Consider the following 144,179-nt stretch of genomic DNA (forward strand, 5'->3'; position numbering starts at 1 on the left):
ATATGATTTACACAATTTTAGAACAGCATCCCTGATGCCATCCCACTTTTCAAGTTAATCCTTACGCTGCGGTTTGTCCATCACAGTGTTTTTCCCTATAGATGGAGTAAATGTGATATCCTTTAAAACGCATGATTTGCTAATAAGATTGGATTCTGAGATACTGGTATTGGTGCTTTAACTCAGGTTTAAAAGGCATGGTTCTCACCTGCCTGATTTAAATGAACTAAAGGAACAAGAGTACAGGAGTCAGAATAATCTGCTCCCAACATGCCTGAAGTGAACATAACCAATGTGTCCTAGTTTTACTCTTGCCTCTGTGATCCTTAGTCTGAGGGGAAGCGAAGGGCCGGCTATGCTGAGCCATAATGAAGAGACCCAAACTGGAGCTGTGGTCAGAGAGCTCCAAATCTAGATTGCCAGATTCCTGCTCGAGATGCTTCAAATCACATTATAATTAACCGCATTTAGGATGGAGAGCAGAGAGTCCCTGCTTAGAGCTATTCCCATGATTCTCTCTCTCTTTCTTTCTCTCCCTCACACACTCTTTCTCTGTCACTCTCTTCCTCCGTCCTCATCTCTTGCTGTCCTCATTTTCAGTTGAAGTAATTAATATGGAAAGATGGAAAGGCATCATATTCTACAAATTCCTATGAGATTGGCTTGCAAAAGCTGTTAAAGCCAAGTAGGCAAATTAGTATTCATGCAGGTTTTTCCTGTTGCAAGTCATCTTTCCCTGTGGGACCAAGTAGTAGATTGGGTAGACAGGCAACGCTCATCCTTGATTATGTGAGCAGAATGCCACCACAGAGCCATAGCCCAGCAGGAAAAAAAAACATTCCTTAGGCAGTAAATCAATTTCTGTGACCTGCTAAATGTAATTGACTATACTCTAATTCTTTAACCCTGTGTATGAGGGTGAAAACACATCCTGAGGTAGAATGATTACCAGCTATTATACAAATCCATGGTTTCTGTATCAGTTAATAACCATTTACAGCAAAATTATACATACACCATGATTCAGTGGCAATAAACAATTGCTTTAATGCACTAGTCATGTCTTTATTTAGTCAATCAACTGGATCTCAGAAAACCACCTATTATTCAAAATAGGAAAATGGCTTGGTATATAGTTCTTTGCTTTTAGATACATGGAAATTTGTATGTAAATTGAGATGTTAATATTTCAGGTTGTGCTGAATACTGGATATGGCCTTTAATGTTATGGTTCATACACCATAGGATTTACTGGGAACATTTGATGCTGTTACGCCACATAAAATGCTTTGGTGATTATGGATCCACATTACTGTAACTGCAGAGTTTTTGCACAGCATAACAAAGGTTAAAAATATTTGATCATGTAAAATACATTACATTAATACAAATATTTGTATGTAATACAGATGAAGCACTATTTTGTTGTTGCTTATATTCAACCCTCACTAGTATAGATATCATAATCAAAACCAAATAAACACATATAATTATCTTTTCCCAATCATTTTTACACATACATACACAACAGTATACATGATTCCTTTCATTAGTATATTCTCTCAAGGCTCACTTTTTTATCTGCCCAATCTTTAAAACACAAGCTCATTTGCTAGTACATGTATCCCTGGTCTCAACTTGACCAGTTGTCATCGGGCCCAGGACATGAGCTCTGACTTTGGCCAGATTAATTAGCAGTCCGTCCTCAACAGTTCGTTCCCCCATTCCTATTAGACCCAGCTCAGCAATCTGGTGGAAGGTAATTTGGTGCTCCATGCACACAGGGCGCAGCATTGACACCTTATGCTTCGTGATTGAAGGCAATCTCCTGGGGACAGCGCTAAATTTATTCATGGTGCGCTCTCCCACAGCCACTAGAGACGTGGCTGTGCCTGCCTGCCACACATCCACAGATTTCCTGCTCTGCATCTTTCCCCGAATGCACAAATAATACTAAATGATCTGAGGGAGTTGTTGCAGTGTCTTACATTCGTATCCTTGCAGGGACCTAGTGATCTCTAGGTGAGTGACTTGCCTCTGCTCCGTGCATGAGTCTCTGAAATGAATACAATGCATAATGTCAGGCTATTGAATGTTATTGCATTTACAAATCTTCACCTTCACAACCTCTTCCATTCTCCCTTTCTCCCAACGGAATACACGCTAACAAACACACTGACATATACACACACACGTGTGCTCGGTGCATCTGGGTCACAGGAAGTGGCATTAATGTAATTCCTTGTTGATGGCTGAAATCTGTTGATAATAGAGATGTTAGCAAAGGTGATCAAAGCAGATTAGCCCAAGACACAGCAGGGGGATTGGTTGGGCTCCCTGTCATTAACACCGACTGTTATCTGTGAGCTGGCACACTCACTAGTCCTCACTGGGGAAATACAGGGTCAGCCATTTGCATGGAGGAGAAATGCTAATGCTCAACTTGAATCAACAGACCCCTGACTGCCTGCCACCGTTTATTTACTGCTGTGGTTTCAAAGCTGTTATTAGCTAGTGACACAAACAGGTGAACTGTGGCTCTGCTAAGCTTTGTTGCTTTAGGGCACAAAATCATCTACAACATAACCAAGGGATACCCTTTTGTCATGAGGCACATACTCTATAAAATATTTGTGAGGCTGAAGCATACCATCACATGTACAACCTGACCTTTCCTGTGACAGATCTGAACCTAAAGCCTCACAAATATTACAAGCTGTGAGTGTGACACAGAGGTTGAAAAACGTACTAGTAGATCACAGTAGTATCGCTGAGAGCCTTATGCATCCTCTCGTCTCTCACGGTGTTAAAAGGAAGTACGAGCCATCACTCCTGAGGCTGCAAACTTGTTTGAAGTTATTGAATCATCAGAGCAGAAGAGGCAAACAAGTGCCCTCAAGTCTTGCAGCGCTTGAACTGGAAGAGGTATTTTGACAATTAGCTCCATGAATTTGGTTCCCTCGGCATCAAAACATGAGGGCTATCAATATTTGTTACACAATACACGCACATGCTGTTCCCAGACTGAGGCTAACCTGTTTTCTTTGGTAAGTGACAATCAGAGTAGAAATGTAAAAGACTGTAGGCACAAGATTGAAGTATGGCATTATTCAACTGGAAGTGTGCAGATTTACTAATAATCATTACATTGTGCATGTAAAATATGTGCAGTTTTAAGCATTGGCAATCAGCATAGATCTATCTTATTTAGACTGAAAGTTGATTTGATCAAAGGGTATAATTTAGACAGCCAGAAAGACAATATGAACAATCACAACATTATTTGCAATTAATACAATTATAGAAAGAGTGCACGGTAATATAAATATATATATAAGACATAAAAATAATCGGTTGCATAAGGTGAGAAGGCGACCCGCAGCGTCTGTAGATCAAATTGGCTTGTTTGAAGGTAACAAAACACAACAATTCCTATATTCAGGGAATTATACACTAATGAAAACATACTGTTATATTCCATTTCTGTCAGTACACCCTCCTAAATGTTAGACACTGGACCTTTAAGTTCTCAGCCAAATGTCTAAACAGAGTTTTCTCTTGTCTTTCTGTCATTCACTTAAATATAGCACACACACACACAGTATAAAGATTGAGTTTAGTTGCGGAGAACAATGAGTAGAATAGCAGCTAAAACAGCAGGCTGCTACAGCCTTGAACCAGTGGCTAAGACATTGTAGTTGTGTTGTTGCAGCAAGAAAGAGTAAAAATATACAATATGAATTAAAGCAAAGTTATATAAATATGTGACACTGAGTTCTGGCATGTCATGTTTATTTTAAACCGGGATATATGAATAAAAATCTGGAAGAAACATGAATAATAATACTGTGTGGAACTGGCATTAAGAAAAAAATATTAATATCCATTGGCACTTGATTTAGAAACATCTTTTGTGCCAACCTCTAACCAACCTTTTGTTTGGTCTGCCACACAGTCAGTCAGGCACAAGAAGTAGCTCTTTGTATGCAAACGTTGACATGAGCACAGCAATGTATGCCATTCAGTTAGTTCTCCTTTCAAAAGCTCCATACTCTGCAAAGGAAGGCCAAGCAATAGGCCTATTCATTTGTCCCCTGCTTTGATATGTGTTTGCTCAGTACTGTATGGGGACAATGCCCCTTAAAGAAATGATTTTCCATGGGCAAGTTTGTTCTTCCTCTATTTAGTTCATAATTCAGTAGGAATAAAAAAAAGTAGCCCAGATCCAGTGATCAACAAACATGTACCACAGCTTTGAGTAAACACCACAGAAACAAACTGGTGACATGCGGCATTGGTGTTACATTATATATTTACTTCTGTAGTTGTTTTGTTTATTCATGTATTTAAAGAATGTGAAGAAAATCATTACCACTTCATTCTTCACAAATAGTTTTCTTTTATGTACCCATAATTCAACATATTTTAAAATGATTATTATTTATTATTTTATTATTATTTCAAATATGCAAACTACTTTAAATATAATGGGACATTCATGTTTCTTTCAGTAGGGACATAAACTTGATCTTGAAGTTTAAATAATAGCCCGAACGCGTTACTGCAACATTCTTTCTTTGCTTTGGATATTTTCTCATGAAATGCCTTGGAGCTCTCAGTGTGCAGTGTAGCAGTACATTTCCACCCGTGAGGTGTGATAATGTGCAGCAGCTTGGAAGAGATCTATACCAAAGACCCCTACATAAGATGACCTCTAGTAATGTGGCATATAAATAGAATATTCATCCTTAAATCCATCAGTGAATTCCTTCATTAGTCTGCTATAGTCATACGCATCATGTTAGAAGGACGACACTGATATTCAATCTTAAAAAAAAATATGGTGTTGCAGACTCTTCTTCATCGCCATTCAATTAGCATAAAGGGAAGTCTGTATAAGGCAAGGTAGCCCATGAATCTGCCAGATTGAACAAATTCAGCTGCAGGTCCCTCAGTATTAAGGAGAAATTCATGAGGCTCTGCAGCTGTAGTGGACAAATTCAGTTAATGCATAGAAAATATGAGGTTTCAATCAATTACTTTCATGTATTCTTACATTAATTTCCAGTTTTGAATATTCAATTAAAAAAGTAATTGATTACTTATTACTTATTATTCAACATTACTAATTAAGTAGCCCAGTGAGGTTAAAAAGAAAATGACTACGGTCACCTGTAAAAAAACAAACAAAAATCAAAAATGAAGGTTGAGGTTTCACTGACTGACTGATTTTTCATCCTTTGCAATGCGCAAATAATAGCCCATTGTCAATTTGGAGCCTAAAACCACATCCAAATTTCTCGGTTGAAAGCCAGTATACTGGATATAAAAAAATATTACCTTACACAGGTCTCAGGCCACAGTCTTCTTCAACTCTGGTTAGCTCACCCACAACCTAACTGCACTTGTGTTACCAGCCATGCTGTCCCCTTTTTCCTGTAAAACGTTAGGTTATAGTTTAATAGTTACTGAAAGGCTGTGTGTTGTGTTTGCTGCCACAGAGAAGAAATAAAAAGTCCCTGTTTATCTAACGTTGCTACAGTGGGTTCAGATTGTGGACAATTGGCTATCTAGCAGACTACGAATCAGGTTAAAGACAATTAAAATAGTCTAAATTAGATATAAAGTGTTTCGGGAGCTGTGGAGCTGCGGAGCTGGAAGCCAAACACAATCAGATGATTGATCGCGTTTTGTTTTGTTTTTATCTGCGGATAAACAATGACCTGTAGCTACTAGCTAACTAGCTTGTCACAGTGAAGCACTAATGTCAAGCTATTGTGCTACGCTAGTTTGGTTTTACAACTGACACTCTGTTCAGTTTTAACATTAACAAGCTAGCTACGAACTGTAGGTCACATTGTAAAGGCCATTGCACACCATGTCCGTATTTTTTTTCGTATGCGTTTTTAATCCGTCATCCGATAAAAACTGTTATGCATAGAAAACTTGCCAAAAAACCGATGTGTTTTATTATTCTATTTGTTGCGGAATTCACAATTCAAGGATGATCTTGTGGTCCTCCACTTGAAAGTAGAAAAAGTAAAAGGATATAGTGGGTCCAAGGTGTCAAGAACAAGGAGAATTTCAGCTGCTGATAAAGGAGCTGTCTGCTTGCTGCTGTCGCTCTCTCTCACTCCTTTCTCTCATTTCCTCCCTTGCTCCTCTCCACCTCCATGTTGCCACTCTCTGCCCACATCTTGCATTTGGCACCGTGGCTACAAGAGGCTGAGTTATCCCCCCTCTATGTTTGTGTGCTCTCCTCATCTGACCAGTGCAAAAAATGCAGAAAGTTTAACCCACTCTGAAAACTTTAATGATGGACGAAAGTTTCGGAGTGTTAACATAATTGGCACAACATGAGGTCATATTTATTTTAAATAAGTTAGATAATTTAAGGCGAAAGATCAGACTTAGTGTGCAATGGCCTTAACTGTTGTTACACTGAGTGAAGAGAGCTGTTGCATACAGTGTGTGTTCTCTGTCGTATTGAGACAGTTGACAGTATATATAATGGACAGAGCTTCCGGGTCTGAAAAGTAAAGCCAACCCGCAAGTGTCTTAAAACCTGCATTCTATGTAAATTCCAGCAGGGGGAGCTCTATTGGCTGCAATAACACACCGATACCATTCACTTTAATGGAGAATGAACCCACGTCTCACTTCATTTATGAGCTCAGTAAACGATTTCCTAATAAGTTTATGGTCTCAATTGCTAGTTTCATGTCTTCTTCAATACATTCTGATGTTTATTTAGTAAATTGTGGTCCAATTTAGAGTAAAATAGATGATAAACCTGTGTATGCTTTTGGACATGGCTACCTTAAGATTGACAGGTCACTCTCAGTGAGTCCGTCCAGCGCAGCATACGAAACTCAGATCAAACTGTCAAACTAGGCAGTGCTGATCAAATACGTAGCAAGATTCTGTTACTGAGTTGCCTATTTCTCACTTAAAATTGTTTCAGAAACATATTTTAGTGTACTGTTTAGCTGTAATATGAGATTGTGTGTGACTAGGCAAGCTGCCATGAGCGCAGATCAGCTCGCAGTACATCACCTCTGCTGGCTCGCCCTGGCTCCATCTAACTGTCATGGCAACGGCCAAAACCCCAAACTCAAGGCTTCAAAACGGTACTCCACAAACCAATGGGTGACGTCACTCAGCTGCATATTCCGGGAATGTCCTCACCTGACAGATGATGTGGATAATTATTTAAGGCACACCAGTACTGGCAAACAAGAGTAGATAAGGCACAGGTGTGCGTGATCACTCTGATTTTCCTTGATCTTCACCTGATTCTGAGTGACTTGAAGGTTTCGGGGTAGTCTTTTCACTCAGTACAATGTAACCTACAGTTCTCTATGGTATCTCTCCACCCAGCTACATATTCAATATGTATGGTGATTCTGTAATAGGAAAAGAAGCTGAGTGGTCATAGAACACATATACACAAATGTACAATATTTACAAACCTCTGAGTCAGCAGGACAGCCACATACTGTCTGCTACCACTCTATGCTCAGGTGCAAGACGCTACCTTGAGCCTCACTGGTCCTGCAAGATGCCAAGGCCTAGTGACCACAGGGGTGACAGGGCCGCTCAAGCGTACCCACCAAACTCAAGGCTAACTGAGATGATGAGGCCCCCAAACAACTGGAGAAACCCAGTGTTTTGTTTCCTTTTTAAGGACAAAATACACAAGTAAACAACGTATGGCAGGCAACACGCTCTAAAGAGAGGCTCCGATTCTTAAAGGCTCTTGGTGGGATTTGAACAGACGCGGATCACAGAGACAAACTGTGACACAGACGCGGCATTAGAAAACCGTACCTGGGGAGTTTCGGGGTAAAAGTGTACACTGTCTGATGTTATAATGGAAGCGAATGTGAGCATGTCTCAATTGTAATGATGTGAGCTACAATCAAGAAAACATATATAATAGCAATAATCATAAACAGATTTAATTTCAAATCAGCAATATTTCAATCCAGCAACTGTTTTTATGTTGATTTCTTCCCAAGGATATGATCGCATTATGTATAAAACACATAATTAAAACTTACAGGATGTATGTAGTTGGTGCAGTCTTCCTTGTTGGCAAGTACATTATTACACCTTTACCTACACCTGTTTGGACAAGGGAGGAAGGCAGGGACGATGAGATAGCAAATGTGATGGAAGTTGTAAAGAATACAACACAACCCTAATCTGATTTAGAAAATAACTGAATGACATCTGAGTGGACCCTTGGCCAAAACAGCACATGTTTTTTGATAATATAAATTATGTTACAAATGAGCTGCCCATACTTTGGTGTTTCTTACAGAGCAGATAACTATGCATGTTAAACTATGCTAACTGACGATTCAGACAACCGTTTGGATTTGAGCTCCACAACATACAAACACAACTTTATGTTCAAAAAATTCCTCTGGATCTTAATTTTTACTTACTTACTGCTAAATTAGTTTTCCAACTGTGATTCTCTGCAGTAGACTAATGCTGTAGATATTTCTGAGGGATGTTTAGTACAGCACTTGCCACATACCGACATGATGAGGTCCTGATGCATTTATGTAGCAAGAGAAAACGTGTGTTTTACAATTATAAAAATGGATCGCCAAAGTCATTGGGCTTCATCCTCTGGGGGCCATAAATGTCTGAACCACATTTAATGGTAATACAATTGTTCAGTCTGGACCACAATGGTGGACCAATAAAACCAAGTGACTGATTTCATGTTTACCCTGTCAAAAATGTCTGAGCAACTTTAGGCAGACTATTGAATTAATGTACGTGCTTTCACCTGACTGAATACAGCTGCTGTCCCTTGTTACTGATGCTTTATTTGGCCCAGCAGATATGAGCCCTCAGACTCTAATGACCATGTAATTTGTTGCATAAAGGTTGAGGATTAAAAAATAAAGGCATGTGAACTATTAAAACTATTAATGTTTCTATCTCTGAATTAATTTTGAATTTTAAAGGATACCTTAATGTCTCATTTCCCTCATCACTTTGTTCAAAACAGGTTATTAGATTTGTCCTTTGTTTTCCATAAAAGCCATCCTGTTAACCTTGTTAGTGGTGTCCTATGGTTTTTGTGAGCAATGCTAAAAATGTTGACAAGCAATTTCAAGGGAAATTGAGGGATGAATGTTGTTTCAAGTCAAATGTTTTATTGAATTTATTTAATATTAACGATTACTCATTTCTGACCTGATTCTGAAATTTTCAAGGATGTAATTAAATGCATTTAAAAAAACAACAACAAACAAACTAATTTCAAGGTTTAAAGTTTGTGACAAATTACTGAAGAAGGGAGGGAAGGGACATCAATTGTTCATCAAAGTGTTTCCAATTCTGTGGCAAGGAAGGACAGCTGGTAAAATGAGTCACACCATTGGAAATTGCATTTAAATGCTTTGAAATAATTTTCAATTTTAAAGTCTACAACTGAATTATTTCTCACAAATATTTCACATGTTATAAAGTCTTCATCAGGACTAATTATCTAGTAATTTCATCAGGGTATATAACTGGACTTAATGTTCATGACACTACAAACAATAATCTTATATTAATATGAGATTATTATAATTATTTGAATACCATTGGTTGGGCTTATGTTGGTGTGGTGATTTCAGGCTCAAGCTGATGACTGATTAAACATCACTGTTGGGTCACATCAGAGATTTGGGGTTTTCAGTTAATTGGACTTTTTATGTCTGTTTGGGGACACTTACAGCATTTACCTACATTTCCTATGGCAGAAGTTATCTCATTCACACAAATGTTTTGGATCAACCAAAAATAATAATGCAACAGTTTGCATCAATCTTTTCAAGTTTTGGCAATTTATAATGAAATGTTGATATCTGAAACTACACGTCCCCCACGCCAACATCATTAACATTCATTACATCTTCTGTACACAACTAACAGGGTCAAAAAGCTACTTTGACAGTACAAAACAATAATTAGACACAACATCTTTCCACGTTAGCCTAAACACCAGCTCAACTTGTATCACACCTGCATCAAATGCTTCACAAGTGGGATAGTAAAACAGAAAAAAAAATCATATTAGCCAAATAACTCCCCAAATGCATTGCTGATCATAGACTGATAACAGTTACATCATATATTTTGAGGTACAACAAGATTTTAGTGTCAAGTTGAAATTTGATTGTTTTCCCTTTTAAGACTATTTGCATCCTTACTCTCCTGTTTAACTGTGCATTTGTCAACTAATACTTCCAAGGCCAGTTGTTCAGCTAGAGTCCAGCAGTAGTGTTCAGATTAAGGTGCAGCTTTTTTCCCAAAGCTGTCACCTGCTGCAAAGGGCAGTACTGCATTATTTGCACAATAAAATACCCTGGTTGCACTTGTCACTGCTGTTTCTCATAATGCTCAAATGCCACTTGTAATACTACTTAGTGTGATATTAACCCTACCATGAGCAATAATATCATATCAGACATCCCCTGTTCTGTTAACTCATTTTGTAGTACATTTTTGTATTATAATTTCTTTTATTATGATTATTAATGATATTAAATCAAAAGTGTGCTGGTTTTACACATCAGCTTATGGACATGGCTTTTGGGAGTACTTTTGTGGCTCCAAAGGGTGCTGAATCATGTCTAAAACATATCCTCAAGCAATGTCACTTGAGTCTCCGTCTGTTGGGGCTGAAGAAGTTTGAAAATGAAAATGATCTGGGGGAGCAGAGTTAGAAAGGAGTGAGCTTACAAGACCTCTGTAACCCACTCCTCATCTCTGCTTGAGGCTTGCAGCTCAAGGGTACATTAGCTAGCACACCTGAATCTCTGACCAAGGCTGTTGGACAGCACTGTGCAATTGGAGGCACCAGGTTTTGACAAGGAAGAAGAATTAGTAGAATAAAAAAAAGACATATCTCATTCTACTGCCTCAATTTTTTTTAATTGTCTAGTGCGAGTCCTAAAATAAAACAAAAGTGAAATGTAGTGGAGTACTTTTAAAAAAAAGTGTTAAAGGAAAAATCACAGAATAGTAGTGCTGTAGTTTGAAATAAAAGCTGTTCAGAGATTAAATAAGTTACTTAATTTCTTATCCTGCTAAAAGATGCTGTAAACATGTCTAAGCAGGTGACAGACTAAAGATGAGAAAGCGCATTTGCTAGATGAAATCCCTCGTTGGAAAACTGTAGCCTGGTATAAGTGATGCTCTCCCATCCCCTTAATGGCTACCCCATCTGTCCAGAGCAGAGGAACACTGCTTAATATAATGTGCGACACGCAGTGTTGGGATGTATTCCATTACTTTGATTTTAACAAACAAAACTAGATTATGAAGTACATTTGAATAGGACTTGAAAGACTGTGCTTTCCTGTTGTATTGCTTAGTAGACATTCTAAACGTTAAAAAGTAGTCAGAATGAGAAATTAGTTGAACTTATATCTCACTGCATCACTGAAGCTTTAACCAGTCTTGTCAGATCCCCTCTGTAAAGCTGGCAATAGTAGTTTTATATATGTTCATTGTTATAGCTGGCAAGAAAAATAGAAAGAAACACATAGAAGTCCCCGGCAGTTCCTTCTCCTGTTCTTCTTTTTGACTTAAACTGTGTGGTTTTACTTGTGAATCAGTTTGAAGCTTTCTGGAAGGTACTGAGCTTGACGGTATAGGGCTGGCAGATTGAGCGAAGGGCAACGCGGTCAATCAAAGGCCACCTTTCCTCTCTCAGCCCTTGCTTTGGGGTCTTCCTGACGGTAATTCTCTGATTTGACTTTGATGTGCCAATTTGTGCCTGATGAATAATTGTCTGGTTTGCTGATAACTTGTGGGAGTCAAGTGTATTCTGGTGGCACTCAATGCAAATGGGAGATATTTGGGTCCTTCAAATCACGACAGTAGCCCCTCTACATTTGCCTCCCCGTTTCGTGAGTAAACTGACCAATTAGCTGTGTTTGAAGAAGCCATTTTTGATTAGAGCAATCAGTAAACAGCAAGGCCTCTTCATGATTGTCCCCCTGATTAGATGAGTTGTCACTTGAGAAGTTGTTGGAGATTTTAATTTATGGCCTTATATTATTGAAAAGTATGGTAATTACCTAATCCATTCTCTACAGTTCAGCATTTGGATTAAAATTCATCCATACTGTCTAATGCTGATGACCTAATCTTTCCTCCTAAAGTTTCTAAGTAGTGTCTGAATCGACTGAATCAAGCAAATAAGGCCCCATTTAGGTGCAGGTGGACAGCAGGGGTGTCAGTGGTGATGACATCAAGATGAGTCCACTTTTCGTGGTTGTATTTATGTCCCGTTCACTATGGCAACAAGCTTACTCACGAACAACCTGAATAATCAGCATAAAGAAAAGCGTCTTATTATTCATGCCCATATTTAAGTGTCTGTGCATTAGATCCTAATTAACACTATAGACGAGTTAATGACTGAAGGACTGAAATAAGTGATAAATTGCAACATTTGTAATGCAACAAAATTGCCAGCTTAATTCCGTAAATACATTAACTAAGTAGTTTTAGCATTTGAATGGCATAGCATTCTGAGTAAAGTAATAGCAAAACAGATACGTAACCTATAGTTTTATACATGATAGTATAGCATACTGTAAAAAACATAAAAAGGTATTAGAGGTAATGTAGAATCTAGTTCAATAGGTTCCTGCACACCATTTTAATTAAAAAAATCTGATTTATTGCAGAAGTTGTTGAGGTTGTGGTCTTTACAGAAGCATAGACCACAATAACTCAAAACAAAAATAACATGAAAACAGCAAAGATTGCCCAATGGGCCCAAACTGGAGCAGAGATAAGGCAGAGAACCATCAAGAATTTATATAATTTAATATATACAGCTTGTAAATATAAAGTAACTAGCACATTTTTGAGATGTTACTTTTTTTTGGTAAATATTTTACCTGAGTATTAGTTATTTTCAGGTATTTTATAGTATAAATCGGAATATAAATTCATTTATATTTATTATATATTATTTAACTTGTTTTTTGTGTTTTTTCTATTAGTTTGATGTGACTAATGATCAAATAGAACTAATACAGTGATACATTTGCCTTACAGCATTACCAGCATTTCTCCAATATTTTAAATCACTTGCTGGGAAGGTAAGAAAGCCACCCATGCCACTTACTGAAGCTTTAACTTTTATAAAATAACACTATACAATGTTATCCAAGGCACACCTATAGTCCATCGCAGATTGCAGTCTATTGACCACCAAATCCCCCAAATGATTCCTTAATCAATACAGCAGACAGAGTAAGTAGACAGGGAAAGGGTGTGTGTGTGTGACACAAATCCAGGATTAGGCCTGATTAGGGCAGTTTTAACATGTCCTGCTGATTAGGGGCCAGTGGATCTGACCGCTAATTAGCTGTGAAGTGTGGCTGGCCGCACAGACAGGACAGCGGCAGGAGGAGGGGTTGGCAGCCCAAACTCACCCCCTCCCTCTCACCTTCCCTGCCTCCCTCCCTTGTCCACTCACCACCCCCACAAAAGAGTCTGGGGCTCTTTGATTGGGTGTGCTGCATTGTGGAGAGGGGAGTTGAAAAAGAGTCCCATTTCCCTTTTGCTGTGCCACTACCCCCTACAGGGTGGAGTCAATGTACCCTTTCTGTGCCTTCGTATGACCAGCTGGCTACAGCGGGCCAAATAAACACTCCAGATCCACTGGCCAGTATGACTTCCATCTGAAACAGAGCCTTTGTCCCATGTGGATTGTGCCCTAATTAGTGTCCCGAGACAAATTCTCAGTGTGATTGTTATTTGCACTGATGAGGTTTTAACGGACAGATAATACAGAGAAGATACAAGTTACAAGTAAATAATAGACCAATGTTAGGCTGCTGGAAGAAGGGAGACTCCCCTTCTTTATTCAACTTTAAGAGCAATGTAATCACAAAAATCTAAATGTTATCATTTATAAACTACAATAAATAAGAGTAGTTCTCTTGAAATATAACAAACATTTAGAAAAAACACTTTTTGTTAAACATTTTTCTATTGTATATTACAGAGCTCAACTCAATATTTCACTTTCTAACCAACTAGTAAAATATTCTAGAGCCAAAGTCCTTTTTTTTGTGAAAAGAAATGCCACATTTTTACCATGTACTGTTCAAGAACTATGGACTTTATGGACCTAGGCTGAGCTTTTGAGCTTGTATCCCCTTAAAATGAAGCAATATCTTTATGTGACTCCTTGTCACAGGTTTATTACGTTGGTCGACCACAGGTGATTTTTTGACTTCTCAGTTTTCATGGGCTGTGGGGAAAATTTCCATTATTCCATATTTCATGAAAAAGAAGGAATGGATGGAGAAGTCAGAAAAAATAAACCATTTATACTAAATAAACATATTTTTTAATCTCTCCTATCCTAGTAGATATCTTGTGACCCCTCAGATTTATCTTGCAATCCCTTTGGGTGATCTCAAACCCAGGTTGGGAACCACTGCTTTAGGCTCAATTGTTTATCCTAAACTTAACCACAATCACTAAACCCAACCTAAAATCCCCCCAAAAAACTAAACTGTGGTAATAATTCAGAAATAAATCACTTTTTGTAGCATGTTGCATAAAATATTCTGTTTATCTTTGAAAATGCACAAACTTGACTTATAATGGATATTATATTGAGGTCACTTATACCTGATGTCATTTGTGTATTTGCAGGGAATTAAGCTGCGTCCCCACATTTCCCTGCCCTGCCTCCACCCTGAGACCCCCTGACCACCGCATCTCAAGAGGAGGATAGGAGAGGGTAAGGAACATGGGATTTAGGGCGTAATCCTGTTTGTCCTCGGGGTCACATGCTCTACAGAGTTGAGATTGTCGGCTACAGTCTGGAAGTTTATTCGAGGGACAAACAGCAGTCTAATTGTAATTCCCTCTGGAGAGCAGTCAGTGTCTCCTGCTGAATGCTGGAGAGGAGACAGGTTGCTGCAAGATGATAATTGAAAAGAAAGTGGGTGGTCCTCTTTGGCCCCCGTGGCCCTCTGGGACAGTTATATTGAGACTCCTGCGTGTTTAGGAGGGGGCAGATTACAGAATGTTATATTTGAAGAAACGATTATGTCCTTCTGGGCTTAATTTGACAGACGTAGCTATTGAGTGGTGGCTGTTTCTGTTGTCTTATGCCATTCATGTAGATTTGTGTGTGTGTGTGTGTGTGTGTGTGTGTGTGTGTGTGTGTGTGTGGTGTGTGTATTTGGCTATTTGCTGTTGGATCACTGCCCCCCATTAACTAGTTCTAAGAGCATTTTTCCGTTTTTTTTTTTTAAGCAATCCTGTTTAAAGCATTGTCCTTGAATTTTCCAGAGAATATTTTTTACATGTATTCTGACTCACGTGTTTGTGTATTCACAGCACACACATCTATTCATCTCAATATTAAAATACATGTGTGTATCTAAATACACTGACTATATGCTGAGATTCAGTTCTGTTTATAAAAACTAAATTAAACAATAAAAACATATAAAACAAAGCAACAAACACTTACAGGCACGCACACACACGCACACACACACACACACACACACACACACACACACACACACACACACACACACACACACACACACACACACACACACATACTGTAGATGCCCTAGCCAACACACACTGATCTTATCCATTGCCTACCTTCATTGAACTGCTCTTCAGTCCTGGCCCTATTAAACAGTAATCCGCAGACTGGCAGCTGGCCATTACTGTGGCAACGGTGAGCTGGGAGAAAACTGCTTGCTGGTTCAAAAGTAAAGACAAGTGTTGTGAAGGACAGAGATGAACTCTTTTGTCCGGTAAATATGTCTGTTCATGTCTCTGAATACAAAAATTCCATTTCTTACTAATTTTTACTTGAACTCTTTACATATTTGGCGGTGACGATTAAATGTCTTTTATGCTTGTTTGAATTTCTTTTTTTGCCGTTTCGGGCAGATTGAAACCCATTCCAAGGATAAAGTGTAATTATATCATGTGTAGCCCTGCCGATATAACAGACAGACAGGAATATTTTGAATGGTTTAGAAATCTTGTGTAGGGAAGCTTGTTCTTCATGTCATGAAAAACATGGATTTCTGATGTTTACCGTCTGTAGCCATTTCAGTGTGAGTCACTGTCCCATTTTACTGCACTTTTTTTAATAGAGGTCATATTAATGAACTCTGTGGAATAACATGCATTGTACAAAAACAGACAAAAATAGGTCAGATAAATTTGTATGAAAGCACATTCTTTTGGAATTCCTGAAAAGACAGTAACACGGATACACTCTATACTGTATACTGTACATTCCTTGCCCTAAAAGTGTGTTAATGTTGATATTATTGTATAGCTTAATCTTACCTCACATAGTTAGTGGTATAAAGTTTGTACTTGAAATGCTTCCTTTCCGGAGGCTGTGGCTCTTTACACAAAACATCTAAATTACACAATGTGTGTGACACTGAGTTACCCAGAGGCCCACTGATGCGTATTTTAACAATAATACAAGAAGAAAATATGTAATTTGAATAAGAATTTCAACAGAAAAAGGTCAAAATGTGCACAAATATGAACTGAAACTTAAAATTTAATGATTTAAGGAAAGCAAGGAATTTACAAATGGATTGAGTGTAATGTGTTTAATGCCACAGGCTCTCAGAGACCTGCTTTACTGTGTAATATCTTATTGAGACATATAAGTTATTACACAGTAAAGCAGGTCTCTCTCCAACCTCTCCTGTCTCGGAGTCTTAACACAGTGGCACCTCTGTAGGAGCTACACAGCCATAATAGATTCTAGAATTGGCTAAACTAATTTTCTTAAAGAAGAGTTTGTGGGACTTAATGAGGCATAACTAATGGAAGTCCCACAATCATCAGTGCCATGCTGGAAGCACCATGGCAGGACAGAGCAACCATTGATTCTTGCTTCAAACCTCTTGAGTTCCTAATCAGCTTCTTTGGTTGTGCGTTTCAGGCCTGACAAACCTATTGTTGGCCTGTGTCACTGGAGGTCAGTAGTTATTAGTGGCAACTGAAAACAGTTTCTCTAACTACTTATGAGCGAATTGAATAACATGCATAGGGGGACTTGGAGGGGGGATTACTGGCAGTGCAGCGAGTCCGGCCGGCGCAGGAGAGAGAATGTGACATGGTTTTCTAATAAGGGATGCTGCACCCCCCAACACCCACACAACACACCACACACACACACACACACACACACACACACACACACACACACACACACACACACACACACACACCTAACCTAGTCCTCCATCCTTCATCCTCTGCCAACCCCCCCACCCCCCTACAGATATTTGTGAATAGTCTTCAAAAGGTTGCTTTGGCCCTCCAATGCCTCATATTGCTAAAATGGTATTCATAGTAAGCAATGGAATTAGCCAGTGCAAGTCCTGGAATAGCATATAATTGTCTCTGTGCGTGTGTGTATGTGTGTGTGCATGTGCATTTGAGTTCATATTATCGTCAAACCAAAGGCAACAGTAAAAATGTGGTTTCATGTATTTAATTTCATGGAAATCTATTAGAGTGAGAATTGCTTTCAGAGTCCTATGACCTTCTTGAAATGTTTTTTTTCACTCTGTAGGAAGATGATTATTTGCAGTCTATTTTTTCCATTTGAAAATGACTGGAATTAGGGAACTTTTTGCTCCCTGGGGCAAAGACTTGCAGACTTGCAGTGACTCATTCTGTGGAAACCAAACAAATCCAGCAGGCACAGGTTTGTCATAGAAAAGAGAAATATTGTCTCTCCTTGGCAGAATATGAGGGCAATACACTAATTAAAACCTCGCTCTGTGTCTCTAAGAACTTGCCAATTCAATGCATTCATTCGCACAGTGAGATGAAAAGCGAACCTCTCCTCCCCTAATCATTTCACATGAGGCAAAATCTGGGGACTATTTGGGGAAGGCAGGAGAGAGGAGGGGACAGAACTTGTGGGAGTAAACTTTGGATACTACTACTAACTTAATATATATTAGTGATACCTATCTATAGCATATGTATGCATTTATCATACAAAATGTCTTAATGTGTAATATTCTCTGTAAAGTTTTGCCCCATTATTCTATCTTCACCTGTGTGACATAAATCTTACTATTCCACTATATTCCATTCTGAAACTCTGCCATGCTTTTAGCTTTTAGCTTTCAGTCTTAATTGCTTTTTCAGTTAAGACCAACAGCATATAAACAATCCCCCCGTTGTACCGGCAAAACAAAAAAAAAGTGTACTGTGTATGATGAGGATTATATGTTTGGGCTATGTTTCTGTGTAAACTATGCAGCCAATAATGTTAAGCCCTTGCCAATTAGCGCTCTCTAGGTTGCTAGGTCGCCATGGTCAATTGAGGAACACATCAATAGGACTTGAAAAGGTTTCTCTGCGATCAGACCTTCTGACATATTAAGTAGAATAATGGGGAGGAAGGGAGTTGGGTGGGGGGTTTGCAGAGACTGGAGCAAGGCTTTCTTCTACATTCATATTATGCAGTACAACCTGCAATTACCTGGGAAGAATAGTCTAAAAAATGCTTTACATCAGTGAAATAGATTATCTTTTGCCTCATGCTCTATATATGGCATTGAGGTAGTGATAGACTTTTTCCAGCTCTGATGGAAATATCTGCTCTGTGTAATAGAGGCAATTTTATATAATGTATGACTTGATTCGGTTGTGTTGTTTGTATATGTGACTGTGAGCTGCGTGTGCATGTACATGCATTTAGTATTTATATGCATACGTGTGCGCATGTGTGGGTGCAGATTTTGTTAACATAGACAACCTTTAAGCTGCTTCTGCAATGACACACACGGAAGTATAACGCCACACAGTTGTGGCTGCAGCCCCCAAAACTTTCCAGACAGAAATGATGATGCCAGCACCAATTACAGTGCCCAGCCTGTCTCATATATCCTTACAAAGAGAGGTACCCCCCAATAAACTGAGAGAAGCAACAGGCACAATAGCCAGTGATTACCAAGCATAGCCTATTAGTGCGCCATAACTATGGCTATTGAAAAGAGAAAAGAATGGCTTCACCTCCACTTTCATTTCATGTGGTACACCATCAAAATCTTTGTTGACAGCTCATTCATGCCCTCAATTTAGACACAAAATCTATCAGAAACTTCTTGCGGCATCAAAGTGTATATTGTGGAATGCATTTTTCTTTTTAATGCTCTTATTAAACTCCCTTCTGATGGAGTCGTTGCGCTCAATTCCAAATGTCAGGTGCATATTGGCTCTGATGCTTCCTTCGAGTGTAGGGATGATAGCACATATACATACAGCTGCCAGGTATGTGAAGGGGTTGGAAATGGGGGCTCTCCAAGGTCTCCATTGAGACACACTGATAGCCATCATCATCATCACAGGGTGTCATCAGCAAGGGGATTGAGAAGTAATTTCCAAACGTGTTTAAATGACCACAGGAAGTGAAATGTTAGATCCTATTATCAGCCACTGCTTGTGTAAAAAAGGTTTTGGAGGACAGAAGCAAAGGGGAACTGACACTGATGCTAAGTGATGACCTTAAACACTTTGGAGTTTGTTTGCACAAATCATTCATCTACTAAAGAGATTGATCAGAATGAGGCTTGTCTGTGTGTGTGTGTGTGTGTGTGTGTGTGTGTGTGTGTGTGTGTGTGTGTGTGTGTGTGTTCCTCTGTGTGGATGTGCATACAGTGTGTGAGTGTGTGTTTGTGATCGAAAAAAAAATGTGTGCGTGCTGCTGGGTATTTTTAACATTTGCATAGAGTGAAAAGAAAAATGTCACTGTTATTTAAAATCAAAATAATAGTAAGTCCATAAACAGTATGACAGTTTATTGTAACTTTGAGAGGCTTTTTTAAATAAAGGAGATTTAACTAAGAGGTTCTGAAAATGTTTGGAAGAATTTGACATTTTGCAGTTATTTCAGATAATAGTAGTTATCATTCTGTTATCATTCTAATATCACCAACAGTGCGCTAATACTAAATATCAATGCATGTAATTGAGTCCCATCCAGCTTCACTTACGCTCAAATTCAGAGTTTAGTAAATAGCGACGAATTTGAATAAAAGGTCTTAAATAATTTAAAATTCACAAAGTTAAATTAAGAAGCATACTGTTTATTATTTGTAACTTATTTTATTTTTAAGTGGTATTATAAACTTTTATTTTGACAAGTGTATAATTTAGCAAAGCGATTAAGGCCTGTGCATAATAATAATAATAATAATAATAATAATAATAATAATAATAATAATATCTTCCCTATAATTAGAGTATAATTAACTTTAATGCGCTATAATGCGAGCCATGTACTCCATTCCTTTGGATAATATATTCATTCTTACAATAATTGGTAGTCATTGTGTATTTTATGGAAGCTCGCATTCACAATAAAATTGACCAATTACATTGCGGCAAAACGAAGGTCTGGGCATATTAAATACAGTAAGATCAGTATGTTTGAAGAGGTTTTTAAAAAATGAATTATATTAATACCTGAATGTATAAATTAATGTCAATATTAAACCTGCTGGAAATTGTTGGGGATTTTTTTAAAGGATGATTTCCTGGTCTTAGCGTCTTGCAGACTTCCCCCATGAAAGGCAACCCTCCAAAATGTCACATGAACAATGCTGGCTCCCTCATCGACCTTGCTTTCCAGCTCAATTTGGTCTCAATCACAACATAATGAAAATGCACTCCAAAAACAGATGCCTTTTAAAAAATTACTTCTTCAGGAATAGCTCTCACACTTCAAGTTATTTATTGTTAACGTTCACTTGGTTTTGAAACATATACAGCAGCCATCACGCATTTGTTCCTTTTTAACTTACAAAAGAATAAAGAAAACATAAAAGTGGACGCAATAACGATTATTATACAGTTAAACGCATTCTTGTGTGTTAGCCAAATATACAAGTCCCTACTTTATTTAATAAGTCTAAATGAATACATTAGTTTACAATATTAATATGATAAAATACCAGGTTATCACCGCAAATAAGGAGTGGTGGCTTAGTGTACTTCAAACCTGATCCCACCTTTCCCCACAGTCCGCACTCAAGTGAAGCAGCATTCCTTTGTGTTTCAACAACATAGACTACGTTTAAAACATCATGAGGAAGGTCCAAAACATGGATTACAAAAGGTCCAGAAACGACATAATTGCTTTCAAGGGCAGCCATTTCTGTAATGTTCAAAAATAGACTCCCCTCTCAGAGATGTCAAGAAAATGTGCCCTGATCAGCTGGTGCGCCTCTGTGCGCCTTGTCCCCTCTAACACCAACGGGCCCCATTTTCAGCCTTCATATATATATATATATATATATATGTGTAACATGTGTGTATATGTATATAAACATATATATACATATACATAAAAACACACACACACACACATATATATTTATGTGTGCGTTCTGCTGTTGCATGGGCTCATCCGCAGGTTCACATAGAAAAAGTGGAAAGTGACAGTACTGTATTAAGTCCTACCACGTCCTGCCGTAGAGGAGGTTTGAGCTGACCATGTTACTGGTGTAATCTACAGCAGATGTGTCTATCTGGGCCATGTTGAGCTGGCTGTGCAGTGAGGGGGGGCTGGGCGACATCTCCTCCAGCTCCAAAGCGTTCACCTGCTGCTGGCTTTGATGCTGGGTGAGGTTGTTGGTCGTGGATGCGAGCACAACTCCGGCCCCGTTCTGTTGTTGACTTTGTTGTTGGCTCTGTTGTACCTGTTGCTGGTTCGGCGTCGGCGTGTTAGAGCCGTTCTGGCACGGTTTACCGTCCTTCACCAGAACTGGCACGGCTACGCGCCTCGGGGATTGCGCCTGCTGTTGGCACAGGTTACCGTCCTGTTGCTGCTGCTGCAGCTGCTGCGCTGCCTTGTCCTTGGCCTGGCGCTTCATCTTGTACCGGTGGTTCTGAAACCAGATCTTCACCTGGGTCGGCGTCAGATGAATCATGCTGGCCAGGTGCTCCCTCTCAGGCGCCGACAGGTATTTCTGCTGCTTAAACCTCCTCTCCAGCTCATAAACCTGAGCCTGCGAGAACAGGACGCGCCGTTTCCTCCTGGGCGCTGCGTGGAGAGCTGGCATGGATTTGGTGGCGTCCGCCATTCCTGTGAGACCCCCCATGCCGGTCATGTTCATACCTGTGGAAGGTCCCATGAATCTAGAAACTTAAAAATATACATACATATACATTCGTTCAATAAACAGAAGAGGAGAACACTGTTTCGCCTGAAGTAGTCTTTACTGATTATTGGCTGTTATAGGCGTTAATAATTCAAGTTGGAAAGCATCAACTTAAAAAAACATAATAATAATAATAATAATAATGATAATAATAATAATGATAATAAAAATAATAATAATAATTTGCTTATAAATATGCACTCATGCCAAAGATTTAAAAAAGTCGAGCCAGTCATGAAAGAATGATCTCCTTTTCAGTTTAACCGTCACAAATAGTAATTTTAAATTAAAGATGTATTAAAATAGCGTACATTGTTTACAATGACTTGTTATCATTAGCCCTCAAACATAAATGAATATTTTTTTAAAGCAATACATATTTAGTCCTGAGCGTTTCCCCTCTCACTCCTGAAATGTCCATTTTATTTTATTTTTATATTTACGATGAACTAAAATCAGAAAAGTGTGAATAAATGGAGTAAATAACTTACTTGTAGAGTATCTTGGATCAGGGTTGGCGCTGTACCACCCTGTTGCTGCTGCACTATTCCGCATGCTTTCCTGGTACGACGGGAGGTCTCCCATGTTGCCAATGCTTCCATTGCAGTATCCCCCCATTGCGCTGTGGGAGAACTGGGAGACGGTGTGCGGCATGTGGTAAGTGGTGGCCACGGTGGCATTATGGCCCATGGAGTGTTGTTGCATGCCGGTCTGAGACACCTGAGGTTGTCGGTAGGCTCCCAGTGGAGAGGTTAGGTTCCCTGCGCCGTCCATGCCACTAAACTTCTTGTAGGTCTCCTCGATTGGACTCAAAATATCTGTCACTGAAAAAGGCGTTGTGTGCTTTGGGCTCAACGACATGATTCGGAAAGCAGGTAGATTTTTGTGTTTGAGCAGATCAACCGTGTTGTTGTATCGGCTCTCTCCTTGGTGGATGTCTACGTAAGAGAGTGCTTGTAGTGCGCCTGAGATCCTATTGATCGCCTTGGAGAAGGAGGCGAGCCCAGGGCGCTCTTAGCCCGGGTTTATTGGAGCCAGGAGCCAGGTTTACGACAAACACAGGGGGCGGAGCAAAACTCCTAAACCAGCAAACAATAGTCATTGACATTTTAGGGAAATAATTCATGAAAATACACCCTTTCCTTTATATTAAGTTGTATACATGAACAGAAGGACGCCACATATTTACAATTATTTCCTTTCTGACATCTATATATACAGGTGAGAATAATCCATTATGTTCTGCACATCAGCTGATCTGACCACATATGACTATTTTGCGTCAGTAGGGAATTCCACTCTTTCTAGAAACTTTGAGAGCACTTTGAACAGACACAAGGGCCACCGAGTATCATCAAAGAGCCACAATGAAGTTGTATGACCGGCTCATTTATGCTTCTTAAGCATCATTTTGCCCCACCAGAGAGGGACAAGTCCAAATAAGCTCAAAATGACAAAATGCTGAAAGGGAGCGGCAATAGGGATCCAACCTGTGAGTATACACCTGACTACCTAACATTCATGAACAGGCATGGACATTTATATAATACACAGGATTTATAGATTTCATTTGGAAAAATAAAACAAACCCTGACCACGCAGCTGACACCAATTCCTTCACGTTCCTGGAAATAATTTAGCAACATCACACTTTCATACATTTCTTAGAAAAAGACAAGTTGATCCATTAGACTTAATGCAATTTGGAGACAATATCGTAAGCCTCAAACCCTCGAGTCTGGTCACCCTGCATTAATGACACTTTGCAGTCTTGACCTGACATTGTAATCTCTGAGCAAACTGACTGGCGCCAGGGGAAGAATCAGAGGAAGAGAGACACAACAGGGGGGTCAAAAGAGAAAAGAGCTACAAATTGCAATAATGAAAACCAGTTAATGTAGTTTCCCATTATAGCCTAACATGTGTCCCTTATGGATCTATAACGCATTATTGAGCCTATAGCTCATAACTATCCAATAATACAGAGGCGTAGGTATTAGGCTGCTCATAGCCGCCTATAATCAAAATAATGATGATATTTGTTCTGATATTTTTCATCACTGTCAACGGCAGGCAACAGCAGGAGCAGGTGTGCTGCGTTGAGGTTATTTTCCAGACGTGAAATGTGTTACCATCTTCCTTTACTGGAGGAAGGAAACACTCGTCTGCATGAAGCCACTAATGTAATTTAGCATGGCGTGGCAGCAAGTAGCTGCCTACCCTAATTGAGCAATTGAAGATGTGACATGGTCAGCCATCAATTATAGCGACATATCAAGAACACCAATCTCCGGTTAAATTGATAGCCTGATTGTAATAAATCATTGTTCTTATGCAGATTTCAGTACCCGAAATATCTTCTTGTGTTTTTCTATCCTCGGATGCCTGGACCCCGCAACGGATTTAAAGTGGCTGGACTTTTATTGTTGTTGAGGAAAACAAAACAATGCGTGCGTATTCCAAAGTCAGATGGAGTTGCCAGAAAGACCCCGAAGGAGAAAAAAAACTTGAATCTTAAAACAGAAAATCTGTTTCACGGGAGGGGTTTAACAGGTGTAAACCAAATGCTCTCAGTAAAAAGTGCAATTCCTATCAAAGTATCAATAATACGAAAATCAACTCCTTTCTTAAAGAAAAGTAATAATTCCTACCTGAAAATATTCTTCTACTCCAGACTTCTGTGCGCCTTTTCCACTCTTTTGGTAGCGACAGCATGGTGTCTTTTCAGGGCAAAAAGAAAGGTAGGCCTCGGCCCAGACCTCTAACATTATGTAAATGAGACAAACCTCTCAACCTTGTGGATTACTGAGTCAGAGAGCAGGACCCTGGTCCACAGACCCTCCACATTAGGATCCCATAAAAATCTGGAGCTGGTTAGCCGCAAGCAACGCTCATGAGAGCTTATAGTCCACATTAATATAGTTGTCAATCTAAGTTAACTTTTACATTCAGTGAATGTGATGTGGCAAAGACTAGCGGGAGCGGGACAAACGGACGCGCCAGGGAGCTATGAAGAAGGCCCAGCAAAGGTTTGTTAATACATCTGTCACATTTCTAAAGAAAATCATGTAAATCGCTAAATCTTTTCGCAGCTGATTATATTCATAGTTATTGGACAGAGCTTGTTGCTGCGCGTGTGCACAGAATATAAGCAACCAGCGTATGTGATACATACTGCTAAATATCATACAATATATTCATTTAAATTAACCTACACTGACCTTTTCAGCCCCAAGGAGAATAAGTGGTACCTTGATGTCTGAATGGCAGGGGAAATGTATTTTATTTCCAGAATTACGCACGCGGAAGGTGTGTTACCTTGCGTTACTTGCTTGTCTTCCTTTGTAAATACAGCTTTTCAAAATTCTGCTCGTTGACTTTCTACAGATTAATTAATACACTTGTCAAACTTTTTCGATAATTTCACTTGGAAAAAATATTTCACAAGCTTTTTTAGAATTAGTGAATTACTAACATACAAATTAAAATCTGTAATAAAAGACTGACAACTAAGTGTCCCATCATCCTAAAGGGAGCTGTATGCTAAGCATCGCTCGCCATCAGTGATTCAATCTTCTATATTGTGTGTATCAGTGATCAGACTTGTCCTATAAGGAAATTCTAACCTGTTTTCTAAAATATGACGTGTAAGCCTCCATCGGACCATTTACACGTTGTTAACAAGAACCGAACAACATTTTTGTAGTTTATATCATACAGACAACGTTTTTTTTCGATATCACCCCTGAGCGCCCCCGGCCCCCACTCACCCACCCCCCAACTCTGCACAGCAGATGGACCAAAGCGCCTGGTTGCTGAATTGCTTTTCTCCATCTCGTCCTTGCTAGTTCAATACCCTGAGAGATGTGGAGAGATGGCTGAAGGGCCAGGGTCCTGACCTGCAACCTCAGTCACACACCGGCCGAGTACAAAGTGCAGAAAACATGGGGTTTTATTTAGTCTTGCAGCTCTTAAATCTCGAACTTAACTTTTAACTTTTTCTCTATAATGCGAGTAAAATTTAAACGAAATCCAAAAATGGCACGATTGTCTGCAGTTGTCTCTTTATTTTTCTCTTCGTGCAGGTTGGATTGACTCTGGCAAGTGGAAAAAAGAAAAAAGTCTTAGTGACACGTTAAGAATTACATGATAATTGCCACTAAACTACTATCATAAAACCAAAATCCAGGTTAAAATTTGCGTGCGTAATTTACGCACGACCTATGAACAAGCTTTTTCTTATGTCTTCAGCCCTTCAGTGCACTTCTTACATTTAGAGAGATTTGTTATGAGCCACTCATGAAAATAACATGATGATGCGGTTCCCTAAGGAAGAGATAGACTTATAAAGTACACATTTTGGTGTGGTGTGCTTTAAAGAAGTGTGATTACGCACTAAATTGCGTCCTTTAGGACTGTAATTTTGATCTGTAAATTAGAGGAGAAACATAAATATATTACATTTGAAAAAAGGCAAAGCCATGTGGAGTATTCTTATATTATAAATTGTTTAATGTCAGGCAACAGAAAAAGTGAAAACAATTCTCATAATAATTTATTATCAAACAGTAAACGATTTACTGGCGAAATAAATGTCTGTCGTTCTATAAGGAGTTTTCTTCCAAGATATCGAAACATCTTTTCGGGCGTTTTTACGCACGAAATATAATAAACCTATTTAGTTCTCCGTAAAGCAGGAACGAAACCCCAACTTTGAATACTAACACTGAAGCCACCAATCTTGCTACACCAAGACAAATTCATTGTCTTCTTCACTCAAAACGTAAGATTCAAACCACATCTGTATTGCGCCCGATCCAGTGGCTGAACTGCTGTGGAAATTTGTCGAGAAAATTCCACACCTGCAGTCAGCGTAGCACCATTTAGATCAAATACTTTCTCTCCTCTTAAATCGTCGAGCAGTGTGAGAGTAAAAAGCGGGCAGGTGCATATCTTTCAGCTGCACTACTTGAAACGGTGCGGTTCCTCAGCTAAGTAGGTTAAAGGTCCTCCCAAGTGGAGAAAGTATGTGACAGGCCTCTTGAAGACCGTATTCTTCTGCAGGAGTTTGCATTCATTCACAATTAATGTCGCTTGATGGACGAAATGATGCTAATAGGGCGCCAAAAACAGAATATGGGCTTTTATGGGATGCTGACCATAATCTGACAACTGGGGAAAAAAATGGAAAACTAGAGAATCCAAATTTGTAATAGGCTTAGCGTGTAGAAGTTATTCTGTATAATGTGCAGCAGTTCATTTACTTATTAAGTTACAGTTAAGCTTATAATCATATACTGGGAACTGCACTGACTGTAGGGGAGAGCCTATAACTGGCCAGGTTGCATGTAAGCAGGAAATTGTTTCATAATGCCTGTTTAATTGCTTTAAGCTTGTCAATGTCAAATTGTTAAATTCCTGTCTGTGTCACATGAAAAGAAAAACGAATTTCTTTGAGCTTGAAAGCAACCTTAACAGTAAGGTCATTTAACACCAAAAAAAAAAGTCAGTCTGTATGATACAAAACCAGCTGATGGTAGTACAACCAAAACATTACTTAACTTCTTACTTTATCATTACTTTAAAAACATCAGTTTTGCTGTGAAATTGCACATGGAGTGCAAAGCAGTCAAAGATGTTGGAAATAGTTTGAGGCTTAAGACAATTTCAAACAAAATCAGTGTGCACTGAAGCTGCCAATTGATGATTTGCATTGCAGATAACTCATTTGGTGTCAGTTTATCTTGTTTTATAAATTATTAGACCATGTTTTGATCAGCACAAGACCCGTGTTAATTTTTTCCTAAGAAAACAAAAATAATTTGCCATATGGTCAAGCCATTATGCTTATCAAATATCATTGTGTTCACCAGGATATCCATTTTAATCATAATCTGGGACATATAAAAACATATAAATCATACCGAAACCTCCATCCTGTAATTTTGTTCAAACTATAACTCAAATACATGCTGGGAAGTATGTTGATAATCTTTGATAAACATGAACATGATCATTTTTTAAATAATTTCAGTGAGATTGGTGATCATATTATAAATATGTATAAAAGAAATGAAGAAATAACTAAATACATAAATATATTCTGTAATTCTACACTCTGTCACCTTGATTGATATTTTTTTTAAAAGCCAGTAAATTCCACCTTTCCACGTCTAAAAAACAGAGTTAGCCTTCTGAAATTTTAGGTACTCAGGGTTCTGTGAGTGCCGCTGTCCTCTGCATTGTTTTGAGTGGCAACATTTTAGCATAGCTGCTCTCTTTTGTAACAACAATTTAAAAAAACACAGCAACAGATCAATGCAGATTACCAAGGTTCCAAGGGTACCTGGTTCGTCCACTTCTCTGCTGCATTAATTGTGGCAGCAGTAAGGGCAGGTAAACAAAGCTGTTAGAGAGTATGGTTGTGACTCAACCTCGGCTCACTCTAGCTTTGTCACCTGGTTACTCATATGGCAAAATGCCTCTGCCAGTCTTTCTCTGTGTCTAGTTGCCCTTGGCAGCCAGTTGTTGTGATGAGATGAAGTCTGTTTGATGACATGTCCTGAAATGATCTTTAAAATATAATGTACAACATGTGGTTCACTTCACTGCAGAAAATATACTTATGTTCATTATAGAACATCAATTATAGAGTTTCTAGTCAGTGTTGTCCATGACATAAGAACTGTTTGATCGTCTGTAATGGTGTGTCTTTTTTAAGACAAATTTGCATCACAGATCGAGTATCAAGTTATTTCTGTTAAAACAGGGTGTTGTACAGAGTTAAAGCCAGACTTACTGCAATTGTGACAGTTTATATCAGATATAATTTACATACTTTTGGGTTTTTAAGCAGGTGACAAGGCAAACTGGCCTTTTTCAGGAATTTGCATGCATACTAGGTATTTCCTTTACTTCAGTTCCATTATTTTGCCAGGAAGTTTGAGTTTGGATGTCGTAGAAATAGTTTAGCTGGACGCTATTCTAGCTGTAGACAGTTTCCCATCACCATGTGTGGTAAAAGAAATAATAATAATAATCAAATGTGGTTTTACACCTGAAATGCATGCAAATAGCAGCAATCTGTATGAAGTGTTTCCTGATGTCCATTTATGCCAGGAATTCATTTATTCAGCTTGTTTTCATGTTAACTGTGAAGAGATGCATCTTCTAATCAAAAGTTTCAAAGCACTTTGAGTGCTGTGTGTGGAGACGGAAACTTTTTAAAAGGCCTCAACAATGGAAATGTGAACAGAAGCTGCATATCAATGCGGTATTTTTACCTGTCTGTTTATCCCCACTTTGGGATGCTTTTATCCAGTAGGCCACCTGATAGCCTACCATTATTTATATGAATTCACATAAACACATCACAAAACTACTTTAACTACTTTATTCTGAATGTATTGATCCTGACAGCCACAAGCACATACCACGTGCTGCAATTTAGAATGTAAAGTCAAAGCCCATTTTTACAGTGTAAAAAGATTCAAATTGTCATTTTCACTCGTTTTATTTCCAGAAAATGAGCACTGCCTAAATCAGCTGCTACATGCTGAAGGAGAGTGCTGTTAAAGTGAACCCTCTGAGGGTGAAACATTTTCTGCAGAACTATAAAAATGAGAAATCAAAAACAAATCAAAGTATTGGTATGTTGTAAATTAGTTTAATATCATATTATTAATGGGTGCACAGAGTCACTGTTGTAGTGTTTATTGTACTAGTGCATTTGTATGCAACAGCGTTTCATCAGAATATTCTTTACAAATAATTATTTATGAATGTGCTTAATTCATAATTATCTTTGCCACCTAATTTCTAATGGATTCTGGTGTTGTGGGAATTAATGTTTGCCTTTGTCAAAAAACAAAAACAACAACAAAAAAAAGGTATTATTTTAAATAATACCATCCAAATAATACTGTTTTTCTGTTTTATCCCAGCATTTTCTTATATTGCTTTTTTATATTTATTAGTTTTCATATTATTTTCCTAACTGCCATGGTCATCAACCATTTTCAAAAACACAAAAATAATCTTTACAGATTATTTGTATTTGGAAAACAATTTTAATGTCCTAAATCCTTATTTAGTTTTTGATCAAGATTATAATAGGCCAAGCACAAAAAAGGAGTTATTATGGTTGAGAGACATTTTGTTTTTTAAGAGCTTTTGCTCAAGACCATATTTGGTTTTCCCATGTCGACTTTGCCAAGCAGAACAGAATCAAACCAGTTAGTCAAATGGCTGCTGCTCCAATCATAAAGCAGGTTTCAGCAACAAGAAGTTAGTTAGAAGTTCACTGAAAAGCCTCTAGTTATTTTCATTGGGGACATATTTTAATGAGAACTGTGTGCATTTAACCCCAAGAGTTAGAAAGTTCTATAGTGTTAATTTGACAGATGGTTTCAGTGCAAGTCATATAACTAAAGCAGGAATTCTGTGTGAGATGTTTATGGTATGTTTATGATATGTAGACCATTCAAATTGTGCTGCTTCTCCTAATGATAACATCCACACTTCACAACTATCAAATTATTCACATAATCTATGAGCAATGTACTGCTGGAGTCTTTCAGTATGTCTTCAGTGGCCATCTGAGGAACTGCAGCAGGGGAAAAGAAGTCAAAGTCACTGATGTCCGTTGTCCTAATAATAACCACAGCAACGATGCTGTATGTAAACTTTGCTTTTCTTGATATACTGCAATGGTTTGCTTTCTCTATGCTGTCACAGAGAACACTGTTGTGAGATACAAGAGGCTTTTTGTTAACCGGACAGAGAACTGGAATTTGTGGCAAATCAAATTTAACATAAAATTTGATAACATGAAAACACAAAAATGAACCATTGTGAGGCGGCATAAGGACTTGTCATCAGTGATATGAATCAAGCTACTTTTTGAATTTGTCATGCCGTGTGCGTCTCTTTATCTTTTCATTCATAGCTGTAGAAAAAGAAAATGCATAAGAAGTATATAATTATATTCAAAGGAGGGAAAGGTGTTTTAAAATTCCAAATTTCTGTAAGGTGACATTAAACGCTTCAAACTCTTTTCCTCCTAAACACAACATACTATTTGCCTTATAGCACTCATAAATGGCAGAATGACATATTCCAGTTCAGTTAACACACCTGGTGTAAACAGTGTAATATTGTTCATTGTAATATGTAATATATTTTTAATAAAATAGCTCCAGAATTTGGAAAAGAAAGGGTTGTATAATAGGGAAAGTAAAAGAAAAACATAGCTATGTTAGAAGTGACGATGTTGATGTTAGTGTTGAGTAAATTGTCTGGATGCCTATTTATTTTCGTCAACATCCCATCTTCTCGATGGTGATTTACTGTTTAAGGCTGCCACGTTTTTAATTTTTATGTGTCAATATAAGTTCATAAATTATTGTGAAATGTAAGAATTATCATACAGTCCAAACTCTACCAGCATATTCATTATTAAATTTGTTAGAATGGAATATTTATATAAACCTTTCCATACACACACACACACAATAAGCACACAAATTCTATTCATTTTTAACAAAATCTAAAATAATCATTTGATCAAGCCCTAAAGGTGGAACCGTGCAGTTATGTTAAATATTCATATATTCACATATTTTTGTATGTACAATCAAATCTATGATGATATATTTGCATTACCAGGTGTTATTCTTTGTACGACTTATGCACCTTTACACATCCTACACTTCCCACAATTCCACTGTTCTTTGTTAGACCCAAGAATCTTGGGAGTTGAAGGAAGCCTCCATCATTGTCAGGCAATGGTGCACAAAATATAATATTCTTAATATGTTAGTGCTGAGAGATGCAAAAGCTAATAATAAAATTACACACAAAGTAACAAGTTGTATTATGTTCTTATAGTGTTTAAATCTCTTTGTCTCAGTTCCTGCATGTGACTTTCTGCTGCAGTACAGTAATAACAAGTCTGCCTGAGGCTAATGGCTCTCTTGTTTGTTGGTTTTGTCTCGTCCCGTTTCAGTGGTTCTTTCTCTCTGGAAGGATGTCAGCTCTCTGTGCCTGGCCATCCCTGAGGACGCTTGATGTCATCTTGTCTACCTGATCATTACACTACCTGCGCTCCTCTACAATGCTGCCCTCTCGCTGCTCCGCCACTTGAAATGCTTGGCTGGCCTCTTCTCTGAAACCATCATGAAATTGTGTGCTAAAACGCTGCAGACTGTTCCTCCTCTCTCCTCCCTTCAGCCGTGTGTGCAGGAGCTAGAAAAAGATTCCTCCACTCGGGCGACTGCTGCTCAGTCAAAGGGAAAACACACAAAACATCCTTCAGCCATCTGCCACCGCTCACCTCTCACAGCTTTTCTTTGATTTTCTGATGTTTGAAGTGTATCATATTTCATACACTACAGCAGTATCCAAGTATATGTAATGGACACATACCCAGGTACTTGAAAAAAACTGTTCTGTTTGTAAATGATCTGAGATGATTTATTAGAGTCTACAAATCCGATTTTAACATCATACAAGTTCACTTACTGTGTGTGTTACTGGACACGAGGTAGTAAAGAATCTGTAAAGAGATTATTTTCTGTTTCTCATGGAAATCATGGAAAATTCTCTTTTCAAAATACATTTTACTTATACAACAATCATTTCTCCATGCAGCTACAAATGTAATGTATTCATCACAAGAAATATGATAATGTGGAAGACTGTGTTGTGAACACATCTTTTTAATCAACTAGTGAAGACTTACTTGGAGAATATAACCATATTCAATACTTAATTCATTTAATTTATTTTATTTTTATGTACTCAACAATTACAGCAAAGCACAAATTCAGTATGAGGAAAAAAATCATATAGTAGAACAAAATAGTTAGAATCATAAAAGACAGACATAAAATAGTGCAGCCACTAAAATATAGGAATAAAAACTACTATAATATAAAATTAAGTATAATAGTAAAATGTACAAACTATAATAATAGTTTGTAATATATGTATATATATATATATAATAGATTGTAGACAGGATACATATACATATAAATATATATACTGAATTAATAAATATGTCCAATGATGGGTAAACAGTAGTAAATAAACATATACAGTATAATGTGATGTGTATAGATATAAACAAATAAATATATCTACTGAGATGTAAACAGATTCTTGTAAAAGCAAAAACATCCATATACTGATTCTTTATTCAAGTGGATTCTTCGTTTCAGTGTCATCCATTTGCTTTGTTGCCCTCAAAAGGTACAATAGGCCTTTTGCACTTCACAATAGGAAACGCACAAGTATATATAATAAAACTGTTGTACATGCTGTCTTAATGTCACACCATCATCGTTTATGTTTATAGTATCACCTGTGCCTTTCCTCCCGTGAGAAAGTCAGTTGGCCTACAATGTCAGTACCCGAAAGCATAAGTCGCTGCTTAAATGATGTCCCAAGAACTCTGATAATCTTTTGGATAAGAGAAAGTGTCTGTACATGCAAACAAAATATCCTATCTATCATAATTTCTGAAAATACTGATGGAAATTTTCCTGAAGTAGACTGCGAGAGACTGCGTTCAAATTATGTCTCAATAGGTGTCTCTTATGTGCAGTTCGAGTACCTTCAAATGATCCAGAAGAACAAATGTATTAATTGCAATTTAATAATAATCTTTTTTTTTATTTATTTTTTTACATTAATTACATAACTATAATAAAAATAAAAATAAATGTTTGATAGTTGTTTCTTTCAGTAGTCCTCAGGGATCCCAGTCGATTGTCCTTGTATGTTAAATGTGTGTTTGGATGAGGATTAAAGGATAGATTCAGATTTTTTAAGTCTGTCTTAAAACAATGGTCAGGTGCCCGCTACTAAAGCCTCATATAACCACCAGATGAACTTTGGGATACATTATTTCACCAAACGAGGATTGTGGATTTGGTTTTCCATCACTTATACTGGAGGCACATTAGGAAATGAGCTCTTACTGGCCAGTATGGTCAGAAGGAATGATAATAGAAAGCAGAACCTGTTTCAATGTTCATAAGGGCACCTGGCTGTTGTTTTAAGACAGACTTGAAAAATTGTGAACCTATCCTTTAATGTATACAATATTTAATGTCCTATTTTACACACTTTATTGAATTATATAGGAATTACTGTAACTCAGTAAGGTTAATAACTAACATTGATAGTTGAACATTTTACAAAGTACACCTCACATGTTGAATATATACTAACATGTTGAGTGAAAAATATTTTTGAACATTTTAATTTGGTAATGGTTGGCTGTCTGTCTCAGCAGCGTTCTGGCTCGCATTCATAGTGGAGAGGTAACCGAACACACCCACACACACACAGTAAAGACTTGTGCCTCCTACCTGTCCACTGCACGGTACCTCAGTGCTCTAAAGTGTCTTGCTCAAGACGAGAGCAGCTCAGTGGCATTTGCAGAGGGAGGGGACTCCTCTAACCAGAGATTTCTTTCCCAGGTGTTCCCAGCTCATCCAGGGATTTGACCCACTCACAGATGTGCTTCTGTTATAGGTAGCTGGCCCAGTTCCATTGCATGCTTCACAATAAAAGTCCTAAAATAACTGTGCTTTTACAGTAATATGCCTTTTGTATTTACTGAAATGGTGTCACATTTGTGATAATGTACTTCATGTATTGAATTTTTCAGACAAAAATGCATCCAGTCCAACTGCTACCCTTACTATTTTTCATCTCCTAAAGTAACCAAAATACACTATATGGGTATGTATGTTTCCAACATAGTGGCATTCTCTGGAACTCCTATATACATTATATTATTCATCCTGACCTCCTCATATTTGACATTTGTGCCCCTCAGGTAATTCAAATGAATAAATATCTGAGGTATTATAATGAACCAGTGTACTGTTGAGTGTAAGACACACAACTCAGCACCATCTAATTACCTGGGGGAATTTAAAAACACTGCAGTTGGGTAAAGGTATAATACCACAATGTAAAAATACATACAAATACATACAGCATATCCAAACATTATACCTGCAATAATTGTTTTACCAACATGACAGCAATGGGCTGTCTGATTTACTTTAGAGTCACAAGACATTCATTTTCATAATGGTTAGTTTATTAAGTGTGTTACTGCTTTTTAATACCATAGGTGTTCCTTGCACTGAGGTGAACTACTCCATACACTGTGGTGTGGTGGTTTAAACCACAGCAGTGCATCGTGCATGTTGTGTCTTATTCTGCTAAGTAACTCATTCCATTACAGTGAGATAAATTTAGTAGAATGAAGTGTGCAGTATTTCCTCCTGAAATGTGCAGGAGTAAAGGCAAGTTTCATGAAATTAGCAAGTACAGTACTTGTGTAAATATGCATATATACATATATACAGAATATATAGTATATATAGTATACTATATATAGTTTATATACTATATATATATATATATATAGTTTTGTTATTTGTGCTACATAATACTGTATTCATGTTTTAAATACAATGTGACAAGTACAGGCTGTGATTTAAACTTTATGGCTTCTTTTGTAAAAAATAAGGATTGTCATGGTGGCATTTATTTTATTGGCTAGTCAATTTTATTCATATAGCACATTTTAAAACAACAAACTTTGACCAAAGTTCTGTACAGTTAAAAATACATTCAGATAAATTCAAAATGACAATAAATACATTGTAAAAATACAAAAAGCACAGTGCACAGAAACACATAATGTAAAATAGAATAGAAACAATCATGTATTGATATTTACATTTGTGAAGACTCCAAAGTAAAAGTGCTGGGTTCAAGAATGAATATAAAAATGCCAATAGCAGTGGAAGACCTGGCAGTGAAAGAATAAACTGATCCACAATCTGGGCAACAATGGGAACTTCTTGACCACTCCATGGGATTTTAACAGGAGAGGAGACAGTGGACAGAGAATATGAGGGGCCTGGAGGTACAGGGGGACCGAGAATGTCAGAAACATAAACTGGTGTGAAACCATGCAGAAAAAAACTAAATTAAAAGCACATTTAAAATATTTTGTATTTTATTTGTAATAAGTGGAGCAAGACTAATAAAGGAGACATGGCCTGGCTTCTTCTCTACAGTGAGTAGCCTTGCTGCTTGAATTTTGAAGTACTGTAACTGCTGAGACAAAGCTGACTGACTGACTTTCACACGCTGAAAGCAATTAAAGTAGTCAAGATATAAAGAAATAAGAGCAGGTGAAAAGTCCAAGCATAACCCTCCTAGATATATATTCATATGAATTTCATTAGAAAAAAATTTGTGTCTCTCATTGTGCTGTACCCCAGGGTTTTCATGCCTTACTCAGGTGCAATTGGCACTGGCAGCCATGAATGAGCCATCAGTGATTGATTTGGGGGGATTTTGTAATTTTACTTAATTTGAGTTGATTTTATTCTACAGAGTACCAGTGTCAGAAATCCCAAAAGACGGTGGGCTACGGCATTGTGCTCGTACACTGCTTTTTTGATATGTAAACATTGCCAGTGGGTTTTATCTGTGACGTTTAGAAGATCAATAAGTTGAAATTTATTGCTTAAATCTCACATATCATAAGGAGCATAAAGACTGAATGTGTTACATTTCAATTAAGTCAGACAGAGCATTGCTCAGTCATATTAAGATATGGAACTTTATTGTCCATTACAATACATTGAAATGGAAATTTGCCTTTGGCATTCTGGCAAATACAGACAGTATTGAAATACTGCACATATTCATCAAAGCAAGTCCACAAAAAGTAATATCATGGAGAAGCTTTTTGTTTTATTCATTTTACATTCAGTGAAGTTAAGCTCCAAAAGACATTATAAATTCACCACAGGGTACAAGTGCACAAACACATGATAGGCACAACTTGCTACACATATTTTACATCCTCTTTAAACAGGAAGCTAATTAGGCAACTTGAATTGGTAAAACACGTTGCTGCCACATTGTTGCTCTTTGATCATCACGCATGCTGATTGAAGCATGTCTGAAACAGATGACGGCTGGTTGTTATCAGGCTCAAAGCCCCAGGATCCATTTGCAGTGCTGGCATCTCAAGCACCTCATGTTCATCCTCTGAAGAAGGTGAGACAATCCATTAAGTGAAAGGCATAAACACTCAACTCTGGGAACCTGATTGTTGGCGCTGTCCCCCATCCAGCCCATCTGACTGCAGCGGACTGTGGGTTTTATACAAGACAATTCAAGTCCTAAGATGGAACATTGAGAAAGAGAAGACAAAGGGAAATAAGACCATATGGCACTTTGCATTTCATAACACAGCAGCACAACTTTTAATAGAAGAACTCACAGATGCAAGAGACAGAGGACTTTGAGCCGAGTTGGCTCAAAATATTAATTATAATGCATTGTTAGTATAAATTTACCTGCAAGAGATAGAAAATGTTCATCAATTTAAATGCAACATTATCTACATCATCAAATTTTATAAATTAAAGACGTGAACATTAATTTTTCGGCACATGACATGTTTGTCATATGTAATTTTTGGTCCTCTTCTTTTAGCTTTTTAAATGAAAAGGGGAAACAATTACATTAATAACAATGACATGAAACCACATGAATATATCTGATCTTGTACATAAATTAGAAAGTAAACACAAATTTGTGTATCAATGATATTAGTTCCCTCTTGTTTGGTTTAATTTAGTTCAACTGCACAATGACATTGAAAGTCTAAAACGTCAAATTGAACAAAAGCAACTGAATGAACATGTCTCCTTAAATGCAAAATTGAAAAAGAAAACTGAACAATTTGTGTGAAATTCAAACATAATGTAGACACTGGCACTAAATTGATCCACTTTTTTTCTTATTTAAGCTTTCTTTCAGGAAAGTCTTATCACTCCTTTAAAGTGCATTGATATGACAGCATGAGAACCACTTAGTATACCTGAACTGTTACTTTTTTTTAAGAAATAGTCATGGGTGAATGGTTATATATAGCCTATAAATATTTGTTCCAGTCACGGACCAGAGTTTGCACACCGATCAGGAGGAAACTGAATGAAACAATTCTGCTTGACATTTAGTTATCAATAGCTCTCAACAACCTTTTTTCACTGACTGTTGCGTTCTTTTGTCATTGACGAGAGAAGAGAAATAGATGGACTATCAACTGTACACTATGAAATCTACCATTCGGTATAATTAAATGTATAATGAAGCTATGGCACCGGTGACATTGATACATACAGTGTATCATAACCTTTCAAATGTTAATTATGACCATTCTGTGCATTATAAGCCCACTCTGTAGAAAAAGATGGACCAAAATGAAATGCCAGCATGATTTTCTGTAGTCCTTTATTTCATTTACCATACTGATTACATTTTTACATGGCTGTAGTCATGGAATACTAGTAGACAGATGGAGTAAGGTACCTGGGAAGAAAAACACTCCTTCTCTGTCTGAGCACTCACTCTACCAGATCAGATCATGGCAGTCTCAGTGTGTACTCTGCAGACTCTGCTGTTTTTCTTAATCTCAGCATTCAGCAAAGTCAAGAACCTTGACGCTTACTCCTTTTTTTTTTTTACAAAATGACTCCAAACTGGCCGCCGATTATCTGCAGTGCTTTAAACTCAGACCTACCACTACCACAGTTTAAACAAAACTGCAATATCAGCGTCTCCCACAGCAAAACACTGCTGCATGTTTTGTCTTGTCCAAGGAAGCAAGAATGGAAGCTAAACACACATCTGTTTATTTCAGTGTGATAAGATCCTGTTCTGTGACTCTGTCAAATATTACTGTAAGGATTTCAGCATTCAGAAAAATGTCACAAAGGATTTTTGACAGAATGTGTTCCTCAGTCCTGTCCTCAATTTCAGATATTGTACATGAGAGGAGCTAAAAATCTGCCCCGTTATACTCGTAACAAAAGAAGCTTGTGAAAAATCTTTACATGGAGACAAGGACGCTTAAGCAAATGGGTTCTGTGTTTCCTCTCTCAGCCATGTTTTCATGCATGTGAAAGAACAACACTGTACACTGCTGATGAGGAAAAGGAGCTAAAAGCGAGTGCTATAACACCTCAGAGAGAGATAATTGTAAAACCAATTGAACAATATTGTAAGGATGTTTATTTACTGGATACATGCAAATGATTCAAATGATACATGTCATACAGATGTAAAATATGAGGTATATATAAAACACTGCATGACACAATAGTTTTATGATCATAGCTTTACTGACTGTTATTCTCCCCCTTTCAATTTTACACACTAAATTTTGTCTTCTTATATTTACCCACTAAATTAAATTCAACTGCCAAATGAGCATCAAGATTTTGTTTTGTAAATTTTCTCGACAGAGATAGAGGGGATTTATTAGTGAGCAATTATTCCATAAATTACATATATGAAAGAAGATCTAGAAATTGTGAATGCATTTGAAAAAAACACAGTGCAATGCTGATTATGAATTTAACTTATTTGTCATGAAATAAAACCTGTTGCAGGCATAGACTGTTTTATAGTTTATCTTTGTTAACCATTCACAGTATAAATGACTATTCTTTGCTTCTGAATTGGATACAATTCAAAGGGGAGGTAACAAAAAAGAATCCTGTTTTTATTAAACAAAATAAAAAACAACATGACAGATGTTGGAGATGCTCAAAGATGCCGCAGCGGGTATCTTCCTCTTTTTCCTTGAACTGTCATCAAGCTGCAGCTCTTCTGTTTCTTCCCTGCTTTAACCACAGATAGCTGGTGTGTGTCAGTCAGCTCTCAGCTCACCAGGTTCTTCTCATGCAGATGGGAGGCTGATGTGAACAATGCTCTGTAGATGCTCCGTCCCACTGAGTAAACTTGTGGATTCGCTGTGTGTGGACTGGCTGTGGTTCACACAGCACCATATGCACCCTAATAAACTCCTGCCACCTGCACAAATACACACACATTGCTGATGTCAGCAGCAACTAGAAAGCAGGCTGGTGATTAATTTGGAGATATTTTAATGAGATTTTTGAGATGATACTTTTCCATTTCTATCTTTTTTCCCCCACAAATACATTAAACCAAACACAAAATCCTTGACCAGTATTTAAAATATTATTATCTGGTTATGATGCTGTTGTAATGTGCAGATGTGTTGTTCTTTCTGTGTATTTTCCTCCTCACACACCAGCCATATTAATGTGGTAAAAACTCTTGCAGATTAAAGCAATTCTTTCCCTCCTTTCTCACTCCTCCTCCATCATGTTCAGCGTCCCTCCACCCCCCGCTGGTGCAGCTTTCTAACCCAATGAGGCCCCCTACAGGCGCAAGCTCACTGATGCTGAACTGAGCAGGTGCATAAAGATGGTAGCCTTTTATTTTGTCATTTGACCCATTTTGCAGTGCTTTGCATACTTCTGCTCCGCATGAGGAGATGATGGTTCTCAGGCACTTTGCAGCCTGGAAAGTAAGTCTACACAACTGCAGGACGTGATAGACATTTAAAATAATACAAGCTAGTAGATTCTAGATGTGATTATAAGTAAGAAATATTTTGTTTTTAAAGAGAGCCATTTGCCCCCACAGATATTCTGGTTGACCTTGTTCGTGGGTGCTCCAAGAGAATATTTGTGGTCGTTTTTGTTGGATGTGATGCCTTTTACAAAAGGTACAGCTGTCTTTGATCAGTTCTAACATAGAAATAGCAGTGATAAGGATTCAGTTTTTCATATTGCCGAGGACATTTGACTCAAAGTCTTCTTTGTTGTCAAGGACACTGATTGAGCTAAGACTTTCCTTGGAAAACCTCACTTCAGCTCTATTGTTCACTTTCACTGAAGTGAATTAATCTGTACCATATTTGTCCCCCTATCCAATTGCGCCACACCGTGGAAATACCCAGTCTCTCTCTCTCTCTCTCTCTCTCTCTCTCTCTCTCTCTCTCTCTCTCTCTCTCTCTCTCTCTCTCTAAGTTTGGAATGGATGGATACTGCTAATTGCCTGTGGACTGTTTACATCGAGTCTAGTTTGTTTTCAAGAGCGATATGATTATGCTCTCAAGATCCATAACAATGTCATAAACCGCAATCATGCACTTAAAAAGACAGTCAAGTTTGCTGGGATGTCTGCTCATTTAAAAAAAAAAGAGAAAAACACGTTAATTCCAGCAGTTGGAATATAATTTTGTTGCAGTAATTTGTAGTGCTGGAATTAGATGAAGTTGGACTGTTTAGACATTTGCAGGTATAAAAAAAAAAAAGCTGCATGACGCCTACTGCAGACCTCTGCTTCCATCTTGTGGCAGCTCGGCGCAACAATTCCTGCTCTGCCTCTCCCTCCCTCCATCACTCTCTCTCTCTGTTTAATATCGGCACTGTGGCGAATCTAATCTGGATCTCCTTTAAGGCAATAAAACCCAGATAGCTTCCTTTAAATGAAAAGCACCGCTTATTATAGCTTTGAAATCCTCGTTTATTTGGCGATGTGCATGATAGAAAAATGATTCATGTCGAGGTTCAAATGGGCAGGATGACGAAGATCCATGGTGTCCCAAGTGCATATTTCCTCAAGTATTGTATTCCCAGGTATATAATAGTGTTATCCACGCAGGTTGAACTATGCTGCACGCCAAGATGCTTGTTTTAATGTCGCCTGCTTTATCCCTTCAAGCAGCCAAAAGCAATTTCCGATAAATCTGACCCTGTTGCTGAGCTGGTGGAGGGGTAGTGTAATTTTCTGGTGCGTTAATGACAAAACATGGCTGCAAAGCGAATATTGGTCACCGTAAAAGTTTACCATAAACGGGTTTACTCGGCTAACGTTTTTATTTTGGCTTTATTTTGGCGGTAAACACAACAGGGCATTCCAGGATGCACGGATAAATCATTTGAATTGAGCTAAAAAATGCCTTTAAATCTGCAATAAATATGAAAAGAAAAGAAGCAAAGATCCAGATTCGGGTTTTTTTTTTTTTTAAATATAAAAGATATAATGAGATGCAAAAAAAATCTAGAAAAATAAATGTACAATAAAATATGATATTTAGAAATACAAAAGCCCTTTTCATAAGGTAATTCCAACGGCAGTAGATCTTGGCGCATTTGTCCACTAAACACCTGCAAATATCCCCACTTTTTGTTCCCATGGAAAAACATCTGCATCCCACAGCATCACTCCCAGATCATCGGATTCACGAGATAAAATTAGAATGCAAGTGGGAGCTTTAACATTTACCTCTTAGATGAATCACTTGTACTATTTGCATGTTTCTGTAATTGGTACCAGCATGAAAGGCGCCTTGGTATAGAAGAGTACCATGCTGGCGTAAAATCTAGGAAAGATTTGGTGAAATCTTTAATTGGTGCAGAACATGCACAGTGGCTCAGTTTCACACCTGATCCGGAAATCAATAAATGGATGAACTATTTTTTTTTCCATGTGTCTATTTTAGAAATTAGCCTACGCATACCAGCGGGACTCAAAGCAAACAAGGAAGAACACTGTCCAGTATTAAAAATAGTTTTTGCGCTGTGACGAGAGACTTTTGAGGACAGACAATAATCGGCCTTTCACTTTGGAGAATGGGGGAGAGAGGGAAAAGAGAAATGAGAAGGCTGTTGTTGGCATAGCTCTATCAAGGAAGAAGGACTCCCTGTTATCTGTGAATGGGGCTTCTTTTTTTGACCAGAATAGATATAGCACGAATTTTTAATTCGTTTTTCTTTGAGAGACAACAATGCTTTATTTGAAAGCTTGATACAATTTGGGGCTTGTAAGAGATCCTTTTCTCCTTGTCCGAGCCCAGCTGCCCATATGGGATACAACGTGTGCAGCAAAGATCACAATGGCACCAAGTGACAGGCAGGACAAAAAGCCCAAGGATGCGTCTCCCTGACTCTGAACAGCACCAAGAAACTCAGTCAGTCTCTCTATCTACACTGTCTGCATCCCCACTCCTGCTGCTCGTTAACATGCACGCCTCTGACATCCAGCAAAACCAGGCCTGGGCTTTTGTCTCTGTGTTGTGTGGTGTTTACTGTATTATGCAATGATAGAGTCACAAAACTGCCTCATCAGAAAGAAACACAATCTGAGGCAAAGAGCCAAGACACAGCCTCGACGTTTTTTTCTTCTTCTCCTCATTAAGTTTTAAATGTTGGTGTTGTTTTTAAAGAAAGATTTTGTTAAGTTTTATTTTAAAGAAGCCAGAATAGCAGCAAGAGTTCATTAAAATCCAATCACACACCGCCAATCCTTTACCACCGCCTTTTGCAGCACACTGTAAAAATCCCCGTCTCATATCACATTTCTCCTCTCATCGATTCCCCATAATAACTGCGCTATAAGCGATTATTGGCACGGCTATAAGCAACGCTGTGTGTTTCTTGTGTATCGACAAAGGCATAAAAAAACGAAAACTACGAGGAAATTGCTGATTTATTTGACCTACAAGCTCAACCAGTGGTGAGACACAAAACCTTTCTGTCAGGGACAAATTGAGTCTGTGTCGCCCACAAAAGCAGTAGCCCCTTGAGACTCAATTCTGTAAATAATTAGCAAATCTGCCCAATTTAGCTGTTTGTTCAGCGATGATAGGGGCGACTCGAACATCTGTTGAAAGATTTTTGTCCCGGGACAAACAAAATGCATAGATTTTTCTACTAGGTTATCATATTTACCCAAGATATTGACTGGAGTCTGATAATCCGCAGTGCGCTGCGGAGCTCTGGGGAGCCATTTGTGCTTGTTTTGGTTCCACCTTAAAGATCATGGTAAACTAACAGGGCAAACTATATTTTAATGCGGAATATCATTGCTAACGCGTTATGTGATCACATAAAAAATAGCTTTATTAGGTGGTTAAAGCCCCTCAAAGCCGTGCCTATTTTAGTTGACCGCTGTTAAACAAAGAAGGCTAGCGACTCATTGATTATTCCTGCTCTATTTGCAGTTTAGCGCTTAACAAGATAACAAAACATTTATTGCATTAAACGATTTTTTCCCCCCACGGTCTACCACTTTACACCCAAGGCTGGGAGTGGTTGGGGATGCTGACAAAAAGGAGAGCTTTTGACTCAAAAGCTTCTTATGTGGAGAAGCCCTCTTATATTAAGTGAGTGGATTTTAGTCCCGTTTCACAAGTGACTTTAGGCTCTTTATTAGTGAGGTGTTCGGATTCAGAAGAAAATATTCTCCGGATTAAATTTGCTTAGAAAGAAAGGACTGAAGTGCGCTGGAGATTTATTCCCAGAGTCAAGCTCCATTCTGTGCCACAATGTAGTGTTTGGCTCCCCGACTTCATTATGATGTTTAGCGATGCCTTTTCAAAGATGATCAAATCAAATAGGACACTTATATAAACCAAACCCTTATTTCAGAAACACAGCATTTTATTTTAAAAGCCTTATTTAAAAAATTTGGAAAAAATTTGATATTTAGTCATCAACGCGCGGCTGCACTGTTATTTACATGACACGGCAGTCATAACGTTTTGCCAAAAATCACTCCCTCATTTTTAATTTAATTTGTAAATATATATATATATATAGGCCGATCTTCAGCTTTACGCCCCCGAAAACTCTCTAGGTTTTGCAAACATGTGCCACAAAATATTTACAGGAAATAAAAACAAAAGGAAAATAGCTGAAAAGTTGCCAGTGTTTATTCATGGCCATAAATATTTTTTCGGTCCATAAAAGAAGCAAGAAATTAAAATTTCTATAATTATAAAGTGGTTTGTACGTGCTGATAATAACACGAAGGGACAAAAGGAAAAAAAAAAGAGGAAAACATCTCTACAACCAACACACAACATACTTTACAAAAATTTCACAAGAAGAGCATTGACATTCTTAATAAAATCTATAAGGGAGAGGTTTGGACCCAGTTCTCTTAACGAAAACATGTAAACACGGCGCACACATGAGCCCCGAATAAAAATGGTAGTATATATATGAGTCAAGCTGCAAAAATGAAAAGTCTTTTGTTTTTGTGTTTTATTTTTTTTTCTTTGCTTTGTGGTGAAACTCCCTATCGTGCCTCGAAGCCAAGTCTCTATAATTTCTCTCACCAAGTCCACTGTTGCGTTTGCACCAAGTGATGTGCTGTGGGGAACTGTGGCGTGGCCGCGGCGCTGTACTGCGCGTTATACTGCATGTGTTGGAGTGACTGGGCACTATAAGCCGAGAAGGGGATCCCGGCCTGAAAAGTGGCCGCCAAGTCCTGAGCTTTAAGAGTGTGACAAGGCTTTCCATCCCTGACTAAGACGGGCACGGCCACCCGCCTGGGAGAAGGGAGATGGGTCACTTCCATACCTTTCTCGGCCCGGGCTCTCTTCATCTTATACCGGTGGTTCTGGAACCAGATCTTCACTTGGGTCGGGGTGAGGCGGATCAGGCTGGCCAGGTGCTCCCTCTCCGGGGCGGACAGATACCTCTGCTGCCTGAAGCGGCGCTCCAGCTCGTAGGTCTGCGCCTTGGAAAACAACACCCTCCTTTTCCGCTTCTTGCCGGAGTCGCTGCCGCCGCTGCTGGAGGTCTCCTTGTCGTTGTCCGGCGATTCGTCGTCCGCGGACGGCTCCGGGGACTTGGCCGAGTCCTGAGAGCTGGCGGATAGGCCGTGCACTGCGGCAAGAAACGGGAGAAACACTGTCAAAATGTTATGTTGTAAAGTTCTTAGAGACATTTATAAAAAAAAAAAAAAAAAAAAAAAGCTCAAGCCATCATCAATCAAAAGTTTAGATGCATTTGGTAATTAATTGAGCTGCTGCGTAACAGGAAAAATAACCTGTTAATGACTGAGCACCTGTCAGTTACTCAGAGATATACAAGATATGTCATATTTTTTAAAGACATAAGCAATAAAACACCAGGAACTTTTGTCTAATTTGAACTTTCAGGCGTGATTTTGAAGTGGAGAGCACCAAATAAAAATACTTCAGCCCCAAATGTGCACAAGCAGAGCGACTCAGTAAAGCATTAAAAGGTGCATTGTCTGCCCCACAGAATGCTGTCTTATTTTTCACACCGTGCTTATACTCTGAATAACTCACAGCCTCCGTGTTTATCCGCGGTGCTTTATCGATCAAATTCTTAACAATGCACAGTGCGCTGAGCTTAAAACACTGCATGCATTTACTGAGCTGCAAACGCCTCAAGACGAGCACGGTGCATAAAAAATGAATGCTGCACGCCACCCAAGGGCATCGTTAGGGTGGAAAAGGAGGCTGCATGTCATCAATTATGGCTTAATGTAACCGCATAGCTTGGAAATATCACATAAGTCATTATCAGCAAGATCTAGAATGATTCTTAGACTCTACTTACATGAATATTGAATACTGTCCGTAGTAGCAAGCCATCGTGTGTAAGGATTGTCACTACTGTCATAAAAGGGGTTCTTTAAAGGCAGATTTTGAACGTTTTCAAGAGGACTTTGCACCAAAACTCCAGTGTTTTTTGTCGTGGACGTGGTCTCCGATCCCTCCGTGTCTTCCTCCGCTCCGGTGATAGATCCTTCTTCGTCATTTGTGTCAGGAAGGTCCAAAATGTCCTTTACAGAAAAGCCCGTCTTTGTGTTGGTCAACGACATATTCTGGTGGGGGGGGAATATGCAGGGAAAAGTTGCTGCACCAGCTTCTCGGACAATCCGCTGTTTTGAAACAAAAAAAAAAGAAAAAAGAAAAAGAAAGCAGAGGCGATGTTTCAGGAAAAATAGGATGAGTAGCCTAAGAGTCGCTCTACGCTGAAGTACAGTCAAAGCAGCCACTGTGGATAACCATTGCCTAAGCAAGTAGCAGTGGATTCAGTGTCTGTAAGTCCAGGAAGAATGCCAAAGTGGCTGAAGTGCTATATGTGGCTCATGGATACTGTGCTACTGCTGGGTGCTAGAGGGAAATAAGCCATTACCTTGTCCGATCAGTCCATATAAGGTTGGTCTCAACACATGAACCTGCAGTGAAAAAGCATTAAAAAACGCGAAAGGTTGGCCACGTGTGGGCGGGTCTTAGGAGTCAAGTGGATGAAGACAGTGTTTGCAGATGTGAAATTGTGGGTTTTGGGGAGATCCGAGCCTCTACCATTGGTGCTTCAGAGCATGATGAGTGGTATAACGTGTCAATTAATTACAAAGACGGGGAGGGCCTTTTTTACACCCTATTTACATACAAAGAACCTCCAAGTAGCTTTATACTCACAATACTTAAAAAGCCCGTTTTAACAAATTGCTCCCACTGAAGCTTTTGCTTTTTTGCTTTCCTCACAAATATATTCATACAAAAAAAAAAAAAAAAAACACATTTTGGGGTTCGGTGCACAAAGTTATTCTTTGTTTTTAGGAATGGGAACCACGAGGAAGAGCGTCTATTGTTCAAATATTCGGGGATAATTTATGTAAACCTTTTGTGTCAATATTTTTGCCATGGCTTAAGGACAAGAGGCTGTGTTGAAACTGAAGCAGGACTCTGTTTGTTTGAAAACGCTAAGCAAGTATTTAAGACATTAGGCCTATCCAAATGTGATACTGATAATGGAGACTATAAAACCAACAATAACAATAGCAGTAATAATAATAACACAATTAATAATAATAATGATAATAAAATTACCAATAATAATAATAATAATCATAATAATATTAACAACCCCTGTCTAATAGCGTATCTGTCCAGGCTCACAATATAAAACAATAGAGGCCTAAATCTGTTTTTTTTTATTAGTTTATGTATACATGTCCTGTATACTTTATCATGCAATTATACTGTTATAAATTAAACATTTTATTTTGCATTTTTTCTCAATAAATCTCTTTAGTTTCATCATGGCATCAAATCCTAATATTTGTTTTCTGCTTGTGTAGAGCCCCCTTTAAAGTGCTCCATCTTGCTTTTTTTTCTGTGGAGATCCGAGTATCATTGTTGGTTACTTTATTTTCCTCCCCTTCAAGACTTTCCCTTTCGTTCTCCTCCCTCTGCCTCCTATCCAGTATGTGATGTGGGTGACAATGTTTCACGTTTTTTAGCAAGTCCTCTGCGCATCCTGGGTGGTCGGACCCGGGCAAACACAAATACAAACCGATTGCTAAGCTGCAGACAATGGGGGAAATGTAGACAAATGTCCGGGTCCTGTTGGAAGCTTTTGTCCGGCCGCAGTTTTTGCATTTATTTCAGGGGCGAAATAATAGATGATTGACGCCCCGTGCACAATGCTTTCTAACTGTTTGGAATAAATCTGAGGTTGTTCCTAGTTGTCATGGCATTCAACTGCTTTCAATGGACTATCTCTTCATTCAATTCCTGGATCCTTCCACAATATTAAGGAAAGTCCTTCATCTCAGTACACACACGCACACAGACACATCACACACACACACACACACACACACACACACACACACACACACACACACACACACACATATACACACACACAACCTACACAGTAGTCTGTCTCCTTTTCGAAGGGAAGCCAGGCATATTGTGTAGTGTCTTTTAGTTTCTTTTAGTTTCACAGATTATTGAATTATATTGATTGAATTAATTGTAGCACATTATTGCTATTATTATTATTATTATTGCTATTATTATTATTATTATTATTATTATTATTATTATTATTATTATAGATGTATACTTAGATTAGATATTAATGTACAAATAAAATGTTATATTATATATTATTACATGTCAATTATTACATAATAACCAATATTAGCATTATATTATTTACATACCATCTCTTGAGCACAGCTTCTAAGGTTTCTGCTCCATGTAAGAGTACACCTGACATACAGGCCTGAGGTAAATATTTCACCAGACTGGCAGAATTAATCACAAGTCTCAACATCCCACAAAGGCTCCATTGAGCTCAACTGGGCTATATGGACAAACTGGAGCTGCGCCTGAGCCTCTATAAGGGAGAGAGAGGTTACTGACCTGATCCACCAAGTAATGCTGCACAGCTAAATCCGACATGTGAAGGGACATCCAGCCCACAGCAGACACCCAGAGAGCTTTGCGCACCACGGAGGAATGGCCCAGGCTGTAGCCTCTATGCGCATCTGATCGGGAAACTCACTTGGCCCATGCAGGACATTATTTCAGTGAGACTTATTTAGTACCTCAAAAGTGTGTGGAGCCCAATCAGGGTGTGTTAGAGCACACAGGCTTATCACCCTTGCCATTCTGCTTTGCTTTGGCTGTGTGTGGCACGGTGACAAGGGGGAAGTCACAGTAGGTTTGGTGACGGTGCATGGGAGCGCACTGGGCTGCAGACTGTGGCCAGTTGCTGGGGATGTACTATTTGATCAATTGAGCCGAGGGTTTCGGCAAGAAGAGGTAAATGTGCACAGGCTAAGTGGACGTACTCCACTTGGAGAGCCTATCGCTCTGTGTTTACCTGTTTACTTTCACAGGTAGTTCAAACAGGCCGCTTGCCTTTTCGCTCTGACAGTGGCCAGTGTGCAGGCTGTTTTATACAGAGCAGGACGAGTTAACGGGACCAACACCGGAAAATGTTCACAGTCCAGTGGATCTGCTCAGGATGCTTTCAGGCTGCAATTATGTACACTTATGCGAAATTAATTCAGTCCAAAAATATGTGCCATATTTTTTGATTTTTTTTCTTCCTGGGTGGAGATAATTATTATTGTTATTATTATTGATGCAATTTCCGTTGTTTTTGTCATTATCAGCTCTTTATTTGTCTTGTTTTTGTCATTATTAAGTCGTAAAAATTAAATATCCCGTTTTAAACAAACTTAAAAGTTTGGACACCACTGCTGTTCCCTCTCCGTGGGTAAATCATCCTCAATCCCCAGTTAGGACTGTGTGTGTGTGTGTGTCTGTTGTGAAATGTGTGTGTGTCTTGGGGGGTGTTAAACCAGAGAGAAGATGTAGTAAAGAAGGGCCTCTGAGCTGCAGATGCATCAGGATTTAAAGGACAATGCGGGGCGCAGGGCTGGTGCTTCCCATCACCCGCTTATTTGAGTTCAGCTGACACTAAATCTCCAGATCTGACACCAGAACGATGCATTGTAATAGTATTTCTCATTGGGTATTTCTTTTGACTTGTGTTTAAAACTGCACCAGTGCACAGCATCCACAAGACTAACCTTTTTATGTGATCATTGCTGCTATAATTATGCTATCACCACTTTCGCCAGTGCTCCCATTTTAATATTATAAGCAACAGAGCTGACTGGCTCATTATTAAAGCTCGTTACATTTTTCTGATCCCCGCTTTGCAATCAAACGTACAGCAGAATGGACTCATCCAAAAACAATTAATTTTTCGGATGAACCCCAAAAAACGGGCCCCGTCTGATTAATTATAATTCCCTCCTAAAAATTCATGCCCACGATTGTTCCCAAATAAGTGAAGAAAGAGCTTTTTATATTCTTGATTAAATAAATCTTTCGATTGAATGCACAAATAAGAATGCCGCAGGAGAATCCATAATAATGTTGATCATTCCCTCCTTTAATCGCTGAATTTCAGCGTGTTTGGATGCCTCAGGCAGGGAGTTAGTCTTTGATAAAGGTAACCCCGCCTGCCTCAGGGTGCCCATGATAAATGTACAGAGTGACAAGACCGATTTCCTCCCTCTATGATTAAAAGCCTATATATAATATGCAGGTAAAGCGGGTCCGGTTTATTTATTATGGGGGCTAAGCCATGGCCTGGGGAGACTTTGCCTCAGGGTGGAAATCATTTTGGAGCCCGATTTTTTTTTTTTTTTTTTCACAGAAATTCAGCCACCTTTCCCTCTCGGGCAAAAGTCTTTATTCGTCTCCTTTCCTCTAATGATTAAACATGTCACGGCGAGATTATAGCAGTGCGCCATGCCCCGAGGAGATGCCTTCATTTGTTAAACCACCAGTTTATTTGTTACGGTGAATTTTATGCCACGCTGTGCCGTTCGCCTTAATCTTTTCCTATGTAAGACGAATTGCTAAAAAGGGGTTTATTATTTTTTAATCACTTCCCATTTCAGTATCGCACAGACACTGGCGGGGAGCAGGGGGAAATGGCTTGAGACTTCAAATAAATCAAAAGGGACAACTATTATTTGCAAATGTGTAGGACATTTGGATATATAAATAAATAAATAAATCACCCTCTCCACGAGAACCTGATCTGCCCCGCTCTAGATGGCACAAGTACAGACAACTTGTCCTCCTTGTTAGGCAGCCTGTGTGTGTGAGTGCAGTAATAACATTAACAGCTGTTGACATCTGTAGAGCTCTAGCGGTCTCTACCGGCACATTTAAGAAACAACAGGGGGTGTCTTATTGTTTGCACCCAATTAGACAACTTAGCTAATAACATTATAAATAGTGGGGTCAGACACATGTTATGATATAAGGACTGTTTTAAGAAGTCATGTTAAATTCACCCTAACGTCCATCTCACATCAAGACACACAGATGTTCTTCAGTAAATTAGGTATGGCTGCATGGTGTAAACCTAGGAGCGCACCATTTATGGATTGAGTTGTGTATTATCTATAATGTCTGATTTGCTGTTGGCTGTTGGAGAAGCCAGGGGAATTTTCGGATTAAATATAGTGAAGAATTCAGCTTTTACATATTTCCAATTAATGTTCAGGCATTGATTCTCCTGCATGCAGGTGCAGGCCCCTCTCACAGTGTACCGTCACAACAGTCATGTTCAGCCAAGCACAGAATGCCCACCCCACACACACAGGCCTACACCCCGAATAAGCAACCTATTTAAAGCAGAGTTAAAGATCAGAGTCATATGGACTCAAGGACTAAGATGCGCGCTGATGCGCATAAAATAGCAGCAAAAAGGAAATAAGCAGTGTCTATTAGGCTGTAAAAACAGAAAAATACTGTATGCAAACTGACTGGAGCATCCAGTGCGCTTACCTAGACTGGAGGGGGGCTGAATGTGTTGCCAGCGTTAAGACAGCGCGCAGAGTTAATGAAATATCTCCAAATGGGAGTCAGGAGTGCGTGCAGAGATAAGCCTGATGTGGTTTATATACCCAGAAAGCAAGTGCTCCTCTTCTCATATTGTCCAAGAGCGTTTGCATAGCTGGCCAAGTGGCTCTGCTCTTGCTGACTCGCTCACATTGCTTGGTGTTTGTTTTCCCCTTGCTATGACGTGAGACAAAATATTGGCCATATGTTCATCGGCAATAAATTGGTCTTGAGCGCAAACACAGCTCCCTGTGGACGCTGCTTTTAAACCGCACAACTAGTTCTCTCTCTTTGGGATGCTTTTGAGACACCAAACTATCTGCTGTATAATGTAGGTGAATGCTAATGTTACAACAGCCAGTTTAAGAGATAATTGTGCGCCTATGGAAGGGCTGCTGGTTGATCTTTAGACTGCGACCTATTATTCCTCACACAGGGCTCTCTAATAAATCGCTTGGTAACCAAGAAGCAGCGCTGTCCAAAGAGCAGATGTGGCATGTTATCCACGCCACGGTTGCGTTTACATTAGATACCCTGATACAATGATTGATAACCAAGGTCACAGTAATTCACAATGATTCGGGACCCGGGCATCTCCCTTGAGGCAGACTACTAACACATAATGTTTGCCACATAGATCCATGTGTCGACACTGAAAACACCCGCAACTGTGTGAGCCGAGGCCACAGACGATAATCATTAGTAACGCATAGTCAGAAAGAAAATAAATACCTCAGTGCTCAGTGTTACATTAACTAGGCGTAAAAATAATCTACATTAGTGGAAAAAACACCAATAATAATAATAATAATATAATATTATCATAAAAATAATTGCATATATTCATGCATGTATATATGTGTGTAGATATATCTATATACACACATATACTGTCTAAATGCCACACACACACACAGACACACACACACACACACACACACAGACACACACACACATAATCATTAAATATTTTACATGTCTGGTTTAGGATATTAGTACTAAAATCTATTGCACGGTGTAACATCTAATTTTTAATAACAATAATAATATTAATAATATTAACGATTGACTAAAAACTATTAAACCTAATGCACAGTTGAATCTTGTAGTAACTTACTTACTTATTTAACTTACTAATTTAAAACTGGATAATCTGAAGTCAACGCCTTTATGAGCTAAAATCAATATATAGTAATATGTATAGGCATATATAATTAAAACATTGTGTGACACTATGGCTGAAAATAACAGGCTACAGGTTTAACTATAATTATTATGGGACATGAGTGAAAACATGACAACTTCTCCTTGTCCATCAGCTTGATTTTCCGCCATCTGCCTTAAACACAGCTGCTCAAACAGAAAATAACTGCTCCATCCCTCATTTTGTTTTTTTATATTTAGAATTATTTTCACAAACGCCTCTTGATTCTCTTCAGCAAATCTCTTTCCACCTGTTGCACGTACACTGGAAACATATCCCTGCATAGAAAACGTCCTCTCCTGTATAAACAGTCATAAGAGTATCTGGCTGGTGTAGAGATGATGACAGGGAATGCCAGTAATTGTTGAGGAAGAAAGCAATACGAGGCAAACACCAGTTGTGCTATTATGACACCTTTTTTTTGGGGGGGGGGTAACTTAAATCAGGACAATGATTTTATTGTGGGCAGCCTGGAATCTATGCATGATAATAATGGTGTTGCCTAGTAGTGCAGGAGCGACCATCAATCAATAGCGAATACATTACTGATGGGTTTTGTGCGGGGCCACTTTGCTGATGAAAGACAGAGATTATCCTCCCTGCCATCACTGTGTTTCAAGAGTATCGCTAAGACGCAAAGAATACAAATAAATAAATTGGCCTCAGAGCTCGTTTGAAATTCCACATTAAGGCAAAGTAGTTAGTTAGAGTTGGAATGTATTCATGAGGTTCAGACGAATGAGGGAAAGCTTTCCACTCAGCCGCTCTGTGAATACACTTGTGCTGTTTGAGATTTGCCACAAGTGCTCTGGGTGCTAAATACAAGACCTCCTGAAAAAGGATGGGTAAGATAGGCCTTGCCGGTCAAGCTATTATCAATCCCTGGCCTAAAGCCTGATGACTAAAGATACTTCAGATGTAGTTAACGGCTGCGTAAGGACACTGATGGCACGGCATTCTGAAATCAATCAGTTCAAGTTTTAATGTATCGACCACTCGAGGAGAACGAAAAGATGGAGAGCTTCTCGACACACAAATGCCAGGGAGACTGGGTTGATTTTCATGGAAGCTACACTTTAAAAAAAAAAAAAAAAAAAAAGTTTGATTAAACCTGAGGGCTCACTTGTACGGTTGAGACTCATACATGATGATAGCCAGGCCCATCAATTTGAAAGGCTTAGCAATTTTTCTTCACAAATACACGCACTTAGAGAGGTTTAGCATTAGATCACCAAAGCCATCGGTGTTAAGGCGACTGAATGGGTGTTTTTAGCCCTTCAAGAGATATGAAGCAAAGTAGAGGAGATGAGTTGCTTTCCAACAAAGTGCCCAATTCTGCTCACCAGTGAATATTACCATTCCTTAAATGACAACGGCGCATTGTGAATTTGAGGAGCTGTGGAGTGTAGGGCGAACGGTCTTAACATTTTTGCCCCTGTTATGTTACCTGCTGGAGAGGAAGAGGAGGGTGGGAACAAATAAGCGTGGAAGTGGTGAGCTGTGTCAAAATGTTAGCTGAGTGAAGGGAAAAAAAGTTCCTTCAGAGCACTCGTGATATGTCTTATATTTCCATCAAAATATCGGATTTATGGGTTCTTTTGTGGGCATTACTTGACATGAAAAACTTTAGACTTCAATACCTCTTTTCCAGAGCTAAGCATCTGGTACAAGGCCAGTGCTTGGCCTTGGAGAGCCATATAGCTGTTAGTAAACCCTGCTGCTGAGGCTAAGGGCCAAAAGTACAGTACTTAGCTGACACATTCTCTACGCATTTTAGCCCCTGTTGCATGTGGGCACAAAACAAATGCTCCAGTCAAGGTCAGACTCTCGGAAAAACCGCAAGCTTCATATAATAGGTCTAATGAAGAATTGATCCATCATCCAATTCTTGCTTAACTATACGTCCTCTGAGTCGGGAACATCAGAAAGGGCAGCATAGAAAGCCACGGATGTGAGAGCAGGGATATTAATTAAGAAACCGGACTTATTCCTCACACATGAAAGCTTTAAATTACTGAAGAAATTGTAAAGCATGGACCAGGTATATGACTGCGAGGCTGCTTTCTTCTTCAGCATCTGAAAAAAAGCATTATATGGACTAGCTATGTCTGCCTAATAGCCAAGAAGGTCACGTGACAGGATCAGTTCCAACACTGTGGACAATAACCATCTTCCAAGGTGAAAGCAGCAGAGGAGCCATATCAAATCACAGTTATGAAAACTTCAACAATAAAACGCTTTCTCCGTTGGAGAGCTCTTTGAAACGGATGGAGAACTAAATCATGTAGTAAATAAAACCTACAGCTGAGGAGGGGCGCTGCGTAAAATGGAACTGCAACTCTTTTAAGGTAGCCAGTTGCTACTAGAGTGAATTTATAAAGAGAGAACTTAAGAAATGCAGAGAGCAATAGTTGGGTTGCTTTAGTCTTTCAAGACCTCGTCCATTTTTTGAAACAATATATGGCATGAGTCAAGGACAGATCATCGCAAGATGGGTGAACTCGTCCTTGCCTTCACTCCGGCTGCACAGAACAGCTTTGGAGCAAAGATTCAAAGGCTCTGCAAGGATATCGACTGTTACCTTCAACAGTAGGTCCATAGTGAAGTAGGAAAGGAAGAATGTAACTCTGGCATTTGAATAGTGCTGCATGGACAAAACATGTTGAATTAGAGGAGGGATGTCTCAAGGCCATTTATCTTTCTGAAAAACACATACTGTATGTACAGTAATACAGACTCGATTCAGGAAACCACACATTTTACCAGGAGGACAAATGGTTGACAAATTACTGTTAATGTGGTGTATTGGACGTTTCTTTTGACACTCTGCACATTGAAATGTCTACATCATGCATATTCTTCAGAGAGATACACCTAGTGACAGAAAGTAGAGGCAGGAATCACCACTGTACTGTAGCCTGCTATGTTCAGTGTGGTTGGCTGTGCAGCCACTTTAACTTGAGAACCTGCATGACTGCATGAACTGAGTACCATGTGGACATACAGTGCATGCACACTCTAACTCTGTAACACTGTAATCTACTTCAATGCAGCAAGAATTTAAGGATGTAGACTTTTGATTAACAAAGATCAGCTGCTATGATGTTTGACTGTAGTTTTAGTAAAATCTTGATTTAAGATATAGAGACAATGACATTTAACAAACAATTAATTCATTTGCAGTGAGAACTGATGTTTGAATAATGTTTGAAATAATTCAGATATATCAACCTGGGACCTTAAAATCAATGCAATTGTACTGTCATTTGAACAAACAACGCTGGTTTTCAATTAGGTGTAGAAGGCTTTTTTTCTTTTTTTAAGGTAATTGCTGCACTTGAGAAGAACAATAATGTTAATTCAATATAGTAACATTTTTGCAGTGAATATTGTATGCATGAGATGTGCAGAATACCTAAATAACTGACCAGTTAATGGGTGTTCCCCACTGCATCCGCTAGTTTTGCTCTGGTTGATGTGTTGATCACAGAAAGACTAAAAGTAAAATATCTTAGATTACATTGCAATAAAAGTGATATTCATTAAAAAATATTTTTTTTAATCCAAATTCATATTAAAACATCCTTCATATTCACTCAACCTCTCAAGTATCTTGAAAACTACACCTCACTTTGAAAATTGGAGAATACTTGCTCGTACTTACTCATGAATAACAAAATTCATATCCAACAAAATGTTGTAATCAATGTGAGATTAAATATCAGTTCCTGGGGGCATTTGGGACCAAGCCTGTCATGACCATGAATCATTTCTACAAGATAATAAGTCGTAGCTTTGGAAAAAACATCTGCCTATGAATGGTGTTTAGGTGAGTTTTCTTTGTTTTGTTTTAAGACTTAGTGTGAATGTCTTTTAACCACCATCTATTGATCCTCAGCTATTTGCCTCATAAACCTCAGACATTAAGAATTTCAATCTTATTGCACAGAAGAAGTTTAAGATTAGAATTTCAACATTACTGTTAGTTCCACAATGAAGGAAAACATTTTTCTTTGCTTAAAATCAGCAATTACACGAATAATGACAATTACTTAGATAATGATCATTGCACACTGAAGGCCAAGCTTTGTGTGAGTAGGTGTGTGTATAGTTGTGTGTAGAGCAGTGTACATGTGCCTGCATGTTTATGGCTGCATGAGTTTCTCTGTGTGTGTGTGTGTGTGTGTGTGTGTGTGTTTGCGTGTGTGTGTGTGTGTGTGTGTGTGTGTGTGTGTGTCTGCACGTGTGCAAAGAAAGTCCCTATTTGAGCACTGCGAAACATCCCATCAGGATATGTAACCTAAACAACACAATGGAGAGAAACAGAAGGGCTTAGGGGCATGAAACACTCACCTTGAACCAGGCTGCTCCTTGCAGACACAAGGATTACCCATCTGCACATTTTTGAAGCCTTTTGATTAACAATGTGTCCAAAATGAAAGACGAAAAGGAGAAAACACAATTTAGTAATTTCAATGGCTGTGTGCAGATGGGTTGCCAACATATTTGGATAATTAACGTGTAGATATTTTCTTTATGCTGGGCCCACGATGGCAATTAACATGTTTTGTGGAGAGGTGAAAACTTTTTTCGAGGCAGTGAAGATGGATGGAAATGCATTAGAGGAGGTCACGAAAATGGGCTTCTATTCTTTTCGCTAAAAGGATGCTTTTATAAGGTGATAGCAATTGAGGAATAAAACCCCAAGGGCAAATAAATGATAAAGAACTCATCTTTAATTGGCAATCTTTTTGGTTCATATGAATACCACTCCAAATTTCCAATCCACATTTCCATTGACTGCATGGCAAGTCTCTCTTGAACCAGAATTATGAAAGGCAAAAGGAGCCACAATGGTGACCAAAAAGGACAACTCTATCTCTCAGCAAGCCAAAGGTTTAAAAATTGCCCACTCTCTGTTCACTATGATACTATGCAATTCAATGAGAACAGTCTTTGCCTGAAAATAGTTAAAAAGATACATCGTGTAGTTTTAGATAAACCTTCAATCTAGAAACTGAATGAATGTCCTGCCACATATTTGAATAAATATGAACTGAAACATGAATAAGAGTATCCTGATTCAAAAAGGACAAACTGCAATGATGTCTGAACTGAACACCAAGTTGGAAATCCACAATACACTATGTGACTGCTTTAAAATGATGTTAATGTGTCAGAGTTTCAACTGAATGGCATTGTGTGCCTTTTCAGAAATTGACTTCTTGACTCCATTTGGCTGTTCTGCACTAAGAGTTCATTAATACAGCAGTTGTGGTGTTATTTGTGTGTAAGCCATGGCCAAGGCCTTCAACCCCTACACCTCTCTCTGCTGCCACCTAATGGTAGGAGTGTGTTTTAATTCTGAGCCCTGGAGCCCAGCTGAGGAAAAGTGTGCACCAACACATCCTCCCTCTTTCAGGTAATTATGTCTTTTATCTAGGAGACACATACAGCTACTTTAACATTGGATATCCAGCCGTCCTAATGGGCCATTATTCAAATAAATGGGGGAAACACTGTGGGGTTGGTGACCCCCTCCGTGCGGCAGGGCCCTCCATCCAGGCACACCTGCTGAGACAAGGTAACGTTTATCACTGACACCTTCGCAGGACAGAAACAAAATGGCAGGCAGGGTCAGCGGTAAGGAGCACACTGGGCCTGTCATATTGCAAACATATCCATTTGGTACAGCTCTACTCTTGTGGTTGCCAGGCTACTGACTAATATATGGTGACTGAGTGTGCGTCAGGAAAACAGAAGTAAGATGTTGACTTTGAGATAAGTACCTCTTCAAATTAAACAGCACCATCACATTGCATTCAAAATAACATTTCCAAAGGTCAACTTTAAATGGTCCCCATTTGGCAAAAAAAAATCCCTGTGTTCTTCAACTCACTAAATCGTCAAATTTGCATACCAGTTATGTTAGTTAGTGGCATTTAATTATTTATGTTTTAATTACACGGAATGAAGGGGATAATATCACTGTACGGTAGTTTTGTGGTGTGTGTGCCCCTGTCATCTGAACACTCGGATGTCTCCTTATTAAAGTACACAAAAAGATAATTATGTCCGGCTCTGTCTAAACATTGCCATGGTGCTGCACTAGAGAATCATCGCTGAATTGGACACAGGAGAGGGTTAGACCTCTTATGATTAATGTGCTTGGTCACACACACTCAGGATTGGTAAAGGCATGTCAACTCCCTCTGTCTGCTGCTCTCCTCTAGAGTCAAGGGTCGACAAAATTGTTTTGATGGCACTGATTGTCGCATCAACCAGACTTATCATGCAGTGAGCTCACCTATGGACTCCAGCTTGCTGAGCCTGCAGCTGAGGAAGACACGCCCTCTTCCCAAAAACCACGTGTCCTCATGAGTGCATCAACTGGGAATCAACAAAGGCATAGTGGGTTCTAGATAGATGGATAGAGACATACACTACATATATAGACAGATATGTTGCTATAGTATGTAATGGTTGGGTGCGTAGACAAATATACAGACATATATATATATATATATATATAGAGAGAGAGAGAGAGAGAGAGAGAGATAGATATGGATAGGGTCAGTGATGGGAGGAAAGAAAGCTTGTTCCCACCAGCTCTTCCACAAAACACCCATCACCTGGAAAGGCCTTGCTGAATAGAGTTGCTGATGTCATTGGAAAGATGGTATTGATTTACCAAGGGGCAGTAAAGGCCAATGCAATTAAGAGACAAGAAAACATACAACGTTAAAGACTGTGTAAATAAAGGGACTCTGCAGTAGGGCCAGACAAAGGCCAGGCCAAGGCCCATTCAGGAGCCCCTTGTTCACCACTGGCCTAGGGTCTTCTCCAAGGATTGAGGGTCTGGTTGGGAGGCTTGGGGGAGGTGGCAAAGAAGAGAGGCAGTGCGTGGGTGTCCGGAGGGATGAGAACAGAGGGTGTTGCTAGGCTGTCTCTTAGAGGTCAGCGTGAGCTAAGCCCTCCCTGTGTCCGGAACTATCAGGTGATCACGGATGATCTGCATCTCAAGGAGGGGGCTGTTGAGTGGAAGAAGCTGTATTTTTATAGGCCTCTGCCTGGTTTGCTTTGCTGTCCTTATTACTCACTTCCTTCCGCTTTCTTTCACTCCCTTATCCGAGCAGAGCGAATGTAGAGTGAATGATTTCTATAGCAAACTAGATACGTTGATTGTGGATCAAATACATGATTGAGTATACCTTTGCTCTATTATTTGATTTTTTGGCAAGCTAAGCTATCTGTAGATATGTAATCATCGTTGTATTTCTAAACCATTTACAATATGAACACTTGAGATAGCCCTTGTACGGGAGGTATTTTAAGGTTTATGAGAATAAATATATAGATGAACTCAACAGTTTGGTGGTAACACTTGCCTTAATTTTAACCTGAGAGAGTTTCCGAAACATGGGCCCAGTTTTTCTGAGCATTTTTCACTTTTACATTTACATTTTAGCAGGCTACAATAATTTAATTCATTCTCCAGACTGTATCCCCAACAAACAGGTCAAACCTATGTCTCTAATTTGCCAGTTCCAGGTTATGGCCTACATTATTCAGGAAGTCAAATATTAAAGGGCCTTTGCTTGTCTGCGAGGCTGTAGTCTGGCACAGCGGTGCTTCAGGCTTAATGCTGTCAGCATGCTAACCTTCACATAATTACGATGCTAACATGCTGATGTTTAGCAGGTATAATGTTTACTATGATCACCATCAAAGTTTAGCATGATAACATTAGCTAAGTAGCACTTAAAATACAGCTATTTTGGTCATAAATCAAAGGACTGGACTGGATGATTTATCCTCTGGGGAACATGAATTAACCTTGGCAGCTGGACTTCAGATCACAAAATCATGAGGTGACGCGAGAATCCACCTTGCCAGTCTTCAATCTATGTGTTTGTGGTCGGTACAGTGGTATCAGATCAATTAGTACCGGACCAATCAGTACTGGCAGCTACTGGGGTCGGTTCTAGGTGTGACACAGTCAGAAGACACTGTTTGTTCAACAACAACGAACAGCATTGTTCATGCTGCTAGTCCAAACAGCAGCTTGAACAATGCTGCGAGTCCCTTATCACTTGATGATATTTCCATGATATATTACTTGGAAAATTAGATATTAAGTAAGATAACTGCATAAACAAAAATAACCAGAACATGTAAAACATTTTTGAATTTGCAACCCACTATCTCCTACCACTATGGGACTGAAGCTCTCATAAAGGGCAAACATGCCAAAGCTATTAGTATTGTCCTTTAAGGTGCTTTATGCAATATTAATTTGTGAGTGCGTGGTCTGTGTCAATCTGTGCCAGTGTCAAAGGGAGTGCTCACATAGAAACAACAGACTGCTCAACCCCTCGGATCCCCTGTTTGATCCAGCTCTTCATCTGGCAACAAACAGAGCTGGAGATCAACTATTCTGATGTGCTTCCTCTCTCACCTCTCACTCTGCCCCCTCTGTATCTGCATTCAGACAAAAACAATGGCCTCTACTTCATCTGTCTCCCAGGTGTCAGCGTGAACATGATCCTGGGATAATTTACCTCACTCCTTGTTTCTTGTTCATCAAATGAAGGCTTGTGTCTGCCTGTCCTAAGTCTGATTTACATTTTCTCATTTGCTCAGCACTTTTATTATTCAAATTTGTATTTTGTCTAGAAAAATGGATAGGTGAATCGATGGGTGATGGTTGTCGCCCTTGCTCTCCATGTGCATCACACTGAGCAACAAAGTGGCGATGGGTAGTGTTTAAGGGTCTGTGTGTATCATAAGCCACCTGAGGATGGAGGTAGCTATTGTTTGGCTGGCTGCAGGTAAAATAAAATGTGTATTCTTTGTATGACTGCATTTAAACCATCTGGGTACATCACATTTATAGTGCTTCATACAACAAATAAACAGCATGACTATGACCTTCATTTCAAAAGAAAAAATACAAAACAGCTGTTGAACCCTGTTCTGAAAAAAGCACTGGTGACATCAGAGTAGTGTCCCAATGTATAGAAAGTGGTGAGCATTGTATGTGGTAAATCCAATGTCCTATCCCTCTGTGAAAAGAGCCCTCCATATATTATACTCTCTCTCGTCCAGCACTAGTGTAAAGACTGTAGTCCTTGACAGTGATTTTAAAGGGTTCACCACTTGACCATGGTTTTTCAACTACATTTTCCTTTGAATGGTACTGCATGTTTTTACTGTTGCAAGTCAAGGATGTTGCAACACTAGCGAATCAACCGGATTCATTTACAGATACATTTACTTCTTTCACAATGAGCCTCACTGATACACCTTGTTGGTAATTTAGCTTTGGTGTAAGCCGTCGTTGTCACAGGTTTAGTTTCAGCAGTCTAGTCCAAACAACAGCATGAACAATACCACGAGTCCCTTCAGGGAACAAACTGGTAATATATGCTGTGGAAGAAATCATATACGGACTAAATCAAGCAAGTTACAAACAGCAAAATGCACTGAGAGTCAGCCGTGATGGAGAGTAAAACTGAGGACTTGATAGGTTCAATCTAAAGAGATGGGGAGCGATTAGATTGGGTGAGGGTGGGTGTCTGGAGACATGGGGGCAATATTCTCAGACATCTTTCTACAATAAATATATTTTTAATTTGTGCTCTTTTATTAACCAGCAAAATCACTTCAAAATGAATAGCACATTATTAAGTCTTCTAGTGGCTCTTACTGTTCTTTATCATGAGTTTGTATCACTGTGCAATTCATCTCCAGCCATTCTTCACACTAAATATGTTTTATATGAGCCTTCATTTATCATTGCCTGTCAGCTCTTAACTGTATCATTATTCAGTCTAGAGTTATAAATTGGAATCATTAAACGGTTTTTCATATAATCTGATGCAATAACTGCTCCCCCTTTATTGGCTTGTGAAAAGAAAATAGTAAATACAATTGTCTGTCAAGATCTTGGGAGATAGCCGTCTCTCTCAGGCTGAAATGAAATTAGGCCAGCCGAGGAGACAGGATCAATGTCAGCAGATTTGTTCGACTTTCATCGTGGAGGGGACGGGGTTGAGCGGATGAAGGATGGAGAGAAAAGGAAGCTGACACTGCTGAACCCAATGAGGAATGTGGGCTTAGCTGTCAATATTTTTTTCATACAGTGTCACATCAATCAGAGGTGTCTTTTCAACTTCCCAGTGCAGTTCTGCACAGACATTCGTAATGGAGATATTACATTCCCTGAACTCAGCTAAATGTGTGGTCTCTCTTTTTTTCTGGCATCTGAGATGTTTTCATGGAAGTGTGGTGATTAACGATGACAATGTGGGGTCAAATTTTTCATCACTTGAATCATATTCTAATCAGAAGAGGACCTTGGCAGCATGAACCATCTCTGTAACTGCTACATACCAAATTCTAAAAAGTAGCCCAAATGTTGTAGAATCTAAAAGATTCAGAAATTAAACATAAGCCTTGTCAAACTATTTTACAAATACCACACACATAAAGTTGAGCTAAATACATTCCAAATTACAAAGTAATAGACTATCACAGTTTAGCTATTGAGAGAAGATGCATGCTGTCTTGAGTCATTATTTTCTCCTTTCTCATCCCATAAAGAGATGGTGATAAAATGTGTTAAACCCACTCTGAAAATCATGGGTAAAGACTGCCACCCTCTGGCAACCTCACAGACTTAGCAATCATGTTACATATTATGTTGCGTTTATATTTGACATCTCAATGCGTTTTTATCACCAACCTAAAGAGAGAGAATTGCAAGTTTTATTTAAAGGTTGTGGATATTTTTATAAATTAATAAAATGACAAAAAAGAGAAAAAAAGACAAAGAAGAAAATGTGCTATGGAAGGCTTTTGCTTTTACAGAACAAATGCACATCCTTTTCTGTAAGCCTATGCTGCCATCTACTGGATAATACTTGAAATGATTGTGTGTAATTTGAGATGACATTGACCTCTGAATAAATTCAACAACATTCGACTTCTCTGCTCTGAATGTGAACAATGTAAAACCAAAATTAAATTTGAGCTCACATGGGTCTTTTCTGCAGCGTACTCCATCATTCCCTGAAAGCCAGTCCCCTTATTTCCCAGATCTATGATAATGAACTGCTTGTGCAGTTTGCATCCCCACTGAGATATGTCTCTAAAGGTGTGAAATCCAGTTGAATGAATTATATTTTCTTCATCAAAAATGCCTTCCTTTTAGACCAAGTGTTTTTGAAATTGTCTGCAGTGGCAGATCTAGAGAAACATTCATGGGGTGGCAAGTGGGTGGCATGGAGACTTTAAAGAGTGGCATTAATATATTCAGACTGAATCCCAAACAGTCTCATATATTTACTTGGAAAAGTCCCCAAATTAAAAAAATATTAAAACTCAAAAACATTACAATATTATTGTGCCACAGCAGTAGAGCACTGAAGAAAAATATCTAAAGATGTCATCAGAAATCAATTAATTGCTTTATTTCCAATGTGTGGAATTTGACCTCATTTAAACATAAGTTGGGTGGCAGCAGGTCCTTACTGTAACGACTTACAGAATCTTTTTCTGTCACAATGGTGGAAATGGGCTTTTATACTCATCCCGCTGTCAATATTAGGAGGAAATAAAGTTTGTTGTGTCTTCAGAGTGGAAAATCAAATGAGCAACATCCACTTTAGGCCAGATGATGGCGTGTTTGTACCAGGTAGAGCAGACATATTGGAATGTGAGGCAGCATTGTATACAAATACTGAAATTGAAAGCAAAAAAAGAGACCGGTATACCCCAGATGAGTTTCTCATATGGAGCCACTATAGTTTCATATCAATATTAGCAAAGCAATCAAAATAGTTTGTTAGTAGTGTGTTGTTTAAGTGAAAAGTAAAGATTTTAGAAGTAGATTTCTGATCTGATGATCTGAAGGTAATCACTTCCCCTTTCACTAATAAAATGCAAAGGTTCTTGGTAACACTTGGTTTTTATTTCTCCTAAGGAGCATTCAAGTCCAAGTTTATCTGAAAAATTCCACTGTTTGCAAAATGCCCAGGACTCCAGAATAGGACTATTTATTTACCATTACTGGCCCATATTTCCACCTGCATGCTGTGGGTGTTTATATGTAAACTTCCCCAAAAGAGGGGCAGTTCACTCCAAGGTCTCTGTTCTGTCAATCTGGCAATAAAGCACGGTCATGCTCTCTTTCCCCCCTCTTTGCCCCCCATTTCTTTCTCTCTGTGTCTTTCATAATACTTCACCATCTGTCTGAGTGTGCCGTCATGTGAAGACCTGGAACATTCTGGAAAGTGACAACAAAATTGCTCAGGCTACTACACATTTAGGGCAACTGTTTTCTATAGAAACAACAAACCTGTAACTCTTAAACTACAGACCAGAAATAAACACCTTCAACTCTTTAACTGCAAAACTTCTAGTTAAGAATCAAAATAATAAACCTAAAGTATCATTTTCGGGGCTATTAAGTTACTGGACAGGACCAATTTCTTGTTTTCATCAAACTCTACAGGTCAGTGAGTAGTCTCGGTCTGACCGCAAATAATGAACAAGTAGGAATCTTGAGTTTAAGTACTCATTTGACAAAGACATTTATGGGAGCCAGCAGCTTTTGAGTCAGAGAGTTTAGTTGAGTTTTTTACAGGATAGGACACTTTAAAAGCCAAGAAGGATTAATTTTTAGTTTTCCCTATATTCAAATTCTTAATCTTGCAAGACTAGCGAGACTAGTAGCTCAGCTGCACAGCTTGTCTAACTTGTTTGAACCTAAAAGGCCAGATAACATAACCTGCAACGTCCATTGTTTCAGTTACAAGGAAGTGAAATATTAAAATAGGATCTAATTAATCGCACTCCCTTTATACTCAGTTTAATTTCAGTCTAACATATTCCCAGGAAAAAAATGGTGGTTCTTTGGCTTCATCTGATTTTAATACAACCAGTGGCATTATTTCTTTAGTGCAGCTCTACCTCCAATACAGTCAGTCTGCATTTGTAATTTCCTCAAGAAAAAAAGCGTGAAACTAAGTCTCGACAGTGCTTAAAGATGATGACACGATCAACCAACTACGTGTTCTCAGTCACCCGTGACCCACGCCTCCTTAGACAGGCTGATTCTGCAAACTTGTCATCACTTTGCACCATCTTGTCGATGCTATCACAGGTATCTGCATTCTCCCTGAGAACTTGATATGACCCAGAGTGCTATGAAGTGAAGAAACAAGCGATGGGAATGTCTGTAAGTTTGTCAAGTTGCAGAGGATTAAGGGCACAGTTCAAAGAGTTTTTGGGTTTCACTGCTGGTCCTATCTTCACAATGCACAGCTGCCCAGTAAAAGTTATAGGCACTGTGTTTAAAGGTGCCCCACCTCTGTAAAGTCAGGCCAATTTTATCGTGTACTTGATCTATGATATAAAGTTCCCATTTTTTAAAGAAAAATAATCATAAATTAACTTGCAAAACAACATTGTGATGAAAATCTTGTCCCTTTAATTTCCAAAAGACATTTATCCTTTTATTGATCTCCAATTCGTCTTTCTTTCCTTGATGTATATGCAAAGAAAAGAAAACTATTAAAAGTAGCCCATCAAACCTGTCCACCAGGACTTGCTTGCACTTGTCTGGGCTCAAGTTCAGAAAAAGCGAAAGAGGGCAGAGAATGGCTCAGAATGAATCATCTGAAGACAAGGAGACAGTGACAAATCCATTTTTAGCTTTAACTCAAACATTTTACCTCCAGAATGCTAATAGCGTCTCGCTTGGTTTAGTCAAACGGTCTCTGAAGAGTGAGTATCATTTTCAGAGGGTTCCCTCTCTTGTTGACAGGCCATAGCCCTGCTGAAGAAATACCACTGACACCGACTTAACTCCACCAGCATTAACACTTCATACACTGGTGTAAAGTTATGATACAGGAGCTGAAGGTGGATTATGTGTGCTCCACAAATCAGGACCAGATGGTTAGCATCTTTGAATATGAATCATATTTTCAGCCATGATGAGATACCTGGCAACAACCTCTCATTTTTTTGTGTGTATGTCAAAGTAATTGTGTCCAAAAGTCCCTCTTGATTAAAATTGCCAGATATTTACAATGACTCATTTGTGGTTACTGCCTGATTGAAAGGCAGGTCACATTAGACTGTAACTGTACTCCAAAGGCTGATAAAGCTTAATACTCTGTACCATAGTGTCCCATTGTAGTCCTTAAAAACACATCACAGAGACTGTGTTCAAAATCACATACTAAAGTATTGCCTACTTCATGCTCAATCAGTTTGAACTGCATTCTGCTTACTAAATGAATGATTAAGTATGCCAACTGTTCACGCTGGAGTATATTCAAACATACGTCTGACAATATTCAAAATCTACACAGTTGATCTCTTGATTCAGTTATTCTCAAAATTAATTTTGAGGTGAAATAATGCACAAGATGGTTATTACCATCCACCTTGAAGTCTGACGTCAAAATTCACATACAGTATAGTTGAGATGCACTACGTACTCAATTTAACATCATACTCAGTATAAATAGAATCTTAGTATGTGATTTTGAACACAGCCTAAGTCACTGTCACAGTCTTGCCGCCATAAACACTCACTAGCACCAAATTTGTATTTATCCACCACTGAAAATAGTCCTCAACATATCCACAATTTACTTGTGTTTGAGCAACATTTGCTAAAGACTACAGCTGTTTTAGGAGATTAATTGGCATTATCGATTAACATCTTTAGTAGGAACAAAAAAGAGCCACAGACAGGAGAACTATTGAGAGATGTACTGACACATTGCTGGTTTTGTTTAGTTTTTTTGAGAAGAAGAAAAATACAACATCAGACTTATTCTTTAGTCAATATCAGAAGAATACGTTAATTTATCTTTTCCTGTTTTCAGCCGACTGATCACTTTTACACAGATTCTCAAAAAATCTACGATGATATTTTTATACAATGAATTTCTTAACCCATGTTGCCATCAGGAATGTAAAAAGATATCTAAGACATGATGTCACTAATCTTGCAAGCCAAACAAAAAATACACACACTCTGCTGATTTGTTTAATATCCACATACCAGAGCAGACCGAATGCATGTATTATTATCATTATAGCAATCATTATCATTACAATGACAAAGAACAGGAGTGCTGAGCTTTTCAGTCCAAAACTGTCTTCATCCTCCTATCCTTGGGTAAGTATCCTGCACAGTATGTCATGGGGAAATCCTTGCCATGTCTCTGAGTGAAGGAGGCTCTCAGCCAGTATCGCCGCTCGCTGCCAAGGAAAGACTCAACCCTCTGATCCTGGGAAGTGTGCCGCACTTTTTCTATTTGATGTTATAATTGTGTCTCTATCTTGGACAGAAGGTCTGGGACATGTTTTACTGGTGGAGGAAACACTTGAGCGCAGAGTTCCATCTCTGTAGATGTTTTGGAGATGTGGCAACAGGTTGTGGTCTGCAGCATATGGGCTCACTTTAAAACCTCCACAAAAGCTTCTCCTTTGAGATAATTGTACCATGAATTAGAGCAGGGAGGCTTTGATTTATCAACACGGTTGTTGACAACAAGTTTCCACCCCTTCAGACTTTCCATTGACAAATCTGCTGTGATGACCCAGCCTGTTAACTTAACACTAAGCAGCATAAAACAACACTTAATTTATCATCACAGACAAATTGGATTCATGGTAATGAGTTAATTAAAGAACAGTCGTAGCAAGGTGGTTGTAGAATAATTTCCTAATGTTACAAATTTTTGCTGGGGCTTTTGACGTCCTCTAATTACACCGGATGAAGGGAAACTCTCCTTGACATCGTATAACACTGTAAGTCTTCCAGGAAGCTCACTGAGACCTTTGACCAAACCCACAATTAGTTGTAATATGGGTGTATACAATTCAAATATGGTTACATCAACACTGACATTGAGCAATCATGGTTTGTCATTTTACATTTTCCAAAGCTGTACCAACAAATAACATCATCACATGTGGGCTCCACCACATACACCATCATTATTACAACCAGTGTCAACAATATTTGGCATGAATCATGATCTCGCTTTTAACTTTAACCACAAATAATTAGGAGTGCAGCCCCTGTTTATATTTCACTTGTTTTTCTTGCCCCAGTAGAGTGAGTTCTCTGGAATGATATTATCTCAATCATTATTTAATTGTTTTATATGACAGAGTATAAAATAACTTGCATCCTTTGTTATGAACTCTTTGTTGGTGACAAGAAAAAAACAACACACACAGGTGGAGCAAAAGTAATACATCCAAACAATAATACACCTATATAGACACAACAATTAATGAAATAAAGGAACACATAGATTAGTGCCTTTAATCGATAAGACAGTTTAAGATAGACAGGAAAAGAGGAGAGAGAGTGGGGATGACATGCAGCAAAAGGCCACAGGTCGGACTTAAACCAACGGCCGCTGCAGCAAGGACTCGTGGGATGCAAGCTCCACCAGGTGAGCTACCAGGGTGCCCCAAGAATGAGCTTCTTATACATACAGATGCCGTGAGTTGCCTTTTGTGGAGTCCTCCATGTTGAACAGGCATTTTTCTACAGTAGCCCAGATGGGACACTGGCTCTAGATAGGGCTGTCTGCGTTTTTCACATGTTTCACGGCTATTTACCGTCCTTCAAGGGGAGGATGAATTGAGGGAGTTGTAATCTGCAACATAACCACTACAAAATCCTACACTGGTCCTTTACGACTCCACCTGAATCAGCTACAACAGTAACTATGCTATTCACATACTGATGCATTAGTATTAACAATCTAATAATGCTGTATTTAAAAATATATCAGGGGATAGTACTTTTACTTATATTTTGATACATATAAATTTTGTTGCTAATACTTTTCATGCAGGACTTAAATGTAGCATTTTTACATTGCTATATTTGTATTTTTACTTTAGTAAATTATCTACATACTTTCAACACTGTCAATGACATACAATTTCTGGGCTGCATTAAAAAACATGAACAACAAAACAGTCAAAAAAGGGAAAACATCATATATTGAAATGTATTATATATATTTTACAGTCTCTTTTTTATCACTTGGACTGTATTGTCATGCGCTTTTAGTTTGACCCCAGTTTACCTTCCTTGTTCTCTCTCACTTGTATACACAATGCATTTTTTCCCAGCTGGCTTCTATTCTGTTCACACATTCCAACTTCCTCTTATGTTTACAGTCATTACATAAAAGGCAGCAACAGTAACAATACAAACAACAGACAGTAAAACTCAATTTACATACAGTAGTTACAGATTTTCACACTTTTGCTCATTATCGTAAACGCAGAGTCAGAGTAAGGTTAGGCAGTACATGCATTCACGAAGGGGCATGCAAAGGAAAATGGGGGAGCTATGAGGGGCTTTCTTGGCCAGCAAGTCCAGGCTTGGTTGCAGGCCTGTCTGTCCCTACTCAGTGCAAACATGTCAGACATTTCACCACCAGTATGAGTGAGCTATGATCCCCCATTCCGTTGCTGTGGGTTGAAGTTTTCTCCACCCCACACTGTAAGCCTAGATTGTACTCAACGCTGTTAATTTGTTCATGCTACATAATTATATTTTAAAGGGCATATGCTTATTCTTTCTAAATATGGAAAGCTGATGAGAGACATGAAGGATTCTTGAAATATCTGCAAACTGTAAAACACACATGCGTATATTGAAAGCTGAAAGGCAATGTGTCCAGATGTGACCAAAAAATAATCATGTGGGTTGAGTTTCTGACATTGGTCGACGCAGGCTTAACTGCTCACTTAGTCAGAGTCTGGAGTCAGTTTTCACGTTTACACTCTTGAATCCGGTCTTGTACAGTATGGCACTACAATTCACGGAGGAGAGACGTCCAGTTGATTAATCCATGGGTGTCGAGACAAACAAGTCTCCATTATGCAGACACTGGACTCGAGTTATGCAGCTTTCAACAGATCACCACCATGACAGACGACCACATGCAGGAATACATATGCATTTCAGGAAATCAGCACAGCTCTCTTATGAGAAAAGTGAAAGTGCGGCTCTGGCTGGAATATACTGAGAACACCCAAAACAAACCCACTTCCCGGCCCAACTGGCATCCACACAAGGGTAGAAATAAGGGAATGTATTTATGAGCATCTGGCTGTGGTTCAGTGAGGTCAGTGCACTGATAGAGTACAAGGATAAATCCCTGCACCTCTACATATTCCAGAAGAAGAAGAGCTTACGTGGCTTGTAGATCATGTGGTTTTCTGCCTTATTAGTAAATCCATGAACTTAGGTTTTAGCTTTGTTAAATACAATATAATTTGTAGCATCGTAAATATAAAAGCCTTTGTGTAAAAGCAGCTTCGCATTAGTTAGTTGGCATGCATTTCATCCCAGAAGTAAGAAATCAAACCCAGTATGGATACCAGCCGCCTTGTCCTGTGTACGAGCACACACACACACACACACACACACACACACACACACACACACACACACATGCACACACACACACACACACACACACACACGCACACAAAAAAGACACTGATTCTGATTCTTCTGTGTTGTGACATAAATATTCAATCTGTCTTTGGGATTTCTTTGTCAGGACGGCACGAATATGCTGGTAACATTGACTGATATTGAGCTTGGCTTTTGGAAGAAGACACACGGTTTTCATAAGCCCATTAATCTTAAAAGGAGCAACTGTCAGAAAACATACAGTACCCCTATCCCTGACATAAAAAAGGCCTGTCCAAGGCCTTGATTTCTGGTTTGGCGGAAAACGATATCACACTGCCTCTGATAGAAGGCCTTGAATGTCCCTTTGCAGACTTTTCCATTATGGATCTGGCATTCTTAAGCTTAGACGCCGAGAATTATACCACAACTTCAATTCATGACACACGACCAGATTTACAGCTCAAAGAGTGTAATTTGAGGAATCATTATCACAGGTGTCTCACAGCTTTATCTTAGTACAGAAATTAACTTAAAGTAACCTGAAGTAAGGTTTCATCTGAGAGACAACATACGGAGCGAACTGAAAAGTACTACAGCTAAAAGTCAAACATTTACATAAACAGAACAGAACTGAGAATTGAAAATACAAGGTTAATGTCAATTTCCACATGTGACCCAATGTTTTCTACTCCCTGGGCTGATTTCCAAGTAGGGCAGGCATGAATCAGCAGCAGCCGTGGATGCAGTCTGAAGTGCTCCAAAAGTAATTAAGGTTCCTCCTCTTAATTGACAACAGACCCAGCCCAACGAAGTTGCACCGCCAAACAACAAACAAGCAAGGGAGTATAAAAAGGTGCATGTAACAATGCCTAGAAAAGCTTTCTGGCTGAACAGACTGGATTGACTATGAGTGTTAATGATGTAGTAACGACACCAATGTGTAGTTATGCAGCCCTGTCAGAATGTAAGCCCCATTAGAAAGACCTTTTTTCAATATTTTATGACGTTTACGTGATTCAGTCCCTACTGCAGGTGTTGCTGTCTGTTTTCAGCCCTCTGAAATGTTTCAACCCAACCAACCCTGTCCCCAGACAAAAAATTTTTTACAACCTTCTTGACCCCTAGGACAAACTGAGTGCTCATGTGATTTGCCTTAAACCCATTATATTGAACTGCAACAGTACATTTGCATGCAATTAAAAACAACACTTACTAGGAGTTTTTCTTTTCTCTCACTATTTGAACATACAGGACTATTCCGCTCATGGCCACAGAGGGAGCTCTTCATCCTCCTTTTACACATCTTGATAATCATGGCGCACAGGTACAGGCACAAAACATGGCAAAAAGGTCAGCATAAAAAAAAAAGGAAAACATAAGCCTCCATATGATAACTTGGCACAATTTATCATGATTTGGCAAGAAATATTTCTGCCTAGTCAACACAGTGAAGATGCAGACAATAGAGAAAATGTATGTAAAAAGTAAGTTTAAATGTGTTTACTAAAGAACTGATGAATAAGCAATAAAGAAAGCACCACAATTGTTTTAGTGAACAGTGGCTAAGCTTAGTGTATTTAATATAAATGTGTGATTATAAAACACGTGTAATAGGGCATTGCACTACAATTTCATCAGAATAGGTATGAGACAAAGTAAAAAATAGTATTATTTTTGAAGAAATTGAAACAATTCTATTTACTGACACTGAATAACAAATTCAGTCTTATCACTTGATTTTTGTTTAGATCGTGATTGCGAATTAAAGCCATGTCTGATGAAGAGGTCACACCTTGAATCTTTATTATGTGGACTCCAGTCGGATAGCAGATGCCTAACATGTGCGTGTACTTATCACTAATACTTGTCAGTTAGTTATCTTTTCCATTTCCATTTCCATTTCCAGATCAGATCATCATCTTCTTGAATTTATGGTTACTGCCTCATTTTTGAAGTCATACTTTTATAGTCATACTTAATTAAGAGCATCGTGATAAGCACAGCCTTGTTACCATGGAGATTACTGTTGTGCATTAAACTACAAAGTTCCAAATAAAATAACAGTGGAAATCTTATAGTATGACCATACTTAAGTACATTGTGCACTTGTTATGAATGCTAAAATTAATGAATGCTGGCTCATTGTCAACCACACTTGGTATAGCAGCCAGTCACATAATATTATATCTGATCAGAAATGTCATCTTAACATGTTTTTAAACACATTTGTGTTTCATTTTGGCATCAGATTAAATTTATGCACCATTCATGTTACAATACCAGACCAGCAGGAGTTTTTATTATTGACGTGAACAGTTAGTCTCCAACATCCCTAATGTAATGAGTGATGTTTATTCTATGTCATGTCAAGTTTTGGTTTTTATGTAATTGTTGGTAAAGAGAAGGATGCCTGAATGCCAGTGCTGACTGATGCCCGCCTGTCTTAACTGCTACTGGTCCTTTGTGGAAGTTTACATTAAGAACAAGTGGAATTCCATACAGTTACAAAGTATTTGTGAATACTAGCACAATAGAGAATTGCAGATCAGAGGTCAGTCTGGTCAAGTCTGTTTACATATTGTGATGACAGTTTTGTGAATCACAGCAAAAGGAAGAAAAAAGTCTTCTGTATTTTCTTAATATGTTTCCACATTAAATGAAAACCAGATTTGTCCCCAACACACAATAAAGTTGTCATGAATTCCAGTGGAATGAAATTAAAACAAACTGGAGCCACCCATTTCTGAGCAGTTTTTGTTAGGTGCTTTATACTTTTGTAAATACATAATTACAAAAATTGGCTATTTGAGTAGCACTGATTGAAACATTTTGCTGTATTATAAGCTCATCTTTGAAATCTAATAACTGCAAGAAGGGGAAAAGATAAAGAAGAGGTCCACAGCTGATTATCTTACAAAAAACCAACACACTGACAAATTCCCCTGCCCTTCCCATTTGTCTGCTTCTCTCCGAAAACACTCAAAGCACATGCATAATTCTCAGGCATCTCCCTTAATGTAACAATTAGAAGTATGCTCAGAACATGAAGACACATGAGACGTGTTTAGTGAAGGTCACAAGCAATTACCCAGCCTGGTAAAAGCTGGCATGTCTCACATGGCACCGCTGCACGCCCTCATTAGGCGTGTTCTGCAGCTCAGAGTGGGTCTTGTGGCTATAAAAGAACTGAGCTTGCTGCCTTCCAAGCCTCCTTTTAGCAGAACCTCACCAACAGGAGCACAAAGAAACTACACATCACCACCTCTGGATCAGATAGGAGTGGACAAACCTTTTTTTGTAGAGCAGGGGGGCTACTTGACCAAGGAATCAGTGTGTTTCTTTACGGGTTGGGCTTGGTTGGCTTTCAACAGGATAAACATTGATTCCCCCTCCTTCCTAATAATGAGCAACTAGGGCTTATTAGCTTTTAGACTAAATGTGAAACTTTAGGTTTAATGTGTTGGGTTTACTATTATAAAACGATATTTTGAAATAGGTAAGGACCAGAATAGCTGCTGTAAATGTGCAGCTTTGCACCAGAACAAACACCGGGCACAGATAGACAGCAGCCTCGGTAGCAAATGCATATAGATTTTGCCTGCACTGTTTGGGTCCCTATGGAAATACAAGGAGTGGGAGGTTTTCTCTGACACACTTTGTTTTAAAGTTATAGCCTCATGTTGCTCCTGGTGTGCTAGATGCACACAATCTGGACCCGGTCTAATAATTTCCATACTGAGCACTGAGATCACTAAACTCACAAACACTAAATCAAAACCGTAGGCACAAGAAAGGCTCTTCAATAAAACACAATGGTTCATCCAGTTGTGGAAAGAAAATTGAAACCATGTCAAAAAATATATACAGATTCTGCTTTTGTTGAAATGGGAATGAGACATTTATCTGAACGTGGTTATGGTGTTTACCTGATGAGAGATGAGAAGCTGATGTCCAAAATGCTGCACAGTATTAGTACTAATTGAAACTTGATGCATCACAGCTACTAGTTATTTTGCAATTTTTTTCTCATGCCAAGAAGCCAGTGGTAGGCCTTTGTTGTATTAAGGTCCGCACACACCCACACGCACACACACACACACACACACACACACACACAATTGAAAGCACGCAGGTACCCTTTAATGATTTCAGCTCTTTTAACATTTACAAAGCAGTTTATAAAGTAACATCGGTGTAATTGCACCTGAAAGATCAATAAAATAATCAATTCCAGCACAACTCCAGAATCATCCGCACACACTCACACAGTCGAACCCTCTGAGACAATGAAAAACAGAACTTTAAATTCGCCTTAAGACTTTAAAGACAAAGCACACTTGAGGAAGTGAATCCTTTGATGACACTTAAAACCAACATCAATATTTACCGACGGGGGTCGGTGCACCTTGGTCAGGTGTCGATCGGATGAGTTCACTTGTGTCTGATCTAAAAGCGATTTGGGAGGAGGTTTCACACTTTGAAGAGCGGCGTCTATTAGTGGACTATTAATTATCTTATTCTCGCAACTGGACAGGGAAATTGCATTAAACCGTTTTTAGAGAAAAATAATATATATTTGAGAACATATAGGGTGCTATAATCTATAAACCTACTGACACACAAACGGGATTATGTATATTTTCTCGCTGTCAGTGAAAAAATGTCTGAACAGCACCTGGTATTATTTAATATGAACTGAAGATTTTTAAGTACAAATAATGCCGCCTGGTGCTTGAATGACACCCCAAACATTAAAACTGACCAGTGGAAATAACATATAGACCCTGAATATGAATTAATCCTCATCAATTTGGGAACACAGGCTCATTAATATTATTGAAAAAAAGTAATGATAGTAAAATTAGAGTCTACTATTTTTTTTTTTTTAATGTATGAATGCTGCATGCACGCTCCAATATTCAACCAGCAGCAGGGTTGCAGTGTGGAAATATGACCTTTAGTCGATAGTCATCATTTGACAGAACAACCGTCGTTATAAATAGGCCTGTTAATCTACCAGAGGCTGTTAACGGAAAACGAATCATTTCATTTGCACATTTGCACTAAAATGTCCTCCCACCACTTCCATACAGTGCGGTGATGTGCACTTTAGTGAGGATCAAGAGGTGTCCTGTAAAGATACAAATGTGGGAAGACGTGTTATTTGTGTGTTTACTTTGAACACCCCAGATGAACCGGCGGTGGATAATTGACTCTGTGCACCTCGCAGATAAAAAGAACATTACAGCCTGAAGTATATTATATGTAAGGCTATAGGCCTATAATATAGGAAATCGACGGGCAGTAGAGCAGATATATACAACCTGGTAATTATGCATCATCCACCATTAAATTCAAAGTGAAATATTAAGGACTGTGCATTTGGTGTTTGTGTTTACAGTATAGTAGTTATGTGGGCATATATTGTAGGAATACACTTTGAATCCTGGATAATGAGGGGAGCCGTTTAATATTGTTTTTGTTTAGTCACAGATGGCAGACGGACGGTTGCAAAGCCGTACACCTGATGTATGTGAAAAATGCATAGCTGCACCAACCTGTGATAACGCCTGGGTTATGTATTAATATTAATTTCATATTTAATTTGCTCTTTAATAAATGTATTTATCTTTCAACGTCGAAACGGATAAAATATAACACATTTTAGAGAAAATTATTCAGCAAAATCCTTAATGTTCCAGTTAGGAAAACCAGAATAATAATCAGAGTAATAAAGTAATAAAGTAATAAAACCAGACCTCCGAGCTCGTTGTGGTTAAATTTTCTATGGATTTCTACTGTTTATCTAACCTAGTCTGAATCTTCTGTACTAAATCCAACCTGCCGGCGCGCACATTTTGCCCTTTGATATCTTTTAACCATCTGAAATTCAGAAATAAAAACCTGTAGAATTTCTGTTACCAGCCAAGGACTGGTGATAAGACTGTTCTTATTTTGAATCCATCAACCGCGTAAAGGCCGGGGAAAAAAAGAAAAAACAAGAAAAAAAACAAGCAAACAACTGAACACCAACGAAGTAATGCAAATTCTGTTTCACCAAATAGACTGCACTCACTTTTGCATGTAACATATCTCCACATTCCAATATGCCAAAGACTATTGCAGGACTATTTTCAACAGTTGTCTATCATCTAATCATTCGTTAAATACAATCACAATATATCAGATATATCATTAGGCCTGTAGCCTAGTGATACAATGCATTAACACGGCAAAATTATTGTAAAAGAAACCATTCGTATTTAAAGGTTGTAGATGTGTAAAATGCACAATTAGTCATATAAACTGAGTTATTAAAGTGAACTCGTGAAGGAAAACGGTACACGGAATAAATACAGGGCGTGAATCGTCGCACCTTCTGATTTTGATATCCATATTAAATACAAAGAATAATAGTTGTCTTTGGTTTTCTATTGAAACGTGCAGAAAAGGGTTTACCTACCCCGAAAATAGTGCACGAGTCAAGGAAGTAAGAGTGTGTGCTGATAAACCCATGCAATTCCTACGTTGTCCAGATGAGGGGAGTCCTGCCAGCCAAGCAAGGGAGAAAAGACAGACAGAAAGAGAGACAGACAGACTGTGTGAGAGAGACACTGACACAGAATTAGACTCAGAACATTTTTAAATACCAGTTATCAAAACAATAATTTAAACTCAATAGTAACAGATCAGGTTTCCTCCTGTGTACCCCGTGTATCAACACCCAGCATGCATGCAAATAACATGCAAATATGAATTCACTTGATATCCAGACAAACTGAGCGTCCACGATTTAAAGAAAAACAAGGTGTCCATCACTAGTATCTAACTTTAAGGCGATCTTCTCCAGCACCAAGACTCTGCTCCTCTGACCCAACCTGATGCTTTCCATGTGTCCTGCTCCCCGATCTGGATGGTGGAGTGGCCAGGAGACAGAGAGGAGAGGGGTGGTGGCGGTGGTGGTGGTGGTGGTGGGTGGGGGGATAAGGACACTGCACCTTGTTACCATTGGGTCGACTGTTAAGTTTTACAAGTAACGTTTTGCAAGCTTATAAACGATACCTTCTAAACTTGCACAGGAAACTCCGAAAACATGCTGTGATAATGTATGTCTCCGGCATCCAGTCGATATCCCATAGTCTGGGAGCGCTGCAATCTACAGAGGTATCGATTACATGAGCCCCTTCCCATGTTTGATGCTCTGACACTGGCTTATAAAAAGGTTCAGGCTGCTGGTGTGCAAGTCTCCCTTTTTTCTCTGATGGTCAAATTACTCGAATCTGAAGGATCATACCTTCAGTTTGTCCAACACTGCTCGGTTATACGGTCAATTTATGAACCAATGTGCAGAAAAATACATGTTATAGCTCAATGTATTATTAGATTATTTTATTGAAATAGACACAAATGGAAAATATCACAATATTGATTTAGAGGATTGGCATGTAAACTAGGCAACTGGTCAATCACATCCACAGGCGGATAATTACCGATGTATAGGTGTCATTTTACAGGAATACATTTATATATATGCAATTCACTAAACCGCTCATAACCATTTAGGTAGATTACCAACCTACATAGAGCATAAGATCACTCATATTTCATGCGAAACCATTGAAGTAAAAATAATTAAAATCATGATTTGCAAGCATCACTACCAGCAGTTAAACACCTTTATTTAAAATTACTGATTAGTGCAATTTAATCTTGATTACACCCTCTCCTATCAAAATGATTCTAAAACTAAACATATATGTCCCCAATATTTGTGTCAGCTGTAAAATGTGGTTGAACTTAATGTCAGAGCTGAAAACACTGATAACAAGGAGGTTTTACCCTCCACTGTCATCCCACATACATACGATGTATAAGCCCTTACCAGACGGCTGCATGTTGGATGAAACGTTTCCCTTTCTGCCACTTCCCCTATGCAAAATATTCAAGGAGGCTGCACAGCTCCAACCGGATGGGGTTTGCATTGGCTGACAGCGTTTCCAGCGCAGGACGACCAATGAAACCGAAGCAGAGGCTCGGCGTATAACAGCGAAGATTGACGTGGAGGACGCGTCAAATTAATTCCAGCGAACTCCGGACTCCCCGGGATAACTCCAATTTGCTTTTATCGGATGAAGATCACTTTGGTGCCATTCTGCCTCGCAGTCACTCGCTTCCAAAAAAAAAGAAGGGGGCGCGCTGCACTCGGAGGAGATTTTAAGAGGTCTCTTTTTCCTCTTCTGGGGCTCATTCCTCCCGTTCCCCTTCCTTCTCTGCCTTCGCTCGGACGCGTTCAGCCATTTGAAGGGGCGCCTATATTTCCCAGCATCTCGAAACATATAGTCAAATGGGTAAGCCTGCGTTACCATCTGCATGCTTCACTGGCAGGGAGCTTATGGAAGCGTATCCAGACTCACCACGCTTGCGTAAAGACAGAAATCAGCATTTGGGTTTTTTTTTCCTCCAAGTTCAGATAATGTGCAAATGAAGTGTCTTTTGGCAACAGCCTGTCAACTTTATTTCATTGTGGGTTTTTCCAGCTCTATTCAGCAGGCCTTGTTGTCTGTTTAAAGCTTTAAATCTTAAATGGAAACACACCACCAATTATCCTATGAAAAGTGTGTCTTTGAAGAGCTCTCGAGTGTCAATTCCTCAAGCTCGCCATTTTAATGTTGTTTTTTGTTGTGCACACAAGGGTGGCGGAGGATAAACCCAGCCAAAGAGTTTACACACTTTTGTAAAGTTGCTTAATAGCAGTTACCAACCAGAGGTGCCATTCTGTGTCGGCTGACACATGTTATACAACTTTGTAACTTCAGTTTATGGTGTACAATACACCAGAGCTTAAGTCAAAGTGGTGCAGGCTGAACATTTTGAAGATGTGTCTTAATAATAAATACATATCATTTTTGTATGAAATTATATTTTGTGGCAAAATAAAAGCATTACAATGACAACAAGAATAGATTATATTTTAATATACGTCAGAAATACATGTGTACTCGCTGCATGCAGTGTAAATATGTGACTTGTATATCTCTATTCTCCCGCAGAGCAAAACTATGGAGAGGTGAACCAGTTAGGCGGCGTGTTCGTCAATGGGCGACCCCTGCCCAATGCCATACGGTTAAGAATAGTGGAGCTGGCTCAGCTTGGGATCCGACCTTGCGATATAAGCCGGCAACTCCGAGTCTCCCATGGCTGCGTGAGCAAGATTTTGGCTCGTTACAACGAGACGGGCTCCATCTTACCCGGTGCCATCGGTGGAAGCAAACCACGCGTCACGACGCCTAACGTGGTGAAAAACATCAGGGAATACAAACAGAGTGACCCCGGGATCTTTGCCTGGGAGATCCGGGACAGGCTTTTGGCAGATGGAGTTTGTGACAAGTATAATGTCCCGTCGGTTAGCTCGATCAGCAGGATTTTACGCAACAAGATTGGAAATCTCTCCCAGCCCAACCAGTATGAGAGCAGTAAGCAAGCCTCCGCGCAGGCCGGGCTCTCCTACAACCACATATACCCTTATTCCTACCCCAACACCATGTCGCCCACTGGCACTAAAATGGGCAGCCCTCCTGGAGTACCGGTGACGGCTGGACATATGAGCATATCCAGGGCCTGGCCTTCTGCACACACCGTCAGCAACATCCTCGGTATACGAGCCTTCATGGATCCCGCAGGTGAGAAAAACACAACCACTTTCTGCTCTGGGAGAAACATTAGGCCTCTGCGTCCTGTGCCATACACATGTGAGGCTTTAGTGCACTGTTCTCAGATGAAAGTTATAAAGCTGTGCAGCTGGTTGGCTGGTTATTATCGTGTTATTCTGCATGATGGATATCCATATTACGCCGTACAACCTGTTCTGGCAACAGTCAGGACAATGTGTCCATTTGAAGTTGTACAGGCCTCCGTTTCACCATTCAGCCAGAAAGCAGTAAGTCGAATCTCAATGGGCCTTTTCATGGGATGATGCATTTGCAAACACATTGCTCACCTGCTATATCCCCTCTAATCCTTCAAGTAGTCATTACAGGCATTTTTCTTTACCTTTCAGGTCCTTTAGTCTGTGTTTTCATCCAGTGTTAAGTCGCCTGCTCTAGTGTATTTTTTGTCCCATAAGGGGCAACATCATTTAAACAACATGTGCGTAAAATTGCATACAATTATATATTTTCAATATATTCAATATATATTTTCCTTTTTTTTCCCCTGATTGAAATATCTTGACGCTGTAAGCCTACAAGAATATTGCTTATTTTACGCACACATGTAACTGGCTGTATTGGTGATAATAATCCTAAACCATTTTAATATAAATTATTAAATAAGACATTACTATTTAAAATTAGATGCTGTTTTTTCTTTTTTTGTGTGTGTGTGTTTTGTATTTTTATTTCGGAGTAAATTAAAACCAGGGCCTATTTTTTATAATACATGCAAACAATCAAACAATTACGCACTGAATAATTAGGATAATTGTGGTATTAAATTATACATATGTTTAATTAACCCTAACTTCAACACTATTTTAAATAGGCCTGCTGTTTTGAAAATGAAATGTTTTATAGCGTAACTCGTTTTAGAAATGTCCATAATTTACACAATTAATTCTAAAGCTCGATGGGTCTGCATTGTTTTGTTTTTGTTGTTGTTGGGTTTGTTTTGGGTTTTTTTTTTAGCAGTTTTACTTTTTACACATCATTGACATGAAATTACTGTTTTTAAATCAGCCATTGCTGGGACGGATGGATATCCACCAAAAATGGAGGAGTGGACTAGCGTCAACAGAGCAGCTTTCCCTGCGGCTCACGCAGTCAACGGGATCGACAAATCAGCCATTGACGCCGACATAAAATACGCTCAGGTAAATAAAATCTGTACAGTCTGTAACGTTTCTACACCAGATTTAACCAGTGTGTACACACTGTCACGCCGGTTTCTCTCACTATGGTTAACAGTTCAAATGTTTAGTACCAAAATTGAGGTCTCTGGTGAATTATTGCTCTCGCTACAAAGGCCTGTGGCAGATTTGTGAGAAGTTTCCATATCAGGGACCCCCAAACAGTCACATGAGGCCACAGACCTCTGCTTGATAAGAGTTTACCCCTGAGACTCCCAGGAGTTTTATTACTGTTGATTAAATGTTTGCTTCTGTTTTAAAACTGAGATGACAGGCGGAGGAAAACTAACTGTGTAATACATACTCTAATTAGTTTTATTTATGGTACAGTGAATCTAACGTATTCCTCAATTTGCTTCCCTCTTCTTCTAAACCACCCGGCCACCAACTTTTAGATCCATTGCTGTAGGCCACATGCCGCTCTCACGTACAATCATAAGTGCTGTGCGTTTGGTTTTTTTTCGTTTTTTTTGGCTTATTTGGTCCATGTCTTATCTGCCTGCAGCCCTCTTCGACACTGTCCAGTTATGTCTCGGCGTGCGCCTACTCTCCCACCAACCAGTACGGGGTGTACAGCGGGCCAGCAGGCGGCTACGTGGCCCCGGGCCACCACCACTGGCAGCCGCAGAGCCAGGCCCTGTCCCACCCAGGCAGCGGGATGAGCATGCATGCAGGGGAGATCCACTCGCCGATGACCTTCAAGCATCAGGCCAGAGAAGGTAGATAGAGGGAGACCGGCACAACAGTTTAATGTGTGGAAAACAAATGTGTTAAACCATCTTTCATTCTCTCTGGGATGCAGTTGATTTACATTAGTAGTAGTTTGTTGGTTTTTTTTTTTTACAGTGAATTATGATTATGATTATGATTATGATTATTATTTATTTATTTATTTATTCGTTTTTTTTATTTTTTTATTTGTTTTTTGTTTTTTAGTGAGTGTCTTTATCATATTAACTTATCCGCATAGGATCATATCTCTCCCTCCCCCCGTCCATTTCTTACGCACATATATTTTCGTAATAAGCAATGACCGCAACTAGGGTAAACATTTACCAAATCCCAAATGAAGCTTAATTATATGTTAGTTATTAAATATTGACCTTTCAGACTTGGCCATGACTCAGGCCTGCCATGTGGTCCGAGGACATATTTACACACACTGAATGGAAGAAAAGCTTAATTTAAAGAGAAAAAAAAATCTGCTCTAACTGAAGTAACCTACGTTAAATGCATTTATCTTTAGGCGTGAAGTTGGATGCACAGGCCAACTATGTTTCTTCTTTGTGCTGTGCAGGAGACAGAAAACCTCCCAGTCCCCTGAGCAAGCAGCAGCAGCAACATGAAGACTTGAACAGCGTGCATGGACCCAGTCTCCTTACCTCATCATCATAACCGGGACTTATACCACCTTAATTACCAGATCCATTTAACTGAACTTATTTCAACAACTCCAACAGTAAGTCTGAACACTAACGGCTTGTTTCCCCGAGTGTTAGTAGCTTACAGTCAAACACAGGCCTGTTCACATGCATTATGAATACAGTAGCTTTATCGGCCTTCATGGCCATATGAATGTAAGCTTGCATGGATGTATCGGTGTTTCCCTTCATTGGTTGATAGTTTTTTTTTTCTCCATGGAAAATGTTCATGATGCTTGACTGTATATTCTCTTATGGAGACTGCAGGATAAAAAAAACATTACATTTTTGTCAGTCCATTCTGTCATTGATGTTTTATTATAAAACCAAAGGGCTATTCTGTAATCCGCCATATTTTATATGAATTTAATTTGTGACCATGATCTCTATTTTGACTCAACGATGTGAACAAAGAGATAAATTGTCTAAATGTAAAATATTTGCCAAAGCTTTAATTATATATTTTTATAATTTCATTGTAAATATTCAAAAAATAAAGGCTTTCTTAAATGCCATATGTTGTCTTAGCTTATATTATTCCAGCACAGATCCATGACAGAGTGTGTCGTTTGGTTTATCCCGTTGGTTAAGGCCTAATTCATGGAAGTTTGGTGCTGATGAGGACTCTGATAATGGTTTAAAGACGGAGGGAAATTTGAAGTTTTCTGTTAACTCAAGTAGTTTTCAGTGTTGCTGTAACCAATGAGTGTCTCATTTATCGCCATGTTGCATTACGCTGTTGATAATCTGGAGTTAAACCTACAGTTTCTGTTACTCCAAAAAGACGTTGGGAATTATGTTAAAGCTTTCCAACTGGAGGTGACATAAAGATTACTTTCTCTGAAAGTAAGTTTGATACAGGTCGACAGTAAGGCTATAAATGGCCTAAAATACATTTTAATTAATCATGTAGTCAGTGAATAATCGAAGTGTTTGAATGACGGTCATGGTTTCACTAAGGCGAGAGGAAGAATTGGGTCCTAACAGAGCTTATATAGTGGGAAAGTAATGTCTTTATTCAAGTGTAACCTCCCTACACTTCCACGGAGCTCTCCACAACCTGGGCGCCTCCGGTGATGCTATCAGCTGTAACTGATACCTGCCAGGATGGCAATCAGAGATCTGATCATGCACGTTAATGAACAGTGTGTACAGGAGAGCAGCTGACAACCCAAATCCACCCACATGCAGCCTGAGGGATATGCTTCCCCGTATACAAATGAGGAGAGTTTTTCCATAAAGGCCTGTAGGCTCTGCCCTCTCTCTCTCTCTGAAATGTGTGTGGACGGTTTCTTTTATAAAGAAAATTCTCCTCACAGCTTTCCTCAATAGACTGAACTTTGCGTCACCGAACATCTATGTGACCATAGATTTTCTGATTTCACCTCTTTTTTTGGCTCGCCTCTGTGATAAGGCTTTTGCGTTTGGTGGTGGCTAAAATTACCCTTGCATACTCTCTTTTACGCTGCTTTTTGTACAGTAATACTATCTAAAATATTTGTGCGATGCAGAGATGTTTTCATGCAAGATTTTAAAGCATTATTATTAAAGTATAAATTTGCGTCTTGGCTAAAATGTAATATATTTTGTTTTATTATATAAACTGAATAGTTCGTTTGTGAAAGTTGTTTTTGTATTTTGTTTCCTTACAACACATCAATATGTTTGCTGATTTTCTTCTAATTATTCTCCTAAAATTAAAAACAGCCCATAATTAAAAAATAAATACCAAAATAAAATTAGTCCAGTTCAGAAATCAAATTTATTCTTATTTCTGCCATTATTGTGAAGCAAAATGACCATGAAGCAATAGATGTTTTGTGTGCAACACAGTTGGTTTGGTGACTGGCCCAGTGTAGTTTGGTTGAGTAAGACTGAGCCTTTCTGTGGTTTCTAACAGCATCTTTAGTGTGAATGCAATCAGAAAGTTAAAAATATTTTATGATGGTATTTTTATGCTTTGAAAAGACAGAATGATGTGTTATGCATGAGAGTGCTTTTCCCTTTTTGGTGTCAGGAGGACATCATACATTATTAATCCTGAAAAACACTGTTTTATAGTTCCAAACGCTCAGGCTTGTTGACCTTTCATGTAAGAAATACTTAGACTGGGTTTCCATTGAACTAAGACATGGCTCATTTAATGAGCTCATTGATTGTATCTGTTCATTGTAAACAGTGATGAACCTGATCAGTTTCTAAAAACAAAAGATGCTTGCTGACTGACGGATATTAAATAATGAGTGTTGCACTGTGGTGATTGCAAAACCACAAATATAGTTATATGAGCAGCAAACCAAGGCTTCAAACTTCTCCCACTAAAAATCGTTGGATTCACGGACTGACAGATTTTATATCTGGATTCTCTTTTCTTGATTCTGGCTATGGTAGACAGCTGAATAGGGGAATGTTGCATGATGGTATTATTTCAATATATGGGTTATTTATTTCCAAATTAGAGATGACAATATGCTTTTTGAACATGTTGTTGGGCATAAAAATGATTCTTCCTTTTGTAGTCCGAAAATGCAAACGTGTATGGCAATGCAAGCATGATGTTAAATGTACGGCAATAACCAGCCTGGCTTATAGGGCAGCAGGATCTTTTGAGTTTGTGTTCATATAGTAAATTATAAAGAGTTCTGAAAAAGGACCCCTGAGAAAAGGAAGTTATTTATTCACAGGGTGCTGTAATCCTACAAACAAGGTTCAAATCGCAAAGCACTGAGGTGTCATACTGATCAGTTTTAATAGCAAGTTTAGGATACACCCTGGAATTTGGGTGCCCTCTGAGCTCTATTTTGGAGTCGTTGATTCCCTTTTTCCCTTTTTACAGCGAAATCCCAAGTGACTCAGTATATCCAAACATTAAGATGGCCTATGAGTACACACGCTCCCTGACTGGAGTCGTTCTGTTTTCCCGGATACCACTTGGGGTTCAGAAAACACTCCTTCATGGTGGCGGGGTTACTTCCTGCGGGACCTATGGTCATCAATCAGTGCTGCAAGTGATACCCCCCACTGCGTCTTCTGCAGACGCTCTGTGTTGGGAGGGCAGCAGGTGGGATAGTTTTAGATGGTTGTTTCCTATTGATACAGAGCACAAAGACACAATATTTCTTTAATTTTTAGTGTGCATACTTTGAGATAGGTGTAACATGGCAATATGCTGGAGAGGCCATTTCTTTCATCCCAAAATTAACATTAGGATTAGGTTTTTCTGTATTTTGAACATCAGATCCCACTGAGCTATACTTTGATTCTTTTTATTACATTGCAATTTCACAGGGTAAAACTCCTGTAATATTTATATCTGCTGCTATTTCAGTCCAACATTTAATAAATGATTTGCCAACATTTTATATAATCTGGTGTTCAGTGTTATTGATGCAAAAACTATGCAATTTGTAACCACATATTCTGGCAAAATACAATTTCTCCCTTTAAGTTATATCTTCCTTTATTAAATATTACTGGAAAAAAACACCTGCTTGTGGATAAAGGACACAAAAGGAGACTTTTTGTACTGTAACATGCCAGACTTTCAATGAAACTACTGACACACAAGTGTGCAGATGCCCAGACTTAAACACGGTACAGTGCTCTGATCTCCAGGTTCTTGAGAGTGTTACCTCTACAACTTAAACTTGAAAGGACTCTCAAATGCCTCAAGCTTAAACAGATACTTGGAGAGATGGATAGGAGACTTGGCCTCTTTGATCCTAATGGATATGATATTAAGCACTATTATTAATCCAAGCAGCAGCGAAATGGTGACAGAGGTTCCTTAAAAAGCAAGAACAGACACTCCTATCTTCAACTGTAACAATTAATCAATGTCTGCCATGTGTACAGGAAGGATTGAGTGTTCTTCAGAGACCAAAGTTCAGTTTATGCATTGGACACTTTGCTGGGTATGATTTAAGACATTTTACATTATCTGTACTTTTTTGTGTTGAGGGGGGAAACTACCCCAGACTGGCCAGGAGTCACTCTCTCAGTCGCTCATTCACTTTCCCTGCCTTTGCATGACTCAAAGTCAACAAGAGAGCATCTCAGGACAGGCAACATGACAGGCCAGACAGATCTTGGAAAAAGCAAAGAAAGATGCACCAGAAACCTTTTAAAAATAGAGTGGCAAGTTGGCAATGTGTCAAATTGTGAAAAGAAGGGTGGTGTCAACGGTTCTCATGTCTGAAATTTCAAATGAATGAATTGACTTGCCATGGAAACACAGTCCATGCAAACATTAACAATGCTGAAACGTGTGCTTGTCATGGTCTTTGAGAAGCAGGATATCATTTTTGACAAGCATATGAGAAACAAAGTCATTAATTTAAATTCTGGTTTTAGCTGCCAGCCTAATGTTTACACTGTATGACGTTTAGATGAACAGAAAGGAGTAAAACAGGGTCACTCAAAGACATTTAGCATTCATTATGAACCAGATAAGATCAATAATGTTATTTGACAAACTGTAATGCATTCATGTTTTTACCACCCAAAACTAAAACACCAAAGCAATGGGTCCGTAACGATGTCATCCTTGTAATGCAATCACCACTGAATTTTTTTTTTCCGCTGACTGTCCACAGGATTTCCAAGCAGGCAGAGTTACAGCTCTGTAGTCTAGAGGATGATAAATGTCTCCCTCCCATGTTCTTACTTGCTCCGCCAGCTCACCACATCAACCAGACGCTCTAAAAGCAAAAGGGACAGAGACATGATGATGACATTTGGCTTTCTAAATGAAAACGTATCATTTCACATTTGCTCTCAGGAGATTCCGCCGCTGTTTTTGGTCCTTGGAGGATACAACGATACAGCAATGAAGAGAATAACCACAGGATCACATTGAATTGCAGAGCCCAACTTTGATTATTATATACAGATGACTAAAAGAGCATGAAATTATGTTTGCAAACACAATTAAAATGCACTCTTTGAAAACAGTGCCATGAAAGCAGGCATATTTTTGTAAAACTAAGAATGCTTGTAATTTGTGTGTATTGTCGGTAATGGGTAAATATCAACTTGAGGATTGTGCAGTTCTTTACTGGAAAGTCAAAACACAGAACTTCATTATGGAAATTTGTCAGCAGTTTTGTAGTGGAAGTCTATTTTAGTGGAGATCTGGGCACAGACAGAGAGACAGTCCTCGGTGCAGGAGGATCCTCTCTAATTTGTGGAGACTATAGAATTAATGTTCTGCCCTTCTGCCCATCTGTGACTTATTTAAAGTGTGCTGAAACATATACTGTGCTAAATGTTGCCACACACACGCCAAATGCTACCAACAAAAAAGCTATGCGGTGTTGGATTTAAGGGTTGCCTTCAAGTTAATTTTTGGCTCAAATTCGTATTAGGTGATAATAAGATGATGACTCTTCTCCCAGAAATGCGAGCGGTAAACCACAGTACTGTCTGTTGGTTTGGAAAATGCTGCCTGAATAGATGTTTCTGTCTTCTAGACAGAAGATCAAAAAAGGAGCATTCTTACTCACTGTATGCTGTAGCTGAAACACTGGAATATACTTAGTTTTAACAAAATAAATGCATTTAAAAAAAATATTTGTAGCGCAGGTGTTATTCTGTATTTTTTTAAATTGTCAACACATCCCTTGACAGGATCAAAAGCAATAATGCGTTAATCCATCTCTCAGTACTCTGTGACTTCCCCAGCCTGGCTGTGGCTCTCAGCTCTAAACATTTGCTCCTACTGTAATGTATTCTTTAAACCTGTGTCACAAAATATATTTTACTTTTTCAAAAAGGCCAAATAATATCCTTAAACAGCTGGGCTCTGTGGTTTTTAGCAAATATTACTCAAACAGCAGTAAAAAGTGCATTTGTTGGGGACTATTTCCAGCCGTGGATTAATACACATTTGGTGCTATATTTTGTTAATAGTATGTTGTTGTTGTTGTTTTGTTTTGGTCTTTTCTCTGGATTTGTTGACACACAAAAAAAAGTGGAATATCACCAGACTTCTCTTTTAACCTGAATAATACACCATCCAGTTGAGGGTTCAGGGTCACTTTAGAGGTCAGGAAGTTATATCTTGCTTGTTTGCATATAATACATTCAACTCCATGTATAAATAGAAACACAAACACTGTTTTCATAAACTGGCAATTACACCTCTAAAGGCTCAAGAATGAAGTATTCTATTTTTATTGATTCATTGGGTTAGGACTAAATAAGAGGGACTTGTAGCTACATTAGAAGTCTTGAGTTTAAATTCATATTGAATCCTAACTTTTTAAATTATTATTGTTATTGTATGGTTGTATGCAATCAATGCTTGTGTTTGCCCTGTCGTGTCACCATGTCCCATAATTCTTTTTAAAAGAAGAAGAAATAAAAAAGAAACACTGAGTCAAAGTAAGGAGGAAAAGTGAGAAACAAGTTGATTGTCATGCAAGGAGAAAAATTCCCCCATGGAAACCTGTCACACGCCTCACTGAGATAGCCAACTGTATTAACCCTTTATTATAGGTAAATAAAGTAAATACAAAGCAAATAACCACAATTATAACTCTTTATATAATTTAGTTATATAATTAGACATGTTTTTTGTAGGGTAACCACCATACAGTATTTTTTCCTTTATGAAACCCTCATTTCATTCTTCATGCTGAAGTTTCAAATAATATTAACATTTATGACATTTGTTTTGTGTGTTTGACTCATCTTGTTGTACATTTGTATACATTCTAGCAGCAATTTGTCTCTCTCTCGATGGAATTTACTGGATAAATAAAGTTAATTTATACAGATGGATTTAAAGTTCAAAATTAGTTATTGAGTTATGAATTGCCGAAGATGGCAAAAAATGATAAAGTTTGATTGAGGCAACATTGTTATGCATGTTAGTTTGTGTTTGGTGCGTGGGTATCACCTCAGCCTTCAGATGAGATAACAAGTAGAACACACTGGTCTGTTAGTACAGGTCTAAAACATGCAGAACCTGTTGCTCTGATGAATGCAGCATGTGTGCAGCAATACCAGGAGTGAACACTGTCACCATGTAGTGAGTTTAAGAGATAATGCAACAAAGGGTGCAAAGTAAACAATGCCGACTGTCATTAATCAACCTTTTGACCCTACCCTTCTGGTGCCACTCCCTAGCCAGTCAGACCTGCCAGCCCCTATCGATTGTCTGATTTTAAGGAACTTGTTGGCCGATAACCAAGACAGGCTCATGTCTAAATCAACACAAACTTACATGACCTATTGACTTTAGCAACATCCGGGATGAAATAAAACATATACATAACAGTCTGACCTTTCCCATATTGACAGTATCATCAGGTTTAAACAGCCAACATTTCCTTTTGGTCTATTCGTGAGTAGTGAGGCCCAGGAAGGCTGGTCTGTTGTGCAGTCGACTGCAGCTACAAAGCAGCAGTAAGAGAGAGAGAGAGAAGAGAGAGAGAGAGAGAGAGAGAGAGAGAGAGAGAGAGAGAGAGAGAGAGAGAGAGAGGGGAAGATGGTCCTTTGAAGAACACATAGTGCATGTTGCTGTTATTGGTGCTTTTCACTTAGACACGCCTCTCCGGTCTCAACACTCGCACGCAGCATTGACCCAAAGGGTGGCTGTTAATTTGGCATGGCGAAAACATGGCTTTAAACTGAATGAAGAGTCTGATATAGCCACTCCACTGAGAAGGGACTACAAGCCAGACCAAATGACATCACACCAATATGGAAATAACTGTCTGCCTGTTAAAGTTGAAATGTGCCTGGTACAAGCCACACAGGAGAATACTTGATTTTTTTCGTTATTATTTGAATCATTGCTGTTGTACAGTAGTATAAGGTTGTGTTGTTCAAACTGAGGTTTATATTTTCATATGAGGAATTCACTGCAATGCAAACAATGGTCGCTCAGCCTGCTGTAATGTAGGCTTTGTGTTTGAATACTAACAGATGGAAAAGTTGCCTCAACAACTCACATACACATATACTAATTAAATAATACTGTCCTACATATTAAAACATTAAACTGGAAAGCTGTATACTGCAGAGCAGAGGTGGAATAACTATAATTATATTCTTTTCTTAAGTAGAAAAACAAAAACCTAAATGTAACATATTTTCCATTAGAAGTAAAACTTCTACAAACTTTTACTCAAGTAAAAGTACAGAGGTACTATCAACAAAAAGTACTCATTATGCAGAGTGGCCCCTTTAGAATGTTGGATTGCTGTTTTATATTATCACACTTACCCATGTGTAAAGGTGTAAGCAGCATTTATATGTTGTAGTTCATCAAAGTAGAAAAAACTATAATACCACAGTTTCATCTTTAACAATGTATCATATTTCATAAGCTGAAGTGTTCTGGACTAGAAGTATACAGCAGCACAAAATGATCGAGTTAAAGTACATCAAAATTATTCTCACAGTCCAAAAGTAAATGTACTTACAGTCACTTTCTGCCACTATTGTGTATGAATATAATCTATATCTTAAATACTGTATGTCAAAGGTCACTATGTATCAAATGTTTTGCCTTTACTTTTTTCTTTATTCTATGCCTCTTGTATACATTTTCTGCATATTAAAATAAAATGAATATGATTATTTAATTATATACAATTTTAGTCTAGCCAAAGTTTTGTGTGTGTGTGTGTGTATGTGTGTGTGTGTGTGTGTGTGTAAAGTTGATTTAAATAATAATTTTATAGTCAATGACAACCTTCGTGACACTGACTACTCTCCTACACAGATAATCAGAATTTGTATATATCGTTGGGGAAAAACATTCGCTGAAATGCAGTACACTGAAATGAATCAGTAGAAACACTACGAATGGTGATAATAATATATATAAAATCTGACATATTTTTTATGAAACGTATCGGACTCCTCTGCAGACAAGATACAACACTATGTGGGTGGTTACTCTGTACTGGAGATCCTCTCAGTCATCACCCTCCACTGCAGACTGAGTCAACCACCAGTCACACTTCCAAGCCACAATAGCAAGGTGGGCCTCTGCAGAAATGCTTAAACTGCATTCAATTGTCTAGTGAGCCCTCTGTCTTTCAGCTTCACTACTCTGTCTGTCATGGTGAGAAACCTAATGAGAAACGCAATCATTTTTTGTTCTCTGGTTGAGGAGTATTTTAGTAGCTTAGTAAAGACAGTGTGTAGGTTTTGGCAAACTGCGTATGTAGTTGAAGTGCTTCTTTATGTCGAAGGTGTGTGGACTTGAGTTTTATCCAAACAATTATTTTACACTTGCAAACTTAAGCGTCCTGGTCAATATTTAACATTGATCCTTGGGCGCCTGGTTAGCTCAGTGGGTAGAGCTGGCGACCCATATACCGAGGCGTGTCATCCCCACTCTCAGCCCCCCTTTCCTGTCTGTCTTCAGCTGTCCTATCAAGTAAAGGCAATAAAAGCCCAAAAAATACTTCTAAAAAAAAAAAAGAAAAAAAAAAACATTGATCCTTACCTTGTGAATTAACAAATGATATCATATAATATCACTTTCTCAATTAAGGTTGAAATACATCATTTATAACTGTGTTATTGTGTAACTTCACAGTTTCTTTATCCCACAGAAACATCTCACAATAAAACAAAATATTTCTTTTACTTCTTCATGGGAAATGGAAAAGAAAAGCCATTAACCCTCTCCGCTGCCCAGAAAGCAGCTTTTGGTGTCTTGCTAGCTGAGATAGACAAAAGGTGAGTGTCAGAGTGACAGAGCAAGCGCTTGTCTACTCTTCCTGCTCTCAGTGGCACAAGAATGAAGAGGATGTCTCCGTGTACACCAGGGCTATCCATTACTGAGTTAACAAGGTCTCGGCTACTCTATAAGTGAAATCCAAGGCTGTCTGTCTGTCTGTCATATGGAAGAAAAAACAAATAAACAGACACATGAATTCATTGAGGTTTTACTAGAAGGGCAATAAGTGCCAAAGAATGCTGAGTCTTTGTCCATTAAAAACAAGACGCTGTATGGATACACCATCGTGCCATCTTGGATCCACCTGCAAATGCAAACAGGGAAATTCTTAGAGGAAGGCTTACATTTCCCCCAAAGAAAAGTTTGTTCCTGCCAGACTGACTGGTTGACCCAATGTAAACACGTCGAGAAAAGCAAGGTGAAGCGCTTCTGTGCTGCTCGGTTACACTCTAAATTCAGAAGGTGGGATCAGTCTACTTCCAAATATCTTTCTTCTACAACCTAAAAATGAATATTAAACTATAAAAAGCAGCTTGTTAAATTAACTTACATTATGTAAAGACTTTCCCTGCATACACCACCAAAATACATTTCATGTCCTTAATATATATGAATTGAGAAAATCAACCAATGGCAGAAAATGCATTTATATGAATACTGTCTTTAAGTACAATTTTGAGGTACTTGTACTCTACTGTTTCCTTTTTAATGCGACCTTATACTTAAACTCCACAACTGTCAGAGAGACATATCACTTAATAGTGATTTTTATTCCATGACATTTATTAGAACTTTGTTTTTCCTTGTTTCATGCCCCTTTTATCACCTCATAACCCCTCAGATCTATCTTGTGCCCCTTTGGAGGGGGCCCTACCCCTAGGTTGGGAACCACTGGACAAAACAGTTTATAGTTAGAGCTCCACTTCAACCACCTGGAACAGAAAATAGTACTTTCTTATGCATTAATGCATCAGTATTAACATTCTAATCATGTAATAATCTCTGACAGGGGCCATTTTTCTAAGAACTTTTACTTTTGATACTTTAAGTACATTTTACTACATACTATTAGCAAAGTATTTTCAAATTATTGCGCTGGTACTTTAACTTCAGTAAAGGACCTGAACACTTTTATTATTATTTTTATGCCCAACTACATTTTTAGGGCCAATGTGCATCATTGCATTAATAAATAATTTGGTGATGCCAAAATGTTCATGGATTTTAAGATGCATGTAAAAAGGGGAAGAGTTTAGAAATAGAAACTACTGTCAATATGATACATACATATCATTACTGAAAATACAGAAATTCAATAACACAACAATCACTTTTGTTCATCGTGCCTGGCTAGCTCCTCAAACTGCAAAGATGAATGACCAAATGCAATTTTCCTAAAACTGTGAATAGGAAAAACAACAAGCAAGTGATCCACATCAGGGTCTCTGCATCGTGCATGGTTTTTACATGTGCTATTTCATGTTTGTCTTCGGTATTCATGGGAGTACATTTTCAGGTCTTAGGTTCTCCCCACATCCATCCGTCCTCTTGGCTCAGGCAGCAGAGCAGTTGTCTCTACTTTCATCACATGAAGCTAACGGGTAGGTTAGGAGAATCTAGTTTCTCTATTTGCCGTTGATAGGGGGGATAAAGGAAGATTGATTCCCTCAGTCTCATCATTGCAGGTGTTTGCCTTTATGACCAGCGTCCTCTACAAGCAGTTTCTCATTACACTCTGGTGAGAATGGAGGACCTTCATGTCTCGTGCATTCCGACAATGCTCTGAAGAGTGTGTAATTTTGGAGACTAAATTTAGGGGGGGAAGGCAAATCAGTTTTTATTTAAAGCAGACCTGACTCAAACAGAGATTCACCGCACTGTGGTCAGACTTCAAACCAACTCGTTATTTGCCTTCTTCATGTTCAGACTGCTGCAAATCTCCAAACCCTCTGAACACAGCTGAAAAAAAGAAACAGACTGTTGTTGATTTTGTTCCCATCTTTGTGGGAGGCTGTCTGCTTAATAACGTGCTCATTGAAGGTGAAACAGCTGATCAGCAATTGTCTTAGTTTGCAACTAGTACATATATTTAGACTTTTATTTGACATCAGCTGGTCTGTAACTTTAACCAGTCTGGTAACCTTTTGTTATCAACTTCCTCGTGTTTAAACTGTTTCTAGTAATTTCACTTGTAAGTGATTGATGCACAGTTCTCTCAGAAGTGAAGCCTTTAGATCAAACTGAGAAGATAGGTTAGATTTCATCATTAGAGTTAATCCATCAACAATGCCAGAGCATTGAATAAAGCCAGAGTAAATGAGTGTGTTTGCTCTGACTTGGGGTAAATATTAGTTTGTCCAGATAATGCTACGGGGCTGCTGAGGGTTTCCACAATGCTTAAGTTACACCAGTGTCTACTCTTTTCCACCAGAAGAATTGTTTCCCACTCTTTCTTCTTCTTGAAAGTCAAACATCAGTAGCAGTCTCAAGTGGCTGAAAGTTTTTAGTTGATAATCCGGTCTGTCACTCAGACCCACAGTAAGATTAATGACAGGGGAACTCCTATCTGGCAAACATCCCACTCAATCAAAACAGATAACTTCCTTTGAGAAATAGTTCACAGATACAGAGCTGAAGCACATATGTCGTTCAAATGAATAAAAATAACAATTGCTATTCATTAAATATATATATTATTTTAAGAAACCTGCTATATAGATGGACATTAGTCCTGTATATTGTGTTTACACTGTTCATTTTGTGGTTAAAGTTGTGAAAACCACAATGAACTGACCCTAAAAGGTTCAAATTTATGTAACAGCTAGAATAATAAAAGTGTGGGCTGTTTTTGGTTTGTGTGAACTCTCCTTAGTGTCAGGTTAGAAGCTCAGAGGGAAAAGGGAGCCCTCTACTGCTGAATTCAAGTTACCATACAGCTCTGAACACACACTCTTTTGTCTTAGTGACTGCAGTAATGATCCAGGAAGTGTTTGCTGCTTCATTAGGTCAGTCAGAGTGCACAAGCTGTTCAGAGATGAGAGATTTTTCACAAAAAGCAATTTAGGTCATAAAAAAATAAAAAAAAACGTAACACTGACAGACCGATAATGCATTTAGACTTTTAGTAATATATGCCTGAAAAATAAATGACCCTGCTTTCTAACTTAAACATGCAATCACTTGACCATGAAAGCAACCAACAAAGATGAGATCCAGCTAAACCACACTGACGCATGGGTTACTGCATGAACAAATCTTGCAGATTTCCAGCTGCAAGATAGGCAGACTACTCAGTCATGGAAAATATAGGGTCTAGATATGACATTCACAGAGATAATAGCAGCTTCACGCTACACTGGGTCCAAAGGGAGCTGAGCATGGCTAATTTCTAGCAGCGCTGCCTTGATCTTTTGTTGCATCCGCGAGGTATTTCGTGTTTATTTGTTATGGGACATTGGGCGATTCTATATACCTGTGTGCTTTATGAGTGGAAACTCATTAGTCCCTTTCTCTCTCTCAGTGACATCTAAGGAGCTAAAAGGATACCTGTGAGACTGTTTGAAGTTGTCCTAATTGTGAAGGAACACGTAGAAAGACGTTGAACTGAGCCAATCTTAGATGCTACCCAATGATCTTGCTTCGTTGACTGCCCCTGAAAACCCTGCTCTCGCCTCAGACCTGCCGATAACCATCTTTAATGAATAGCTGTGTGCTTCAAGGAGTGCTGGCTGATAGAGATCATTTCAGGAACGGTGGGGTTCAGGTCTCAATAACAATCAGGGAATTCCATCTTAACCATTTGGATGTCCTCCATAATGCCACACACTCGGAGACTGCTCTTGCAGTGGACCTACACCAAAATAAAACTTGGCACCAACAAGGCATTCTTGCCCAACTCAACAATTCCAAGTCTGAACACCCCGGGCCCCCTCCCAGCTCCAGGATCTATCTGTCGATGCAAACGCTGACTCTTTGTTGGTGCTTTCTGATCTCAGGTGAAGATACTGTACAGCTAACTGCCTTATAAAAGGCGGGCTGGCGACTGAGGGCACAAGCCCAGCTCCCTGTGAGTGCGTCTGAAAGGCCCAAATTGAGCCATTTCCCCAATCTCCAGGGAGAGTCCTTATCGTCTGCAAGATCCAAAGTAGACTGTGTATAATTTGCAAAATACTATGCTGATACTGCAAATGAGGTTTAATAGCTGTTGAGGCCCAGTTAAGCTTCATAATGTAAGTTTGTGGTCTTTGATAACCAGTAGCAGAGACATTTTCTTTGAGAAACAAAACACAAGAGAAAAGTTAAGGCATCAGTCAGTGGGTGTCTACAGTCATACATGACTGATGTTTGTGGGATTGCTCATCCTGTCCTGACAAAGTAATTAGGCATCAAACTCTCAAGAACCTGCTCCATGTGTTTTTTCTTCCCCCAGGGTAGATGTGAACTGTAATTAGTCAAGTCTCACTATGACAAGTTGTCAATCCTAATACTGGGTTTTGTAACACCCAGAGCTCTGTTTGTTAATTTCTAACCAAAACCTAACCCTAAAAGACTGCAATGACATGACTTATTACTGTAATCATGACTGATGCTGTCATCACAGCAATCAATCATGCCAAGCAAATCTATGTTAAGCAGTTATAATTTTAAGAGAAAATATCTGCCCAATACCTTCTGCTGAAGCAAGTGAAATTAAAAGATTACATTGCACGGATCGTTTTTGTTTGTATTTGAATAGTCATTACCTCACCAAGGAGGTTATGTTTTCGGTGCAGTTTGTTTATCTGTCAGCAGGATTACGAAAAGACGAATGTTAATGTTCGCACATGTTCGTTAATCACATGACAATTATAAAAAACACGTGCTAATCTTTAGCAGCTATAATTTTTACCATGTTCACCATCTTAGTTTCGAGTGCTAGCATGATTAGTAAAACTGTGGTTTATGTGAATGGAGTCAATAAAAGAACATCTTATCTTATCTTAATTACTTTTGCAGGTATTTTGTCATAAACCAAGAAAAACTGAAATTCTTACTAATGATGGCGCAAGATAACATTGTGTTATTTGAATTAATCATACTGTTTATCTCCAACTGTCATATCAATAAAGGCAAAAAGCCCCAAAAATATGTTTTAAAAACACACAAAAACAACAACTTGCTGTCATTTCAGGCAATATCGGAGATCATCCTCGTGGGGACCATGAATGTATTATTTCCGGATAATTTCGTGGAAGGGTCATAGTGGGATTTTTTTTCTTCTGAACTGCTGTCCATTTACAATGCAGTAATTGTGTTACCTTGTGTTAAGTTATCCATTCCTTTGCAATTTGTTTTGCTGTTCCCCAGATATAGGAACAGTCTTGCCTGGCTGTGGTGGTTGAAGCTGTGGCTGTGGTTATTGCTCGGAATATGGCTTCGTTGGAGGTTAAGTTTATGATGCTATGGCTATAGCAATGGTACAGTAGCTGTACTGTAACTACTCTTTACTGCTGCTATCAACATTAGCCAAGAAAGCATGTAGTGCTTCTATCAAATATGACAGATGTGTTATCAATACAGCATAGATGTTCAAGAATACGGTACACTACAATGTTCAATCAGAGCAACCACACACACAGCCACTACATGTTTTACACCCGTTATAAACCAATGTGTCACAGCCATAATTATAAAAATGAAAGCCCATACAAGTTACAGCCACAATCACAGAAACAACAATGGCTTCATCCCAAAGTGGCACACATGCACCCACTCGACGTGTGGTCACAACCAGAGGCTGTCGGTCTACTCATAAAATAATAATAATAATAACACTTAATTACAGGTAATGCAAACTTTATTGCAATCAAATGGAAAAGTATTGGAAGGTAATGCAAAAAATAATAATAATTCCGCTAAATCCATTCAATATATTCTGTTCTGGGCCAAAGTAGTGGACAATAGACTGACACTGCCATCCCTAGAGCCGCTAGTGTGGCTAATAAAACTTTGTTTTGGAGGCTAGGAATAAAGATAAGACAAAATCAGCAATAACACTGTGCCATATTTCAGCTAGCTCACATAAAATACACACACGATTATTGTGCCTAATTTATTTCAGCATTCCAGTCAACTATCTCAGAGACACTTCAGCAAATCTCTTTCCTCTTAGCTCACCTAATAAGATAGAAATATTAAGTCTCACATATATCCGTTTAAGATTGCCTTATCTGAGTAAAAAGCAGATAAAGCAGGAGATGAGACGCTGCTGAGAGAAGAGCTTTACTGGCTGTGACAGGCACTGACCTGCCCTGAACAGGGAAGGAATAGTCTTCTCACCTCAATCTAGAGCTAATGAGGTTTTGGTAAGGGAGGCTTACCTCTGATCTAATGATCCCATTTTGTCTCATAACACTCATTTCAAAGCAGGCAACACACATCCTTAATTAGAACCAATTTAAAATCAAACAGGTCCACTTTTGGATAATTGAGGTGAAAAATTGATGGAAGATACTATCAACGATAGATTATCCATTCAGGATGAAACACCTTCCATGAGACCGGAGATAGGCCTGAGCAAACACATTCCCATCCGCTAGTGAAAATGGATATGTTGTTGACCTGTCCAGCCACACAAAAGCCATTCCCAGAGCTCAGGTGAGTAACCCTCCACCAGCCTGAATCTCTTAACTAAATATTGTGAGTGTCTCTCTTTATATCCGAGAGTCTGTCTGTTTACCTTCAGATCCAGGGGATTAGTAGATCAACACAGCATGCAGGTGGGGGGACTCCCATTTCTCAGGTAGACAGATAACTCTTCAAGAGAAAAATCCAATATTATTATGTATTTCAATACTGAGGTTTTTTTATTTGTGCAATAAAATGTAATATATGAGAAAATAGACTCAGTTAATAAAACAGTCCAAAAAGCTGGCTTTATGTACTAATTATATATAATACTATGACAAAAATAGTTGAATCTATCATATGTTGTCATACATGAGTAATATAGACTAGTTAAAATATTTCATCTAATATAAAAAAGTCTCATAAAGTTGTTAAGAAATATGTAATATTTTATGATCCCTCTAATTTAATTCACATCTTTGTGTATCATAACTGAGTCAGCCTCCTGAATCCAGTTAAAGGCTTTACTCCAATATTACCCATTCAGCAATTACTGCAGGGAGTTGGATTTAGTTCTGTAATGACCCAACTGAGCTGGCCTGCACTTCAGTGCTGTGCAGTAAGCCAGATGGGAGCGAAGATCCTCCTCTGTGGCTAGAGCAATGAAGCATGAGCCAAAATGAGAATTAGAGTAAACTTCAACATGTCAGCACGTCCTCATATCATTTATTTTCCACTGGTTTGGATGGATGTGGCTAAGATGATTGCTGATGATTTTTGAAAACCCCTACGCACATCCCCACGAACTTGTATAACATGAGCTCTCATGTGACCAGCTCATTTTTTTTTTTTTTTTGGAACAGCTGGGAGAAGGCTGGATTTTCATCTCAGATATTTCAACATTCCTGTGTGATACGAACTGTAAAACCTTATCACTCACTGGCATATTACACCTATCATACTTTAATTTCTAATCTTTTCAAGGGCCATCAGTAATTCTGTGAAGCAATTCAAAGGAATCTCATGTTTATGCATATCAATTAAAAACTGCAGTAGAAAAATTGCCACCCATGCAACATACATTTAATCCTCATTACCGTCAGCATCATTCCTTTACCCAGCCAATGCAAAACTGCCAAAATGTGCTTTCTCCAATCTCAACAAATCTGAATAGGCTGTGGTCCAACTGATTGTGCAGGGTTTGTCCTACATGAGGGCACATTGACTGTGTGCAGTGGAGGGAGGTATCTCAATCTAGGAGACATCCACATGGGTGGTAAAGGAGGAAAATGGAAATGGTATCCATGCTCGCTTTTCTGCACGCTGAAAGGCAAACAAAGTCACATGTCATCGTAAAAACTGATTTCTGCTCATCGCATGACACTGTTTTTTCCAGGTGTCCTTTATCCAATGTCAAAAGCTTTAACATAATCTCACAATCATTGTTATCGGTCAATGACTCTTTCCAGCTGCTGACAATACGTCTGAAATCTCGTAACCTATCGACTATTATCTGACGACAATTTAGCCTTTGGGGCCAACAGCCAGTGTTTCGGTCCTTCTGGTGTAGCCAGTGGATATCCAAGTAATGGATACCGCAGCCAAGACTTCCTCTTCCTTGTGCCAGTCATTTTTTACAGTCCTATTAACAATTTGAGATGCAAAAAATCTGATATCTGCATATTAATGCAAATAAATATTAAAAAAAGTTACAAATGAAACTGTTCTCAGACAATAGCCAATGCTGAGATTGCATTTTGTGATATTGTCAAAACAAAATGAATACAGTGGCAATCGCTCATGAGCTAACATTCAGCTCAGCACTGTACAATATTATCTGTGTTGTGTCAATTCATATATGTGATATAACTGAAGAATGTTTATCCTGTATTGCTGCATGCAAGACAAGATGACCAAACTTGGTACTTGTATCTGTTGGAACACACCAAGCGGTCAGTGTTGTGCTGTAAATTTTTTCCTTTACTCTTGTGGTGAGCCCTTTTTTCCAAGGACATTTAGCCTAATCCACTTCAGCTGCCTTCATTCAGAGTTGGTAAAAGAAGCCCCGTTACTGACTCTGTTGGTGAAATTGCAAGACTGGTTTTCATAAAACATAAATATCTGTTAAAGTCTGGGTATGATCCACTTTTATGAAATGATGAGTAACATTTCCTTATTGTCGCTTGCGCCCCATGCCGCACTGTGAGAAGTTGTTGCCACAGATACGACTTTCATTACATTCTGCGACCAAAGGAAAGCAATTGTGCAGCGCAGCCCTCATGAGAAAAACTCACCATCTCCCCTTTCACAATAGAAAAATTTCCACTGCTTTTCAAAATACAAACCATGCGGTGCAATTTAATCTCTCCCTCTTAATAAAACAAGCATTTAAGTTGATTCTAACAAATGGATATGAAGTGTTGTGTGATTTAGAAAGCAAAAGAAAAACAGATGAAATGCCACATCTTCACGGAATCCTTTTATTAAATTATATAAAATGTTTATACAGAAAATAGATATATTAAAGGTTTGACTACTGCACATATATGACAACTGTATGGACATAAGTTTTGAGTTGTGTGTTAAACTGAAATTTATTTCTAATATTAATGTGAAAACCGTTTGTGGCAAAACATAGAGTTCCTTGTGTTTTACATGGAAAAGTTCCAGTCTTTACACATTGCATGTTTTGCCGTCATTTTTCATTCTGAAAATGTTAAATATACACATCTATTGGAGCAAGCACTTCCTTTTCAAAATAAGCAAATTATGTGGCATCTTCATCATTTGGGATTTGGACATTTGGACAGCTTTATTCCGTTGTGCTTCCCTCTGTCGGTGTGCTTTCTCCTCAGGATGGGAACTGCAGAGAGTTGGGTACAACACTGTTGGGTATTCTACCAGATGGATACTCAGTATGAATCAGGGCTAAGTTTCAGCCAAGGCCCCGAATGTGTGTGTTGGACTGCACATTGCATATCTGGAGACCACACAGGTTCCATAAGCATGTCTAAATCTTTCTGCTGCCCTCTATCTTTGTCTGAACATGTCCCTCCGGGATCAGGGTCATAAGTTCAATACCAGCAGGGAACCTGTGCTGAGAGGAACACATGCCGTTAAGCTGCTAATTATCCTTCAACATCTCCTCTAGCCCCTACTAATACAGCTACGGTTAATTGCACTTTTGTTAGTAAAAAAAACCCCCCCAACTAATTAAATAAAGATAAAGCTTTTGTCTTCACTTGCATGCAAATGTACAAAAACACAACACCTGAAGTCTTAACACTATTTAAACCTGTCTGTATACAGTATTTATTTTCTTTTTGTTTTAGCCTTTATTTGCATACAGATGACAGAAAATGTGCAGCAGTCAAATCTTCTAAATTCTAGGTGACAGTACACACACTGGTGGTCAACCTATAGATACAGAAGTTAAACAGTGTTTGCCATCACTGTTGCTGTCAGCTTCGTAGCTGGTCTATGGTGATCTACATGGACAGCATGTGGTCCCAACCTGCCGCCCTCTCACATTATTTCAATAGTGTTTAGCAACTGTGGGAGAAGAAACTCAGCAGTGTGTGAAATGCCCCCCCTGCCAGCGATTTCACACCAACAACAGTGATCCCCAGTCCATCGTATTCCTGCACAAATATACAGATAAACACATGATTTCATTACCTATGGAGCTTGGTGTCTTGGCAGAGAGAGAGAGAGGGAGGAAGGCACTAGTGATCTCATACAACATGCTGAAGCCTCACCGTTATAAATGAGTTTGTCATACCACCATGGTTGGCCATAAATGACCTCACCAGACGTGCTGCTGTAATAAACTAAACTAATAAGAATGTGCAGGAAGAAAAACACTGCCTGCAGTGAGCGCGGCTACTATGAAGCGAGAGCTGGCTGCTAAAAACATAAATCCTGCCCTGATAAATCTCAATGGACGGCTGTCACTTGACATGTGTAGAGAGTTGAAGTGTAAGGCAGGAGCAGGTATGTGGTAAAAGGGGACACACACCCTGGACATCCGCAGTCACGGAGGAAAAGCCCCCTCCACTGTGAAAGGAGACTTCCATATGTACTTGTACCTTCTGTGGCCCTTTAACCTAGAACAGATGTCATCAATAAATACCCATGACCCATGGAGGCATTCCAGCGTGTGATCGAGGCCTTTTTTTGTAGCATGCTAGACTGGCTTGTCTAGCTGGTCAACACCTGACCAAACTGCAAGGTTTACAATATAGATGTGTAAAGCCTCCTTTCGTGTAATCATGAACGGAGGTGTTTGAGAAACAGTAATACTTTAAAAAACTCATTGTGTAAAGTAACAGTTTAGCTTACACACACTGCCAGCTCCCGGGGGAGCAGTGTGAGAGCTGCTACAATCTGCCTCCTGTTACAAGGTCTGCTACTAAGTTATGACCTATCGCCTTGCCATCCTAATCTTTCCACAAACATCTGTAAGGAGAGATTTACATGTCCTCTTGCGCTTTATTGCGACATGTCTTCAGTTTTCCGTTGACTTTGACTGCTTCTATGAAATGTGGCATTTCCATGGTAGTGTGCCTACATGTGAATAATCTATTGTCTACTGTCTGGCATGCATGGCTTTATTTGTACTGATCCACCTTCTGTTGACTTACGTGTCATAATGCAATGTCACAACCACTTGGACACATTATTTTACACAACACGACCTGTCTGACGTCTGCTACCATTTAACTGTAATGTTGGTTTTAATTGTTTTAATTAGTTATTAGATTGAAGATTAATCTTGGGAATTATGGTAACTTTGAAACCAGCAGCCAACTACATACATGACAGGGTCACAGTGAAGTCCTTAGTGAAGGTTGGACTGTGATGCTCACTGAGCTGCATCTGATAACCATCATCAATGGTGCATTTCAAAGGACACAAACTTCCACATACAATGACTTCCACTCCTTTCTTTGTAAGGCTGGTCTCTCTTTGTCAGGCATGCATGGAGGTTAAAGACATGTTCACATGGTATCATACAGTATCCACGTCGGACAAGTATGATAATCTATTCAATATGTAAAATGTTTATTTTGTGGAGGAACCTCATACAAACTGAACCAATATTTACAGAGAATGGTAGCCAAATATTCTGCCTTTTTCCCAGACATTACTGCTCCCTCATTTATCTTCTATTCTCTTGAGCAAAATGTTGACAAGAAAACTAATGCATGTGAAGCCTTAAGGACACACTATAACATTTTGTCTGTATTATTTTTAACTATTTTATAAACTTGTTTTAAAAAATCAGTTCCCTGATGTATAAAACTTTTTTTAGAATGCAGTACAACACAATATGTAGATTTTGCAGCAATATAAACTATTATATACTTCTACTGCCACTGCTACTCTTCTGCTACTAATACGAATACGAAGGCCAAGAAGAGGTAGGAGTATCATCATAAACATAAAGTATTGTACAGGGGGGAGACACTACAATAATATGAATTAACACTATGAATAAGTGCAATCTTTCATATGACATAGATGTTCTAATTTTGTTGGGTGTAGGATGTTCTAATTATATACATATCCATATATACAGAGGCTAAACTGATTGAAAGCTAGAATGCTTTAGATTGACTTGGTTTGCTACTTTACTATAGCCACACTTTTAAACTTGACAAAGGCTTTTAGAACCCTTTTACTTACTACTAATGAGACAATCACAGTACTGTGCAATCCACAACCACATAAATAAGAACTATTAGGTTCTATATAGAGAGATTGGATGTGTAGATCACTTATGATTCTGCAAATAGCAGTGAAGAGCTACTATGAGATCCATGTGATTCTTCCAGTCTGCTTCTTCTTGGCATAATTTAATACGTTTAATAACTTATTAACTTAATTAAAAGAAAGAAATCCTGTGAAGACGCTTGACATGTTTGGTGACTCAGAATGTTGCATGCTAGAGGAGGAAACCTTGGTGGTCCATTGTTGGTCACTATTAAAGCTGCATTATTTTTCTTCCTCTTGACCCTTGGAAATGTCTACAACACCAAGATGCCCTCTCTTAGAAATAGCAGCTGTGTGTAGTTACATAACAGGAAACAGCTGTCAGAGGCAATCCCAGTGTCTGGCTCTTTAGGTCCGGGTCTGGACTCCTGTACAGGTTGTGCTGTTTGTTTTGAGAACATGCTCAGTTCTTGTAGAGGCGTCCTGGAGTCAATGGACTGGAAGAAGTCTAGGGTTCACAGAGAGATGCTGCGTGTCTGGGCGTCAGATATAACATTGCTTGCTGGATGATCCATCCATCCTGTAGCTCAGCTGAAACTGCATCATTATTCTTACCATTTAATTCTTCCTTTTGTTTCTGTCTTTTGAACAAGGCAACTGCTGATATTTGACAGAAAGGTTCTCCCTTCTCCTGCAGAGTTTTAAGTCCAAATTAATATTTTTATATTAACAATGGATCAAGTGACTACATGCAGTGTGAAAGAGGTCACTCATAGTGACAAACGCACAAGAATTATCATCCAACGCTGCAGCTCCCTTCAGCTCTATGATTTAGTGTTTTTCAGCTCATTGTTTTGGTTTTACAGCCTATAACTTTAATGTTTGATTTAGTCTCACCAATCTATCAGTTTCATTTTCGGATGTGTAACTAAGCAACCATTTGCCAACAAGTTTGTATTACTAACTAAGTGCTAATATGTCAGTTAGGTTTAATATTTGTTTGTGATGTCCCCCAGTGCCAAAACTAAGTTCAACTAAGTTCATGCAGCTTTAAATGGACTGCACTTAAATTATGCATTTCCAGTTGTCTGACCACTCAAAGTGCTCTACATGTACATGTCGCATTCACTCTTCACACTGATGGCAGAGGCTGCCATGCAAACTGCTCATCAGAAATTATTTAATTCCATTCATACACACTTTCACATTGATGTCATAGCATTAGGAGCAATTTGGGGTTCAGTGTCTTGACCAAGGACCCTTCAACATGTAGGGGGTTGAAACATGGGGATCAAATCACCAACCTTCTGAAACCATAATTTTATCTAGCAGCTAGATTTTTAAACTAGTGTAAAAGTGTTTCCTTACAGTTAACTCTTAGCGTTGTCCCTATTCAGTCGTAATCCTGACCGGCAGAGCAAAAATGTAAAATTTCCATCATGACCGAAAAAGCTCTTCAAGTCCCTATTGTAATGATAACGTGTTTTAATTAACACATAATGTTTTCCTGTTTTACATGACATTTCATATTCCCCTTCTTTCCTGGTGTGCCATTGTGAGCAATTATGATTTTCAATTGTTACTACTACTACTTTTACACCAAAATAAGGATGCAAAAGAAATAAATCCTAAAAAGCCCAACTTAACAAATAAATAAAAAACAGTTTACCAGTAGTTTCCTGCTACACATTTTCAAGACTTTTAGATACAAATAACATGTAACCAATCATTTTTTGTAAGATTACCTGTCCCTACAGTTGTAAAGAAAGCAGTCCACTAAATCCAAAAGGCATCCATTATGTGTGATGGAGAATTCTTAATGAGAGCTGAAAATCAAACCGTTGTGTAATTGGACACTGTACTGTACACAGTAAAGATTCTCCAACTCGTTTTCCCTTGAACAGCTTCAGCACCTGATCAAAAGTTTGCTGAAGGTCATAAAAATTCCTCACCTTCAGTTAAATTTATGGCAGTACTCATTAGCTGAAATAAAACAGATTAATGCAAGTGCAATTAAATGTGACCTATAGGTTTAATAATGAAGTGGAGTCTACTTAGGCATGTCTTTTCCATTCTCCCCAGCCGTCCTGGAGTCCACATAAAACTCGTTTTAGTGAAAGTGTATACTGGAAATAGTGGTGAAGGAGACTGCTGAGAAGTTAAACTTCTCTGGGTTCTGTTTTGCAACCTTTTAATACAACAGTTTGCGGGAAAAAATATAAGCCTCATTTCCTTTTTGTAAATCTGTTCATTTTTTTTGTAATATATTTAAAAAATTGCACTATAGTTCACTTCAAATCAAAGGCACAAGAGTTAAATTCTTTCTTTTCACTTTTAAATGTTAAGTCCTGGGGCCTTAAGTGTTAGTGTGAGATTTTTCTGTTGATCTCGAGTGTTAGTCCACATCATGCTGTCCCACAGGGATGGGGTATTAGTTCAAAGAAAAGGAAGCCACTACCTCATTATGCTGCTAATTTTAGGCACCAGGAAAAGATGTTTGGAAACATTTGGCCCAGATTCCAAGAGCTGGAGTGGTACCCGCTCTGCTCTGTATTCCCATGGGCTAAGCAGGGGTGATTTTGGTACTTGAGCAAGCTCAAAGAAACAATTTACAACATATACAGTGGGACTTCAAAAGTGTCTTATCAGAGTCAGGCATCAAACATGAATGATTCCATATGAAATAACAACTTTCTGTTTACCGTAATTAGGGGAATATTTTTCCATTAGGGAAGTAAAAATAAATTAACATGGCTTTGGTTGAGAAGCTGACGTGTAACTACACACGTTTCTTTCTCCTCAGTAAATCTCAGGTGGTGATTCAGGCAAATACCTTAAAAAACAAAATGATTGTGATGCTTTAATTTGTCATTTAAAAAATGAATCTGAATAAAAAGTTTAAACAAGCATTAACTGATTTTTTTGGCCACTTGAGAGCAGCGCAACAAGCTGTAAACACTTACAAATCATGTGAGGTTGATACTTTATGGCAAACATGTTAGCAAACACTTGTTGATTTACACTGGGCAGCATGGAGCAACATTAGCATTCATTTGGAGTCGTATTTCTTTCCACCTGGAGAATGTAATAAGCAAAACACAATATTCTCTCTCCTTTTAGTTTTAGTTTACTAGTGCAGAAAATATTTGGCTCTTGAGCTGTGAAATGCTGCACTGTCTTCACCAGCTAGTTGCAAACTTTGTTAGTTTGTAGTTTGGTGATGGGCAGGTAGTTAAAGTAGGTACAGTTCTTCACCGAACACAACTGTCCGCTGCAGCTGGAGACAATACTGAAGAAAGCAGTGAGACTGAACCAAAACAGTAAAACTTTTTGCTGTGAAACCAGAAGCTGAAAGATGCTAAAGTGCTCTATAGAACTGTGAGGAACTGGGTGGTAATTGTGGGTTTATCACCATGAATGAACCCTTTCATATTACTTCATATTATTTGATCCATTGTTTTAAAAAAATATTGACTAAAGCAGCTCTAAAGTTTTAATTATTCATTATCTAAATGGATTGTATATTTATCAAAACAAAAAAACCCAAAATGTAACCTTACTGCATATATCTATCTAAAAATATTTTTTTTCTTATCTGTAAAGAAATTACATGTTGCTTTACTCAGTCATCTATTTATAAAGTGTTACTGGGGAATAAAAACTTGAAAAGCATATTGAGTGGCAGAACTCTCTTAAATCCTGGCGTCGGCTCTGTGTTGACCATAAACCTGGCAGGAGTTGTGGGGAGGGATGGGGAGGTAAACCCAACAAACGTATAATAAACGCAATGGTTGATTAATTGCAGATGAAACAAGTGATATTCGGACACTGGGCTCTAAGGAAGTGTTCCCGAGGACCACAGCTGACTAGAGAGATGTGGCGCCGGGCCCTCCAATAAAAGTCTGTGATGGTTATTAAGTCTCAGCTAGTGAAAATGGATTACAGTACCTTCAGAGGACATCATGCAGGTTGGCATGAGGGGAAAAAAACAGCTCTCTGGATGAGATACATTTTCCTACATGTCCAGGTGAACCTTATGGTAAAAAATAATATGAAAAGATGCTTTAGGCGGTGTAGTAAAATTACAGGTATCAAAAGCCTAACAGGCGTCACAAAATATTATCTATGGGAAATCACTGGACTAACCTCTTCCTGAAAACAAACAATTTAGACCCACCGTAATTAAATACACAACATGACCTAATCTGGTTCTTTCCTGGGACGGTGAAAAGAAAAGTGTTTGTTGTTCTGCTGAAACATCCATTTACAGCACCGTGCATCACCGTCAGTACCGTCCCTGCCCAGTCGCATCAGACCACCCACCCACACAGTGTTGAAACACACTCAAGAAACAGTCATTAAACCATTTCCCCAGGTCACTCAAATCAGACTTGTTAAAGTTGTGAACTGGAAGAAAGAGACCCTGCTGGTAGCCATCCAACAAGCTCCAGCCTCAGCACACTGACCCTGATTGATTATATTTGTTTGCTTCGCTAACGGGCCCAGATGCATCAGCCATCAATGTGTTATTTGTCTCTGGTTGCTATGTCTTTATTGTAGAGCACTGATTGTTTATGTGGCTCATGTAATGTCTGTTGTCTGAAAATCATTGTGTATGATTTGTGCATGTGTGCCACGTGTCCTGCTCAGATTCTGGTGTTTGTTTGAAGAGAAATGCTAATAATCTGCAATATTGTAACACTGGCAATGCAATCAGACATAAAAGGGCAAAATGTTGAATACACTTCATCACTGCAAGTTCTTTGCTGTCTGTCGCTCCTCATCTCACAAAAACTACATGACATAAATAACTACTGGTTGCTTTGTCTTACACTGTCTCTGCAGCTGTAAGCACATTGGCCACCTTCTTTGACTGACGTGATCTGTGGAAAATTCAAGGCAGAGAGGACAATGCAATGAGCCCTTACTGCAGCCACCAGTGCCAAACCGTTCATGTGCGCGTGTTGTTTGCACCATTTCCAGAACACTGGGGCTGCACAGCTAAAGTGGTCAGCATCAAAGTCCATACATTTTTTTGTCAGCTAAACTGAGCAGTGACTTACAGTAGCTGAGGGACTTGGCTGTTGCCAGAAAGAAGTAAAATAAAAATAGGACATACGGCCCCTCTCAGAAATACATTTATATCCGCAACAACAGCCAACAGATTTTAAATATCCTCAGCTGTAATGTTGAAACAGCCATTTCTAGGCAGCCATTATCCATTTTGTTACACTAATAAACAATGAAAGATTCCCAGCACTTTGCAAAGTTAGGCAACATAGTCTTGATTGCAGTTGGATAAATTACTAGAATAACAATATAGTTTCCAAAGTCAAACTGTGTCTATTCACAGCTTCAACAATGGCTGCCATGACTGGCTTAGTGGATCAAAAGTAAGAGGGTGAATGGCTATCACACTGCTATTCAAAAGTTCTCCCTAACACACAGAGGAATTCTTCTCCTGTTTTGGTTTTGAGCGTGCTGAATAGACGTCATTTTGACTATTGAGCTGATTTTCACACAGATAGTGCGACAATGTTTGCATACTTGAAGAAACTGGTGAGAAGATTAGTTAATTGGCATCAAAGCAAGTATGACAGGAGCCGCCACATCCTTCTTTGCGTGAGTAGCTGCCTGTGCAGGTGAAGTGGAGTTCATGACATCAGCTACTCAGCTTGTCGCACCAGTGAGGATTTCGCACGACACAACATGAACCTTAGTGCTCACATACTGCACATACTTGGAGGTTATAAACTCAGCCATGCAGCTGCAATTTATAATATGATACTTCAGCTAATGAAAATGTTGTATTGCAGAGGGGAAGGGCTTCATTTAAAGGGGAAAAAGTTAAAAAGGAAGTAAAAAGCATAGGTGGGGAACCAATCAAAGCAAAGTGTGTTGCCAAATCATAGCCTTTTTGCTTCTGTTTTAAAGCCAATGGCTTTAGAATGATGGATGAGCTACACATTCAATGGGTTTTTTTCAGTGTAGGAGGAATTTCTCTCTGGCAGTAGCAGAGTCCATAAATAGGTGCCAGTTTGAGACTGGTTTCTCCCTACGTGGTGAAGTGTGGGTGGCTTTTTGGAACTATAGTTTAAGCACACAAAAAAGCATTGAGGAAAATTGTGCAGCCACATTTTTGGCTTTATTTCCTCTTTCTTTCCTTCTCTCTCCCTCTCTTTTTGCAAATTATGTGTGATAATTTTCAATTTGATGTATAACAAACATGTGTAGGATATCCTTTGTAATGCTTGAGCACAGTGTCCTTTCAGTGCCGTTTAACCAAAGCAGGCAGACTGACAAGAACATGGGTAGAGCATTGGTGGATGGTTTCTCTGGTTGCCTCTCTGTCTTTGATTTTTGTATATTATATGTTAACATGCATTCCTACAAGGATTCCTTTGGACTGAGTCTCATTACTCTGTGGTGAGTAGATCTGAAATGTAGTCGACATCTTGCAAATGTTAACATTTAAAAGTAATTTATCGAGAAATTGAAGAAAATCTGCCAGAACCACAGTAACAAATAGCTGTTAATATTTTTTTTTAATAAAATCATGGTGCTTTAACACTAGTTTTTTTTATCAATATTCATGCTGATTTATGTGTATATTCTCCGTGTTTTAAGGTTAGTTTAGGGAAACATTGGAGGGATTCAGGAAGTACTGATATACTGGACATGTAAATGGTAAAAGACACCGCTAGGCAGGAGTTCAGACTTTGGTTAATATGTTTAACAAATCATATTTTAAAATATGCATTACAGTGCTGCTTCAGCATACTCTAAACTACTTAGCTTTGCAGACCACTGGCGCCCTAGTATAGTTGTACTTACCTGTGTGTTTTTTCAATGTTGAAGGAAGGGGTGGAGGCGCTTGTTTCAGATGCTGCTATGATAGCACCACTGTGAAAACATTTGCATTGCACAAACTGAATAGATGGCGTGCTTACATCATCATTTCATAAACAGTCTTCACATCCACGTCTGGATTTAGAATTTAGGTTAATCCACTGTTGTAAATCTTGCATGAACTAAAAAGTCGGTACATAATTTTTGTTCTAACACTAGAGTTTGTAATTTATTACAAGACCGGGCTTGTTATGAAATGTAGTCTCATGTAATTTATCAGATTTACATACAGCACATTGTACTTATATGTCCATGCATGTCATAATGTCTTTTTTTTTTTGAGAGCATGCCACAGACTGACAGCTATGAAAAATAATTAAACAAGATCAGGATTGCAAAACTTTTGAATTTCCAGAATCCATTTGCTGCCCGTCAAAGCTGCATGGGCACAGTTTATCTTAACGTATGAGATGATTTATGAAGACTTCTGGATAAATTCTTTGGCTTTTGCATCACTATGCAGGTGATTGTTCTGCCAAGACACTCAAGGCATGGGCTTCTGTGCAAGAGTCAGCCTGCAATATGGGCCAAAGATAACGTGTTGTTTGAATGTTTTGGTTTTTCCCCCTCCTACTTCAGCAGAAGGTGAGAAACCAAGCTACCAGCATTGCTCTTGTATTTGTAAGCACAGTTCTTTAGGAAAGATATGAGGTCTGTAGAAGCTGGGGGTTGTTATAAATTACCTGGTGATGAAAGTGATAATCCTTGTCAAAACAGCTCCCATACTGGCATGGGCAGAGTCCAGATCGCTGCCCATCTTTCCCTGCAAAGCTTTGTCACATTTGATTAGATCCTGATCTAGATGTGGTTGACTTTGGGTCAAAAGGCTGCAATCACAAGGAATGAATATTAGTGGGCTCCTGGTCATGCTACAGAGTTGCATCTTTACCACTGGAGGAAGGGAGAACAAAATGCTGCAGATGTTAAAATGGATTTTTGATCACAAACCTATTAAGCAAACCCTGAACCATTTGTAAATCATTAACATAGAGTCAGAAATGTTCTTTCTGAGCTTTCAAACCATGTTTCCAATTAATAATCTGCCTATTTAGCAGCTTTTCAGACCCCACTAACAATTTCCTGGGTCAAAGCACAGTCTGTTTACACGCCTTTAATCGAGACATTTGTCAAACGAAAGGATTAGAGTTGAAGGTATCATTTAAGGATGAATTACTCTGTTTAACATAAATGCAACCTGAAAGCATTTGTAAACCACCATACCCAAACACATTAAAGGCTAGAATGTACTGCGCCTGACATTTCCCCAATTCTTTTTTTTTTTTCAAATAGCCAGACATTTAACCACGTAATGACCGTTGATAAAGTCCCCTTTATCAGGCCACAGAAAATGCTTTGAGGATAAGGTTCTGTAGATAATAATTAAGATGATACAGTCAGTCAGAGCTTGCAGTGGGCAACTTCATGTTTAATTGCTTAAATCAACATGATAAGATGCTCTTTAAATGTCTGCGTAGCTCTGACAAAGCATGCTGACATTGTGAACAGGCATTCACTGTTTACTTATTCAAGACCTCCATTACAAAGATCAAATCAGCTACAAACATCAAGATGAGGAACAATGTGAGTGCACGTAGGATTTGTTTGATATCTGTAAAAAACAGAAATATATGCTGGAAATCAGATTATCTCTGGCATATTTTACTGCGTAGGAGGCTAAAATACAATTCTAAAAAAAAACGGATGAAATCGCAGCAGTCATATCATTCCACTCTTACTCATCAGACTAGACTGCTCAGCACATACACAATCTCATAATCATTACCATTACAGATGAAAGGCAAGGCCCAATTAAAGTGGCTCCAATTGCTGCAATTAAATAAGTGTGGTTGAATGATAATATCTTTTCCCCCCAGAAATAAAAGAAAAAGACTGCAGCATTGAATAATCATACAATCAAAAACAATCAAGTAGGACTTTGAAGTTGTTGCACTACCAAATCTTACAAATACATCTGGTGTAGAAATGGTGTTTTAGGCTGAGCCGACAGGCGCCGTTGGACCACTGTGTCGCGGGCCACGGGGTCGGGCCTACTTATTCCAGTACTGTAGAGCTGCTTTTGGGTTGTTGAGGACACTGGTGTGTGTTCCCACCCACAGAGCGTTGCAGCAGACCGCCAGAGCCCTTTCACAGCCGTCCAAGAGTTGTCCCGTGATCCCATCCCTGCATCAAAACCAGCTGAGTGTGAGTGTGGCGTGGTAAGAACTCGTGCTCACACATAATTTGTAGCTGCCTACTATTCTTGCAACCAATTGATCACTGTGTAAATAAACATGATATGAATGGAACAAAACTTTACTGCTTCACTCAGAAAGATCAGTCACTCCTTTATATCCAAAAGGTTTTTAAGTATTGCGTGTTGATTTTAAGTCTCAAGTCGTATTTTTGTCTTGTCAATTCATCTGTGCTCGTACAGTTTGCTGTATCAAATGCACACTGTCCATTTCACAGCTGAAGAGCTGCTCACAGGACAGTTTTCCAGCTGGGCTGAGATCCAGTGTAGTTCCCCTTCACCCAGTGGACTTCAGGAGCACTCAAGCATGCCAAACAGAATACACCCTGATTGCTCCAGACTGGGACAGCAGATATTTCTTCAGTTGTTAGACATTACTGAAACAAACAAACACGGCAACCAATTTACTATCTTAAATCAACACAAAATGCTGAGGTGGACCCATCTCAATAGGACTAATTATCATTATGATGGTGTGCAGCTGCAGGAAATGATAGAGTGGACATTTAATGTGCACGTCTGTTGATGATATTTATTCTTTTTTTTTTTTTTTTTTTAATCTTTTTGGGACTTTCTGACTCTGCCCCGTAGGTCAAAGCATGTTTAATCAAAAATAGTCTATAGTTAGCTGGACAATCTCTAATGTCACTTTGTAGTTTAAGCAGAAATGCAGCTGACATTGACTTGAGTATGAACTGGCATCAGTACTGAAATTAACTAACTTAACATCTCCCGAATCCCCCTCATTGAACAAGTTGCTTCATCCAACCCCTATCTTAAACTATGATTAGCTGGCAAATGCTTCAGCACATGAAACACAGCTACACAACTAGAGCACTTAAAGGGCATTAAAGGACAGTTTAGAGCTTTTGAACCAACTCTGATCTACAAAAAATGAGATTAAATGTCTGATTAAGGACGACCAGAAGTTGAAGTTTATTGTTCCAAAGGTTGAGTGGGTCTAATCATAGGCTCCAGTACTTAGGGATTTGCCGCTGCTACTGGGCTAAGCAGCCATTTTCACTGTGTTTACATAAACTACCCAGTTACTTGCATAGTTTACTTTGGTACCAACATGTGGGTCACAGAGGTTTAATATCCCAGTCAGTGTAATTGATTGAGTTATTTAAACAATTTGTTTATTTTATCCAATCCCATATCAAAAGCTACAGAAATTACAATGGTTTAAATCACAGAACATCAGGTTTGAATGTATGTATGCAGAGATAAATGGGAAGAGTATGACATCTAAAACAGGGATAACTAAACTTAAACTGCTAAAGTCTGTTAGATTACCATTCAGACCTCAATAATGCTAAAAACTGTTTTACATTATACACTAATCTTCAACTGCCTTATCTCACTATTTTAGATGATTCTCAGTTTGAGTAAACTTCCAAAGGAAAAAAGGAACTGGAGCACACGGGTTTGCAGCCTTTTATAGTGCAAACCAGAGTAATGTTTTGACGCTTCTGCCTTCACCAAAGTCAAAAGTGACATAGTGTATATCAAGGCTATGATAGTGATAGTGGAGTGTGCACCAGCACATATTTTACACTACATTTGTTCTAAAGTTGTATTTTTCCTAAAGTTCGTCTTTGGGGGTATAATCTGTCACATATTACGAGCTTTGACAGAAGTGTGAAGGAAATACATGAAATTGCCTCAGGGGCACCCATGGCCGACTTAACCACAAACAGACCGTGCCAGACTTCTCACAACAGGTATTTTTGTAGAGCCAATAGCACAACTGAGAGGTGAAAGTTTAGCTTAAGTTACTTCAAATGAGAAAATGCTGTCACAGGCCTTTCATGTCTTCGACTCAAACGGTTTGTGTCGCACAGCACGGTGATAGCCATGAAAAACTGTTTTGATGATGATGTCACGATGTCCTAATCTGATTGCTGTTTTTTCGCCTTGCTTAAGGGCACTTCTTCTACATCCTGTCAGAAATGCAATTCAATATAGAAACATGTTCCTACAAAGCAGTGTACACACAGGTAAAGTTACACTGATGAAACTTATCCCGCAATGAGCAAGAAATATTTGCATAGGCTGTTATCCAAATCAAACAACGTTTCACAGATCATTTCTGGGAATAACCACTGATTGAACTCCACTAGTATATATAAAAGTGTTGTTTGTAAAAGTATGTACATTGAAATCAATGTCAGAAAAGTTCAGAAATGTCCAATGATGAAATATTTAGTTTTTTGCCACTTGGGGGCAGCATATAAAGCTGTAAACACAACACTTAAATATCATAACCCTATAAAGTTTATATGGTGAACATGTTAGCAAACAGATGTCTATTAACACATCCAGCAGACACAAAGCAACATTAGCATTCATTTGTGGTCATGTTTCTGGCAACCTGATGACTGCATTTACTTTTTTTTTTTTTATCTCTGTTCTAACTGCTAACAGCTAACTGCTTGTGTTTAAGTTTAGTTTTCCCTGTTTTAGATGTCCTACTCTTCCCTTTTACATCTGCATACATACATTCAAACCTGGTATTCTGTGAATTAAACCATTGTAATTTCTGTAGCTTCTTTTTTGCTGTTTGGTGATGAACCAGTATCATACAGTAGGATTATCAGAGCCTTTTCCCTGAAAAAACAGGAAAGCATGTTGATAAGAGCTGTGAGAATGAATCAGAACAGTAAAGTTGTAGGCTGTGAAACCATATAGCTGAAAGTGGCTAAAACGCAGTGAAGAGCTGAAGGGAACTGCCGGGTGATAGCTCTGCAGGGGTTTGTCACTATAAGCGACCCCTTTTACATTATATGTAGTCATTTGACTCACTGGTGGTAATATGAAATATTGATAAGTACAACTTTAAGATTTTGAGAAACAGGCCTTACGTCTTATTTATTATTACACAAGAATGATAGGGGAAGAATATCACATCCAATCAAGGCTCTCCAAACATAGCAAATGGGTGTTGCTTTAAAAAGCACAAGTTATCATACATATAGTATAGAAGCCAGTTGGTGTGTAGCAAATCAGTTGACCAACAGACAATCATCAATAATCTCTGAGTATTATTCCTTTAACAGGGAACTATGTTCAAGCTGGCAACAGTATTTAAAGCTGTCAGCACCACCACTGTTGCCACGGACAGTACTGAGCCTCTGACTCACTCAGTTTTACATCAATTCTTAGTATTTTTAGAGTGAGATTTAAAGTGTCATTACATCATATATGTGGTACTTCTTAAATGTTATCTTCTTAAATGCAACTTTCAGAACAGTTCTATGGTGTACTAATGTCTAACAGGTTGCTGCTACACTTATATAAAATAGATTTCCTTTGATTGTTTTTGTATTTTCCATTATTCCTAACTCACTTTTCAGTGGCAAGGTACTTCCTTCCTGACCTCGAGCAAAGTGTTTCTGTGTGTAGCTTTTTGCATGTCTTCGGGCTTCTTTCAGAATATGGCCCTCTTCAGTGCAGAAAATTGCATTACAGTCCTGGCAGGAAAACATCTGAAAGCTGACTGTTTTCTCGACTCAGTTTACTGTTTTTGTTGCATAAAGGTAACCTAATCTTTCATCCTTAATGAGGACATATTTCATGGCAAATGCATGATCACTTAAACAGTTCACCTCAGCTTATTCAAATCACATTTTTCCTGATTGGGACAAGCGATACACACACATTTCAAATGCACAGAAATGTTTGAAGGCCAAAAGCTTAACATGATATATGGTATAAGAGGAAATAAGAGTGTGGTGTAGCTGACATACTGAGAACATTTTCACTTCTGAAGCTTGCTTCAGAGAGAACTAGTCTGGACTGACACTGGACTGAGCTATACAGTAAGAAATCTTTCTTCTTGACTCTGTTCCATTTCCACATATCCTTCTACCATGCTAACAAGGTACAGTGTACGCTAAATGTAGCCTATCACTTATATGTCTTTTAGTGCCTCTTGGAGGGGAAGAAAAACATATACACCCTATACTGCATCGTGATCTGGTGTTCATTTGATAGTTTTGAACATGGGCAGCCCACCTGGTTTTGATTTTGCAGCTTGCATGCTGGTCAGAGTTGCCTTGTTTTATTGGAAATTTTGTTCATATATTCCCTGCCCAGTCCTCACTGACCTCTGACAGCTCCCATGGGACTCATGGGTACATCCAGGAAGCACTCTGTGGACACGAATGCTGCTTGCTAAAATGACATTGTTCAACAGTTTGGCTTGTGTTTGTGTAGGCCTGCTATTTAGTCACTCGTGGTTCCACATACTGTAAGAGGGAGGGTGTTGTCTTGTCATTGAACTGTGAAGAGCTGTTTCACTCTGATTCTTGAGCTACACACCAGCATCTAGTCATGCAATGATGTGTGGCTCAGCATGATTAGGAACTACTACTATGATCTCTGCTGTACTGTTGGTGCATTAGGATTAACATATAATGCAGCTGCTGATGTACAAAGCACTACATGTTTGGCTTCAAGAGCCAAATATTGCTAAGAATATTAATATTTTAGCTTCATTCTATGTCATAAAAAAACTGGAGGTTGACATTAGACTCATACTGTAGGTTTCTATAATCTAAACCTTGTTTTAAATTCACTACAGACCACTTTCAATACATAAAAGTGAAAAGTGAAAAGTGAAATGATTTTCAGTAAAGTTAATTTCAGGCATGTACCAGGGACTGTATATGAAGAGTATTGCAGCTTAGAAGATAAACCTTTCAAAGTTTTCACTTTCCAGCGCTATAAGCTTCTACAAAGAAAAATAGTCAAATGAAAGCAAGCACAGATTTTAAATAGATCTTTAAAGAGAGCAGAAACCTAAATCTCCCGTCGGTACCTCTCTGTGCTGCGGCAGCTATAACAGGAGAGCAGAAGTAGTAAATGGTCTGCAGATATATTGAAAATGACACAGTACTTTAGATAAGGCCCACAAATCCCATGTGATTACGATAGCTATTGAAGCTTAGATATTTTGTGGCATTCCCCCCAGGGGGCAGCAGTAGAGTGCATCTTATTCCAGATAGTATAACTTTAAAGAGAAAAATGTAGATTATAACTTTGCACAGCATGAGTTGGATCGTTTGTGTATTTTTTTGTTTATTGGGTTCCAGGCAAACATTATCCAGGCCGAAATTTGATATTGTTTCTAATCTTAGATACATTTTAAAAGTTGTATTTCTATATATTGTGGAAAACATTTGTGATCTGTTTTTCACATTACAATGTAGCATGGCATTTGGCAAAATATTGTAATATACAGAATATAAATTATATTTGATGTATCTTGAAAAAAAAAGCTCACTGTGTGATTTATTAACCATTGCTGCATTTCTTTTGGTAGTGCTAGGCCAATTCTGTGTTTTTGCTGAGGATAAAACATACTAAATCACTTGATTCCCCACAAAGCTATATAGTACAATACTCTTTCAGGAACAGCCCAAGTCCATGTGAGATGTGAAATAGTAAATAATAGCCTTGGACTTAGATGGGATAGACCCTGACACTGGGTCCTTGCTTTGCTTCAAACATAACGTTTCTTTTCCTTGACATGGATCACTATCCTGATGTAAAGCTGGCATTCTGTTCTGATTTAGACTAATAATTTATTGCATCTGGCATCAGGGTCTGCACAACAAGAACAAAGGCACAGCACAAGCTTTCAAAAAGAACCTGATATTTCTGCACCCTAATCAGTTTAAGATGACCCTTTTCTTTGTGAAAAAGCTCTATTTGTGAGATCTAGCAGACAAAACATCTTTCTAGACTTACAGAGCCATTAATATAGATATAATCATAGGTCTCTTCCAGAGGATTTTGCCCTCAAGAGGGAATTCCTCTCTAGTGAGTGCCTGACTCCCTTCAAAGCCAAAGTGTGACTTACAAATGACTTGCTGTGAATGAGTGACGGAGGACATGAGAGATGGCCGACATCCCCTTTGTCGAATATTAATTTTGCTCAAAGGGTTTCAGGAGACGTAAGCATAGGCAATGAACATGTCCAACCACCATAGTATATTAAAACAGAACTTTATTTTACTTTCAAGACACCATCAAATGTCATATTTCAGACATAAAATCCTTTTTAAATCTTATCATTGCTGAATTAATTTCAAAGGTTTTAAACTAAATACTTGTTTTATTTTAAAGAAAACTTTAAGTAAAAATGGCAAGATAATTTAAGCAGCTCAACTGCATTTGACTAACCACATCCTGCCCTGGTTCACCTTACAATATCATAGAGGTTGCAAGACTCAGCAGATCTGAATGCAGAGAGAGTAATCAGAATGACAAAGTGAAACCCGGGCCAGCTTCCCGGCCATCAAAGCAAGTTCGGAGCTGCCTTTTGAAAAACAATGGCGCAACAGCTAATGTGGCTCATTGAAACGCTCGGCTGGCCGTGAATGGCCACATTTCCCTACGTTAAAAGACATCTTCAGAGTCAGGCTTAGTGGAGGTGAGACTGTCACTTCCACTGGCGCCTTGTCTCACCTGGGTGTATAACTTCCCCAGTGTCAAGCCAAAAATCTCCAGAGCCAAGCATACACTCCTACTGTATATATGAATGCTGCCAAATACACACACTTTAATACGTTCCATTTGTCCACCATTTGTGATGTTTTGATGAAAGGTCTAAATGCTTTGGGGGTGAATGTTTTCTATGTTAAATACTGCTTTCAAATTATGATTAAGATTATTGTATTTAGTGTGTTGCAATTTGCCCTCTATTTTAAACAAAATTCAGTTGATTGTGCACTGACATCAGAGACATTGTGATATAATGTTTTTAAATGTAAAATATTTGTGTGTGTTCTTGTTCTAGTATGAAGGGATTGGTGTGTATATATTCAAATTCATTCATTTTATGCATGTATTTTACTTGTTTATACAGTATGTGTGTGTGGCACCACAGGGAGTGTGCTCGCCCTCGGTAACCCACAAAGAGAGGGAGCGGCGGGCCGTGAGCCACAGACTTTGGGCAGCTCGTGGCTGAATTATACAGCTTGGTGAGATCCACTGAGGGTGACCCCACTAGCTGAAACCAAACACACAAATAAGAACTGGTTTCTGCGTGCCATGGGTGCCAAGATATGCCAAAAAGTTCTCCTGTGAGCGCTTGGAAGTTCAAAAAAGTTTTGTTTGATTTCACTGAATTAACCTGTTCTTCATAGGATCACGGTATTAATGTAATTTAAAGTGTGGTCAAATGCTGGAAAAAATAATAAAGTTTCCTTGCATACAGTACACTGTATTTTTTTACTTTAATTAATAATTTCAGGTGGGTTACAGTTAACTACATTCACTACAAATTAAAGACTTTTCAGAGTTGCATGTTATTTTCTATTTCAACTATCTGAGTGGACTCATTTCAGGGAACCTCCACTTCACCAGAACTGTATCACAACATCCAACATCCCCAGAAATATTTTAATTGGTGTTTTCATATTTACCTAGCTGCAAATGAAGCATTGAAATGAAATAATGTCTTCCAGTTGTGTCCCAACAACCCATAATGTTGGCAATTAAGCTATTAACTTGAAAGTACAAATGTTGGGAGATAAAAAACCCAGAATTGGAACATATTTTTCAAAAGAGATGATAATCTTTACATTGACGTGATTGTTCTCAACACACCACACATTTTCAGATTTAGTTTCACATACAAGGTATTTTCCACATTTATTTAAACACATTAAAGGGATGAAAGTAGAGCAAATTCACATTTTACATTTTTCAATTATGAATTATATGAAATAATAAGCAGCAATTATTTAAGGTCAATGACTATCCTTCACTTGACGTTAATGTTACTGTACCCTCTTCAATGCACATTTTATAGTCCATCCATTGGAGGGACTATTAAACCAGCATCAATACTCCCACCTACTGGCCAATGCTTACTAGTGTGCAGCCCTGCAGTCCTTTTGCCCCTTTCCCAACCTCCCACCGCCCACCTCGAGGCTTCCCTTCCTGCTGGAGGAATGGTAAAGTGATCTGTTGGTCCCTAAGTGCTTTTTGCTGTCAGTGGTGTTGACGTGGGATGCAATAGAGACCCAGCTGAGGCCACCTTGATGGAGCAGACCTGTTGGGCTGTAGACAGCATCAGTAGACACAGTGCACACATTCACTCCAAGACATGTTGGATCTTTCTTTTTATTTTTTTTCTGTCCCACAAAATTTCTCGCTTTATGTCATTTAAATAATGCATTTGCATTTTTATTGATTCTAGTTATTAAAAAGTACCAAAAACTTTTACTACAGGACTTTAGTGCATACAGTGAAATGTGGCATTCCAGTTGTTTTTGACCAAATCAATTTAATTTATTCACTATTATTCCATCACTGTTTCTGGTACAAAGAATCAAATCAAACTATTTTAGTACATATTCTAAATGTGTGTTTTTGTTTCCATGAAGCTCCATCCTGGAAAACAGACATATTTCAAGTCCCTTTTGGAACGATGAACTGTATGGGAAAATCCCCCCCAACTGCTGGAGGAAACCGTGGACACAAACAGAGGAGAGTTGGGGACTACCTGCTGTTTAAACAGATAGCATGGCCTGTGTGTCTGCGGCAGCAAAGCCCCCTGAACTTCGCTCCACTTCAGATGTTTAAGAGTCCCAGCGAGGGCATTGGAGTTCTCCTGAGAAATAAGCAACTACTTGGCCAGAACAGCCTTTGGATCCCAGGGTGGACCGCCAGCGGCGATGCAGAGCCCTTTTGCTGATTGGCTAGTGGACATGCAGAACATCCTCCAGGGAGCTGATGCTTGGGTGGTTCAGGAGATTGCTAGGCAGCCGTGCAATTAACTCAAACAAGCTTGTGGAGAATTACTTAATGTGCATCAGGCCCTTGCTGAGTATACAAATTATGGAGAATATCTTCTGTTGCAGGAGTTCACAAGAGATGCACATTGGTGTACTTTAAGAAGCAAACAGAGAAAAACTATTTATCTCACATTAGAGATGACATAAATCATGGGAATAAGGGCAATAAACAGCATGAATGCCAGTGCTAAGAGTAATAGTATAATGTGATTGTATATATACCGGGGCTGTAATGGCAAAACACCTGTAGGCCTGTGAGCAGAAGCTCTGAACTTTGTGCACTGTGTGGGGGCCGGACCCTCCTTCCACACAAAGCCAATGACTGGCCAGGGAGCCAGAAGAGCAGTTGTAAAAATAGATGCAATAGCAATATCTGTCCATACATCAAAGAAAGCTTCCATGTGGAGAGAGAAATAAGTGAAAACTAATTAATCTGATTTAGTTAGGACACATCGCTGCAGAGGAACTAGTTTTTAGTTTGTGGAGTTAAATAGGGAATTTTATATAGACTTCTCTAGAAAGCAGAAAGCCTTCTAGAAGACAAACCTCTCTTTCTAAAACTCACATCACTGAGGTGGACAGAAAAACACCATATTGATGCGTGGCCACCTCATAACTGCATGACCACCTAAGCTCATTTTATTGCTCTCATTTCTGGTTCACAGGAAATCTGCATTTATTTAGAGAAACATGAAAGTGTCAATAAGCAAAAGTATTAATTGGAAGCCACCCAACCCGACCTCAACAGTACCCTGTTGTTAATGAAAGCGCCCTATCCCTGCATTTCCTCTCACTGACTGTGGTACTGTGCTAATCATAATATATTAACTGACCATACAGGAAGCCATCTCCCACTGTGCAGTTTTAGTTACCATGTATGCCTTTCAGTTTTTAAAGGCCATTTAAGGTAAAGGCGGTTGAGACCAGCATTTTTTTAACCAGTCCATTTGTTTGTGGATGCCAAGCGCCCACAGCCACTGTTGAACACAGCTGCTTTCAACCTAAAACTCCACCTTTAAAAGAAACAATTTTATAGAGACGTGGTGACATCATTTACACGAATATGTTGTTTAAAATCCAAGAACGTCCCATTGTATATTTGATTTGGCCTCGGGCACCTCAGCTGACCAATACATCACATGTCCTGGGCTACGACTATTTAATGTAGAATCTCCAAAACTCACAAATGCAGTATGACCAAATGTTCCAGAGATGTACCAGTATACTAAACAGGCCATATATCTCGCTCTCCTCTCCAAACAGAAATAGATTTTGCTGAATTGTTTGATAAATTTGGTCTAGGTTTTCCAGCCATCCTTATTGGAGCTCCTACTGTTTTTCTGGCTGTTGGTGGCCTAAGCCCTAATCACCCTCCTCTCCCTCAGAGGCCATAAATTACTCCGATGAGATGGTGCTTTGTGTTCCTTCTGCTGGGGAGCGGGGCGAATTCACAGCGCCATGTTTTGACAACCCGTACTTTAAATCATTGTTTTATGACAGATGGGAAAACTTCTGCACTTTCACCGGCCTGATTTATGTTCATTTGGGTCTGGAGGACACTATAATTTGCAAGTAATGTGAAAACAGATGGATAGAGAGATACCAAAGGGTAACACTGACCTATACATTCTCAGCGCAGCTTACAAATGGCATCCATATGCCGCGAGAACTCTTCCAGTTACATCTCCATTACCGCATGTGTGTGTACGTGTGTGTCTGTGCACATGTTTATATGTCTGACTTGTGCATGCTTGTTCTGTTAAAAAAAAAAAAGAAGATGAAGGAAAAAAAAGGAAGAAGTCTGTGAAAATGTTGTGCCAAAGCAGGTTTTTGTTGAAGGAAGTTTAATATTCTACCAAATCATCTAGAGCATTTATCAACAGAAAAATCTGTATTAATATGTACACAACCTTGTTTTACTGTTAATGCTGATCTAATATGCAAGTGACAGTTACTCATTGGATATGTTTAGCATATATGAGCAAAGACTTTGATTATTTGACCTTGCTTTACAGTGCAGCTTCCCATCTCCAGTGAGGCATGAAAAATGGAAGTGAAATAATTCAAGCCATACTGGACCAGATTTCCTCTCTGGTCAGATGTCAATTCAGAGAAATTACAAAGTTGGTCTGCTTCATTTCCACTGCCTCAGGTCCATGAAGCAAGGTCATAGACAGATCGTTCAACAAAGCTGGTTTACTATTCTTATCCACACATCAGAATCAGATCAGACACACACTGTGGGGCAGGTTTAGGCATCATCACCAACATCCAGGTTCACATGACAGCAAACTGGAACAATGACACCCTACAAACAGCTTAAGGGGACTTGATTTCCTTCACAGGAAAATGTTCCAAAATCGGACTGGGATGTCTTTCATAAATGATACTAAGCAGTTATTAATGAACTAACATATGACTTATATAACAATAAGATTCATTTGTCAGATCACATTTGCTTGTGCAGAAAATATCTCTGGAGAAGACAGAAAAAGATTGATACATTTCATCCAGTCTTCTGGCAGAGAACCAGAAAATGTAAGGTAATCTGTGAGGAAACAGAAAACTGAAAATATATCATGCACAGCCAGGGAGCCCTGGACGACTCGTGTTTTATGGCTTTTCCAATGAGGCAGGACAGTATGTGAGTGAGCAGTGTCTGGTGCAGCCATTGTATTCCAGCGAGGGGGGACCACCCACATGAAGTCAGTGATGAAGTAAATACTGTTACATGGCCACGTCCCCTTCCCTCGCTCGCAGAGTAAACTGTGGTCGAACGGCGGGGCTCTGCTATCTCAGCTTGCCTCCAGATCACAGGGCAGAGGCTTGAGGCGGAGAGGATGAACACACCAGCCCTCCCCCCACTCTTTGCCCTCCCCGTTCTGGCCAGGAAGTTAGCTAATAGTAGTCGATGTCTCTGGGCTGGGTTGAACTTGGCAGAGCCCCACGTCTTTCAAGCAGAAGACAAACCACTCACGCCCCTCTGGAGCCGAAGGCAAAGTTAGGCCCAGAGGGAATGAGGTGCCTACTGACGCCCATGTCACATGATGACGCCCGCGGTTCCCTTCCCTCTAATACAGGACATCGGCAGAGTGCATCATGGGAGGGTACCACATGATCAGGTGATACTTATTGAAACAATTGCTAATCATTTCTAGTAGCAACGTTGCAGTCATAGAGCTAAAAATGTGAAAAACTGAATTAAAACAACCAAATCTCTTGTGTCCGACATACCAGAGACCCTTAATCATATCCTCTCTTTGTTTATTTGGGCTGTTTGGACATCAAGCTTTTCAAGAGGGAATAATATCCCAGGAGCACAGGAAAGAGCAAGCCAATTGGCCTCTTACAGGAGGTCTTTGAAGACCATATTTGTGTTCTACCAACAGAAACACGCATTTTCCATTTTGACTAAATGTAAGGCTGATTACTACCACCATCAAAGGTACAGCTCCCAATTTGTTCGGAACCAATTTATCATCTCCTTGCCTGTTTCTTGTGGGAATGGACTATAAACATCCTTCAGGCAAATCCCTGTCAAGCAGCTCTACGGGTGAATCTGATTAAAGAGACAAAGGGCTTAATTTCTTTGCATGAGTATTGTTCCAACCTTGTTGCACCTCTGTCCTATTTCTGAAACACTGTGATCCCATGAAAGCCATAGGGAGAAATGTCTACTGACATGACAGTAAGTGACAGTTATATGTGAGGAGGCTGTTCTTACAAATGGGCGCTTTATTGGTCTTAGATGATAGCATCAACCACAATGTCTTTTGCTTTCATAATGATTTACTGCTGCCTGGTGGGATGAGCTCAGTGAATATGTGTGGTTGACTGCCAATTGCACTTTTTCCTCTGTTTCTTTTTGGTCTTTGTGGGCCCTGGAGGTTTTTTAACTGTTATAGAGCCGTTTGGATTGGAGGCCAGGCAGTATAAAGCTGTATTTGGCAAAAGACCACACTGCGCCTCCAAAAATAAGAGAGAGCTGGGTGAACATATTTGTCTACGTCTGCACGTGTGTGCATGTGTTGGACAGACAGACACAGACTGTAATACTGGTCCAGTAACGCTGGTACCTAAAAATACAAATGGCCATTTTATAGTAAAACCAACTTGCAACTTACCAGAACATACAAATTTGAGTTGACTTGTCAAATCCTCTCATTAAGCTTTTATATTGACCATACAAGCTGTAATTTGTGTATTTAGCCAAGCCTTTTTGAATGTTAAGAGAGGAGAAATTACTATTTTACAAATGTTTTAGAACATTCACATCACAGTGTTAATGTTTCTGTACCAGCTGTGGTTAGTCCTCTACCTGCAGCTGTTCCTGCTGGTAGCCATCGTGAGGAAATGTCGGTAAAAAACAGAGCCCTGACCCAGCCACCACTGTTGTTTTAAAGGAAGAAAGTTGAAGACCTTCCTCCTGAGGGACTTGTGGTCTGACCTGAGGACCAACGGTCAGGGACGTGAACCACAAAGAGCAGGAGCAGGGCCGTGTCTTTATAGGGGGCTTCAGCTGAAGGGGAGAGGGCAACATGTGGCTGCAGGTGAAAGAAGTGGATTCTTCCCAGAGAAGGAAAATTACTTACGATCACACATTGTGCGTTCTTATTTAATAATTAAAGAAGTAAACGTGACTCTTCAGAACATTATAATCCCTTTTCACTGACACAACCTTGTTCAAATTCATCTATCTATCTAATCATTTTTATATTGTAGACACTAAATTGAGGAATATGTCATCCAAGACAATCCAATAAAAGAGTAGAGTGTGCAGGCTGCTGCCTGATCATGTGATCAGTGATGTGGCAGTTGCGACCTCTAGTGGTCTCTCTATTTACTCCACATTATTGTGCCATATGGAACTGGTTTACATCAGCGGTTAAATATGCTGCACCACACAATATTGGGCATGTTGGGCAGAAATTGTGGCAACCACTACCTACAAATCATATGATCTGAAAATTTGTTGCACAAAGCCAGCTACACTGTTAGCTTATTGTAGAGAATCGTGTCAAGGGTCATATTCAAGGGAACTGAACAGGAGCCAGATCTGAACATTATATTTATTACAGTCATATTCAAGCTGTTCTGTATTTTCCTGGCATGAGTCATCCCTATGACAAGTGATCCAAATGCATAAATTAGGTTGGTAATTGTTCTGTTTTGCTCCAAATGGCAAATGACATAATGCATAGTGGATGTGTTCCATAGTTGCTGCAGAACAGCATGCTGCAGTTACTTTAGCTTGACAGATGTCTACTCCCCCTTACACCACACTGAGTGACCCCTTTTCTCTGTAAGCATGAAGAAAGCCGCAAAGCCACTTTCTGTCTTTCACCTCACACAAAACGTAATGACTGACTTTCTGAATACAGTAAAGCTACCCAGGCTGAGGCTGCCTGCCTGGGCAGCAGACAAACAGAGCCCTGTTCATCTCTGTTTTCTCTGGCCACCCTCAAACACAGTGCTGTTACATCAGCCATGATTTCTCTTTCAACAGGAAAGTGCCATTTATGTAGCTCTCCCTTGCAGCACATCAGATAGTGATCACATCATGTAAAGCCATTTGTTTGGAGACTTTGTGTTGGTGGCCACCCGTGTTCAAGCGGGGGCCCTGGCCTAAGGTCTTCTGATGACTTTTCCAATCCTCGCTCATAGGCTGGCAGGCGGAGTGGAGCAGAGCAGGCAGCCCCAGTTGCATAGCCCCTTTAGCCTCAGACCCAGACCCCAGGCAGGGCCCAGCCTTCCATTTTCCAGCATTCATGTTTGTTCTCCTGTACCTTGATTCCTGTAAGAGTCTACCATCTGATGTACAGGTCAATGGGAAAGGAAATGGCAATCCCAGCTGAGGACGAGGATATAACCTATTAACTTTCTCATCTGTGAGAGGGAAAATGTATCACTCAGTAAGTCCTCTCCTCTAACTGGTGGCTGATTTCCTTTCCCTAAGGACATTAACAGTTAAGGTAGAACTGGAAGGTGAGAAACTCTGCTGTCAGTCTGCATGTGTTTGAGCATGTGTTTCTGGTTTCTGGAGATTGGATTATGTTAAACAAGGCAATCATACTGTATATTGTAATTAGAGCAATGTTTTTATGCAGTGTAGTACACTTTTGTATGTTTTGTTGTTCCCATGTTTTTTTGTTGGAGAAGAGATAATGCAGTGAACGCTTTCCGGTCTCGCTGTAAGTTTCCTACGGCAGCTTTGGAAGCTATTGCCTTCCAAATAAAAGCAGGAATTCAGTGGTGATTTATGACTATTTAGACAAGTGGTTAACAGAGAGATGTAGGATTATGGAAATACTGCTTTCATATGAAATACACAGAACACGTCATGTGGGCTTCAGTGACCACTTAAATCTGTTGGCAGGCCGAAACCCCCCCTTCAGCTATTCAGATGCACAGAGCTCCTTTTCACTCCTCACTCTCAATATTCGACTTCCTTATGAACTTGACAGTTATTGCTAGTTCCAAGTCTTGAGGCCTCACAGGAGTGACACAATGCCCTATATCTCCACCAAGGTGACAAATGTGGATCAACACAGAGGCTGCATAAGTACATCATCATCTTACTGATCAATGTCAGAAGATGTAAAAATAAAGCCTGAATCTTTGTATAAACTGCACAAGAGTAATGCTGGAAATAATCACTCAAAATAATATACAGTATTATGTCAAGGTCCAGTGTGTAACATTTAGGAGGGTCTATTGTCAGAAATGGAATAGAATATTCTAGGTAGGTCTCCATTAGTGTATAATCAACTTGTTGTGTTTTCGTTACCTTAGAATTAGTCGTTCTTTTCTACCGAGGGAGCGGTCCCCTTCCACAGAGGCTGCCATGTTGTTCCACCATGTTTCTATGGTAGTGCAAAATGCACAAAACAAATCTGTTTCACTGCAACTGTAGTTTCTCCTACACACTTGGAAGACTAAGCTGTATTCAAGTAGTTGCAATCTGCAACTTCACCACTAGATGCAACTAAATCCTACACACTGGTCCTTAAATCACTAATGAAGTGGGATTTGTGAAACTTGATTTTTAGAGCGTATAATACAAAAAATCTCCCAGAAAATAAGGAGAATGCTCAATTAGCCAACATACTACCAACATCAAAAATATATATATTATAGCAATTTATTTTTTAGGGGGGGAATTGTTTCAGTTGCTCTATGGAATCATAAACATACATGAAATAATCTATAATTGTTCACTCACATGCACTTTCAGAGAAGCTACATGAGTGTCAGTGGTTGTCCTCGCTTCTGATGTGGTGAAAAAGCAGTAGTTGAGAGTAGGAGAGGTTGTCACAGGCTGCAGAGCGATGGCCATCTGGCCCACCTCCTCTCTAACGCCCATCACTCAACAACACTGAGGGGCTTTTCTCATCCTTGAGGTGGGAGAGCCAGGAGATGACCAAGGGTCAGACTGACACACAGTCATGAATTTTTCACCGCTATATTTTCTTTGGGTAAATAATCCATCTGAATGTTACCCAGATGGTAGCTTATAAATCTTGGATCAGAAAATAAATACTTTTCAAAACAAATGATGGTTTGGTAGGTTTCCCTGCCAAATAGGAAAAAAAATATCTTTCCTTCTTGGGGACTTCACTGCACATGTGCAACCTGAGAAAAAGTGTGAGGCTATTTGTTGAAATAGATAGTTCTGAGTTACAGTTATTTGTTAGATTCAAAGCACATATTGCATCCTAATTATGTCTTTAAGTTAATATGGCAGTTAATATTAGCAAATAATAACCTGTTCAGACGCCCAGCAGACATGGAACAACATCAGCATGCATTGGTCCTTTTTGTTTTGTTCTCCTCTAGGTCATAGGGGACATTTCTGACTCTTTAACTCCACTATGTTTATACGCTAATCACTTGGCACTAGGCAGGTAGTTACTTGCATTTGTTATGAATACATTACTTATGATCAAAAACTAGTGAGTCAATAACTTTTTATTATTAATAATATTATTTGCTATTATATTAAGGTAGAGTAGTTACATAATCGTGTTTTAAGTGGCCAATGGGGATCAATATATATCTACATGTCTCGTTTGGCAATAATAAATATCAAACCTACAGCAGTTCCACTGACAAAATTAGTACCTTAATAAATTAAATAGTCACTCAACCAAAGATGCAAAAATAAAAGAGGTCCGCATCTGTAAAATGATGTGACATTTTTATTTTTCTGCATTGCATTCATGAATCATATCCATATGAACTACAAAGAAACATCAGTCAAGGAAGAAATTATTTCCAGTTTTTCAACAAAGATCACTTGGAAATCCTAAATCTCGTGAAACGTGGAAAGCAAAGTCCAGTAGTATACTTGGTCCTCATGAGGTCTTTTACTCAGGGATCCCTACCTTTGATGGTGCATCTGCACCATGTCAGGAAACGGTGGTGCTGGGCCAATGTCTCAGTGGGTGTGTTGCAGAGGCATACCACTTGTAATGAGTTCCACTAGCAGGACAGAAGGACATCCCTGCAGTAGACTCTAAGACTTCCATTTCTGCTGAGTCGTCCCCAAAAAAATCTCCTGTAAAGAAATACCACGACTTTACCGCCTATTTCTGAAGTTTACTGCTTCTTTTAAAAATAAGTTTGAAGCTAATAACCTCCTGAAATCATGCTGAAATCATATTTGGATCTTTTGGCAAAACATCACACACGCATTCCTACTGTGATATACTCTGCTGTTGTATTTATTAGTCTCCCACCTAACAGTAAATGTCAAACTTTGGACATGTCCTGCAGGGCTGAGCTGTTCAGGGTGTGTACAAGCACATGAGAAGAATTCCCAGTCAACATAAAGGTTTAGCTAATAAAAAGGTGTGATGTTATGTCAATTTCCAGTGAGATGATTAACCTCTTGCCTCTATTTTCTTCAAGAGCCGGTTTGGTTCTCATTCTAAATATCTCTCTTCTCAAAAAATCCTTTCATTTCATGAGTAAACACTCAGCCTGGCAGGAGTCATGTGTTTTTGATGACTGTTTTCCATTTTAGAAACTCTGAAACATCCCTTGTTTGCTTGAAAAGGATAATCACCTAACCCATGAAATGTTGATGAGCAAAATGAACAGACCCATATTTACCGTACAGAGATGCTCATTAGAGAGCCAATCCCAGTGACGAGTTGTGTGAGGTAGCAAGCACCTGCCTTCTGTCTGAGGCATGCCTCTTTTATTGCACCCGCTTTTATTTACTCACTCTCAAATTATTTTTGGCCCCTTAGTTGACAAAGATAAATGGGGGGATTAATATATATTGGACTAATCTGGAAGCTTGCAGTGGGGGTAGCAGAGAGCCTGGATAGTATTTCCCTCAGGTAACTAAACGCAGGCCCACTGGATTAAGAGCCATTTGAGGTAAGGCTTAGCCATGATCCAAAGCCATTAGCAGAACATGGCTGTTGGAAAAATCAAGAGGAGGAGAACTAAGGAGCTTTTTAATTGCCTCTTATTTGATTATAATTCAAAGATGCTTCTTAATACATAATTGCACTCAAATTTGAATAGATACCATTCTGAATGAGGTGTTTAAAGTACCAGTGGGAATTTAACAAAAAAAAATTAATATTTGTTTTGTACAATCTAAGATAAGTTAGGAAAAGACAATTTCTGAGGAATTCTTTTGTTTGATCACAAACACTGACCTTGGATGCCTTTTATTGTGATTGACTTGAATTCATCTGGCACTTGAAAACAACTCTATTTAACATGGAGTTGCATAATGACATATGGTAGACCACTACAGCGTGTTTAGTTATGTTAATGGGGAAGACATAGTGAAGAGAGAAGAGCAAGAAAAAATCAAAGGCATTGTCACAGAGGACACATTCAGTTTTAGTTTGGTTTCTCTGGTGTATTTTAAGCTACTGAGAATCAGTCTATTTCTTACAGTGGGCTATATAAAATTAAGAAATGTTACATGCTTTTGTGGAAATTAACTTAACCTCAGTATAGGCCTTTTTACAGCATATTATCTGGCCTTACAGTTACTATTAGTATGTTGTGCACTGGCAACAGCACATGAGAAGATTCCAGGATGACAAGATTAGGAGAGAATGGCTTTTAAATGATAGAACATTGTGCATTAACAAGAACAAATGTACATAAGGGTTTTCAGAGAAAGGTTGTGTTAGCTAATGACCTATGTTCTCCCTGCTTTATTGCTCAATTCTGTACCTCATCCTGAACTTGAAAATGTGTTTTCTGATGATTAGTCATGTACGCTATTGATGGCTCTGGGGATGAGCAATGCAAACAGTAAGTGCACACATTTTTATTATACTTTATACAGTCATACAGTGTCAGGAGCTAGACATGTTTAGGTATTTAATTAGATAAAGGTGATCAGTGACTTCTCCATGTAAAGTGAGAGGAGTGGTAACATTAGTCTTATTTAGGGCTGCACAATTAATCACAATATTATTGAAATTCCAGTATGGCCAAGTGTATTATCCAAATCACAAGAAGCTGCAGTTTTTGGATAAAACAGTAATATATGTGTCAGACCAGCATTATAATGAAATACTGTAGTGCTGCAGAGATTCCTTGGCCTACAAATCTCGTTCTCCAAGAATTTGTTTAACAAATGTCACATGATCACAATTTCTTTTCCAGTAAAAATTAAAATTGTGTTTGAAAAAATTATTATTCTAGTTTCACTAACTATGAATCATATATCCGTCAAAATAATTGCAACATGCTTTTTTTTATCATATGGTGTGCAGTCCTGGTCTTATTAATTGGATGAAGGAATATAAGTACGAAGACTGACTGAGAGAGACCATGTTTTTGCATGCTCATCAGATGGTTCCATTTCCTGAGTTTAGAAGTCGTTCATCCGACTTTGGTTAATGAGCTCAAGTCATAATTACAGAGATTGCACCAGCACATTCCCCAAAATCACACAAATGTTGCTTTACCTGACTTGTTATCAGGGAATAAATTACTTTTCAAACTAATCTAGGTCAGCCACTAACAGTTACAACCATGTACCGTGTTAGTTTTGTACCAACATTTTTGTTGACTTTCCGAGTTGTTGTTTAGGCATGAGGGGACATTCACATCAATTTCCCCAGTTGGATCAAATAGAGAGAAGTGAATAGAGTAGTCTTACTATACATGCATCAATTTCAGTACATTATAGACCCTGAACACCCACAGTCCACTACACAGAGACCTCATCTCATGACTGAGTGGGCCTATAGACCGTGTTGATTGACATCTCACTCTTTACTGTAGTTCGGAGTCATCTGTGCACAATACAGTCCAGTCTGCAAGAGTAAATGCAAACACCCATGTAGGTGTTCAGAGACTTTTTAAAAACATCACAATTTTGACAGTCTATTGCCTCACTGTTAAGCTTATTTCCAAAGTGATCTATAATATAAACAATAATATAACCATTGTAACTAATTATAAGAGTCAGTTATGTTGTAGGCTATGTATTCATCCACATCAATTCACAGATTAATGGCAATTGAGCTGCCACGTACCACTAAAGAACTAACCTATAAAATTAACTTGACATAAATTCTGAGCCCATGTTCAGGCTATCAACACAGTCTGCCCACCGTGCGTAAAAAGGCACACATACCAGTTTGTAGAAAGACCTTTTTTTGACAACTTGCCAGACAATCATAGCTTATACAAAGGCATATTAAGACTAGTTAAAAGCAATGCAAATATTAGAGCAAAGGTCCAAGGGTAATACTTGATTAATGTAACAGATCAAACTATTTAGAGAATAGCTAAAGGTGTTGTTGAATGAGTTGTGTGTGTCGCTCAGTGGGTATTCTTTTATTAAGATGTGCCATAGTTGCATGTTGATTAGAGATCTCTTGATCGATTGGGTTAGGGTTAGGGTTTAAGACTTTGCTATACTGTGGAGAAAAATGGAAAACGGGACAGTGCTGGGAAGTTGCAGGGTCCCATTTCAGGACCAGGGTAAATGAATTACACAGTACTGCATTTGAGGCAGTATCTGAGGAATTTCTGATACTGAGGTTTTTAGCTATGCAAAATCCTCAGTGTAATTGTACCTCAATGCTGAAATCTAGTATTGTAACATTACTTTCCACTGTACTATCCACACCAAATAAGAGGCTTTTTCCTAGGGACCAAGCAGCAGTATGTGTGGCTTTAATTGACCCTAGAACTGCACCTGGAAGGGAGTACTACAAATTTGGAAATCAAATCATCCTCTTGCATTGGTATTCATTCCTAGCTCTTCTTACACAGTACCATTGGTAACAGCTTAATTTAGCTTTGGATGTCAGAAGATGACTTTGTAGTCATGTGTGAAAGCATGTCTTAAATAATCAATAAAAAAAAATATGACATATCCAAACAAAATAGAAAAACTCTTCTCCCCTCTTCTATGTCTAAGGTGGTTTTGTTGTTAATTGAAATTAATCTTGTTTGTTTTCTGGACAAAATGATCCTGCTGGATCACTGTCTTTAAAAAGACACAATGTAGGAAGACACATTAGTTAAGGAACAACAACATATAAAATTGCATTTATTTTTTTATTCACAGCATCTTGATGAATGATTCGGCTCTGCTGGTTCTCTAACGATGGTGTTAGATCAATTCATGAATTTATGTTGTTGGCTAAAACAAAGTTAGCTAACATTAGCTCCATTTGTCATCAAAACAAGCACCGCAAAGCTTGGGCTAAACCCATTTATGGCTGCTTTGCCCATAAAATATTATTACAGAGCAACCAAATCTGTCAGCTCTGGGCTTACATTTAACATCAGCGTATAAACTGTACTAAAACAAAGTTTACTTTGTTGTACCATCATCATATTACAGTTATTAATCTTATATAGACACACAAATAGACATGTTACCTCATTGCTATCCATCCTGCAAACAGCTGTTTAGAAAACACAACCACTTTTTTCCACAAGGTTTTCTAAATTCAACACAAAATAAAAGTTCCTTGTAGTTGCTTTCAATCTGTGAAATATATTCTACTTATTGTCATCTATGGGGAAATGTATTTGCACAGCCCGATTACGAAGGTTATTATAGTTCATTAAAATTGATCTAAAATTTAAAATTAGAATTGAAAACACATTTTAGTTAATTGCCATACAAATAAAAGTTTGAATTTAGAACTGGAATGTCTACAGGACTGTGAGTCAATTGCCTTTACAACATGTTGTGATTGTTTTGTAATACCTATACTGATACCCACTCCGCTCCAGTGATTAAATTGTAGCAATTGTAAACGTGTTGGTAAGTACTGTTAACCACTTATTCAGATAACAGGCCTTTTTTTTACATGACACTTTGGCATTCTTGTCATTTTGACTTATATAGTGTCCCGGTAGAAAAAGTACAGTTGTTACTAATAACATTAATGATGGCTGTCTTCTATACAGGTGTCTCAGTAAGTCTTGACAGTGAGTCAGAATGTACACTGAAACTGAAGCAGCTAAATGGAATTCAGCCATCATTAACTTTATTATTTACATCTGTGCGTTTCCTACTGTGACATGTCAAAATGTGTTCTGTGAAAAAGCCCTATTAGATGCCTTTAAAAAAGTTGGTGTGTGAAGAAAGGTTTAATCTGAGGCCTCATAAAAGTCTCATTTACAGTGTGTACATTTGTTGTTTCTTTGTATTGCAGTTAGTGAAAATCATAGTCTTCGTCCAATTTGCGTAAGAAAAACCCTTTTTACAAAACATGAGTGCATTCAATATTTTCTGTCACCAGAACTTAGAAACATAAAAAGTAATAATTTTTTACTAAACCATATTTTTTTAGGAATGGCTTACCCAACCCTAACTATTGTTTTTTTTAGCGCTGGTGTCAGAAATTTTCTAAAATGAAATTTTGGAGAACCAAAAATGTTACGGACCAAATAATTTTCTCTTTAAAGCTTTCATTTAATAGGTCGAAACAAATTTAAACCTATAATGAAATGCAGATATTCCATCTGTACAGTAAGTCAAAATCTTCAACTATTCTATACAAATCCTGCCTTTATTATTATCAGTTGAATAGTCCTGTATCTGTATCTCATTTACTCTATATTTATCACTAACATCATTCAAAAAGTGTATTACTAATACTGACCTTAAGAAAATATTTATATGTATATGTACAAGAGTTAAGAGTTTCATGTCCAGTGGGGACTATTGCAATACACTGTATACAACACAAGGTGGTGCCACAGAATAAGGCGTGATGTGACCTGCTTCACTCTTTCAAAGGAGGAAGTACTTAAAACCAGCTCAATATTGTTGAGACTAAAGCTTGATTGACATAATGTGTGTGTGTGTGTGTGTGTGTGTGTGTGTGTGTGTGTGTGTCAGAGTACTTTAACAGATACGAACTCTGTGTCACACATCCAGACGATGACAGGTTCTCCATTTTCCTCCTGACCTTTTCTGCTAATCACAGCCACTGTAAAAAAAAGAGCTATAAAACACTGGCCAGCTGGTGATAAAGAGCCCTCACATCTAGCAGGTGGTGCTCCGTATGTAACGTCCCCTCCATACAACCAGTCAGTTATGGCTTTATTGCCCTACACATCCCCTTCATATCTGCCTGCTTCCCAGCCACAGCCAGGTAAGACCACCTGTCGGAACAATGATAAGACAATAAGAGGGATTGTATGTGGTGATAGCCTGGCAAGCACTGGATATGGCTGTTGTAATAATAAAGTGTGTGTGCTCGGATGGCCGTGGCCATCTCCAGTTGTGTATGTGTGTGTGTGTGTGTGTGTGTGTGTGTGTGTGCGAGTGTGTGGGTGAGTGTGAGTGAGAGTGTGTGAGAGTGTGTGAGTGCGTGTCCCTTATAAAGTAAGTTCTATTTTTTTATATTTACAGAAAGATATATTTCGATTTTTTGAGAAGATGTTGCAGGGTTTCTATGTGTGCTGTGGTCCAAGGTGTCCACTGGAGGGCAGTGTTGATCACTACAATATAAGCCTTTTTTGTTTGTATCTCTATAATTAATTAATCTGGGTGTGTTTTTTAATAGTCTGTGGTATAAATTTTTCGGTGTTGTTTCAATTTAAAAACATCATAAATTCTAAATGAATTATCAAGAGAGAGTGAGAATGAAATACTTCTTTCAGCATATGAGCACAGAGTGGTTGCTTTAAGCAAATATGGCTCGCTGTTGTCCATTTTGCTAGATTATCTGCAAGCTATCACAGCTGGAGATGTACACAATACTCTCTCACTTGCAGACGCTTGGTTGGTTTAGCAGTTGTACAAACAGGCCTGGCTGATTATTTTTGCTCTGATTTACCAACATGCCACTGAGATCAACAGATCAACAGCTAGCTTTTTGAGTGCTCTACTTTTCGGCGTGATGTGCAGTAAGTCCGAGGATCTCTGTGCAAACAGCCTCTTTATGACAGAGAGTGAGGTGAGTGGCTTCAGACACTACAAGCCAGACAACTCATCAAACAAACACACTAAAGGCACTGAGTACACTCACTCTGTACCATCTGATTTGTGTTATTAGTGCATTTATTGACATTAGTACAAATAGCTTGCTTTCAATCACGACAGTGCTGATGTGGTCAATTTACACATTCATGTATTGTGGTGTGCATTATTATCTTTACAAAACAATGTTTTCCTATTTGCTATAACACATCAGTATTTTACCACACTTTGTGTGAACATGCATTCTGCATTTTTCCCACCTTCTCCCAAGTCTTCATCAGAAGATCATAAGCTGCTGACTTTATTCCTTTTTTGTCACTTGTAGTCTTAAGAAACATTTAGTGTTTATACAGCACATAGGGAGGTGCCATTTTTTCTGCCTGGGCTTTAGCACCTTTCAGCACCTTGCTAGCTTGCTCAACTTGCTATCTCAAGCTCACCTTGTGAATCTGCACAACTCCCAGCTGCACAGTAGAGAGGCTTCTTTTCACCAACGAATCTGGCAACAGCTTTAGCTCTAATCTCTCCCTCTACTGATTTCTCTTTCAGTCATTTTGCTTTATTGTTTCTTGAATGTGAAAGTTGATGACTGATTATTTTAGTGTTCTGCCACCATCCAAATCTCTCAGCACGCCTTATCTCCAAGATAAAACACAGTGCCTGTTAATGGTTGAAGTGAATGCAGGTGCACATGGTGTTCACTGCAAATCATAGTGGGGAGAAATAAAGCATGTTTGCTAAATCCTTACAACCACAGAGATATAAACCTAAAGCACACTGTATATACTTTAAAGAAATGTGCTGCAAATGCTGCTTAACCAAAGCAAACAAGCTTAACATTAAGACTGCCTAATAATTCAAACTAAATTAGTAGTTTAGCAGTCAATATGTAACCTAAAGCCTGTCAAATTATCTATTAAAACTATCACAACAAAGTTCAAAGGGCCGGGGTCCAGTATCAGAAAACTGTCAGTGTGATGATGCTGCAGCATTGTCATGAAAACTAACTTTCTCCCAGTATACAATATTTTATATTTAAGTGTTTCAGAGTGAGCACTTAGATACCTGAAGGCCAAAACAAAAAGCATTCCTGCTGTCTCTTTACAGCCAATCACACACTCTCTGATGATGTTGGCCCCACACACCAGCAATATCGTTTTCCTCATGTCCATAAACGGATGTTTTGAAGCTACATTTAAAGTGCTTAACCAAATAAGCAGTCAAATGAGCAACAACATCTGCTAAATGTTAATGTCACGATATTTTCCAGTGACAATACAAAAAAAAGACGTGACCGCAGATGTAAATGCCTCTTTTCTTTTCAATTCCGGGATTTAAAATGGTTCCATCATTCTGATGACTATTGTGAGCAATAGGAAAATATCATTCACAAAATATATATCTATTTCCATATGACATAAGAATAATAATAGGCCTGCAAGCTCGTGCCGACAACGAATGGCAGTTAGGAGGTGTTTCACTGGATCATGTCCATCAAAGCACGCCATACTGGGCAATCTTGTGGTCTGCTGTATTCTGCAACAGTGAGAATTAAAGCAACTGCCACAACTGTCAGTCTGATGGCTGTAAATCAGCCATGAGGTACTGTCTAACTGCCAACATTGTACTCTTTGACACTCACAACTTACAATCTCGGTGGTCTGCACAGAATCATTAATGCGGCTCATTTTCTTCTTTTACAAAAAGCATTGGTCACTCGAAATTGTGTAAGTCCCCTTCAGTTCCACACATTGGGAAACAAATGTCTCTTGCATCTGCACTGAATAATCCCTGAATGCCTTGATGGACATCTGGGGCTGCACTTGGTAAAAACACTGAGATGGCCTTTTTTGTGCTTTGCTGCTTGGGGTCTTTCCACAGTGCCAAAGTGGGCCTGGTTTGCAGCCATGTGTGACTGGGGCACTTACTGGCTCACACTAATGACCCTAATTGGGAAAGTGGGCTCCGTTTCAGGGTCACTGACAGACTGACTGGCATGTGAGGAATGTGACCAGGTGGCACCCGCCTATTGTCTGGGTCACCCTATCAATTGGCTCCTTACTGCAATGGACACCTTTTCTCTTGCCTGTCTCCGCTTTTCTCTGAAAGCCAGGCAGAAAAAAAAATACAAAACTAGTCCTTCCAGCAACAGATCTCTTAGCAGGTGTGCAGTAATGTGGCTTCTGTGCTATATCCCAGTTTGTTTTGGAGTTTTTTTGTTTCATCTGAGTGACTTAAAGGGTTTTAAAGAAATATTTAACAGTCTAAATAATTTCTAACTTTTGTCTGAAGCCTCTTAACTTCTGTTCAAAAACTTCTGTATCATGGGAAACTTACTCTCCCCTGAAATGGGAGGTTTCAGCTCATTCAGAGGTCTCCACTGACTTCCATTGCTGCAGTGCAGACATGATTTGCTCCTTTGTCACACTGGAGATAGATGTGCTTTGTTACTAAAGGGAGTGGTGGGCTGTTTGTTGGTGTTCTCAGAATGGAAATTAAGTTTTGATGATGAAGGTTCAGGTAGAATTCAGGAGTTTCACAGTAACAATCCATGTTGCACCCCCTTTGGAATCGCATCATCAATTAATCAAGTGTTTGATGTGGTTGGCCTCACATTGTGCTCCACACCCTCCAAGCCTTCATGAATGAACCTGTTGTAGCAACTTCAGAATGCAACTTCAGTCAGGAATTTTCAGGCATTTCTTTTGTTTCCCGCCTGAGACTAATATGTTTGCACTGCTATTTCAGTTGTGATTGCATGCTTAAAAAGACATGTCTTGTGCTGTTGGAATGCTTTTGATTAGTAATGAAAATGTTTAAGGTTTTGCTTATAAAAAATCATTAATTCAAGATGTAAAAGAACACATTTTGACTTAGTTGACTGTTTTAAAGTGACATACAGCACGATATCTACCACTGCTTCACATTATTTGGTCACCAAGACCTCTTTACCATCTCAAAGGCATGATGTGTACAATAAACAGACTTCTGTGTGCATCTGTGATCTTTTTTGGCTGCGGTATCCATTCAGCTCCCTTTCTGAGTATGCTACTGTCTGCCACCTGCATCCCTGCGGTGCCGCTCAGATGTGGCTTTTATTAATACCTGCACTAGGGGCCTCTCATTTCAGACTCAGATGTGCCTTACATTGATAGGTGTGCACAAAATAAAAACCCTCTTTGGAACATGCAGTCTCTCATGATTTGAGGGACAATATAAATATTTCAGTCTCACCACAATTCAGAGCACAGATGGTCGCAGCTAAATGTGGCTGAAGAATACAGCGACTTAAAAAAACTGCAGGCTTGTAAATGTGTGTGAACCTGGTGGGAATAACTTTACGCTTAAATGAGATACTTTTCCCAAAAGCCAGTGTCAGTAATATTCTCAGCACAGAGGATCTTAAAGAAATAATCCTAAATCTTTATAGTTGACATTATATGATGATTTTTACTCGCTGTAGCTTATCACAAGTTACTGAAAGACATGGGTGTGAGCCACGTGCATTAAGGTATGTGTGTCAACAGTGCTGGCCTGGAGGTGAACCCTTGGATACACCTAGTGTGGAGGGAGAAGAAAAGGGAAAGGCAGAGAGAGAGATGGAGAAAAGCGGGTGTGGCCTGCTAAGTGACTCAGCCAGAGCCCGAGTCTGCTGAGTGACAAATCAAATGCCAATTGACAGAGCGCACTCTGGCTCCAAATTCACTGGCTCCCTCCACTGCACAGGTGGTCTTTGTCTCATGCACACACACGCAACACAACAACACACCCACACACCCCCACACCGGGTTGTGTGCACACACACACATCCACAACCTACAGCACAGTGCAACCTCAATGGGTGATTGCTCTCTGCATTAAACAGGTTAATCTCTGCAGGAAAAACAATACTATTTGAGTTTGACAAACATTCCTGATCACACATAGTGAATCAATATTCAACAGGAAAACAGCAACACAAAATCAGACTTTCTTTTTTTCTGCATTATTAAGATATTGTGTCTCTAATCCAGTGCCCTGTATGTGACCTAGCTGTTGCAACACATCGTGCCAGAATCTGACCTCATCCACACACAACCATGACACTTGATTAATGGGCTCTGAGGTGAACCCTGTGTGTCTGTCCCAGGTCAGTCTTTTTGTGCTGATCCTTGAAGGGAGTGGTGAAGTTGTCCCCGGTAAATTGATGGTGCCTGGAAGGAGGGAGGTAAAGCAAGTGCCACATAGAGAGACTTGCTGAACCTCTTTATGTATGGCTTTTCTAGCTGACTCTTGCTCCGTCTCTCTCTCTCTCTCTCTCTCCCTCACACACACTGGAACAAAGAGAAACCACTTTCAGTTGTCAGTCACACTTCTAGTTTACCTTGATAACTTTGGCATACTGTCAAACTTTAATCCATAATAGGCGTGTTTGCAAAGCAAAGAATCCCTAAGAATGATCTATTTGCTCATTTCTTAGGTCTTGTTTAAATAAATGCATTACATAAACTCTTTCTGTATTTGTTTGTAAATATCAGGAGATGACGTGCTGAGCAAATTTACTCTCATGTGTGGTCACGGGAGT

General features: G+C 38.9%; 3 protein-coding genes and 1 long non-coding RNA gene across 11 annotated transcripts; 2 read left to right on the top strand and 2 right to left on the bottom strand.

The window, feature by feature from the left end:
* Positions 1-20,792: 20,792 nt before the first annotated feature.
* On the bottom strand, positions 20,793-23,542 carry nkx2.4a (NK2 homeobox 4a). 2 transcript variants are annotated; one of them, XM_051396124.1, is made up of 2 exons: positions 22,730-23,542; positions 20,793-22,222 (listed from the first exon to the last, which is right to left on the bottom strand). In XM_051396124.1, the coding sequence occupies exons 1-2, from the start codon at positions 23,097-23,099 to the stop codon at positions 21,534-21,536; spliced, it is 1,059 nt and encodes a 352-aa protein (XP_051252084.1). In that variant the 5' UTR covers positions 23,100-23,542; the 3' UTR covers positions 20,793-21,533. The 2 variants fall into 2 exon arrangements, with proteins under 2 accessions (XP_051252084.1, XP_051252085.1); XM_051396125.1 differs by having other exon boundaries at positions 20,793-22,195; positions 22,730-23,540.
* A 1,547-nt stretch (positions 23,543-25,089) lies between these two features.
* On the top strand, positions 25,090-34,832 carry LOC127361470 (uncharacterized). Its single transcript, XR_007884288.1, has 2 exons — positions 25,090-25,267; positions 32,245-34,832. It is a non-coding gene; the product is annotated as an uncharacterized LOC127361470 (long non-coding RNA).
* Positions 34,833-35,892: 1,060 nt separating this feature from the next.
* nkx2.2a (NK2 homeobox 2a) lies at positions 35,893-79,827 on the bottom strand. Of its 7 annotated transcripts, none has more exons than XM_051395581.1 (4): positions 49,156-49,564; positions 46,550-46,874; positions 45,539-45,871; positions 35,893-37,468 (listed from the first exon to the last, which is right to left on the bottom strand). In XM_051395581.1, exons 1-4 carry the CDS (start codon positions 49,204-49,206, stop codon positions 37,278-37,280), a joined length of 900 nt encoding a protein of 299 aa, XP_051251541.1. In that variant the 5' UTR covers positions 49,207-49,564; the 3' UTR covers positions 35,893-37,277. The 7 variants fall into 7 exon arrangements, with proteins under 7 accessions (XP_051251541.1, XP_051251565.1, XP_051251549.1 ...); XM_051395605.1 differs by lacking the exon at positions 35,893-37,468 and adding an exon at positions 38,569-40,169 and having other exon boundaries at positions 49,156-49,557; XM_051395589.1 differs by lacking the exons at positions 35,893-37,468; positions 49,156-49,564 and adding exons at positions 78,319-78,403; positions 79,738-79,827 and having other exon boundaries at positions 44,869-45,871.
* Positions 79,828-79,912: 85 nt separating this feature from the next.
* Positions 79,913-84,694, top strand: pax1a (paired box 1a). The gene is made up of 5 exons (XM_051395562.1): positions 79,913-80,203; positions 80,906-81,535; positions 82,589-82,722; positions 83,264-83,477; positions 84,056-84,694. The coding sequence occupies exons 1-5, from the start codon at positions 80,200-80,202 to the stop codon at positions 84,151-84,153; spliced, it is 1,080 nt and encodes a 359-aa protein (XP_051251522.1). The 5' UTR covers positions 79,913-80,199; the 3' UTR covers positions 84,154-84,694.
* Positions 84,695-144,179: the final 59,485 nt, after the last annotated feature.

Source organism: Dicentrarchus labrax, unplaced genomic scaffold (genome assembly GCF_905237075.1).
Source record: "Dicentrarchus labrax unplaced genomic scaffold, dlabrax2021, whole genome shotgun sequence".
Taxonomy (NCBI): Eukaryota; Metazoa; Chordata; class Actinopteri; family Moronidae; genus Dicentrarchus; species Dicentrarchus labrax.

What these genes read in the sequence shown, in the direction of transcription:
- nkx2.2a (XM_051395567.1), bottom strand. Translation starts at nt 49,206, where the DNA reads ATGTCCCTTCACATGTCGGATTTAGCTGTGCAGCATTACTTGGTGGAT. An exon ending in AGCATTACTTGGTGGATCAG is followed by an intron (nt 46,875 to 49,155) that starts GTCAGTAACCTC and finishes GTTTCAAAACAG; the next exon opens with CGGATTGTCCGAGAAGCTGG. An exon ending in GGACAGTATTCAATATTCAT is followed by an intron (nt 45,872 to 46,549) that starts GTAAGTAGAGTC and finishes ACATTTTGACAG; the next exon opens with TGTTTCTCCCGTTTCTTGCC.
- pax1a (XM_051395562.1), top strand. An exon ending in AGCCTTCATGGATCCCGCAG is followed by an intron (nt 81,536 to 82,588) that starts GTGAGAAAAACA and finishes TTTTTAAATCAG; the next exon opens with CCATTGCTGGGACGGATGGA. An exon ending in CCGACATAAAATACGCTCAG is followed by an intron (nt 82,723 to 83,263) that starts GTAAATAAAATC and finishes ATCTGCCTGCAG; the next exon opens with CCCTCTTCGACACTGTCCAG.
- nkx2.4a (XM_051396124.1), bottom strand. Translation starts at nt 23,099, where the DNA reads ATGTCGTTGAGCCCAAAGCACACAACGCCTTTTTCAGTGACAGATATT. An exon ending in TGATCCAAGATACTCTACAA is followed by an intron (nt 22,223 to 22,729) that starts GTAAGTTATTTA and finishes TATATTTTTAAG; the next exon opens with TTTCTAGATTCATGGGACCT.